The 144,179-nt window shown below is 45.6% G+C and overlaps 2 protein-coding genes and 1 pseudogene across 2 annotated transcripts; 1 reads left to right on the top strand and 2 right to left on the bottom strand.

Annotated features, from left to right (window-relative positions):
* Positions 1-1,917: 1,917 nt before the first annotated feature.
* LOC130036175 (patr class I histocompatibility antigen, A-126 alpha chain-like) lies at positions 1,918-5,435 on the top strand (annotated as a pseudogene).
* A 40,367-nt stretch (positions 5,436-45,802) lies between these two features.
* LOC130036174 (NUT family member 2G-like) lies at positions 45,803-55,834 on the bottom strand. Its single transcript, XM_056128159.1, has 8 exons — positions 55,819-55,834; positions 53,170-53,671; positions 52,462-52,590; positions 51,981-52,083; positions 51,272-51,550; positions 50,498-50,614; positions 50,018-50,083; positions 45,803-45,952 (listed from the first exon to the last, which is right to left on the bottom strand). Exons 1-8 carry the CDS (start codon positions 55,832-55,834, stop codon positions 45,803-45,805), a joined length of 1,362 nt encoding a protein of 453 aa, XP_055984134.1.
* Positions 55,835-55,858: 24 nt separating this feature from the next.
* On the bottom strand, positions 55,859-123,610 carry LOC130036173 (NUT family member 2G-like). The gene is made up of 8 exons (XM_056128158.1): positions 123,542-123,610; positions 123,102-123,280; positions 122,508-122,636; positions 122,027-122,129; positions 121,318-121,560; positions 120,622-120,723; positions 120,132-120,197; positions 55,859-55,897 (listed from the first exon to the last, which is right to left on the bottom strand). The coding sequence occupies exons 1-8, from the start codon at positions 123,608-123,610 to the stop codon at positions 55,859-55,861; spliced, it is 930 nt and encodes a 309-aa protein (XP_055984133.1).
* Positions 123,611-144,179: the final 20,569 nt, after the last annotated feature.

Here is a 144,179-nt window from a genome sequence, read left to right as displayed (position 1 = left end):
GGCCAGTCTCTGAGGTGTGAGATGGTATCTCATTGTGGTTTTGATCTGCATCTCCCTGATAATGAATGATGTAGAACATTTTCTCATGTGCTTTTTTGCCATTTGGATTTCTTCTTTGAGAAAGTTTCTGTTCATTTCCTTGCCCCATTTTTTGATGGGGTTGGATGTTTTCTTCTTGTGGAGTTCAACCAGTATTTTGTATATCCTTGATATCAACCCCTTGTCAGATGTGTGTTCGGCGAATATCCTTTCCCATTCTGTAGACTGTCTTTGTATGTTGGTCACTGTTTCTTTTGAGGTGGAGAAGCTTCGTAGTTTAAGATAGTCCCATTTATCTATCTCTGTTTTCACTTGCTCGGCCAGTGGCGTGACATCTTTGAAGATACCATTAGCTTCAATAGCTTCAATGTCATGGAGGGTTTTGCCAACTTTGTCTTCAATGTACCTTATGGTTTCTGGTCTGATGTTGACGTCTTTAATCCATTTTGATCTTACTTTTGTACATGGTGTTAGGCAGAGTTCTGAGCCCACTTTTTTGCATGTAGCCATCCAGTGATGGCAGCACAATTTTTTAAGACACTTTCCTTACTGAAAGTGGAGATATTTTTATTCCCAAGTAACTTGGTTATTTTTATTCCCAGATAACTGATAGTTGATTCTCTCTCTACTACTGCTTTGATTCTCTCTACTACTGCTTCGTCGTCTGTCATGAGAACTCTTGTCTTCTGAACACTTGTCTGTCGAAGAAATATAATTTTTCAAGAGCACAGTCATGGAATAGATTCTGACTCAAACGAAACAAGTGATAAGACTTTATGGGACAGGAAAAGCTTAAACAATACCGACCTGAAGGTCTGTTGTATGGGAATATGATGGGATGTCCCCAGAAAAAAATCACCCTGCTCTAAACTTTTACCCTGTTTAAGTTTTAGATGAAAGGAATTTGTGTATTTCTTACTGTGTTTATGCAAAATAAATGGCAGTATTTATCAGAAGTAAACGTAACCCATTATTTTGTGGATTATTTAGTGAATTACTAGTAGAGGAGAAGAGAAAGCAATGTTTCAGTCATTTCCCAATTTTTGTCATATTTAGAGCTTGCATTCACCAAGTGTGTGAGTGTGTCTTAGTAGGTTTACTTCAGGGAAACCCAGCAGACTCACCACTCAGGTTGAGGAAGCTACTCCTGAGGATTTCCAGGTGACTGAGAAATTCTAGTGCTACCCCAGTCACATCCTGAGAACTATCTGGTCATTAGTGCAGAAACCGAGGAATGCCTTGTTGATCAGAGGTCAAAGTCTGTTCCCTCTGTGCAGTGAGCTGACACTGAGTTTGGCTGTTGCTGGTGGGCATTAGCTCTGCTGCTAGCACAGAGCTGGTGGCCACTGCTCCTAAGGATTGGGACTGGACAGAAAATACTTTATTAGAGGTCTTATTAGAGTAACTCCTGAGTACAGAGACAGTGAGATTCACTGGGTGTGACCTCTGGACCTCCAAAAGATATCCTGTTCGCATTAATCTGTTGTTAATATTGTTCCCGTTGAAATCATTTTCAGGCTTGAACTCTGCAGGAGAGATATTACAGAAGGTAAGGCGCTTTGCCTTGCATATGGCCAACACGGGTTTGATACCCGGCACCTCATATGTATGGTCCCGTGAACCTGCTAAGAGTGATCCCTGAGCAGAGAGCACAGAGACAGGAGTTACAACTGAACACTGCCTGGTTTGGTCAAAAGCCAAAATAATAATAATAATAATAATAATAATAATAGTAATAATTCATCACCATCAACAATATAAGGCTTTAACTCAGATTCCTCCCAGGGCAAACACTGACAGGCATAACCTGAACGCCCAGAAGCATCTCTGGGCTCCTCAGGAACTTGTAAGATTTAGCGAGATCCTGAAACGAAAACCATGGAAAATCCTGAGTCAGTCTCAGCCCTGGACACGGGGAGACAGTGTGACAAAGATCAGGTGAGGGAGCAGGTGAGAGGGTGAAGTCCCAGGTCCCAGGTGTGGCTCCCAGTGTCCCCAGGGTGGTGTTGGGGGCAGGAGATCAGTCCTGGGGATTTCTGGTCTCAAAGTTTCACTTCTCCCTCAGCAACCTGTGTCAGCGCCTTCTGCCCGGATTCTCGTGACGCGTCCCCAGTCCTCATTCCCATTGGGCGTCGCTGTCTAGCTCAGCCAATCAGCGTCCGCGACGCTCCCGGTTCTAAACTGCTGGCGATCGCGAGGGCGTCAGAATCCACTTGATTCCTTACGTGTGTGGGAGCTGCGGCCCCTCCTGCTGCTGCTCTCGGGGGCCCTGGCCCTGACCCAGACCCGGGCGGGTGAGTGCGGGGTCGGGAGGGGAGTTCGTTGCGGGGAGAAGGGTGGGAACTTCCAGGCGTTGCTGTGCAGGACCCCCGAGAAGGAGTTTCCCCGGTTCCCTGCCCGGATGCCCCCCCAGATGTTCGTCCTTGTCCCCCCAACCTTCAACTCCGCCCGCGCCCCTAAGTCTCGCCTTCTCGGTCCCTCCCCGCTTTCCTGTCTCGCTCCCCCCTTCCAGCTCCCCCCATCACCATGGCCCGGGGCGCGCGGGGCGGCGGGTCGGGCCGGGTCTCACCCCTTCCCCTCCCCCAGGCCCCCCGTCCATGAGGATTTCCAAACCGGCGTGTCCCGGCCCGGCCGCGGGGAGCCCCGCTACATCGCCGTCGGCTACGTGGACGACACGCAGTTCGTGCGCTGCGACAGCGACCCGGCGAGTCCCAGGATGGAGCCCGGGCGCCGTGGGCGGAGCAGGGGGACCCGAGCCCTGGGAGCGGGAGACGCGGAACACAAAGGCCTCCGCACAGACTTTCCAGGGAACCTCGACGCCGCGCTCGGCTGGGACGAGCCGGCACAGGGACCGGCCGGGTCGCCCGAGGCGGGTCCGAGCGTCCCCGAGGCTGAGGACCCGCCCCGACCTTGACCTGGAGGCGCCGCGGGGACCGGGCCCGGTTCCGTTTTCGGTTCGAGTCTAATCTGTGCGGGGCTGGCCAGACTCTCACACCAGGGCATGCCCGGCTGCGACGTGGGGTCCGACGGGCGCCTCCTGCGCGGGTACCGTCAAGCCGCCTACGCCGGCGCCCACTACCTCGCCCTGACCGAGGACCTGCGCTCCTGGACGGCGGCGGGCACGCAGGCTTGGGGAACGCAGCAAAAGTGGGAGCAGGAGGGTGGGGCTGAGCACTGGAGGAACTACCTGGAGGGCAGGTGCATGAAGTGGCTCCTCAGACACCTGGAGCACGGGAAGGACACGCTGCTGCGCGCAGGTACCGGTCCCTGAGGGTGAGGACCCCTGGCCGCCCCTAGGGGGGGCGACTCCCCACAAGGGGGGACACAAGGGGGTTCAGTGTCAGAACAGCGCCCCTTCCTCAGTCGGGAGAGGGACGGAGCCCCTGGTTTCCATGTTCTCCACCGGAGAGACTTGCCCTCACACCCACCCTGCGTCCCCGGGACTGTGAAGGACCCGAGTGTCCCTGGGGGAGGGGCGACCTCCTCTGAAATAACGAATGTGGGTTCCCTGGAACCCAGCAGCCATCTGTGAACTCGCTCAAAGATGCTCTTAGCTCTGACTCCTGCTTCTCTCAGCCTCTCACCCTCCTCCCAGGGCAGGACCAGAGTCAGTGTGTCCGAAAGATCCTGACCTCCTTCCCAAACCCTGTTCTAGAACTTTCCAAGCAATAGGATTTTATCCAGTTTCTCCAGCCAAGTCTGTGTCTGGATTTTTACCTCCTATTCCAAACCAATGATCCTGTTCAACCCCATTGTGGAAGTGACCCAAAGTGTGAATTTTCTCATTTTCCCTCCTCAGAAGCTCCCAGGACACACATAACCCACCACCCCTGCTCTGACCGTGAGGTCACCCTGAGGTGCTGGGCCCTGGGCTTCTACCCTGCCGAGATCACCCTGACCTGGCAGCGTGATGACCCAGGACACAGAACTGGTGGAGACCAGGCCTTCAGGGGATGGAACCTTCCAGAAGCCGGCAGCTGTGGTGGTGCCTCCTGGAGAGGAGCAGAGATACACGTGCCGTGTGCAGCACCAGGGGCTGCCGGAGCCTGTCACCCTGAGATGGGGTAAGGAGGGGGACGGGGCACAGAGACTGTTCTCAGGGGAATCAGGGTTGGCCCCTCTGGGGAACTGTTGAGGGTCAGGCTGAGGCTGGAGGTCAGACCCTCTCCTTCTTTCCTTTCCAGAGCCCCTTCTCAGTCCACCATCCTCACTGTGGGCATCATTGTTGGCCTGGCTCTCCTTGGGGCTGTGATCACTGGAGCTGTGGTGGGAGCTGTGATCAGTAGGAGGAAGCGCTCAGGTAAGATGGGGGAAGCAGGTGATGGGAATCTGTCCGACCTGGCAGGTCTTGAGTCTTGTCCCCCTTTAGGCTTCCCCCTATATTAGTTCTCCTGCCCATTAGCAGGAGCACCGCCCGCCCCCGTGCAGTTGCTCACACTCCCCCTGTGCGTGCCGCTCTCAGGTTTGCTCTTGAAAGACACTTTCACCTCCATAAGCGGGGGATGAACATGGGTCCCAGTGTCCCAGGTCACAGGGACTGTACTGCTGAGCACACACCACCAGGAGAAGGCTCCTCGGTCGTGGAGCATTTTCTTCCTGCGTGTTTCCTGGTCCTGCCCTCACTGTTTAGAGTTCTGACGCTTCCCTGGGATCCGGACCTAGAGAGCTGCTCTGTGGCCTCAGGACCCAGTGCTCTTCCTGATCTTCCCTGGGATGTTTCCTTCCCCCAGGTGAGAAAGGAGGACAGCACACTCAGGCTGCAAGTAAGTGTGGGCAGGCCTGGGGCCCTAGAATCCTGGGGATAGGGATTGGGAGCTATTGCACCCCTAGGTCCTCCTCTAGTCCCCACCCCTGTGACTCTGACCTTGCCCTGTTTGTTCCTCCCCAGACAGCGACAGTTCCCAAGGCTCTGATGAGTCTCTCTCGAATCCTAGAGGTGAGACTCTGGAGGCTGGAATGGGTGGGATTGGGCAGAGGGGACAGGATTAGGCTTGGCGGTTCTTTGAGAGGGATGCTGGGAGCTTGCTCAGGATGTCACCACTTCTGTGACTCACCTGAGTCTCTTTATTCTTTTCTCTTACAGTGTGAGACAGCTGCCCTGCTGGGTTTCCTCACATCCCGATATTGTGATTCAAGAACTGCTGATTCTCTTTCTGCCCTGGGACCTGAGTGTGTCTGTGTCCTGCCACTTACGGTGATGGGAGAGACTGGCCCACCCCTGCCCACCGGGCCCTCCCCACACTGACCTGCATTCTCTTGCTGATGCTCTGGGCTGTGCCAGCAGAGACAGGAGTCAGCCATCTCCATCTGTGTTAGCTTCTTGTTTTTCTGAATGAATGTTTCTCCCTTACTGAAATAAGCAACTGATTTGCATTTTTCTAATTCCTGTTTTGTGGGATTGAGGGTTAATAAAGGAAATTCCTGAAATTTGAGAAGGAATAAATGGAAATCCTGAGACCTTCCATGTGTTTTCTGTTTTGATTTGAATCTGTCCCAGATGTGACAGGAGAGGCTAGAGGGTTTGGGGGGGGGGGGGGGAGGCGGAAACATACCTGTGCCCAGTCTGTCTCTGTCTCAGCCACTGTGGGTTCTGATGTGGCCACTCCTCTGTCTGGGTCATCTCTCCTGCTCCTTGTCCTGGTCCCTCAGTCGTACCACATCCCACGGGCCCTTGGTCACAGGGACTCAGGTCACACCCAGGCTCATCCTGTCCCAGGACCATGAGCAGTGAGGGCTTCTGTGCTGGTCAGTCTAGGCTCAGGCCTGGGTCTGCTCCTCAGCCCCATCTGGGTGTTTCTTTGTTGCTTCTGTGCAGGAGGCTGCCTGATCTCTTGTCCACACATTCATAGCTCATTCTCTCAGTGTGTGTCCCCATCTCTGACTCTCAGGAGGCATTTGCCTCTCACTGTCCCCTCAAGACCAGCCTGAACCCTGCACACAGTAGCCTCTGTGATATCAAGAGATGAGTTTTCAGACTTGTGATGTTAGTATTCAGCCATCCCACCTACTCTAAAACTTAGGGGTTAGAAAATGGGATCTTGAACCCAAGATCCTCTTCTAAGAGAGAAAGTGCTATGTGCTGTGGGGTGCCAGTGTGGGAGGGTGAGAAGCACTTGTGAGAAAAGTGGAGGTGACATCGATGTCACTTGGAGTAGACATTGTAACTGCTATAGCACAGCATGTCGGTTGATGTTGCATGAATAGGACAGTGTCTCTACTATAGTCTACACTGATCATCTATCTACCCACTGTGAAGATATGGCGATGATATTTTGGGGTCTATCATAACAACAGAGAATTAAAATCAGGCAAAACTAAACCATGATGCCCAAAAGTAAAGAGAGAGTATGGGGGAAATTGTCTACCATGGCAGCAATGGGAGGGTTGGAAAGGGGAGACATTGGTGGAAAGAATAGTTGCTGGTGGAGGGATGGGTATCTGATCACTTTATGACTGAAATTCAAATATGAAAGCATGGTTTGTTTGCTTTGTTTTTTATAAGGTAGTTCATTACATTTCAATATTTAAATATTACAATATTTCATTACATTTCAATATTTAAATATTACAATATTTCATTGCATTTAATATTCAAACACCAATCCCACCACCATTACACCTTTTCACTACCATATTATAGGTGTTTCTATTCTGAATTCCAATCCCTGCCCCAAAGCAAAACCGAAATAATATATTTTGTATTGTTTGTTATGAAAAACCAATGAAAATACTACAAAAAAAAGTATCCTTAGAGGAAAGAGTGCAGAGATTGAAACATGAAAGCTTTGAAACTGTATCTCATGATAATTCAATAAAAAAGAAAAAAACAAGAAAATCAGACAAAATTTACCAGCCTTTGAGATTTAATATGAAGGGACATACTTACGGCTGAAAATATAACCAAAGCAAATGTCCTGGTTTGAAATTGATAATCTGTGGGGAATGGGACCCACTTATAAGTGTGTGAGGACTGGAACAGTGACTGTTTTCCTTGCCCTGTCGGTGTGGCTCCACAGGAAGGTGACCTTTGAGGAAATATGGAATGATGTGAGGGTCTGTCTGTGTGGGTATCTGGGGCCATGCAGGAAATGTCAGTGGAAATGCACCAGGGCAGGCGCGAGTCTGTGTCAGGGAAGAGTAGACAGCAGTGTGGCTGGAGCAGTCACTGAGATGAGGTCCTGGTGCCCTCAGGCCCTCAGAGGCTGCTATGACTCTGGAAGATTTGCCTTTTATCTAAGAGGGGCAGCTACAGGCAGGTTTGAATGAAAGTTCAGGCTGGTGCGATTGTCTCTGGGTCATCAGTCTGGCTGCTGTGCAGATGGACAGGTGAGGGGACAGTGAGCTGCAGGGAACTGGGAAACTGGTGCAGATTCCAGGGAAGAGATGTTGGGGGCTTTGGGGTGTGAAGAGGTGAAATAATGGAGGTGACTGGATTCTGCAGGCATTTGAAGCGGACTTTACAGCATTTCCCAATGTATGGAATCTGGGTTTGATCCTGGCACCCTGTGTGGTCCCCCGAGCAATGCCAGGACTGATTCCTGAGTGAGAACCAGGAGTAAATTTTAAGCACCACCCCAAGACAGAAATATAGTAAGAATAATAACTGTCAAAATAGAACTGAAGATTTTGTCTATAGAACAGAACTTACTTGGAGGGGGAGGGGTCTTTGCGACACGGCAGAGAGAAGCGGGCTCTCTGGTGGTGGGTGTGGGGTGGGAGTGATATTATACATGAAAAGAATGAGTAACAATATTGTAAACCCATGTACCTAAATTAAAATGCCAAAAAAGGGGGTAGGCTAAAAATGTTTAAAATATTCTTTAAAAACATAAGGGGGTATGGTGCCGCCAGCTGGTCAATCTGTACCTGTGCGGCGAGTGCATCAGCAGCCTGATGGCACAGTCAGACTTTCAGATACCCCCAAATTGTTGCTGTACCTTTGACCAGACCCCAAAACTTGGGGCAAAGTTTACCAAGAAAGTAAATGGCCAAAAGTTAGGTATGTGGAACACACCCACAAACCACCTCCGGCTCAGCTATATAATTGGAGGCATGGCCTCTCTGGTTCTCGAGCGAACTGCTTAACGGCCATGATCCCAGAGACTCAGAAACGAATCTTGGAACCCAAAAGTTTTTGGCAGAAATGCATCCTGTTCCTGGAGTAGGTTACTGGCGCTGGGCCACTCCAGGTGGAAATAGGTTTTGTGCCTTGGCCTGTTCCCTTTGGCGGCCCAGTGGCCACCATCCTCCAGAGGCCACTGGACAGTCAGGTTTGGGCCTGCAGTGACAAGACACGCCGGGCCTCACCAGATGGGGGTGGAATCAGCCCTTTCCTCCCCATCCCAGCGAGATGCCGAGTCGCCACCTACAAACAGCCTCTCTGGCTGCTGATCAAGCTAATTAATGGGCATGAACCCAGAGACTCAGAAACAAACCTCAAAACCCAGCGGCTTTTGGCAGAAATGCATCTGGACCACATACAAGGTGGCTGCCACCTCAGAGCTTCTTGGAAAGCCAGGTATGAGCTGGTGGTGACAGGGCAACTGCAGTCTCATGGGAAGGGGGGCAGTACCGGCTCGTCCTTCACGCCCTACCAAGGTCACGAGTTGCCCCTCACAAGCAGCTCTTCGGTACAGCCATGGCTCCAGAGGCAAAAGAACTTAATCCAGAGCCCGGCAGCTTGCAGCAGAAAAGTCAATGGACTACGCATTAAACTACGGTGCCATGCCTCCCCGGGAGGGAAAGGGTGTTGCTTCCTTCCACCTCCCCCCGCCCCCCTCCCCGGCAGCAAGGTGGCCGCCACCTCAGAGCTTATGGGAAAGCCAGGTATGAGCCGGTGGTGATGGGGCAACTGCAGTCTCATGGGAAGGGGGACGGTACTGGCTCATCCTTCACGCCCTACCGAGGTCACAAGTTGCCCCCCACGAGCGGCTCTCCGGCACAGCCATAACACCAGACGCACAGAAACCAATGTCGTAATTATCTGGCTCTTTGCAGAAATCCAAAATCACAAGGCCGCGATTCTGCAATTCTGACCATAGTTCGATCAGCAATTCTAATTGTTGGGGGGGAAATTCTAAACAATAATGGTGCATCTTTTGTCGAAACAATGAATGTAATCAATGTAGAGAAGAGTTAAGTGGAAATAATCTGCCTTACAGGCATTGGGAGGGGTGGAAGGGGGGTATATTGGGTTTCTTGGTGGTGAAAAATGAGTACTGGTGAAGGGAGAGGTGTTTGATCAATGTATGACCGAGACTTAGACCTGAAAGCTTAGTAACTTTTCCCACAGTGATTCAATAAATAAATGGAAGAAGAAAAAAATAAAATTATGCAAAAAACCCATAATGTAAGGCCTTCTCCCCCACTCCAAAGAGACCCTGAGTTGCTGCCTACTAATGGCTCCTCCAGCTACTTACTGAACTCCTTAACGGTCATGATTCCAGAGGCACACAAAACAATCTCAAAACCCAGCGGCTTTTGGAAGAAATCCCTCCAGACTTAATCGTTGAAATAGCTGGCCTCCCGTTGTTCATCGATTTGCTCAAGCGGGCCCAGTAACGTCTCCATGGTGAGACTTGTTGTTACTGTGTTTGGCATATCAAATCATCACGGGTAGCTTGCCAGGCTTTGCCGTGTGGGCGAGATACTCTTGGTAGCTTGCTGGGCTCTCCGAGAGGGGCAGAGGAATCAAACCCGGCTCGGCCGGGCTGGCTGCGTGCAAGGCAAACACCCTACCATGTGCTATCACACAGCAGTGATAGCAGCCACCCGACATCATTCACTCTCCATAATCAGCAATTGAAAACAAATTATTTAATGATGCCTTTTCAGCAGGTCTTAATTGTTGGGGAAAATTTCAAATAATAATGGTGGATCTCTTGTTGTAATATTGAATGTGATCAAAGTGGAGAGAGAGTAAAGTGGAAATCATCTGCCCAACAGGCAGGGGGAAGGATAGGATGGGGGCATACTGGGATTCTTGGTGGTGGAAAATGTGCACTGGTGAAGGGATGGATGTTTGATCATTGTATGACCGAGACTTAAACCCAAAAGCTTTGTAACTGTTCACACGGTGATTCAATAAAAATAAAGAAATAAAAGAATCTGAGATGAATTCTAACCTACTTAAATAACAAATTTTAAATTTGTCTTCAAGTACAAGTATTTATATGCACTAGTTTTGGTTAAATTTGCATATACTTATCTGATCCCTGAAATGTATATGTAGATACTGTTTTATGGAACTTATTGCAGACTAATAAAAAACAGTTTTAGGAGTGATAAAAAAAACATAATGTAAGGGCCAGAGAGATAGTTCAGGGGGTAGGGTAATTTTCTTGCACACACCCGACCCAGGTTTGATCCCTGGTATCCCATATGGTTCCCTGAGCACACCAAGGAGTTATGAGTTATGAGTGCAGAGCCAGAGTAACCCCTGAGCACTGCCAGGTGTATCCCCAAAACAACAACAAATACCACCTCACAATACATGAAGAACAGCCGTGCAATCGCTGTTCTATATTAAGGGACAGGGACCAGGGAGTCTCCTAATTGTGCTCTGGGGCTCAGGGGCCCCTCCCAGAGATAACAGTTCAGTCTAGCAGATGGCTCAATTCTAGGTCCAACAACTCAGTATTTCTGGGGCCCTGAGGTGTCTCAGACCACCAGAATCAGCTTGGGGGCTCCCAAGGCGACAGCCTGGGGTCAAGGTGCATTTTTTATATGTTAGTCACTCTCTAGCACAAAACCCAGTAATGAGCACAGCTTGTTGGAATTTAAGAAGTTTATAGAAGGGGTTGGAGTGAGAGCACAGCGGGTAGGGCATTTGCCATGCACGCAACTGACCCGGTTCAATTACCAGCATTCCATATGGTCCCATGAGCATCGCCAGGAGTAATTCCTGAAGGCAGAGCCAGGAGTAACCCCTGTGCATCACCGGGTGTGATCCAAAAAGACAAAAAAAAAAAAAGAAAGTTTTTAGAAGCTTTTGCTCAAGATCGGGCTGGAGCGATAGCACTGTGGTAGGGCGTTTGCCTTGTATACAGTCAGCCCGGCCAAGCAGGGTTCGATTCCTCTGCCCCTCTCAGAGAGCCTGGCAAGCTACCGAGAGTATCTCGCCCGCACAGCAAAGCCTGGCACGCTACCCGTGATGTATTCAATATGCCAAAAACAAACACTGTAACAAAAAGTCTCAAAAAAAAAAATGGAGACATTACTGGGCCCGCTAGAGCAAAATCGATGAACAGGAGAACAGTGTTTATTTGTTTGTGTTTGCTCAAGAAGGATAGAAAAAGATAAGAAGGAAAACCCTTACAACATGTGTAACTTATATTCTATCCCCCTGTACCAGAGGGGAATAGAACTCTCACTTCAGTGGTTCATTTAAGTTCTTTTTGTTTTATTGCCTATTAAATGTTCCTGGTATCATATATGATGAAAAGGGGATATGCTTTGAGGAAATAAGAGATACATGAGTGGCAGAAATATAAATTTCCCAGTAAAAAGAGGAATAAGTGGTAATCTTTGCAAAGTTTTCTTCTTTCTTACTAAAGTAATATAAGGCATATTTCATATTTTAAAAATATTTTCACATCGTTCAATAAAAAATTTGTTCAATGTATTATAAAAAGATAATAATAGCATCTTTACTCTCAAGGATGGCTAATAAAGTAGTAAAGAGAGCTTCAATTGGGCTAAATATAAAAATTGTACTCTAGTTCTGTGTATATTTTGATAATTACTTTAAAAACAGCAGATTTGTATAGGTAATTAAATACACACTGCAATCTCAAGAAGAGGACTTTCTAATGGTCTGTATCTTGAAGAAATTTATGTATTTCGTGTCTTTTTATAGCTCGAGCGGGCCCAGTAACGTCTCCATTGGAGACTTTGTTGTTACTGTGTCTGGCATATCGAATACTCTCGGTAGCTTGCCGGGCTCTCCAAGAGGGGCGGAGGAATCGAATTCGGGTCTGCCATGTTGGCCGCTTGTAAGGCGAACGCCCTACCCGCTGTGCTTTTTATAGCATGGTTGAGAAAAACAAGTGAGTAATGTGTGCTTTCAAATAATTTTGTTACAAAATACTTTAATAAAGGCTTTAAAAGAATGTTACTGTATGTGTGTACAATACATATGATTTTTGAAATATAGAAGATTAAGGATCTTGTCTTTATCTTTTAAGTGTAGAGACCATTTTTTCCTGACCACACATATATTATCACTACAATGCTTTTGAATCTTTTGAATTGAACTGATGTCTCTTTAAGTAACAGAATGCAAGTTTGACATTGTTATTTTATTATCTTCAAATAAACAACCTGAAGGTGTGTTATACTCTTTAGTCTCAACACTAATTTGTTCAAGTTGTACACTTGAATGGGCAATTTAAGTTGTACACTTGAATAGGCAATACTTGGGAAACATGAAATTAGCTAGAATAAGGTATATTCCTTAATTTCTGCCTTAATTTTACCTTCAAAGCATTATTAAATATTTCCATTTCATTTGGAAAGATACTTGTGCCTTTTACATGTTTTGCTGCTTGGTTGATCTTAGGTCTTCTGTACAGATAGTTTTGGTTGATATTAAAAAGCATAGGTATGAAACATAAAAGATAACTTGACAAAAATAAAAATAACAAGTGCAGTGCAGGTGGATCTTAAGCACTCTGACGATGGAGGAAGTACAGTCATTTTTAGACTGAAACCATAAGAATTAGCATTATTGTAACAATGTTGCCTTAACTACAGACAAAAAAAGACAACAAAAAAATGTTTGGTCAACTTTATGGGCACACTGAGCAGGATGTTGCCCAAAATAGGTTGAACCTAATGCCAGGGCCTCTCACGGCAGATTCCTGTCCCTTTTTCCTCTTCAGTGTGAACTCTCAGTCCAAAGTGCTGGATCCTCAGTTTCTCCCAGAAGCCAGAGCACTTCAACCACTAGGGAAACCTGCGAGTGCTTTAAGCTCCAGGAGAAAGCGCCCAGGAGAGTCCCTGGAGAGATGGGACATCTAGAGAGAATAAGCTCCCACCTGACATTAGGAGGAGCAACGTTTCCTTCCTGCTCTCAGTACATGTGATGAAAGTTTCTTCAGCTACTTCTCTTCCCACTTCGGGGAGCTTCTTCATGCTCAGACAGGAACCGGTACCGTCTTACTGTCACTCCTGGCAGTTTGATTCCCTGTTCAGCCCTGAAAAATTAATACAAAATAAAGATAGTGAAGGGACAGAAAGTCAAGGCTGTCAAAAAATATTGGAATTTGAGCTAGCAAAGATTTTACAAATCATTCTAATTATACAGATGAAGGAAAGTCAATTGTGAAGGTTATTAAGGCAAGTAGGTGATAAAACATGGATGTAAACCTAGGACTTCTGACCCAACCACGATTTTCAGGAGTATAAACAGAGGCTGGAGATGTGGGAAAGCAGCTGGAGTGTTGTCTCTTCTTGACACTTTCCATCATAGACGCATAGAGATCAACTGGAGATTCGGCCACTGGAGTGACAGTTCTCATACAGGTGGCTCCGTCCTACAGTGCGTGTAAGTTGATTGTCACAAAGTTTAAGCTACAAATTGGCAACAACTCTAATAATCTTTCCTCAAAACCTCTTAGCTAGAAATAAAATTAGAACAGCATATGGAACCGGGAGCTCCAGGACCATAGATGATATTTTTTATCCAAGCCTACTAAGGTATGAAAAAGGTAGGAAAAAATTCATTTACTGAGTTCAAACAACACTAGTAAACTCCTTAGGGTCTGCATTCTGTTCGATGTCCCATGGAACAACTTTCCCCCAGGAAGAATAGCCAGAAGTCATTGACAATGTCAACTAGGAACAGGAATTTGCATGGGGTGATCAGTTCTCTGCCTCTGCCGGGTGTGAGCAGCACAATACTTTGGAGGGTCCCTGTTCAGCAGTGGGAGCTGGTTGGGTGAACCAAATGTCTTAATACAACTCAGAGTTGGAGGGGGCTCCCTCACTCAGCATCACTCAGTCTCCCCTGGTGTGCACATCTCCTTGGGGTCGCAGACAATGGCTGAGCATCTCTCCCCTCCAAATCTCAGTCTCCAAGCTCTATCTCAGGGGCAGAGATCTGAACCCCCTCTCACAACAACTCTGCCTCCATCTGACATTTTCTAACACTGGAGGAGAGGCTCCTGAATGCTTCACCAATAAGTCTTTGTTCATTTCCTACCTCCTGTCAATATGGTTCTAATAACAAACAAGATATATATGATTGGTCATTTATGTTCATACAGTGTTATAGGTATTTTTAATATTAGCATGAAATAGACGGTATAACATCATTTGGAGGGCAAAGCAGCAGGGAGGGTGTTTGCTCTGCATGGAACTGATCCGAGTTCAATCCCCAGCACCCCACATGGCCCCCCAAGCCCACCAGGAGTGATCCCTGAGTACAGGGCCAGGAAAAAGGCTGAGCACCATTGGGTGCGGCCCCCCAAAACTACAAAACCAAGAAAGAAAGAAGAAAGAACGAAAGAAAGAAAGAAAGAAAGAAAGAAAGAAGGGAAAGAAGGAATAAGGAAAGGAAGGAAGGAAGGAAGGAAGGAAGGAAGGAAGGAAGGAACGGAGGGAGGGAGGGAGGGAGGGAGGAAGGAAGGAAGGAAGGAAGGAAGGAAGGAAGGAAGGAAGGAAGGAAGGAAGGAGAAAATCAATATCATCTGAAATTAGAGAAAATAAGCTGCAAACTGAAACTGAGATCCTAGACTGGGCTTGCTGTTCCCGCAGAGATGATAGAACTCTAGCTAAGAGGAACCAGTTTACCACCTCTGATGATTCTCCTTAAAATTTTTTTTCTATTCATTAAAGAACAATGATTTATAAAGTTACTGTAGTTAATATTTTATCACCAATCTCTTCACCAATGTCAGCTTCAGTTCTCCTTCTTTGGAAACAAGGCATTTCTTTCCTTCGGAACAAAAACCACTGAAGATATATTTACTTATAATCTTAAATTTTACACTGAGATTCAAAAATAGGCCCATAGTCATCTGGCTAAAGGAGAAACATCAGAGATGGTGAATATTAGTACAGCTGATAGGGTGTTTACCTGACATGCAGCTGACCAAGGTTCAACCCTCAGCACCGCATATGGTCCCCCGAGTCCTACTAGGAGTAAACCCTGAGCATGGCCAGGTGTGGCACCAAAATAAACAAACAAAATAGAATGTTTCACACAAAGCTGCAGAGCAGCCCATAGTGTTCTTTCTAAAGAAGCAGTGAGGGAAAGAGGAAAAGAAAACTTTTGACTCTCTGGGGAGTAGTTTGGGGAATGGCAAGAAAATGCAAAACCCAAAAATAATATAAGGACATGGTGGATGGTATTAGGCACTTTGGGGGTGGAGAGATGCAGTAACTGTACATTAACACTAGATGTATCACCTTAACTACAGCAATAAATGTTTGTATGTATAAAGTAAAACATGTGTCTTCAATGGGAGAACCTGAGGAATGTGTCTAATTAGGTGGCGAGGGTGACAATTGTTAGTAATGACCAAGTGACCCCTTCACTCCCTGATGTGCTGTTGAGAATGACACGCCTAGCCTCGGTCACCACAACCAAACTGAGGGGCTTTCTGCTTTATGGCCACACGGGGGCGCCGCTGCTCTGCTCGCTCCTACTTGCAGGGGCGGGGCTGTGGTCTGACTCAGGCTGTGACGCTAGCCTGGAGGAGGACACTCAGGGGACAAGGTGCCTTCAGAGCAGTCCTGGTGTCAGGCTCGGGAGCCGGGCGGAGAATTGCGGAAGGGAAACCTCTGGGACCTTGTGCTGTGTCTAGGTTCCATCATGGCCCCAGAACCTCGTGATGCCAAACCGAGAAACTACAAGGTAACTCCCTTCCACTCCCTGTTCTTTTTCTTCTTTTTTTTCTTGTCTTGTCTTGTCTTGTCTTTTTTGCTTTTTGGGTCTCACCCAGCGATGCACAGGGATTACTCCTGGCTTTGCACTCAAGTTTTACTCCTGGCGGTGCTCGGGGCACAATATGGGATGCTGGCAATTGAACCCGGGTCGACCGCGTGCAAGGCAAATGCCCTACCCACTGTGCTATCACTCCAGCCAGCCCCCCTGTTCCTTTTCTTTTTTTTAATTTAATTTTTATTCATTCATTTATTTATTTTTTAAATTTTATTGAATCATCGTGAGATACAGTTACAAGCTTTCATATTTGAGTTACAATCATACAATGTTCAAACACCCATCCCTCCACCAGTGCACATTTCCCACCACCAGTCTCCCCAGTATACTCCCCCTTTCCCACCCTCCCCCTGCCTCCCTGGCAGACAATTTGTTCCATACTCTCTCTCTCTACATTTAGGCATTATGATTTGCAATACAGATACAAGCCCAGTATTTCTTAATATAAATAACATTTTTTATGGAATTGGCTATATTTTTCAAAACTAAAAATGAGAGAGAGAAGTGATTTTGTTTTACAAACACTTTTATTTTTTATTTTATTTTATTTGCTGTTTGGGTCACACCTGGTGGTGCACACGGGTTACTCCTGGCTCTGCACTCAGGAGTTACTCCTGGCGGTGCTCAGGGAACCATATGGGATGCTGGGAATTGAACCCGGGTCGGCCGCGTGCAAGGCAAACGCCCTACCCGCTGTGCTATCTCTCCAGCCCCTACAAATATTTTTAGACTTTAAATTTTTGTGCTTGAGTTTCAGTTATACAATGATTGCGTACCCATCCCTCCACTAGTACCCACTCTCCACCTCCACTAATCCCAGAATCCCTCCCACCCACCCCCATCTCACCCTGCCTCTGTGGCAGGGCACTCTCCTTTTTTCTCTCTCTCCTTTTGGGTGCTGTGGTTTGCAAAAGAGGAACTGAGTGGCAATCATGCCCAATCGGTGGCACTGTGGTATGTGTGTGAGCCTTGTGTCTGACAGACGTGTCCGGAATAGACATGGGCCGCAGCCCTCGGGGACACCCCGGAGGTGGATGAGGGCCAGGGACGCCTGGAAGCCTCTTTTGTGGTAGCCTCGGAGAGGCTACATCGGGTGTGTCAAAGGAATCATCCTCTGCTCTATTACTTCTCTATTCTTCTTTCCTTGTGCTTGCGTCATTCTTTTTTGTAGGTTGGATCACGCTCGTCTTTTTTCTCTTCCTAGACACCGTCTTTGGAACCATGGGACAATCTCCGTCGAATCCTCTCTCACTCACTCTCTCCCACTGGTCAGAGGTCCGCTCTCATGTTCAGAATCTTTTCTGATTGTTAAAAAGCCTAAATGGCAGACCTTTTGCTCAGCAGGATGGCCGACCTTCCAGGTTGGTTGGGCCCCCGAGGGATTGTTCCACTTGCCGCTTATCTTCCAGGTCAAGGGAGTCATCTACCAGCCTGCTCCCCGGGGGCACCCGGACCAGGAGCCTTAGGCAGGAGTCCTGGGCGGGAGAAGGGACCCCCACTGACTCTGCTCCTCCTCTGCCCCTGAACCCCGAACTCTATAATGCCACTCCCGGGCCAGCATTGGCCTTTCCCTACTTCCGATCTCTTCAGTTGGAAGAACTAAACCCTCCGGAGGTGAAATATCATGTGCACGCCCTTTGGGCATATTCGGGAGTCCCAGGGTGACTGGTGAGTGTGGTGCGCACCCGTGTGAAAGAGTGGACCGGTCCAAGCGAGTGCCGAAGTGTGATCTGTGCGTGTATCCATAGTGTGTGTATTTATTATCTTTCTCCTAATTCTGTTTATTAAGATTGTTTAATACGGGTCAGAATTGATCACTTCTCTGAGATCCACAGGAAAGCTCAGGATCTGGGCTTGATGATCAAGAAAGGTAAATTTGACACTTATTGTTCATCAGAATGGGCTTCCTTCAGGGTGGATTGGCCCCCATGAGGTTCCTTCTCTCCAAATCTTGTGGCTCAGATAAAGGAGGTAATCTGTGGAAGACCTGCTGTGAAGGTATGCTCCCTTGGAAATCTCTAGGGGGACTGGGGGAGGAATGTGATAACCTCTGTGTGAATGCGTGTGTGTATGAGCACCCTGATAGGTCCTCCCATCGGGCTTCAGAATGCTGAACCACTAAGGCTAAGTTCTCCCCTGGCCAGGCAAGCATCTGAATGGTTTCTGCAAAGAGGCACCCCTCCTTTGTCTGTTTTGCATCACCATCCACTATGGGAGGGACAGGAGGAAAGCCCACTAGTGAGAAGATTGGGAAACTAAGGCAGAGCAATTTCCAGGCAGAGAGGTCAATTGAAATGTTAATGAAGGCAGTTCAATTGTAAGGCAGAAAAAAAAAGGGTAAAGGGACAGAAGCAGCAAGCCAGCAAAAAGTGGGAAAAGTAGAAAGCTAAGAAAGGCAGAACTGTTTTTTTAAGGAGCAGAGTTTTTAAGACCACAGCACGAAGTTCGTCGGGCACACAGCTGTGGGTCTGTCCAATGCCAGGCCCGCCCAGGTGGACATGAGCCTCTGAATAAAGGCCAAAGTGATAGACCTGGGGAGAAGTTTTGCCAAGGATTCCTCCTTTTTCATAGATTATTGCTTGCAATTAGGAAAACATCTGAGGAGTTTCCAACTAGGTAGTTTTAGATAAGAAGATCTTGTTGACCTCTGTAAAACACCATGTGGCCTGAGTATAGTGGGGAAAGATAGCCAGTGAATGGCAGTTTGCATTACCAGATCATTTTGCAGTCAGATCTTTGCAGGTAACAAAAGAAATAGGAGAGTATCAAAGCAGAGGAGGCAGGAAAATGCAAGATCTTATGATTAACTGTTTGACATCAGAAACAAAGAAGCCTATCCCCATGTCTGATAAGATACTAGCTCCCTGCCTCAGAATTAGTCTTGGCCAAAATATGGTAACATCTTTGTCATAGTTTATTTTGCCGGCTTATATTAACAAAAGCGCTTTCTTGACCCATTTTTTACAAGCAGGATACTGGCTGGTCAGGCTGGGAAATAGGGAGCAGAGTTCCCAATCAGCCGATAAGGTTTCTTCGCCCTTCCTTTCTCAGTCCATCAGTTTCTCCCTGCCATTTTTTTGAAGAGTCAGATTGAAGGATCAACTACAGATGTGTGCACATGTACGTGTGGTGTTTTAGTCAGTTCATTGTCTTGTTTGTCTGTCTGTCTGTCTGTGTCTGTCTATCTGTCTGTCTATGTGGAACACTCGAGTGTTGGAACCAGGCTGAAATCAGAAGTAGAAATTTTAAAGAAGTTAGTGACATGCTGTTAGGGCGCGGATCGTGATCTCCCTTTAACGACAAAGAGACTCCAGAGACTGCAAACAGCAAGCAAGGTTTATTGTAATGAAGGAATCCATATTGGGGCATCAAATTTTTGTGTACTTTAGCTAACTTGCAACATTGCTTTCTGTAAAACTGCTTGGCTGCTTTGCACCTGGGGGAGAGGGGACTTGCAAAGTGAACAGGGCATAACTTCTTTCTACAAGATTCAGGTGTATTTACTGTCCCTGAAATGTATTGTCTCAGTAAAGCACCCTGCAGATTTGGGTAAAGGCTAACTCAGGATGCTGGTGGTTGGGGGAAATTGCCCTTTCCTGGAATGTATTGTCTCACTAAAGCACCCTGCAGACTTGGGTAACACAAAAGGAGGATGGTCAAGGGAGATTACCTAAGGCTTAATGATTCCAGCTATAACCTTGCTTGTGCTGACAATCGATGTACGTAAATGCTGATCTTTGAATCTATAGGCTAAGGAGTGAGGTACTTTTAAATGGATTGGTTAAGAAAGTATATGTTGTTACAAATCTATTGGCTATGAAATGCGCGGGCTTTGCTGTAACGGCCAGTGAAGGCCTATATAAGATCCCCTTTGAAGAAGTTCGGGGCTCTCAGCCACTGCCCATTTTTGGGGTATGCTGCAGAGCCCCAGCATGCTGGTCTAAATAAACCCCGTTTTTACTCCTGCAGGAATTGTGTCTATCTGGTCTCTCCGCGCCTCCCAGGGCCAGGGAACTCCCGATCCCAACAGTAAGACTGGCTAGCCAGGGTCAAGCCGCCTACACGGACACGCAGGTCAGTTAGGTGAGGCAAGACCCCGAACCTCTTCAAAGGGGATCTTATATAGGCCTTCACTGGCCGTTACAGCAAAGCCCGCGCATTTCATAGCCAATAGATTTGTAACAACATATGCTTTCTTAACCAATCCATGTAGAAGTACATCACTCCTTAGCCTATAGATTCAAAGATCAGCATTTACGTACATAGGCATTGTGACTAGTGGGCATCAGGTAACTTGGACATTTGGTTATCACCTTGCTTCCTCTGATTCTCAGCCCTGCATTCCGGAGGTGGATAAGGGAATAGTTCTTAAGGGAGGTAACAGATAAGGAGGGCAGGAAAGGGAGAGTTAAAATTTATAGAGTTTTAACTCTGGAATCTCCCTTAGGGTCCCTAGGGACCTAACATTCCTCCCTTTCTCTACTTCATATTGAGGAATCTTTCTCAGTGGGCTCTTCATACAGAGGAGTAATTTCCTCAGTGGGCAGAGTCCAGTATTGTTACCCAGAATTAGGAGGATTTTCAAGACTCAACCCAATTCTCCCAGGCCTCCCTTTCTCTCCGACGTTGTTCAAGGCCTTCCCGTAGCTTGGCCATGGAGTCTCTGACAACCTCAGTGTGGTCTGCATAGAAACCGCATTCTTCCACCAGATCAGTGCAGAACCCTCTGTTCTTGAGGAACAACAGGTTGAAGGTCGAGTCCTCTCAGGTTTTGGGAAGACTATCTCGGGCAGGGATGTTAGAGATTTCTCCATGCAGTCTTAAAAAGAGTTAAAGCAACAGAAACCAAAGCAACATTGGCCAATTCACACATTTACCCAATCATCTCTGTAGAATTAGAATCTGATTCTTACAAAAAGAAAGTTACAGAAACATGGTTTTCTCTCCACCTTCATTTTAAAACTTTGCAAGATAGCTTAACAAACCTGGCTTGTTCTTTTGCATAAACACAGTAAGATTAGAGAACTCTCCATTTGGGATACCCCATTATTTACTGAGAAGTCCTGGGAATTGGCTAAAGACAGGAGACACACCAAAAGTGGCATTAATCTTATCTGGCACGTCAGAGCTACCCAGGCCTGGCCAGAAGATGTCCCCCGATGAACTGGATGGATGTCTTTGAGCCTTCAAGTTGAGCTGGATACGACTCTGGGCCTCATTTTCTACAGAGATGCCCTGGCAGAAAGGAGTCCATCCCATCCCTTCTTCAGGGGTGGGAGAAATCCAGGTTTCCAGGTTTTTCCTTGACACCAGGCCCAGACTGAGTTAGTCATTGCAGAATCCTAGATTCCTCATTCTCTATAGCAGTGATAATTTCCAGTCTTTTCTTGAGCCGGCCTGCCTCTAGGGTCGCCCTGAGGTTTATAGGGTACTTGAAACAGTACCTGTTTAGTCCCTGCTCCTGTCATTTAGACAGATCCCCTGACTGTTTCCCTGAAAGAGGGCTTTGGGGTCCCATGGCTGGTTTTTCCTGTCTGCATGAGGGGTAGACCCTATTACAGAGAGGAAAGACTTATCTGTATTTATGCAAACCAACGTAGTGCCATAAAGCATCAAAAACATCTGAAGGTACAAAAGAAGAGAAAAGCAAGCTTTTCACCTTACTCACAGTGAGGTGTAATACACCCATTTGCTGTGGGTCCTAGTCAAAATAAGCTTAAATCTGTAGCAATAAAGGGTACAATTTAGCAGCATTTTTAAACCTTGACTAACCATTTAAACCTTGACTTCCCATTTTCTAAGAGCACTGTACCAGGAGTCTGGACAATCTGTCCAATATCTTTTCAATAAGAGCTTACCAAACAGGCACCAGAACAATTCTGCAGGTGTAATTTAAAGTTTCTTATAACAATACAATTTGATCAGTTCCTTTTCTTAAAACACAACCTCAAACCCTCTGCACATTCCTTAACATTCATTCTGTCCTGTTTTCCCACTGACGATATCTCCATCCATTATCTCTCTGACTTATGACATACATCTACAGTAGTACAATGTACAATGTGATCTCCCAAATTTAGACACAAGTTACCAACCATCTCACTTAACATGACAAAGCTGTACTCTGCATTGCTATTTCAGAAGCATTAGATCAGTTCTATAGATATTCAAAAAGCCTTTAAAATGCTCACAATTAAAGCTCTTACAAGGTATATTCACTGGGCAAAAGATCACTTTACATTAGAAATTAACCAGAAGACATCTTAAAATTCTGATTTACAGGAAAACACAAATACAAAAAGATTAAAACACTCATAGATTATCATGAAACAGAAAGCATTTCACATTTAGGTACAAAGTTCTCAGGTCAGGACTAGTTTGATATCTGGAGACAAAGCTTGGCATGAAATAAAATTATCAAAATAATAGCATGCACTTTTAAGCACTAGACAGGCTGATTAACAACATAGTAAAATTTCCCACATTTTCCATGCAATTCTCCATTCTCAGAAACTATTACAGAAGGCTGACATCTGAGGTGAACCCATTTTATAACTCTTAGTAGTTCTAGAAATTTTAGTTACCAAGAGTCTCAGAGATCATATAGAGCACTGGTAGAACAAACTTTGCAATCAATTTTATAACTCTAGAAACCTCAAGTTTAAACTAAACCATTACTTTTTGACCCTGTTTTCATGTGTCATAGTTATTTTAACTCCTTCTAGGTCAAATATTCTAATCCAATGCAGATACAAATATGTACATTAACATAACAGTATAAGACCTATAAACAATCAATTTTTATAAAACATGATAAAACTTTCTTTGGCTTAACTTCAATAGTTCTTGTACCTTAATTATTTAAAATCATGAGCTCTCTATACCAGACATTTTTAACAATTCCACAAAAATACAAACATGCTTTCAGACACAGAAAAAGCCCTTTGGATTTTTTTTTTTTTTACCAAACTTTGATATCAGCATAAGAAATATTTGAATTGCTGTGTGAGCACAAAAAGGATGGCAACAATCTATCTTTCCCACCGCCCGCATTCGGTAGTTTCCCCCACTCCAGGGAGGTAGATGGAGATGGGCAAGAAAAGGAAGGAAATCTTATGGCCAGGCTGCTTGATCTTAGTTGCAGTTTATTCCAATCCTTTCTCCACTCGTAACTCTCCTGCCTCTCCTAGCCGCCCATTCTTGCAGTCTCATTATATCCCATAAAAGGAACTCAGGTTCTCTCAAGCATGTTTTCCCCTGTTCTCTCAGACCTCCTAGTGGAGAGGCCCAAAGTCTCATGGTACTTCTAAAGGGGCAATACAGTGATGTCATCAAAAGGAGAAAGAACATTGAGGCAGCAAAACATACATCTGCAGGCCAGTAATTTTGGCCTCCGAAAAGAAGATATGAAACCAAACTGAAACCTTTCCCAAAGACAAGTATCTGAGCTTTGCATCCCAAAGACTAGCCTGACTAGAGCTGGGAATCTATGTCCCAAAGATCAGGCCTGGCTAGCACCTGAGATCTGCTCTGTGAGATAAGGGAAGCTGCCTCTTGCAGTATACTGAAATTATTTACTGAAGGCAGTTTGAAAGGGAAAATTGTTTACCCTCATCCAAACTAGTCAGGACACTCTTCTAGGACAGATTCTCACTTAGCAGATCAACTCACAATTTACAATACAAGTTCAGTGTCCTGGAAGGATCTGATCTCACAAATTAACAGATTCTGACTAGGGAGAAAGCTGATTAACTGGCTGGGGAGGAGAGCATAGAGAAGTGGTTACAGAAAAACAAAGGAATGGAAGTGACTCAGGAGCACTGTGATGGGTGTAACATGATAAACCTTAGCTCCTTGTGTCAAGGGAGAATGGACAGATCCAATTGTTATCCTATAAATTGCCACTGTTTAGGAAAATAAGGAAACTTCATTTTAATGGCTTCTGTACCTCTGTAGTTTGTAAAAGCGGCCTAATTTTCCATTAAAGTTAGCTGAGGCTTATAAGATAAGGTCTTGCTTTCTCTGAACTCTTATTTCACTTAAGTTTCAGGCTCTAGTTCCATAGCTCTTCTAGATAGTACAAGATTCTTAAGTTCAAAAGGATTTCAACTGTTAATCACATAATCATTAATGTTCTCCTACCAAGAAATTTAGATTGAGAATTCTACTCTCTCTGTTGGCTTAACCTTCTGATAAGGATTCTTCTTTTAACCCCTGTCTGACAGGTTCCAAAAACAACTGCATTTTTTTAAGTCACTGGGTTGCATATCACTAACTTCTCAAGAATTTCTACTCCTGATTTCAGCCTGGTCCCAACACTCGAGTGTTCCACATAGACAGACAGATAGACAGACACAGACAGACAGACAAACAAGACAATAAACTGACTAAAACACCACACATACATGTGCACACATCTGTAGTTGATCGATCAATCTGACCCTTCAAAAAATGGCAGGGAGAAACTGATGGACTGAGAAAGGAAGGGACTGTCCCCAGGGCGAAGAAACCTTATTGCTGATTGGGAACTCTGCTCCCCATTTCCCAGCCTGACTAGCCAGTCTCCCGCTTGTTAAAAATGGGTCAAGAAAGCGCTTTTGTTGATATAAGCCGGCAAAATAAACTATGACAAATATGTTACCATATTTTGGTCAAGGCTAGTTCTGAGGCAGGGAGCTAGTATCATGATCTTGCATTTTCCTGCCTCCTCTGCTTTGATAATCCTATTTCTTTTGTTACCTACAAAGATCTGACTGCAGAATGATCTGGTAATGCAAACTGCCATTCACTGTATATCCTTCCCAATATTCTAACTTACACTCAGGCCACGTGGTGTTACAGAGGTCAACAAGATACTCCTTATCTAAACCATCTACTTGGAAGCTCTTCCGGTGTTTTAAGGAGCAACCCAAAGGAGAATATTTAGGTACTGATGTAGAATTTCCCATATCTCCTAAGTGTCAGCAATAACCTATGAAAGGGAGGGAAAAGAAAAATCTAGGGTAGGATAATTCCTTAGCAAGCTCTCCTCCTAATAGTTTCTAGTGTTGTGGTTCTAGAGAGAGCATGGACACGACCACAACTGCATGCCAGCCCATCAGAAAAATCTCTCTTTAAAGGATGTCTCCTTTAGAGATTTCTGAGTCATCCTAGGAATCCCTGGGTCCTGCCTCCCGAGCGTCCACACAACCATAGCTTGCACATGTGGAGCCATACCTAGAGTGCCATGGGTTTCCAAGAAGCCTATTAAGGGGAGAAGAGAAAAAGTTCTGCCTTTCTTAGCTTGCCACATATTCCAATGTTCCCGGCTGACGCTTTCTTCCACAAACTTCTTGCCTGTCTTTTTACCTCTTTTTTTTCTCTGCTTCACTTTGCCTAGGGCTAAACCTGCTGACTGTCTCCATTAGCATTTGAATTGACCTCTAGCTGATTCTGCTGGTTAGAATGCTTGGGGAAAGGGATTTCTAACTAGAAATTGATCTGCCTTAGTTTCCCAGGATCTTCTCACTAGTGGGCTCTCCTCCCATAGTGGACGGTGACTCGAGACAGACAAAGGAGGGGTGCCTCTTTGCAGAGACCATTCAGATGCTTGCCTGGCCGGAGGAGAACTTAGCCTTAGTGGTTCAGCATTGTGACTTGCGACTGGCAACTATGCCAGTGCCACCATTGACCGTATGTTCTCCATGGAATCTCAGGCAGCCCACTCGAGCTCCCTGACTTTAGAGGGACTTTAAGAGTGCCAGGTCGTGGAGCTACAAAATCACGCCCGACAGGAGGACCTATCAGGGTGCTCAGACACACACACATTCACACAGAGGTTATCACATTCCTCCCCCAGTCCCCCTAGAGATTTCCAAGGGAGCATACCTTCACAGCAGATCTTCCACAGATTGCCTCCTTTATCCGAGCCACAAGGTTTGGAGAGAAGGAACCTCCTGGGGGCCAATCCACACCAAAGGAAGGCCATTCTGATGAACAATAATTGGCAAACTTACCTTTCTTGATCATCAAGCCCAGATTCTGAGCTTTCCTGCGGATCTCAGAGAAGTGATCAAGAATTAAAGCCTTGGGGGTCGATTGATTCTGACCCATATTAAACAATCTCAATAAACAGAACTAAGAGAAGGATAATAAGACAAATACACACACTAAGGACACACGCACAGATCACACTCCTGCACTCGCTCGGACCGGTCCACTCTCTCACACAGGTGCGCACCACACTCACCAGTCACCCTGGGATTCCCGAATATGCCCAAAGGGCGTGCACGTGATTTTCACCTCCGGAGGGTTTAGCTCTTCCAGGTCTTCTCCCGGCGCCGGATTTTCCAGAACAGATGAGGCCTCCAGAACAGACAGACGAGGACCCGAGGAAACCCTATGTCCCCCCAAGTCCTCCCAGTCAGGGTTGGCCACTTCCCTGCCGCGGTCCAGAACAGGCGAGGCCTCCAGAACAGACAGACGAGGACCCGAGGAAACCCTATGTCCCCCCAAGTCCTCCCAGTCAGGGTTGGCCACTTCCCTGCCGCGGTCCAGAACAGACGAGGCCTCCAGAACAGACAGACGAGGACCCGAGGAAACCCTATGTCCCCCCAAGTCCTCACAGGGTTAGCTACTTCTCTGCCGCGGTCCAGAAGGGGACACCGTCCCCCCACAGAACAGATGGAATATTCCCCAGAATTTTTTTTTTTTTAAGGCCTTTTCAAAACCCGCTCTCTGGGACCATTTGCCGTTGGGAGATCTCGCTGGGGCCTCCAAATGTTAGGGCGCGGATCGTGATCTCCCTTTAACGACAAAGAGACTCCAGAGACTGCAAACAGCAAGCAAGGTTTATTGTAAGACTGGCTAGCCAGGGTCAAGCCGCCTACACGGACACGCAGGTCAGTTAGGTGAGGCAAGACCCCGAACCTCTTCAAAGGGGATCTTATATAGGCCTTCACTGGCCGTTACAGCAAAGCCCGCGCATTTCATAGCCAATAGATTTGTAACAACATATGCTTTCTTAACCAATCCATGTAGAAGTACATCACTCCTTAGCCTATAGATTCAAAGATCAGCATTTACGTACATAGGCATTGTGACTAGTGGGCATCAGGTAACTTGGACATTTGGTTATCACCTTGCTTCCTCTGATTCTCAGCCCTGCATTCCGGAGGTGGATAAGGGAATAGTTCTTAAGGGAGGTAACAGATAAGGAGGGCAGGAAAGGGAGAGTTAAAATTTATAGAGTTTTAACTCTGGAATCTCCCTTAGGGTCCCTAGGGACCTAACAATGCAACCCAGTGATTTAAGAAATTCAGTTGTTTTTGGAACCTGTTAGACAAGGGTTAATCCTTATCAGAAGGTTGAGCCTACAGAGAAAGCAGAATTCTCAATCTAAATTTCTTGTTAGAAGAACATTGATGATTATATTATTAACAGTTGAAATCCTTTTTGAACTTAACAATCTGTGCTATCTAGAAGAGCTATGGAACTAGAGCCTGAAACTAAACTGAAATAAAGTTCAGAGAAAGCAAGAACTTATCTTACAAGCCTCAGCTAACTTTTATGAAAAATTTGTAAGAGGCAGTTCCCTTTCCTCACAGAAACCTAGCTGGTTTTAGATATGCAGATCTCAGGTGCTAGCCAGGCCTGATCTTTGGGATGTAGATTTGCAGCTCTAGCCAGGCTAGTCTTTGGTATACAAAGCTCAGATACTTGTCTTTGGGATGTAGATTCCAAGCTCTAGCAGACTGGTCCCAAGTGCTCTTAGCTTGTGAAAGTACTTGTGAAAGGTTTAAATATTTTCTTATGCTAATATCAAAGTTTGGTTAAAAAAAAAATCCAAAGGACTTTTTCTGTTTCTGAAAGCATGTTTGTATTCTCATGGAATTGTTAAAAGTATCTGGTGTAGAAAGCTCATGATTTTAAATAATTAAGGTACAAGAACTATTGAAATTGAGCCAAAGTAGGTTTTATCATGTTTTATAAAATTTGATTGTTTACAGGTCTTATGCTGTTATGTTAATGTACATATTTGTATCTGCATTGGATTAGAATATTTGACCTAGAAGGAGTTAAAATAACTATGACACATGAAAACAGGTTCAAAAAGTAATGGTTTAGTTTAAACATGAGTTTCTGGAGTTATAAAATTGGTTGCAAAGTTTGTTCTACCAGTGCTCTATATGATCTCTGAGACTCTTGGTAACTCAAATTTCTAGAACTACTAAGAGTTATAAAATGGGTTCACCTCAGATGTCAGCCTTCTGTAATAGTTTCTGAGAATGGAGAATTGCATGGAAAATGTGGGAAATTTTACTAACTATGTTGTTAATCAGCCTGTCTATTGCTTAAAAGTGCATGCTATTATTTTGATAATTTTATTTTATGCCAAGCTTTGTCTCCAGGTATCAACCTAGTCCTGACCTTCAGAGAGCTTTGTCCTCAAGTGTGAAATCCTTTCTGTTTCATGGTAATCTATGAGTGTTTTGCTCTTTATATCTGTGTTTTCCTAGAAATCAGAATTCTAAGATGTCTCTTGATTAATTTCTAATGTGAAGTGAACTTTTGCCCAGTGAATGTATGTTGTAAGAACTTTTTAGTTGTGAGCATCTCTAAAGCCTTTTACATACCTATAGAACTGATATAATGCTTTTGAAATGGTACTGCAGAGTATTTTTGTCAATGTTAAATGAGATGATTGGTAACTGGTGTTCCAAACTTGGGAGATCATGTTGTGCTAAGTTCAGTATAGATGTATGTCAAAAGTCAGAAAGATAATGGATGGAGATATCGTCAGTGGGAAAAGGGAAATGAATTCTGTTAAAGTGAAGTTGATTTTTAAATGAATGAAAGTTACAGAATGTATGTAAAGGAATGTGCAGAGGATTTGAGGTTGTGTTTTAAGAAAAGGAACTGATCAAACTGTATTGTTATAAAAAACTTTAAAGTACACCTGCAGAATTGTTCTAGTGCCTTTTTGGTAAGCTCTTATGGAAAAGATATTGGACAGATTGTCCAGACTCCTGGTACAGTGCTCTTAGAAAATGGGAAGTCGGTTTTCAACCCCTGATCCGCGTGGGACGGGCACAGAGGCCCAGCTCTGGGCAACAAAGCTGAACGGCTCCAATTCCAACAGGTACAGCCCGCCCCCAAGGGCCTGGGTTCCTCTCTGGGCACGCGCAGCTAGAAACAGCCCCTAGACAGCCGGTTTTCAACCCCTGATCTGCGTGGGACGGGCACAGAGGCCCAGCTCTGGGCAACAAAGCTGAACGGCTCCAATTCCAACAGGTACAGCCCGCCCCCAAGGGCCTGGGTTCCTCTCTGGGCACGCGCAGCTAGAAACAGCCCCTAGACAGCCGGTTTTCAACCCCTGATCCGCGTGGGGCGGGCACAGAGGCCCAGCTCTGGGCAACAAAGCTGAACGGCTCCAATTCCAACAGGTACAGCCCGCCCCCAAGGGCCTGGGTTCCTCTCTGGGCACGCGCAGCTAGAAACAGCCCCTAGACAGCCGGTTTTCAACCACTGATCTGCGTGGGACGGGCACAGAGGCCCAGCTCTGGGCAACAAAGCTGAACGGCTCCAATTCCAACAGGTACAGCCCGCCCCCAAGGGCCTGGGTTCCTCTCTGGGCACGCGCAGCTAGAAACAGCCCCTAGACAGCCGGTTTTCAACCCCTGATCCGGTGGGGCGGGCACAGAGGCCCAGCTCTGGGCAACAAAGCTGAACGGCTCCAATTTCAACAGGTACAGCCCGCCCCCAAGGGCCTGGGTTCCTCTCTGGGCACGCGCAGCTAGAAACAGCCCCTAGACAGCCGGTTTTCAACCCCTGATCTGCGTGGGACGGGCACAGAGGCCCAGCTCTGGGCAACAAAGCTGAACGGCTCCAATTCCAACAGGTACAGCCCGCCCCCAAGGGCCTGGGTTCCTCTCTGGGCACGCGCAGCTAGAAACAGCCCCTAGACAGCCGGTTTTCAACCCCTGATCCGCGTGGGGCGGGCACAGAGGCCCAGCTCTGGGCAACAAAGCTGAACGGCTCCAATTCCAACAGGTACAGCCCGCCCCCAAGGGCCTGGGTTCCTCTCTGGGCACGCGCAGCTAGAAACAGCCCCTAGACAGCCGGTTTTCAACCCCTGATCTGCGTGGGACGGGCACAGAGGCCCAGCTCTGGGCAACAAAGCTGAACGGCTCCAATTCCAACAGGTACAGCCCGCCCCCAAGGGCCTGGGTTCCTCTCTGGGCACGCGCAGCTAGAAACAGCCCCTAGACAGCCGGTTTTCAACCCCTGATCCGCGTGGGGCGGGCACAGAGGCCCAGCTCTGGGCAACAAAGCTGAACGGCTCCAATTCCAACAGGTACAGCCCGCCCCCAAGGGCCTGGGTTCCTCTCTGGGCACGCGCAGCTAGAAACAGCCCCTAGACAGCCGGTTTTCAACCCCTGATCTGCGTGGGACGGGCACAGAGGCCCAGCTCTGGGCAACAAAGCTGAACGGCTCCAATTCCAACAGGTACAGCCCGCCCCCAAGGGCCTGGGTTCCTCTCTGGGCACGCGCAGCTAGAAACAGCCCCTAGACAGCCGGTTTTCAACCCCTGATCCGCGTGGGGCGGGCACAGAGGCCCAGCTCTGGGCAACAAAGCTGAACGGCTCCAATTCCAACAGGTACAGCCCGCCCCCAAGGGCCTGGGTTCCTCTCTGGGCACGCGCAGCTAGAAACAGCCCCTAGACAGCCGGTTTTCAACCCCTGATCTGCGTGGGACGGGCACAGAGGCCCAGCTCTGGGCAACAAAGCTGAACAGCTCCAATTCCAAACAGGAGACATTCCCAACTCCTCGCCCAGTGCCAGGGATTCTTTCCGGAGCCACGGCCGCTAACGCGGCCGCGAAATATTTTCCCACTACATATGCCATAGGAACCATAAGCTAACTTCTTAGATGGAAACTTCTCTATTTTAGCTCAGCCACTAGAAACACAGTTGCCAATAACTCATAAGCCTATCTTAACTCACACTGCATATCAAGCAGAATAGTAACACTGAACGTGAAGGACTAAACCACACCTCTCACAATGGTAAAGCAACGCAAAAGCCCACCAAACATTCATATTGAAGAGTCTAGCCCAGATGACACCAACAGTACTGTAGTGTTAGACAACCTCTCTGACAAGGAATTCAGAAGGGATCTACTTAGGATGCTTAGGGAATTAAAAGAAACAATGGAAAGCAATGCCAATAGAAGACAAGAGGATCTGAAGGCAGAAATGAGGAAAATGCAATCAGAAATGTCAGACCTGAAAAATCTCATAGGCGAATTGAAAAGCTCAGTGGAAGGCCTCAGCAGCAGAGTAAGAGCGACTGAGAACAGAATCAGTGAGCTCGAAGATCAAGTTCAGAGACTCTCCAGAAAAGAGCAGAAAATGGAAAAGAGACTCACAATTCGGGAACAGATGGCAAGAGAAGATCGTGATGAAGCCAAGAGGGGTAACATAAGAATTATTGGAGTCCCAGAGGGACAGGAAGAAAACCTCGATGAAGAAGAAACTGTCAAAGACATCATTGCTACAACATTTCCAGAGCTGAAGAAAACTTGTGACCACATTCAGGAGGCCCGAAGGGTACCAGCTAGAAGAAATCCGAATAAAAATACTCCAAGACACATTCTGATCAAAATGACCAAAACCTTAGACAGAGACAAAATTCTGAAAGCAGCAAGATCGAAGAAAGAAATCTCTTACAAAGGAGCATCCTTAAAATTCACAGCTGATTTTTCTGATGAAACCCTCATGGCCCGAAAACAGTGGTGGGACATAGTAAAAAAACTCAATGAAATAAATGCCTCCCCCAAAATACTTTTCCCAGCAAGACTCATTCATAATAGAAGGAACAACACACAGTTTCACAGACAAACAACAGCTCAGGAACTTCATAGACTCAAAACCATGGTTACAAGAACAACTAAATGGGCTACTTTAAGGCAAGAAAGGCCCCTCAAATACACCAAATTTTAACAGAACAATGGGACAAAATCCCATAACAATAATCTCTCTCAATGTCAATGGGCTAAACGCACCAATTAAAAGACATAGAGTGGCAGGATGGATTAGAAAATTGAACCCAACATTCTGCTGCCTGCAAGAAACGCATCTCAATAGTCAAAGAAAACACAGACTCAGAGTCAAAGGCTGGAAAACAATCCTACAGGCAAACAGTTCCCATAAAAAAGCTGGGGTAGCCATCCTTATATCAGACCACATCGATTTCAGAGTGAGGAAGGTCATAAGAGACAGTGAAGGCCATTTCTTATTGATCAGAGGATCTGTACAACAGGAAGAACTTACAATAATAAATGTATATGCACCTAATGAGAGACCAGCAAAGTACTTAAAACAACTACTCATAGATTTGGAAAAAGACATCAATAGCAACACAATACTAGTGGGAGACTTCAACACTGCTTTGTCACCTCTTGATAGATCAACCAGGCTCAAGCTTAGCAAGGACATACTTCATTTGAGGGAAACAATGGAAGAAAGGGACTTAGTAGATATATACAGGACACTTCATCCACAAAAAGCTGAATACACATTCTTCTCAAGCGTACATGGAACATTCTCCAAGATAGACCACATGCTGAGCCACAAAACATGCCTCCATAAAATCAAGAAGGTAGAGATTGTATCAACAATCTTCTCAGACCATAATGCGCTGAAATTAGAAGTAAATCACACACAAAAACAGAAAACTAAATCAAACACCTGGAAATTAAACAGTGCACTATTGAACAACGAATGGATTAGACAGGAAATCAAAGAGGAAATCAAAAGATTCCTAGAAACGAATGAAAATGAGAACACGAGTTACCAAAACTGATGGGACACAGCAAAGGCTGTGTTAAGAGGAAAGTTTATAGCTCTACAAGCATTCCTCAGGAAGGAGGAGCGAGCACACATAAGTAACCTAACCTCACAGCTTAAGAGCTTGGAGAAGGACCAAAAAAAGGAGCACAACCCGAACAGGAGAAAGGAAATAATAAACCTCAGAGCAGAGATTAACGAGATGGAAACCCAAAAAACAATCCGAAAGATCAATGAAACCAAGAGCTGGTTCTTCGAGAAAATTAACAAGATCGATAAGCCTCTAGCAAAACTCACAAAGAAAGGGAGAGAGAAAACCCTAATAAACCGAATCAGAAATGAAAAGGGGGTCATTACAACAGAAACCACAGAAATTCAGAGGATCCTCAGGGAGTACTTTGAGAAGCTTTATGCCACGGAACATCAAAACCTCGAGGAAATGGATAAATTCCTAGACTCCTACAGACTCCCAAGGCTGAACCAAGAAGACCTGGAATACCTGAACAGACCTATCACCATCAAGGAAATTGAAATGGTAATAAAAAGTCTCCCCAAGCACAAAAGTCCTGGCCCGGATGGATTCACTAGTGAATTCTTCCAAATCTTTAAAGAGGACTTACTCCCAATGCTCTTTAAGCTTTTCCACGAAATTGAAATATCAAAAACACTTCCAAACAGTTTCTACGAAGCAAATATCACACTGATACCAAAAGCAGACAGAGATACCACAAAGAAAGAGAATTACAGGCCGATATCCCTGATGAACACAGATGCAAAGATCCTCAACAAACTACTAGCAAATAGAATCCAACTACTCATCAAAAAGATCATACACCATGACCAAGTAGGATTCATCCCAGGGATGCAAGGATGGTTTAACATTCGGAAATCAATCAACATAATCCACCGTATCAACAAAAGAAAAGATAAAAAGCATATGATCCTATCAATAGATGCAGAGAAAGCATTTGATAAGATCCAGCACCCCTTTATGATGAAAAGCCTAGCCAAAATGGGTATAGAGGGGACCTTCCTCAACATAATTAAAGCCATCTACCACAAGCCTACAGCAAGCATCATCCTCAATGGGGAAAAACTGAGAGCCTTCCCTCTAAGATCAGGGACGAGACAGGGATGCCCACTCTCTCCACTGCTGTTCAATATAGTACTGGAAGTACTTGCAATAGCGATTAGGCAGGAAAAAGATATTAAGGGCATTCAGGTAGGAAAGGAAGAAATCAAGCTCTCACTATTCGCAGATGATATGCTACTCTACTTAGAGAACCCAATAACTTCCACCAAAAAACTCCTAGAAACAATAGACTCGTATAGTAAAGTTGCAGGTTATAAAATCAATACCCAAAAGTCCATGGCTTTCCTATACGCAAACAGTGAGAGAGAAGAAAGCAACATGAAAAAAACAATCCCATTCACAATTGTGCCCCAGAAAATCAAGTACCTAGGAATCAGCTTAACTAAGGAAGTAAAGGACCTGTACAAAGAAAACTACAAAACGCTACTTCAGGAAATAAAAGAGGACATGAGGAAATGGAAAGATATCCCCTGCTCATGGGTCGGGAGACTTAACATTGTCAAAATGGCAATACTACCGAAAGCATTGTATAAATTCAATGCAATCCCTATAAGGATACCCATGACATTCTTCAAAGAAATGGAGCAAACACTCTTGAAATTTATATGGAACAATAAGCCCCCACGAATAGCTAAAGCAATTCTTGGGAAAAAGAAAATGGGAGGAATCAACCTCCCGAACTTCAAACTGTACTACAAAGCAGTAATAATTAAAACAGCATGGTACTGGAACAAAGGCAGAACTGCAGACCAATGGAACAGGGTTGAATACACTGACATCTCTCCTCAATCATATGCTCATCTAATCTTTGATAAAGGTGCAAGTAATGTGAAGTGGAGTAAGGAAAGCCTCTTTAATAAATTGTGTTGGCATCACTGGACGGCTACATGCAAAAAAATAGGCTCAGAACTCTGCCTAACACCATGTACAAAAGTAAGATCAAAATGGATTAAAGACCTCAACATCAGACCAGAAACCATAAGGTACATTGAAGATAAAGTTGGCAAAACCCTCCATGACATTGAAGCTAATGGTATCTTCAAAGATGCCACGCCACTGGCCGAGCAAGTGAAAACAGAGATAGATAAATGGGACTATCTTAAACTAAGAAGCTTCTGCACCTCCAAAGAAACAGTGACCAAAATACAAAGACAGTCTACAGAATGGGAAAGGATATTCACCGAATACACATCTAACAAGGGGTTGATATCCAGGATATACAGAATACTGGTTAAACTCCACAAGAAGAAAACATCCAACCCCATCCAAAAATGGGGCAATGAAATGAACAGAAACTTTCTCAAAGAAGAAATCCGAATGGCAAAAAAGCACATGAGAAAATGCTCTACATCATTAATCATCAGGGAGATGCAGATCAAAACCACAATGAGATACCATCTCACACCTCAGAGACTGGCCCACATTCAAAAGAACAAAAGCAACCGATGCTGGCGTGGATGTGGCGAGAAAGGGACACTCCTTCACTGTTGGTGGGAATGTCCACTGGTTCAGCCCTTCTGGAAAACAGTATGGACGATTCTCAAAAAATTAGAAATTGAGCTCCCATTTGACCCAGCAATACCACTCCTGGGAATATATCCCAGAGAGGCAAAAATGTATAGTCGAAGTGACATCTGCACTTGTTTGTTCATTGCAGCACTCTTTACAATAGCCAGAAACTGGAAGAAACCTGAGTGCCCAAGAACAGATGACTGGTTAAAGAAACTCTGGTACATCTACACAATGGAGTACTATGTAGCTCTTAGAAAAGATGAAGTCATGAAATTTACATACAAGTGGTACAATATGGAAAGTATCATGCTATGCGAAATGAGTCAGAAAGAGAGGGATAGACATAGAAAGATTGCATTCATCTGGGGGATATAAAGTAACAAAGTATGAGATTAATACCCAAGAATAGCTGAGATCAGCACCAGGAGGATTACTCCATAACTTAGAGGCCAGCCGGGTATCCTAGAGGAAAGGGCTGTTCAGATAGAGAAGGGAGCACCAAATAAAGGATGTTTGGAGGATTCTCCCAGGAGGGGAGATGCATGTCGAAAGTAGACTATGGACTGAACATGTTTGCCACTCAATGCCTCTTTTGCAGACCACAACACCCAAAAGGAGAGAGAGAACACAGGGGATTGCCCTGCCACAGAGACAGGGGGGATGGGGGGATGGGGCTGGGAGGGATATTATCCATGGTGGTGGAAAATGGGCACTGGTGGAGGGATGGGTATCTGATCATTGTATAATTGAAACCAAAGCACAAAAAATTGTAAATCTACAACTTTAAAAAAAATAAAATAAAATAAAGGGGAAAAAAAAAAAAAAAGAAAAAGTAAGAAAGTCTCAAATAATCAATTTGAGCTCACATGTGAAGAAAATGGAGACATAAAGAAAAAATTAGCAGACAGAAATGATAGGAACTTTATTATAAATAAACAAAAATTAAAATGACATAAGAGCCCAAATTATTTGAATCTCATTCCTACAGTGTCTGGTAGGTGTGATGGCACAAAGAAATTCTAACTCAGGCATTCTTCTTTTTCTAGGAACTCATAAATGACAAAGTAAGGGCCTTTGACTGTAGATTTCTGAGATATTCTCTCTTTACTTTTTTGTTATTTTCTCTCTTCCCTTTTGGTTTTTGGAACACACCCAGTGGTGCTCAGGGCCTACTCTAGGTTCTGTGCTCAGAAATCATTCCTGGCAGTGCTCAGAGGACCATAAATGTTTCCTGGATCAAAGCACGATTTAGTCACATGCAAGCCTTTACCTCTGTACCTATGTCTGGCTCTTCTTTGCTTTTTTCTTTTTTTTCTTTTTTTCTTTTTGGGTCACACCCAGCGATGCACAGGGTTTACTCTTGGCTCATGCACTCAGGAATTACTCCTGGCGCGACTCAGAGAATCATATGGAATGCTGGGAATCGAACCCGGGTCAGCCACGTGTAAGGCAAACGCCCTACCTGCTGTGCTATTGCTCCAGCCCCACTTTTTTGCGTTTTAACATAGATTTCGGCAGAGAAGATGAAAGACAGGGTCTTTCTGACATCAGCTGCCTCTGATCTCTCCTGTAGATTCATCTGACAGAAGAGACATTTCACAGCAGAGGAAAATGTGAATTTCATTTTCTTGTCTCTTGTTCACTAGTGTTATAATGGGTCTCAGGGAGCTGAGAGCTCAGATGGACACAGGGAGGACATGAAGTAAAGAACAGAAGCATCACTGACCACACACGACAAGGAATAGGCTTTGCGACAGAAAATCAACAACAAATTGGAAAACTCTCCAAATCAGCATATATATTATTGTAGATTTCACAAGGGGAGGAAAAAAATACTACAGTAAGCCAAGAAAACCAGGAGGAAGAATCAAATTTCCAGACTTAGCAATTTATAAGAAATTTCTGCCAATCCCAGACACATAAACAGAAAAACAAAATCGGTTTTGACAAAGGTGCAAAAGTAAAATTCTTAGCGATGATAGAAAACACCAGATTAATAAGCTTAAAAATGAATAAACTGAACATCAATATTTAAATCTCATATTTTGAGTAAGATGGTTTTCATGGTAAGTGATCACCATGCCACAGTTTTTCATCTTTATAACTTCGTCTTATTGAGATTGATATTCTCCAAACGGGACTATACATGCTATGAAAATGAAATGTTATAGAAATGACTACTGACTAAATGACTGAGCAAAATCCACTTGACATCCTCTGATAGAAACAATGTTTATTATACTGGATGTTAGTATTTGTTACAACGGATTATACTATTTTCCCTGATGATTCACTCACTAAGGATCTTTCAGATTATTTCCAATGAAAGTCATTACTGAAAAATTCTAAATGATACTGAAAATTATGGAATTGTCCCTTCTAATGGGTGAATTTTATGACACGAATTCTATCTCAGTTGAACTCTGTAACAAGCTGAGAAGCGTATCCCTTATCTAGCCGTGTGGCTTTCCCTTCCTGGGTTGAAGCATCCCCGCACAATCCTGCCTCCCTGGGTCCCTCCTCTCGGCTCGCTCCTGGGGTCTCCCGTTCTGCTCCAACGTTCTCATATCAGGATGGATCCATCCCGCAACTCCAGCTGCGCCTGAGGCCCCTACTCAACTCGGAGCTCGACCTCTCCAGCCCAGATCTCTTCCAAAAGCCACCTGGAGTTCCGAGGTCCCTCCCTTGAGTGAGCAGAAGCACTCAGCTGCTCCGTGGACCCTGCTCCAACTCTCCAGGGCCTGACCTGGTCAGAGTGGGACCAAGGTGGGGTGTGAGAGCTCGGATCCGAGGGGATTAGGGCGGGGTCAGGGCGGGGCCAGGGCGGGGACAGCGCATGGGCAGGTCCAAGGTCAAGGAGGGCTCAGGAGAGAGCTGTGTCCAAGGAGGAGGATGGGATTAGAGAGGTCATGTATGTCTTAGGGTCAGGGGGCAGTGTCAGGGTGGGGTCAGAGGACAGAGGGGCGGGGCCACTCTGGCCCTGGGCACGGAACCGGGAAGCCCCTGGCAGGAAGTCCCGCCCCCAAAGCCCCCGGGCCCAGGAGGTGCCTGGGGCGCCCTGGGCACAGGTGAGCGGATGGCCTTGGGCAGGGGACAGCCTGGAGTGGACTGGCCCAGCCTGTTTGTTCCTCGCGGTGTTCCCCAGTCTTCGTGCGGGCAGCCAGCCACTGCGTCCACGCGGTTGGGACACCCGGCCCGCCCTGTCCAGGCCCCACGGCCCACCACCGCCCCTCCCGAGACAGCGGGGAGGTGGAGGCGGGATACGAGGACAGCCCCGCACACAAAGCTGGTGTCTGGGCCGGGGTGGGAGTGGGGTGGGGGGCGCTGTGCGCATGGGGTCGCCGGGATGCGGCTGGAACCAGCTGTGGCCACCACATCCCTTCCGCGTCCTCCCACGGGGCTTGCTCACGCGGCTCTGCTGTCCAGGTTCCTGCTGCCCAGGCAGCGGGCAGGGACATCAGACCCCAAGCTGCCCTGTGGCTCTGGGGCTGGTTGAGCCCTGCTCCTGGCTTTCCCACCGAGAAGAGGTCAAGGGTCTACCGGAGAGGAAACGGGGACCTCCCTGTTTCCCGCACGGCGTCGGGCTGGTCTCCACAGTGTGCGGGAAGACCAGGGGCGTAGGGATGATCACTGGTGGCCAGGAGGCCGTGGAGGGCCAGTGGCCATGGCTGGCCAGCCTGCAGTACCGGGGCAGTCATCCCTGTGGAGCTGTGCTCATTGATTCCCACTGGGTGTTCTCTACCACCCACTGCTTTCCAAAGTGAGTTGTTTCTTGGGTCCTTGCAGCTGGGCTGGCAGGGGAGAGGGTTAAAAGATTAGAGCCCCCGCATCCTCAAGGCTGTGTGCTGGGATAATCTGTGTCATTCTAGTCCAAGTCTTTCTGCCTGTGACCTGTCCTCTCCTGTATTGTCCTCACTCCTCACCTGACTTTGCTCATCTTCCATCCTCATCCCTGTGCCTTCCCCCGACACAGGTATGCCCCCGAGATGGCAGTGTTCATCCTGCCTCCCAGGTGCAATGAGAGCTGACTCTTTGTCACCTCACACCAGGGCTTCCCTCAATGTCCCTGCAATCCTGGTTGGCGGAGAGAGGCTGGAACCTGGGATGCAGGGGCAGATGCTGGTGTTCTGCATGTCTCTGGCCTGGGGTCTCTGCTCAGCACATGTCTATTGGCCAGCTGCATGGACACTAGATATGGAGTCCGTGACCTTGAAGAAGAACAGAGCTGCTCTCTGTCCTGGGTCTGGTTGGCTGTTCCTATAGGTTTGGGAAGGGCAGTAACCAGGAGCTGGATCTTCGGTACATAGAGAACCACAAGCATCTGCTCTGTGCTGTGTCCCACTTGAGACTCACTATGGATTAGGTTGGCTTGACCCACCTCACTGTGTCTCCATTTAGTCAGAGCCAAAGTTCCCCCTGTGGATGAGCAGGGCTGACACCATTGGAGTGTGGAAGTCAGATGGGTAGGCTCCTGTGGGTATAGGTCAGCTGGTGGAAGCAAGGGTTTGGTCACCGGCTGTGTGTGGGGAGGAATTTCCAGGTGGTGGAGTGGAAGGTGGGATGTTTCCTCCCTCATGGTCAGAACACAGGACATCCTGCACACATGGTCTCCCATTGACCAATGATTTTGTGCAGTTTTAGAACAGGTGAGTACGAAGAAGGAAGTGAGGGGCGGGAGCGATAGCACAGTGGGTAGGGCGTTTGCCTTACACGTGGCCCACCCGGGTTCGATCCCCAACATCCCATATGGTCCCCTGAGCACCGCCTGGAGTAATTCCTGAGTGCAGAGCCAGGGGTAATCCCTGTGCATTGCCGGGTGTGACCCAAAAATCAAATAAAAATTAAAATAAAAAATAAAAAAGAAGGAAGTGAGAGAAAGTGGTGCTAGAGCAGTTTGGTCATAAGGCGGGTCAAGAGACAAGACGGAGTCAGGGCTCTCTGCATGTGCCCAAGGAAGGTCAGGATTGTCTAGCCTCATGGGGGCCTCCAGCCCTCTGTGATCCCTTCCTCCAGTAGTGGGTGTGTGCTGAGTTGTGAGTAAAACCGCCGCTGGTCTCCAGAGAGAAGGGATGACAGAAAGGGAGAGTCGTGTGGGGTGGTGCAGACAAGGCAGTGCTGGGGGTCAGATGATGGTGTAGAGGCGCAAGCTGCCATATGCAGAAGATAATGACTGTCACCTTCCCTCTTGTAGGAAGTCTCATGCCCCTGCGGATTACTGGGTGTTTGGGGGAAGTACGCAGCTCTACCAGGACACCCAATACGCCAGGAGGGTGACTGTGAGCTGCATTGTCATCCATCCAGACTTTAAGAAGCTCCACCATTTTGCAACGGTGTTACAACTGCACCAACCTGTGAACTTCAGCTCCTATATCATTCCTGTCTGCCTTCCAACCCCTGGCATGGAGCTGCCCCTTGGCACATCTTGTTGGATAACTGGCTGGGGAAAGCTCACCGAGAACAGTGAGTGGCTATGGTGTGGGTGTGGGTGGGAGATGGGGAATGGGATTCTAGCTCATCAAAATCTCTAATTAGCATGGAGGCCAGTGGACCTTGTCCCTCTGTGCGTCATTTCCAGAGAGCTGGACTCTTCTAGTTCCTCTTGTGAAAAATGTGTTCTTCTGAAAGCTTCAAAGTTACTCAAATTCTGGGGTCCTTTGGTTTTTGGAGTCAGGAATCTGGATCTCAAAGTTTCTCTGGTTTGGGTGTCCAAATTTAACTGATAAATTAATTGATTTAGGGTTTCTCAAAAATGCTGTTTAGGTGGCCTGAGAACTCCTCTCAGTGATGTATGGCCTACCCGCTCAGTTCGAGGATGCAGTGTTGTTAGATCCTGCAGGCCACCCCACTGATGCTGGGGAAACCTCTGGGCCACGTCTGGTTGTGCTCAAGGGCCAGTAAGGCTTTATCTAGATGCTCAGGGAACATGTCATGCCAGAGATATAACTGGCAATGATTTTGTGAGAAGCATGTATTTCACACTTCTGTTATCTTCTAGCCCCTTGGTTCTAATATTTCAATTTGATGTAGATCAGACATGACTTTGTGAAATGAATTTGTCTGAGTGTTTCTCTTTCTACTGTGAAATGCCTTGATTTTTCCATGGCCATAGAAGGAACACGTAAAGTAAAGTAAAGGCCCTCCCGTTGTTCGTCGATTTGCTCGAGCGGGCCCAGTAACGTCTCCATTGGAGACTTTGTTGTTACTGTGTTTGGCATATCGAATACGTCACGGGGAGCTTGCCAGGCTCTGCCGTGCGGGTGAGATAATCTCGGTAGCCTGCCGGGCTCTCCGAGAGGGGTGGAGGAATCGAACTCGGGTCGGCCATGTTGGCTGCATGCAAGGCAAACGCTCTACCACTGTGCTATCGCTCCAGAAGGAACACGTAAAAGTAAGAAAAAAGCTCTTGAAGAACCTTGGGGAAGAACGATCATGGCCTGAAATTATCTCAGCTCCATCACCTAAGTTTTGTTCTTCTCCTAACCTGTGTCTCCTATCTGCCTCTTGGATTTGTTAGGTGAATGGAGATATAGGGTGAATACAGGGCAAAACTTTGTGGAGGTTTTTAGTTAAATGAGAAATATAAACATTGAGCATAAACATGAACTTGTTCAGAGAAGTATGTTTATACTTTAGTGAAATGTTGATGGCATACTGATTAGGGAAAAGGAAATATTTATTTGCCTTTTAAATTTTTTTTATTTTTATAAAGTTGTTCACAATAATTTATTACATTAAATATTCCAACACCAGTCCCACCTCCATACACTTTCTCACCACCATTATTTTGAATTTTCCTTCTTTCTTTCTTTCTTTCTTTCTTTCTTTCTTTCTTTCTTTCTTTCATCTGTCTGTCTTTTTTTCTTTCTTTCTTACTTTCCTTTTCTTTTTGGGTCACACCCAGCAATGCTCAGGGGGTTGCTCCTGGCTCTGCATTCAGGAATTATTCCTGGCGATGCTCGGTGGACCATATGGGATGCTGGGAATCGAATGTGGGTCAGCCGCGTGAAAGAAAAATGCCTTCCAGCCCCTAACGGCCTTTATTTATTTATTTATTTATTTTATTAGTGAATCACCTTGAAGTACAGTTATAGACTTACAAATTTTTGTGCTTGGGTTTCAGTTATACAATGATCAAGAACCCATCCCTCCACCAGTGCCCATTTTCCACCACCACGGGTCCCAGTATCCCTCCCATCCCCGACCCCTCCATCCCACCCTGCCTCTGTAGCAGGGCATTCCCTTTTGTTCTCTCTCTCCTTTTGGGTGCTGTGGTTTGCCAGAGAGGCATTGAGTGGCAATTGTGTTTGGTCTATAGTCTACTTTCAGCATGATTCTCACATCCTGGGAGGATCCTCTTAACACCCTTTATTTGGTGCTCCCTTCTCTATCTGAGCTTTCTTTTCCCCTAGCACGTGTGACTGGCCTCCAAGTCATGGAGCAAAATTCCTGGTACTAATCTCGGCCACTCTTGGGTGTTAGTCTCCTATTTTGTTACTTTATGTTCCCCAGATGAATGCAATCTTTCTGTGTCTATCCCTCTCTTTCTGACTCATTTTGCTTAAAATGATACTTTTCATGTATTACCACTTGTATGTAAATTTCATGATTCATCTTTTCCAACAGCTACATAGTACTCCATTGTGTAAATGTACCAAAGGTTCTTCAACCAGTCATCTGTTCTCGGGCACTCAGGTTTTTTTCAGATTCTGGCTATTGTAAAGAGTGCTACAATGAACAAACAAGTGCAGATGTCACTTCGACTATACGTTTTTGCCTCTCTGGGACATATTCCCAGGAATGGTACAGCTGGGTCAAATGGGAGCTCAATTTCTAATTTTTTGAGAATCATCCATACTGTTTTCCAAAAGGGTTGAACCAGTCGGCATTCCAACCAGCAGTAAAGGAGGGTCCCTTTCTCGCCACATCCGCACCAGCACCGGTTGCTTTTGTTCTTTTGGATGTGGGCCTGTCTCTGTGGTGTGAAATGATATCTCATTGTTGTTTTGATCTGCATCTCCCTGATGATTAACGGTGTAGAGCATTTTCTCATGTGCCTTTTAGCCATTCAGATTTTTTCTTTGAGAAAGTTTTTGTTCCTTTCATTGCCCCATTTTTGATGGGGTTGGATGTTTTCTTCTTGTGGAGTTCAACCAGTATTTTGTATATCCTTGATATCAACCCCTTGTCAGATGTGTGTTCGGCGAATATTCTTTCCCATTCTGTAGACTGTCTTTGTATTTTGGTCACTGTTTCTTTTGAGGTGAAGAAGCTTCTTAGTTTAAGATCGTCCCATTTGTCTATCTCTGTTTTCACTTGCTTGGCCAGTGGCGTGACATCTTTGAAGATACCATTAGCTTCTGATCTGCTGCCACCATCCCTCGCTCTACCTTTTCCGAGTCTCCTCCTCCTCCTCGCCCTTTGTTTCTTCGATCCCCACACCCAGTTGTGTCTCCATTCTGCCCCCATCACTCTGTGGTCTGTTTCCTTGGCAGCTGTGATCTTGCCCAGGCTGCAAGAGTCCCCAACTCTTCTCGCCAATATAAGGGAGGGCTGTTGGCCCTGTTTCCTGGTCATAGGATTGGCCACTGGCCTTCTCTGCTCTTCTCCTGCTCCCTCCCTGCTAACAACTGGATCACAAGAACCCAGGACCTGATTTTATCTTCCCCTGGTGAGAATGGTGAGAACCCACAGATCTCATAGTGCCGTTCTGTAAATATTCTCCCAAATATCAGGTATTTGGGACTCTTCCCCCATCTGTGATGTCTGACATTCTCTTGTAGCCCCTCTGTTGAATTCACAGTCAGTGCTGTCTTTTCGTCATAGTACTTCAAGACCCGCCCGCTGCAGATCTACTTCTCCATGGTTGGATGACCAGTATAATCCCTAACTGCCTTCCTTGCTGCCCACAATGCTTCTGCTTTTCCTACCACACTGGGACCCTCCTCTTTGTACCCTCTGCTCCCTTGACTCCAGGATCACAAGGTCATTTTCAGTTTCTTGCTTGGAATCCCAGCTCAGCAAAGCCTTCTGCCGCCAGCCATGAGCAACGCCCCTCCCTTCTAGACAGCTCCCATCTCTTATGAGATTTGATTGCACATGTCAATCTGAGAGAGGTTTCTGGTCTTCTCTGTATGTGCCTGTGTGCCTTAAAGCTCCAGTACTAGGAATCACACAAAGGTACTCAGGGAGCATTTGTCTGCAGTGTGGTTAGAGGAGCCTCAGAGCTATAGTTCCTGCTCCCCAACTCCCCTGCCTAGATGAACCTTTCCCTTTGATGCAGTAAGAGGGGTTCTGGCCACACTGGTTTCCCTGAGATTATTTCAGGATGCTTTGTGGTGACGAGGCCCCCACCCCTCAGGCCCCAGCATTATAGAGTTTCTCCACCACACCTAGGTAGGAGCATTTTCCAAAGAGTCTGAACGTTTTTTAAGAAACCCATAGGCTGAAGTGACTGAGAGGAAGGATTCTAGGTGGTGCATACTGCTGTAATCAGCTTTCTGAAAAGCCTAGGGTCTATAGTGGCTTCAGACACCCAGTGCCTCTCACAGGCTCAGTCTCTCGGCCCTTATTCATTAACCATCACTTCTGATGCTGAGTTAGTACAAGGTCCTCGGCCAGTGGCCAAGTTTAACTGCATGATTGATAGATTTCCAACTGTGACTGTCCCAAGGATCAATTTGGAGCTTCCTAGTGCAGGATTGTAGTTCCGACCCCTGACTCTAGAACTATATCAGGACACTGGCATCAGGATCATCCCAAGGGAACACTGAAAACACCCGAACAGCCGTGCCCAATAACCTGCCCTTATAATTAGAATTCTGAGCCCCACCTCAATTGTCCACACTGATGGCCCTCTCTTTTTTTAGGGTGATTCTGGAGGCCTTCGGGTCTTTGACTTCTCCAAGAGTTGGGTTCTTCTGGGGTTGGCCAGTTGGGGCCTGGACTGTCAGCGTCCCATATCCCTCAGTGTCTTCACCAGTGTTGCCCATTTCATCAAGTGGATCGTCCAGATCCAGAGACTTGTGCCTCTTCCTGTTTCCTTGTCTGCTCCTCCTGAGGTCCCATTTCTATATGAATCCTAGCCAGTTTCCAGCTCATCGATATTAACCCTCAGACCTCTACAGCACTGGCTCCTGTTGCTTTTAGTGCTTAAGGCCCTGTGGCAGGACCTGCAGTGACCGAAGAACATTCTGTCCCTGCTCTCTGCCCCAGTCCTCAGCATTCTTACTGGAGCCTCACACGTGCCACCATCTCTGTGGTTCCGTCCATCTGTTATGATCGCAAACCCAAGACTGGAAAAGCAAAGCAAAACCAAATAAAGGCTCACCTTGCTCTGAAATTGGTGCGTGTCCCTTCCTGTGGACTGGTCATCTGAACCCCTGGTCAAGGAAAGAAGTCTGGCAGGAAGGCTGACTGGCAGGAGGGCAGGCCACTGAGGCCACTGGCACCTGCTAAAAGAGTTGTCTGTGTCCACGTTGGTAGACTCTCCTCTGTGTCGAAGGTGAGCATATCTTCCCAGATGATGATCAATCTCTACCATCCCTCAGAAACAATAGGACAGGCCCATAACGCAAATGATGAAAACATCTCTGGAACCTGGAGGTCTGAGATGCAGAGGCAGCAGGGCTGATCGCACCCGAAGCCTCTCCACTTCATGTGTGGGTGCCTCTGTGTGAGTCCATGTCTCTTCTCATCAGGACACCAGTTCTGTTGGGTTTGGGTATTTATCAGTGATCTCTTTCCTGTTAATCACCCCTTTGAAAGAACTGACCTCCATGGGTCTGGGAGCTCTTAGAGCTGTTTGGGGGCATGTTCAGCATGCATCATTGGGTGCAGCCCTGGAGGCACCCTGGCACTGAATTGCCATTGAATTGGCCAAGAAATGCCAGTGATGAAGTTTACATAGGTGTGCATATATCTATCCCTCAGATGTGGCATATAAAGAGTTGTAATAAGGAAATAATAAATGCCAGAGACAATAAAAACTAAGGAAGAGTTTAGAGAGTGGAGTTTCCTGGGTGGCAGGGGAAGATGGTCTGGGGGAGAGGGGACTGGAGCCATGGCTGGGGAGGGCAGTGGGCACTCTGGTGCTGGTGAGGTGAAGGGACACTGTGTCCATGGACCCCTACCACTGTAGCAGTGGGCAGTGCTGAAAGGAGGTAAAGGGATACTCATGATACCCTGTCAGTAACAGTATTGCAAACCACACTGCCTAAAAGGGAAGTGAGAGGGTGTGGGGGGGAGACAGACAGACAGACAGATAGACAGGCGCTCTTGTGCTGGTGTGTAGGACACTGTGTCCATGGTCCCCTATCACTGTAGCAGTGGGTAGTGGGCAGTGGGTGCTCTGGTGCTGGTGTGTAGGACACTGTGTTCATGGACCTCCATGACTGTAGCAGAGGGCGGTGGGCACTCTGGTGCTGGTGTGGTGGAGAGACACTCTGTCCATGAAACCCTATCGCAGTAGCATTAGAAATCATGGTACCGAATGTTTTAAAAATATAAAGAATCCCTCATGGTGCCCCCAGACCTCCTGAGCGTTCCTTGGGAAGACCCCCCCACCAACCCCAAGAGAGACCCTGAAACCAGACCAATGGCTGCACATGCGTACTGAGGGGCGCAAAGGCCATGTGCTGCCAGACACACGCCCAGCCCAGCACCACTTTCAGGGGGGTGTCCTGTCCTCCTGCAGGCCCAGCAGCCAACATAGCCTTCCAGGGGAGCACAGCCGAGGTGCCCCGGCCTCTGCCCAGGCGCAGCACCCGCAGAGGGGCAGTCCTGTATGGGCCAGCAGACGGGCACCTTCTGAGGCAATAAGGCCCCAGGAAGCCCCAGACGTCTGCCAGGGTTTAGCAGCAGTGCAGGGTAAGCTCACAAGTTTGGTCCCCGGGACAGCGTATGTTCACTGGAGCAGTCAAGAGTGACTCCTCAGCGGGGCTGGAGCAATAGCACAGCGGGTAGGGCGTTTGCCAACCCGGGTTCGATTCCCAGAATTTCATATGGTCACCTGAGCACCGCCAGGGGTGATTCCTGAGTGCAGAGCCAGGAGTAACCCCTGTGCGTGGCCGTGTGAGACCCAAAAAGCTTCCTCTCCTTCAAACAGAAAACAAATAAACAAACAGAAACAAAGAGTGACTCCTCAGTACAGAGCCATGAGGAGGCTGAGCACTTCTGGGTGTGACCCAACTGCCCCCAAATTGTTTTAATAATTCTGTTTGGGGGGTACATGTTATTCACTTTCATCCCCACTAACGTGTCCAAACACCTCTGCCACTGCCTTTTTGTCATTTCTAGTTCGTCCCTTCCCTCTCTGCAATGTAATTTTACGTGAATTCAAATTCACTAAATATTTTAAGAAACACATTTTATGCTTAACTTTTCATTAGTAATAGCACCGTAGCACTGTCCTCCCGTTGTTCATCGATTTGTTTGAGCAGGCACCAGTAATGTCTCACAACAAATGTGAGACTTGTTGTTACTGTGTTTGGCATATCGAATATGCCACGGGGAGCTTGCCAGGCTCTGCCATGTGGGCGAAATACTCTCGGTAGCTTGCCGGGCTCTACTACGGGCGGAGGAATCGAACTTGGGTCAGCTGTATGCAAGGCAAACACCCTACGCGCTGTGCTATTGCTCCAGCCCTCATTAATAGTAGCACTGTCCTCCCGTTGTTCATCGATTCCCTCAAGCGGGCACCAGTAATGTCTCACAACAAATTGTGAGACTTGTTGTTACTGTTTTCGGCATATTGAATACGTCATGGGGAGCTTACTAGGCTTTGCCCAGTGGGCGAGATTCTCTTGGTAGCTTGCTGGGTTCTCCGAGAGGGGCGGAGGAATCGAACCCAGGTCAGCCATGTTGGCCGCCTACAAGGTAAACACCTTACCCACTGTGCTATTGCTCCAGCCCGTTAATAGTGATAAGTGCAGAGAATTAAAATGTTTAACACTGAAGAGTTGTTTTCCTACTGTTTCTCAATAATTAGAGTTGTAACTAGTTTTTAAAAACTAGTAGTCTAATTCCCTGAGAATCTCTAAGGTCCTGAGTTTCAAATATCTTGTCACTGAAAATGAAGAATGGTTCTCAAACACCTTCTCTACAGGTACCAGGACCATATTTAAATGGTAAAACACTTAACAATGAAATCAGTATATTAAATCGGCCCCCTTTATTATTATTATATGATTATTTGGTTTTGGGGGTACACCTGGTATACTCACATCTTACTCCTGGATCTCTGAACAGACTCATTTATCACAGTGTGGGGGCTATATGGGGTGCTGGGAATTGAGTGCATGGATTGGCTATGGGCAAGGCAGGCGACATATCTGCTATACTATCCCTCCCTCTTATTTTTTAAAGATTGATGGCAAATGTTCAAATATGTCTGGTTACAAAAACATTTAAATTCAATGATGTCAAATCAAAGCATGGTACATTTTATGTGAGTGAAGAATATGATATGCAAATACCCAATGAGCTTTAATTTTTTATTTGATCCAGGCTAATGCAGCAAGATGAGAGCCTTGTCTATGCCCTCAGGATGGTGTGGGCCTGCAGGTGACTGAGCACATCTTCCTCCAGATGGGAAGGACTCCTCCACTCTCCAGGGAGCACAGTACTCTCAGGGTTCCCCCCTCCCCTGTGATTCCCCTCACCCTTTGTGCTCTCAGGCCTCCCAAGGAGCACAAGTGAGAGGACAGACACTGAGATGTTTCCAATGAACTGAACTTTATTCACTATTTACACAATGACACAAAGAGGCTGCTCCAGTCAAACCCCCATTCTAGGTACAACCCCTGCCATTCCAGAGCAGGCTTAGCTGAAGATCATGGGGAGCACAAGGCTTCTGGGTGCAGCCAGACCCTGGGAGGTGGTCAGGAGGAGCCCCCCGATATCCTACTGTCTCTTGTGCCCCTTCCCCCTCCTCTGGGCCATGGCAGGCTGGCACTTTCTCTTGGGGGGCAGGGAGGGGCCCTCCAGCTCCACAGTCAAGGCTGAGCCAGTAGACACCGTGGGGTGCCCCCTGGGACAGGGGGTCTTCTTAGCAGTGCGCCGCCTTGGGCCCCCACACAGAGGATTCTTCCTGGTAGGGGCCTTAGACTTGAAGGCCCTTGTGCGAGTGGATGGGAGCTCGGGAGTCCCCTGACCTCCAGGCAGGTGGGGGCCAGTGTCGGGGCCAGTGTCAGGGCCAGGGCTCCTGGGTAAGCCCCAGGGCAGCAGGCTGTAGTGAGAGGTTAGGAGGAAGGACAGGCTGGTCAGGTCCTCTTCCTCCTTACTAGAGCCCTCTGCTGGCCCAGGAGACCCCTGGCCAGGAAGGGCCTCGCCCAGCATGCGGGGAGCCCTGCTGTCCAGAGTGGGTGCAGTGAGGCTGGGACAGGGGGCCGGTCCTGCCTGCAGTGGTGGAGACTCCAGGCTCCCCAGAGAGAGGACAGAGGCTCCAGGTGCCATCCCAGTGGCCTCGGCCCGCCCAGGCCGTGAGGCGTGTCCAGAGTCAGTCTCAGATTCAGCGCTGGCCCCTGGCCTGTGGCCCCAGGTAGGTGTTGGGGTGCAGTAGCCTGCTGCACTCTCAGCTGGACTCGAGTCCTTTAGGGACACCTGGTGTTGGGGACGAGCCTTCATGACCTCCTTGTCCTGCGGGGTCTGCAGACGCTTTTCCACAAGCTGGGGAGAGAAGGAACATTGTGGGCATGTGGGGGTGCAGGGTGGGACAGAGAGTGACCCTGATTCCTCCCGAAACAGAAAAACCAGATCTCTGTCCCACTAAGGGTCCTCACCCCATATTCACGTCCTCCTCTCACCTGAGGACTCAGAGGGAGGCGCCTGGTCATGACATGGGCAGGGAGGCCACCAAGTGACCAAGACCCAGGGCGCTAGGGCGCCCCTCCTGACTCACGACCCACCTGCTGCTCTGAGTGCCCTGGGCCCTGTCCACTGTGTCCCCTGCAGGGTCTCTTTCCCAGGAATCATGTGAAATATGCCTCCTGTTTGTCCTGATTTGCTGCCCACTAACTTACAGGAATCCCTCGCATTACTCCCCTGGGCCCCACATGGACCTCAGAGACCCATCTGTCTCACCTGTGCGGGGGTGAGTCCTTCCTCCTCCTCCAGCTCCTCAGCCAGGGCCAGGAAATCCAGCTGGGACTCTGGGGAGACCAGGTACTCCAGGAAGCTGGGATGAAGGATCGCCTCAGCCTGGGAGAGGGAAGCAGGGGTGAGGGTCCTCGTAGGGAACAGGAGGGAATGAGGAAGCAAACACACCTGTCCCCAGCACAGTGCAGGGGCTTGAACAGCTGCACAAAGTCAAACACAGACCCACACCGGGAGAACTCACACACATACACACACACATACACACACACACACAGATGCAAACACACCCTCACCCACAAAGGCACACCGACTATTCACCTACTTTCACAGAGAAGCACATGTAAACACACATGGATTCATGCAAACACCTGACACAAAGACACACACTCTTCCACCTCTAGGTACATGTACATGTATCTGCACGTGTCTGCACAGAGCCCACACAGTACACACAGAGGTAGACACAGAGATGTTCACACATTGACCAAACCCAAAAAGGCACAGAAAGAGCCAATGCTTGTACACAGAGAGACACACGTGCACACATGCGCACAAACACAAGCAGAAATATCTAAACACAGGTGTGCATTTACACACAGAGCTCAAAGCAGAGACCGCACATCACTGCCAAGCCCTAGACAGAAGCAGCCCTGCCCCCTCCCGACCCCACAGCAGCATGGACGCGGGGTCCCCTCACATCCCTCTCTTCTTCCTTCCTCCTCAGCCTGTGTCCCCAAGAAGGCCAGACCCCAGGCCCACCTTGGTGACAAAGGCCTCCTGGGAGCACAGCTCGTACACATAGCTCAGGAGCCCCGGGTCAGGGCAGGTCCCAGCCTCCTCCTGCTGCTCCTCCCTGTCCACTGCCCGTCGGCTGAGGTGCGCCCTGCAGACTGAGTCGGGGGCCTTTAGCAGCTCGTCCATGATGTCCATGTACTCCTGCACGGCCTCAGGAGGGATCTCCTCGGGGGCCTTGGACTTGGGGGGCTGCTGAGGTTTGTGTGTCTTGGGGCGGGCTGCCCGGGCCTGGGGTCTGGCCTTCTTGGGGACACAGGCTGAGGAGGAAGGAAGAAGAGAGGGATGTGAGGGGACCCCGCGTCCATGCCCTCAGACACACAGCACTGAGCACAGAGTTGGGGACGGGTCCCTGTAGGCTGGATCAGGGCCCTAGAATCCAGTGACTGTGTGAGGGATGAGGTGACCCTCAACGGGAGGATTGACCAACTGTGTCCCCAGGGTCTCCGACCCCACTTCAAAGGTGAATCTGACGCCTCAGGCAGCGTGGGGTGTGCTAGGAGAGGGAGAAACCAGTGGACAGGAAGCCGCTGACCACAGGTCTGGGGGTCATCGGGAGAGTGAAGGCTCCCTGTCAGGTCAAGACCCACGAGGGCCTTCCCAGGTCCTGTGGCCCTTAGCTGGGAGCAGGGTCCGTACCTGTCTGCTGGTCTGGCGGTGGGCCTGGAGCCCCCTGAGGCCCAGGCCTGGGTGGGGCGGGGAGTGGCAGGCCCTGCACCCCGTTCGTCCACTGCAGTTTCTGCACCTCCATCTCCTCCTCGGCCTCGAACTCCATGAACCTGGTGTGGGGAACACAGGCCCTGATGAGTCGGGTTGAACGGGACTGAGCAGGATGTGTAAGGGACAGGGGATGCTCATGGCCCAGTCCCCAGGAGGGTAGCGAATGGGGTGGACACGGACCCCAGCACCCCCAGCGATCCCCCACATTGGCCCTGGAGGGTCACAGGAGGTCAGGGACTGTGACCCTCAGACTGTGGTCAGGAGCCCCAGAGTGGGCTTGGGAAAAGTGTCCCAGCTCCGGGAGGAACAAGTTTCCGCAGTGGAAGGGTCTCCCGGGGCTGCCAAGCCCTCCCTTCCCCTCGGCCATCTGGGACCAGCCCCTGAAGCTCGGGCCTGCAGCCACCCTGACCCCCACTCTCTGCTCAGGCCTGACTCACTTGGCCGCCATGTCGTAGTAGATCATGCGGTCATAGTTGCTCTTGCCCTGCCATTCCTGCAGGGCCCGGTGCAGGCCTTCCTCCAGGCTCATGGTGGGCTTCAGGCGGGCCAGGGTGCGCAGCACCGGGCTGCAAGAACAGGCTCGGTCAGGCTCTGCGTCTGCCGGGAGCCCCCGCCGCCCCACACCCATGCCTTGACCCCCGATATCGGCCTGATCTCCCCTCCCAGAGTGGACTCTGCCTCCTATACCCCAGTCCAGTGGCCCTGCTGGCATCCACTCTTAGCTCTGGGGATACGTCATGAGACGCCAAGGCCGAGCAGTCATGGCCTGTCTGAATTCTGTCACATCTGTGCTGTGTCTGGTCTTGGGAACGGAATGTCTGCCCTTCAGACCACAGGTCGGGACCAACCCTGATGAGGGGACTGAGGTGAGGCTTAGGGCATGGCTGGTCACTACGGGCCTTTGAGCCAGAACCCCAGGATGGCATTCCTGAGTACAGCCAGTGAGTGGGGCTGTGCTGAGGTGCTGGGCAGTGTGGCCACCGGTCCTACAGGCCATGATGCACTGAGGGTGATTCCTGTATGTGCTATCCCTGGGCACAGGGTCCTCATCCTTCCTCCAGCTCTCCCATGGACCCTACCCTGGGTGTCACCCCAGTCCCCTCCTGGGAAACTCCCATTAGCTCTAGGACCCCCGAGGGACTCACATGAAGAAGCAGGAAAGGGCCTCAGTGTCCGGAGTCTGAGGAAGGTACCTCCGGGCCAGGGCCTTGAAGCGCTGCCAGCGCCGGAAGTTCTCGTAGACGCTGTTGGGGTTTCTGGAGCTTTTAGGCGGTGACTGGCTCCGGGTGGCCGCCGGACCACTGTCCCCACAAACCCACTGGGTCAGTGTCCCACTGCTGGATGGGAGGGTGATGGGGGCCACCTGGGCCACTGGCAGTGGAGCCTGTGGACGATGGTCTTCTGTCCCAGCCTGGGTGACAGTAGTAGCTGGGGTGGGCATAATTGTCTCCGGCCCAGAGGACACCAAGTAGAGTGGTGCAGGATGCCCGGCCACCGCAGTAGGAGCTTCTGTGGTCCCCCAGTTGAGTGGAGCCTGTGTCAGGATGACAGGCTGGTTCTGGGATGACTCCACAAGCCCCACTTCAGGGCTGACCTGGATGATGACCTTGCAATGTCCAGGGTTGTGGGGGCCAGGACCGGCAGCTCCTGCCACCACGGGCATCATGGGAAAAGGTGACAGCACCAGAGGGTTGCCGGGAACGCTGGTCGAGGTCACCAGAGGGGGCATCTGGATCGGCTCCCAGGGTGGTGGCTGGGGGGGCCCTGGATTGAGAAAGGGCAAGACCCGACCCTGAAGACACCGAGGAGAGGAGGGAGGGGGAATGAGAGGGGGATGGTACAGGGAGCAGCGGTGCCTCATTGGCTTAACCATCTCTAGATCAGGCCCTTTGATGGGAATGAGGCAGCATGCCCTGTCTCAGCCCTGAGTTGCTGACACAGGCCATCCTTCCCCTCCAACTGCGTTATGCTTTGTGGAGATCCTAAGGCCAGGGTCCTTGTGTCCTGGGATGGCCTCTGTGCTGACCACACTGACCTCTCACACCCTGCCCTCCAGCCACTTTGGAGCTTCCCAACATGTACCTGGACACACTGGTCTGTCGGCAAGAGACCCTGCAGGGTCAGTCACAGAGACTGGACCAGCCGCACCACAGGTGCTCAGCACCTACAGGGTCCCATGACAACAGAGTCTAAAGGACAGACTGTCTACTCAGGCTGTAGGCTCATCAGGGCCTCCTGCTTCACTAAGAAGGCAAACACCTCTGAAAATGTGTTCTTCCCAAGAAGTGCCCAGGACCCAGACAGGAGCACAATACCCACTGCCTAGCCTGTGCACAGTAAACCCACAGTCAACCCTCCACACTGGCAGGTGTTGCCACCCTGTCTCTCGAACACTTAGTCACAGTTTCTACCTCCAACATTCTCTTCCCACGAGAGTGGCCTGGAAAGTGGTCCTGGGCTCCATGAGTTACGCCAGTTCCATCAGGGACGATGGCAAGGATGGAAAAGGTCAGAGATTTCACCAGTCAGACTCTGGGAGGTTTCCAGAGTTCTGGAGCTGGTGGTCATGGTAGATTGAAAATTGGTGACATCTTCTAAATAATCTAAGACTTTATCCCAGTGACAGGATCCTAAACATCAGGCATAAACCAGGTGCCAGGAGAGAGAAAATTGTCTGCAACCATACTTGCACACGAGGAATTCAGGCAGAGACTGGTCCTAGAGACGCCCTAGAGCCTGTGTGCATCACGCTCAAGACAGAGGCCCTGAGGCTCCAACTGCTCTGAGGATGCTATCATTTTGCCTCAGCACATTCCACCTCCCCTCAAGGAACAGACCTTCACAGGCTTTACTCAGGAAAACCCAACAAATCACACCCACAGACATAGAGACACCCCCTCACACACCCCCACACATTCTCTCCCTCCCTTCCTCCCTCTCTCTCTCTTTCTCTCTCTCTCTCTGTCTCTCTCACACACACACATTCATCTCTACCCCCCTCTAGGGTATGAGGGGGGATGTGATTACCAATCATTCTTCACCTCAGAGCTCAAATGCAGACTGGTCCCCATGAAATGCCAGACCATGGAAGAACAAACTTCACCAAAAGAACAATCCAGAACAACTCAAGAGTCTGAGTCATAACTACGCTGAAGTCACCTGTCTCCCAGTCTGCTGACCCAGGACAGCTACTGGGCTCAGCCAGGAGAGAGTTCCCATCCGCAGGGGGGTCAGGCTCTGACTGTGGCAGTTAGCCACTTGTAGCCCAGCTCTGGAGTGGACGCATCATGGCAGAAGTGCACACAGACAACCTCACTCAACAAGGTTCAGGCTGGACCATCTCTGCTGAGCTGCCCACATCAGGTTGAGCTCAGCCCAAGTCCAAATCCTTCTAAACTTATTCTAGAGCACAGGAGGGGACAAGGACTCAGCATGCCTCGGTGTTCCCTGTGCCACCACCAAACAGACCCTCCATACACACGACAAATGGCCTTGTTCCCCCATCCACAAGCAGGGACACTCACACACAAAGCAACAATATGCCTGCTACCTCCCTCTGTCCATACCCATGACCTTCCCCCTGTCATTTGACACACCTCCACGGATGCCCTCCCAGTCCCCTCAGGTCCTCCTGGGCTCCCATTGCTGTGCAGGTGAGCTATCTATGGAGCCCAGGCCTTTCTCCTCTTTTACCCCTTCAAAACTTGGTGTCCCCAGTCAGGATAACTCTGAACCCAAAGGCTTTCAAGGTGGCAGAGACTTTCTCACATACACAGACACCCTCACAGGCTTACCTCCTTCTGACGCCATCCCCGTAGACGAGGCCAGAGGCCACTACAGCTTATCAGCCTTCACAATGGCAAAAGGCAGGACCTGTATCAGACAGTGAACTGCTCACGCAGATGCTCAGGATCCGAGTGGGTGAGGGAGAGGTTTGGATTCAAACCTCAGAATGTTGGGCCAAGACATTCTGCAGTGGGGGAGGGGAGGGCCAGGAGGGCCTGGCAGGGGAAACATTCCATGAAGGGCTCTGACTGGAGGGCCAGAACCAGATCTTTCCTTCAAACTGGTCAGCGGCAGCGCTGCTCACATGGCCTCTTCTAGCAACTTAGACAAAGTTTCCCCATTCTCAGCACACAGGTTGGCTTGGTCTTTGCTGGATCTCAATACTTTATCCACCAGTCTAGTTGTGTGCCCCTCAAATCTCTCTCCTTCCTCTCTCCCTGTTGACCTACTTCAACAGAGGCTACTCTTTCTTTGAAAAATTCAGTCATTAGTGATTTGTGAACCATGGAGGTCACAATTTGAGAGGAGTTTCCCCCAGCAAATGCAGTGGGTTTTGCTTTATTGTTCGTTTGTTTCCTGATCATTCATTAGGGTCCAGTCCCTAGGACTGAAAGTAATGTAGATTTGTCTAGCAGGTTTGACAACATTTTCAAAGTTTCTTTCTATTGGAAGCTCTTATCCTTCCTGGAATAGCCATGAAGCCTCAAGTTGAGACAATGACCAGACTCAAACTTACTTCTTTGCATTTGCTATTCATTTTATGGATGATCTGCCTCCTAAATATAATGTTGAATTGAGGAATATCTTTCATTGTTCAAAGCTAAGTTTTGCCAAAGGCTCAATGATGTGTGTTTAATGCAGTGCTGGGTGTTCCCTTCAACTTTCTCTGATTAGTACAATGCTCTCTCCCACACAGAACTGGTATTCTGTTGTTAACATATTTCTAGACATGCACTATTTGCTGAAACCCAAAAAGGATCCCATTTTTATGAACTCATAATTGTTTTCCTCTCTGGTTAAAAGTACATGTATGTTCTACCCGCTGGCATGTGCAGTGATTTCTTTATATTGTTTAAACGGCTTCTCTCTCCTTTAGGAGACTCCATCCCCACAGCACAAACTTCTGCCATTCCTAACTGAATCCTTACACTGCCTGGCAATTCAGTGGCCGATGGAATAGGGAGGTCTGAATTAGGAAGTGGAGAAGAATGGATGTGCAACTGACTTCAATATTCAGATCCTCAACAAAGTTACCTTCTACATAATTTTTTCCATGGTTGGGAAACCCTGAGTTCAGATTTCCTCTACACTCTTTTCTCCAGTGTTTATAAGAAAGAGAGTTTTCAGTCTAATTTTGGAACAATTTATAAGATCTTCCCAAACTCTCAGTCTGAAAGGTTTTGGGATTATGCATTTAAATCCAACATTCATTGCACTGTTTGGTCGCTATGGAGGGAATGTCCTGCTACGTCCATAGCCGTCAGATCATTCCATTCTCTGCAGCACCGAGGCTGCCTTTGCAGACACCGATCTCTGGACGGTTCCCAGCAGCTGCTCTGTGCACTCTACATTGGTTCAGTAGGGATATCCAAGTCATAAGAATTCTATCAACATCAGGAACATCCTTCCCCAAACGATGTTGGACACAGGAAACACAGGAAAGTCCAGACATTTCTTGGGACTTCCACTTCGGTCACGAAGAACCTAGACTTGATTTTCAGCCAAGGATTCCTCATGAGATGGATTTTGAGATTGAACTTTGTCCTCGGGCATCAATCAAGGCTTTATGTTTGCTTCCTTGCTGTGTCCTGAAAAGCCACCAATAATTATGGAGACGCTTGCGCGTGACTGGCGGACGTTACCACCCACCGTGGCCAGTAGGTGCGCGCGCGTCGGGGCTGTCCTGGGTCAGTTCTAAGCAGTTAGAGGTAACGGACACGCACGCGCACCTGCATCTCTCGCGGGGTCTGCAGCCGCCAACGTCCTACAGGCTATGGGTGTAATGATTCCCCAAAAGGGAATCATTACACCTTTTGTAATGATGCCCCAAAAGGGAATCATTACACCTTTGGGATATTCGCACCCATGCCTGTGTCGGGATCAACAGAGTGGTGCGTGGCCCTTTCCAGCTCTCTGCAGGGGCGCGTCTCCCCCAGGCTGTGGGCACTGCCGCACACCTACGCCAGGTCGTTTCCGGATCTGGATGCTGAGCGCCAGGGAGGTAAAGGACTCCTGGGACGAATCTAACTGCTGCTTGGGGCCAGAGCAATAGTGCAGCGGGGTAGGGTGATTGCCTTGCACGTGGCCAACCTGGGTTCCATCACAGTCATTCCTGATGGTACCCTGAGTACCGCCAGAGTAATTCCTGAGTGCGAAGGAATTACTGAGCATAGCCAGTGTGGCTGAAAACCAAACCAAAACAAACCTCTGCTGCCTTGTGAGCCAGTTTGGAGTGATGCAAAAGCCAGCCAAAAGTTGTTCCTAATTTGAAATCCTTATTCCTAGAGCAAGAAGTGTCTCAGGTCACAGCAGTACATGGGGAAAATGTACTAGTGCTAACACATCTCCTCAGAGCTTCACTTTTCTTTTCCTAAAAGAATTAGAAACCAAGATCTGTGTTTCAGCACTTTTCAGTAAATGAAACAGTTTTGTTGACGAAGAGTAATGAAATCATCATTACCTGAATGCCCAATTATGGTGCAGTTGGTACCTAAGTTGGCAGGAGATGTAAGAGTTAAGCAAACATAAAAATATTAAATCTGGGGACCGGAGTGATTGGACAGCAGGTAGGGTGTTGCCTCGAGTGCTTCTGTCTCAGGTTCAATCCCTGGCATCCCACACAGTCCCTCAAGCACTGCCAGGAGTGATTCCTGAATGCAGAGCCAGGAGTATCCCCTGAGCATCACTGGGTGTGATCCAAAAAGGTCAGATTTAGTTGAGCAAATTAAATTGACAATGGAACTACACTTTTGGTGTATTTTTTTAGTTTGTAAAGTGTTTGCTCTTTTTCCAGGATACTGTTTGACACAGATACTTGTTTTTCAGAGACCAATGGTGCTTCAGTCCTTGCTTCACACAAGCACATGAGTGAGATGCTGCAATCCCAGACCTCTGACAGTTCAAGCACCTTAGTTTCAAAGAGAGCACTAGAAAGGCTAGTGGGTAGAGACAAGGATTTTGTGTTGTTTATTTGGGGAAGCAATCTGCTGGATTAGAGGTGAGCACATCGAACCCATCAAACAAGAAGAACCCATAGTGTTGGGCAGTTCTGGTACCGGGACAATGCTACTTCTGGTTCCTTTACCCCACCAGGACTTTGTCAGGGGAGGATATGTCTGCTATCAAAAGGGCGAGCAAAGAGCAATTGGAAAGAGTCTTGAGAAACCTCAGCGAGGAGGAAGATGCTGTATGGGCACAGAGAAGACTGCAGTTTGATCCTCTCCTGGGAGTAGCCAGTCACGGAAGCTTTTACTGCTTCCCCTTCAGGACACAGAAAAGGGTGAGGGTGAAGCGTCAGCATCCGTCATTTTCCTTCTGAGCCTCTTTAGGAGTTTACGGTGCCTGTGTACTGGGGGAAGTAAAGTTCAGTGTGGGTGTGTTTGCAAATGACGTACAGGCGTAGTATTCATGCGATATGGTTTTCATCCTGTGTTCCATGTAGTTCCATGTAGTTCCATGTAGTTTCCATGTAAATACAGTATTCATGCGATATGGTTTTCATCCTGTGTTCCATGTAGCATCACCCCTAAGGACATACATGTTGCCATCAGTAACTATAGACCAATCTTTATTTTTATGGAGTTATTGGTTTTTTAGTCTTATATATTTTGGATATCAATTTCTTCATCAAAAGCATAGGTTACAAATGTTTTTTTCCCTCTCAATAAGATATCTTTTAATTTTAGCCTTTTTCTCTTTTTTTTGCCATACAAAAGCTTTTTAGTTTGGTGTGGTCCCATTTGTTTATTTCTGCTCTTGATTTCTTTGTCCAGTGGAATCACTAATAACACTTCTGAAGTCCCTATCCAAAATAGTTTTATATGTTTTCTTCAGTGTGTTTTGTAGATGCTGGTCTAATCTTGAGATCTTCACTCCAAGATGATTTTTTTTGGTGGAAGCTGGTGGAACTGAGAGCTGGGCATTTGAGCAACAGGAGTAAAGCTTCAGGTCTCACCAAATATTTGGTAAAATTCATCATCGAAGCTACCTTTTATTGGGCTTCACTTTGCTGGGAGATTTTTCATGACTGACTGATAAAACTTAGAAGTAATGGATCTTTTAAAAACCTTTTTTCACCCATAATCTATTTTTCAATATCTGTTGGTGTAGAGTTGTTCTCAGTAGCCTGATTTTCCTTTGCATTTCCGTTACTGATTTAAATGTCTCCTGTTTTCACGTAAAGTTTGTCATTTCAGCAGATCTGAGTGTTGGGGTAAAATCCCAAATAATAATGGTGGGTCTGGTGTCAAAATGTTGAATGTGACCAAAGTAGAGAGAGAGTTAATGTGGAAATCATCTGCCCCACAGGTAAGGGGAGGGTGTGGTATGGGGGTATACTGGGGTATTTGGTGGTGGAGAATGGGCACTGGTGAGGGTATGGGTGTTTCATTTTGTGACCGAGTCTTAAACCCAAAAGCTTTGTGACTGCTCTCACAGTGATTCAATGGATAACAATGTAAATAATAAAAAAAAGAAAAAGTAAGGTGGAGTTCATGCCCAATTCAGTCAGCTGATCAGTGGCTGGGTAAATAGTAGTACTCCTACATGAAAAAGAAGGGGAAAAAAAGTTTGTCATTTAAGGTCATTTCTCTTTTCCCCATGGAACGATAGCACAGTGGTAGGGTGTTTGGCTTGCGTGCAGCCAGCCCGGCTGATTTGGGTTTGATTCCTCCACCCCTCTCAGAGAGCCCAGCAACCTCCTGAGAGTATCTTGCCTGCACAGCAAAGCCTGGCAAGCTCCCTGTGATGTATTCAATATGCCAAACACAGTACGAACAAGTCTCAAAATGGAGATGTTACTGGGCCCGCTCAAGCAAATCGACAAACAACGGGAGGGCAGTGGAAAGACAGTGTCTCTTTTACCCCTAGTTAATTTTGTTTATCTTTCCAGAACCAATGTTTGGGTTGGTCAGTCTTTTCCCTTTTATTTGAAAATTTTGTTGCTTGCTAATGTGGACCTTTATTTTTGTATTTTCTTTTTTTAAAATGTTATTTTAATTGATTTAACTCTGCCGTATTGGGGGCTCTTTCAGGGTCAGGGGAATGAGAACCATTGTATTTATGTTTTTGGCATATCAAATATGCCATGGATAGCTTGCCAGGCTCTGCCATGTGGGCAGGATACTCTGGGTAGCTTGCCGGGGTCTGTGAGAGGGATAGAGGCTTTTAGGGCGGCCTCTAATCACACTTGCAGGTGTTCCCATTGTTCAAACCATGTTTGAACCCCATCAAATATGGTGCAGTAATCTTGGAAGATGGGTATTAAGTGTCTTATGATGTGAGGTCCAGAAAGTGGCCTGGAGCATGACGGTAGCTGGGTAGTGGAGGTAGTGGGGGTTGAGACTGAAACGATCATCGAATCCCTAGCCAAACAGGGCGTTCGATCCTCCATGAGCTGTATTATGGATTTACTACCAGTATCTCACCATTCTACAAGGAAGTGATCATCGATATCAAGAGAGGGGTTCTGCAGGGTGATACCATTTCTTCGAAACTCTTCAGTGCCACCCTTGAGAACTTCATGCGAGGAACTGAAATGGGAAGGAATGGGAGTAAGGATAGACATTCGGCAACTACACCACCTCTGCTTCGCTGATGACATTGTTCTAATAACACCAAGCATTAGCTAAGCGGCACAAATGCTGGCTGACTTTGACCATGAGTGTGGAAAGTTTGGACAGCAGCTGAATCTCACAAAGACAATGTTTATGAGAAATGGACTCGTTCCTGACATTCCATTCACTCTCAAGGGAACTCACATCTCCGAATACAGCAGTTATGTGTACCTAGGTCAAGAAGTCAACATGACGAATGACCAGGCATCTGAGTTGCGCAGGAGGAAGAGAGTGGCTAGGAACACCTTCAAGAGCGTTGAAGAAATAGCTAAGAGAATGAAGAACCTCCAGCTCTGGCACATCTCTTCGATTCCACCATTCTTCCTGCATTAACATATGCCTCAGAGACTGGGGCCCTACAAAAACAGGATGAGAACATTATTCAGGTCTCCCAAAGAGGAATCAAAAGAGCTATGCTTGGAGTATCACGCTTCACTCAAATGAGAGAAAGAATCCAGAGTTCCAGCCTCCATCGACGATCAAGATTCAGGGACGCTGTCTCGTTTGACAAAGCATCGAAAATCAGATGGGCTGGACACATAATGTGATTTGGAGATGACCGCTGGACTAGAGCCATTACCAATTGGATTCCATGGAATGTCAAATGATCGCATGGCTGCCACCTATGAGATAGTCAGACTTCTTCATCAAGACCCTAAATGATCAGTTGGAGGCTCTTCATTTTCCTGGAGCAAGCAGACGCCATTGGCCTATACATGACAGGGACAAATGGAGACATTATTAGCGCCTGCTTGAGCAAATCGATGAGTAACAGGCTGTCAAGTGATCAAGTGATTTTAATTTATTAAAGTTCTTTACAATAGTGTTAACGAGTTTTTGGATGCGCATAATTTTAACACCACCTTTAACATTTTAACATCATCACCTCCCTCCCCCTCCATCCCACCAACTCAATGTCTGGATCAGTTCTCCCATTGTGTTGCCTTTGGCCTTTTGTTGCTACCTTGCTGTGTATCTTTCAGGCCTACATATGAGAGAGATCACTCTGTATCTGTCCCTTCCTTCTGTCTGACTTCACTCAGTATGACATACTCCAATATGAACTTCTTTTTGTAGGATGACATTGCCTTGTCCTTTCTCCCTTTCTCCACAAGGAGCTTAGGTTTATCTGGTTACACCCATCACAGTGCTCCCATCCCAGTGCTCCTGAGGCATTTCCATTCCATTGTGTTTATCTGTAAATTTTTCCCTATGCTCTCCTCCCCAACCAGTTAATCAGTTTTCCCCCTAATCAGACTCTGTTAACTTGTAAGGTTAGATTCCTCAGCAATCTATGATTTTATATGTATGCGTGAAATATTGCCCTTTTTGTATGGATACAGGAAGACTGTAAACATTATGCTTTGTAACTTAGGATTTAGTTGGCTTTGAATATTATTCACTCCCGGGCATCTGCTTTCTCGACTTAAGCCTCAGTTGCCCTTAGTTCCTCACACCCCAAAAGCAGGGTCCCGACGAGGAACTCAATGACCCCAGGGCAAGAGGTAAGCTACCCTGGCATCGAAATGGGCCAGGCCAAAGTGCCACGATTCTTAACTATAAGTTAAGAGTTTGATCATAGACAAATGCTGTCATGATCCAAAAGTAATGACGAGCCTAGGAACCTGCTAGGGATGGGAAAGACTAATGGGCCTGAGCATTGTAGTCTGAGATTGAGATGGCCCTAAGGGAGCAATTCTGTAAGTTTAAGATATTTCTTACTGTATCCATACACTCTAGGGTGGGTCGTCCTGCTGAGAGAGGATCTGTCCTAGGAGCAGCTTTCCCTGAGGGAAAGAATTCTACCCCTATTGATTGTGACCGCACCTATGTGTAATTGTTACCCCAACCCCTCATGCTTTGGGATTTAACTAGACTGTAAGAGTGGGCTGGGGGATCAGAAGGAGCAGAAAGGAGATCAGCATCAGAATCCAGACTCCAGAAAAGGAGGATGAAGGGGGACGGAGAAGGAGAATGAAGTGGCATGGGGAAGGAAGAAGCAGAGGCAGAGGCGGAGAAGAGAGACTGGGGGCAGAGGCGGAGGAGAGAGACTGGTGTGCATGGAGAGAGGATTGGAATAAACTGTGACTAAGACCAACCAGCCTGGCCCTCGTTTCCTTCCCTTGCCTGCCCATCGGCATCGACCTCCCCAGGGTGGGGGAAGCTGTGTGAGACTACCGAACGTGGGTGGCGGGGAGATATAGAGCCACCGCCGCTGTGCTGTGCCCCTTTTTTGAGTTTACACACTTTTTTTGGCGGGGGGGGGGCAAAAATGTTTGTAATTGTAAATATTTGTAGCAACAAGTCTCAAAATGGAGACGTTACTGGGCCTGCTTGAGCAAATCGAACTACGGGAGGACAGTGACAGTGACAGTTCATCATCATACAATGAACATATATATGATGGAGACTTCATACATTAGTTAGTCCAGCAGTACTGAGGACTAACTACTAGCTCTGTGCGCAGGGATTTCTCTTGAAAGATCGGAGGACTATATGTGGTGCCAGGAATTCAAATCCAGGTTTTTGCAAGTAAAACAAACAAGCACCTTACCCACTGTACTATCTTTCCTGCCCCATATAAACTTTCTCACTGTACAGCATCTCAGTGTTCTGTTTCCATTTTCATTTGTCTCTATATATTTTCCTAACTTCTACTTCACCTTTTTGTTCCATTATCTGTTCTGAAGAGTGGTTTCATTTACATGTGTATGTGAACTTCCAATTTTTATTTTCTTGCTTATGTATACTTTTTGCCACTGTGTTAAGATGAGATACTTGACGTAATTTTGATCTTCTTGAAATTTCTAAGAATCCTTTGTGGTCTGATATGTGGTCAGTCTTGGGAAGTATTTCAAATGCACTTGAGAAGATTGTGATGCATAGAATGCCATATATATATATATATCATTATATATGTGTGTGCATGTATGTGTACTATATCAGTTTACACGTGTATTTTTGTCCTTTAGTGTTTTAAATCGGGCTGGAGCAATAGCACAGCGGTAGGGTATTTGCCTGCGTGCAGCTGGCCCAGCCGAGCCAGTTTCGATTCCTCTACCCCTCTCAGAGAGCCTGGAAGCTACTGAGAGTATCTCGCCCTCACGGCAAAGCCTGGAAAGCTACCTGTGATGTATTCAATGTGCCAAACAGAGTAACAAGTCTCACGATGGAGACGTTACTGGGCCTGCACGATCAAACCAAAGAACAACGGGAGCACAGTGCTACAATGTTTTAAATCTATTTTATGATTCTCTGATCATTGTTGAAGCTCTTAACTATTAATATGTTTAGTTTTCCTCTATAAGTGCTTTGATGATTAACATATAAAAATATACAATTGCAAAAATAAAAATTTCCAAATAGGGGCTGTAGCAATAGCACAGCGGGTCGGGCGTTGGCCTTGCATATGGCTGATCCATGTTCGATTCCCAGCATCCCATATGGTCCCCTGAGCACCACCAGGAGTAATTCCTGAGTGCAGAGCCAGGAATAACCCCTGAGCATAGCAGGGTGTGACCCAAAAAGACAAAAATTCCAAATATTTCTATTTATGTAATTACTATCCCCTTTATGTATAATGATTTCCTTGTTCTAATTTTAGCGTTTTAAAATTGTTTCATATAATTTAATGTTAGCTATTTGTGGGATTTGCTTGTTTGAATAAAACATCTTTTCCCTCATTTACCCTCATTTTGTGTGTGTGTGTCTTAAGGGTAAAGTGTCTGTTTCCTTCTCCTGTTCAGGGAAACCTTTCCATCCTTTTTTCCACCAAGTACTTTCATAGTTATTTTTCTTTGCCCCGGAGGTCCCTACTGTGTAAATGTGGGGCCCTTATGTGTTCCCAAATATCATACAAACTACATATATTTATATTGATGCATATATATGTGGAAACATAAATTTAAATTAGAGCAGTTAAAGTCATATGTTTACAATAGTGTTAAGTTACCACATGTCACCACCCAATATATTTTTAACTACCTTTGGTGCCTTATTTTGGTGGTTTCCTTTGACACTTTCTTTAGAAATCACCTATTCATTCCTTTTACCTATCCATTCTTTTTGTCTGCTGTTAAACCCTCTGTTGTTTAGTTATTCTTCATCAGCATTGATCTATGATTGACACTTTATTATTTTTGTATCTGCATTGATGTTCTTCCTATATTCATTTTTGTCCTTTTTTGACAGATACTATCTGGGCATTTGAAATTTTTATTGATATTTTATGAATAAATTTTATGAATATTGATCATTTCTGTTCACTTTTTGATGTTTTATCTCAATCTTTCTTTTGGGATATATATATCTCCTCATTTTGCTTAAAACTATTTGTTTCTATTTATCAGACTAAACTTATATTACAGTTAGTAAAGTAGATGTAGTGGCTTAGTGTACTTTTTTTTTTTTTTTTGCTTTTTAGGTCACACCTAGGAATGCACAGGGGCTGCTCCTGGCTCTGCTCTCAGGAATTACCCCTGGAGGTGCAGAGGGGACCATATGGGAAGCTGGGAATCGAACCCAGGTTGGCCGAGTGCAAGGCAAATGCCCTACCCGCTGTGCTATTGCTCCAGTCCCCACTTAGTGTACTTTAATCCCTACTTTATTTCTTGTTTTTTCTCATATCTTTTTGATTCTATAAGATGCTTGATCTATTCTTCATAGATTCATGGTTAACAGTGTCCTAAGAAGTGTCTGTGAAGCAAGTATGTGAAATCTGTGAAGCTCTCTATGAACAGTTGGCTTCAGGTTGAATTGGAACTGGAATTCTCTCAGGTATCTCATTTATTTGAAGTATTTTTAGCATCTTAAGCTTTATTTAAACACTGCAATTCATAAAGTTTTTCATAATACAGTTGTTTCAGGAATTTAATGGTCCAACCCCAATCCCACCACAAGTATGACCTTCCCACAACCTATGTTCTCAGTTTCCCACTCATCCCAAGGCTGCCCCCTTAGAAGGCACAAAATAATTGACTTTATATTGCTTGTTAGAACAAAATGGCAAAGTATCAAAAAATATCCCAATAACAGAAATTTTGTGAAAATTGTTATATCCCACAATGGTATTGCTAAGTCATACTCTGAGGATTTACTAAGCAGGGATATGTCAGTTGAGTCTTCTGTTTTATTGTCTTTGCTCATTGACCTTTGTGGGCTTCTCAGCAACCTTCCCATTTTTGCTGTGCTCCTACTGGGCTGTTAGCACTGTGAGATTTGGAGGTGTCACATTTGCATATGTGCTCCAGGAACTGTAGAACTAGGATTATTCAACAGTTTGGTGCCTCTTTGAGATTAGTTATGGAGCTAAGCCTATTATATGCTCGTGTCTTGTATCTCTTGGTCTTAGAAAGTCACTTCTGTGATATTTCTCCCAAACTCAATAATGAAAATCTAGTAATGAAAAGACATCACATAATCTCAAATCTGGTGCCCTCTATCAAATACCCGACATATTCTCTCTAAATATTTTTTTATTTTATAAAGTAGTTCACAATATTTGATTACATTTAATATTCAAACCAATCCCACCACCATTACAACTTTCCACCACCATGTTTTGGAGGTTTCCATCCCGAACCCCAACCCCTGCCCCAAAGCAGAACTGAAATAATATGTTTTGTATTGTTTGTTATGAAAAACCGCTGATAATGCACAAAAAAAGTTTCCTTAGAGGAAAGACTGTGAAGATTGTTGTTCTTCACTGAGGAGCCATTAAGTCCTTCTAAAAGAGATCACTAACATGTTGTTAAAGGTTGAGCCTTAGGGTTGGAGCGATAGCACAACGGATAGGGCGTTTGCCTTGCAAGAGGCTGACCCGGGTTCAATTCCAAGCATCCCATATGGTCCCCTGAGCACCGCCAGGGGTAATTCTTTTTTTTTTTTCAAGGCAAAAATGTTGGTTTATTGATCACAGCATATGATTGGAATCCAGAAATGTCAGAAATGAATGCTGATTTCACAATAAGTATTCACAGACACAGTTTAGCCATGAACTTCAAACACTAAATATCTTGACGTTGTGACCTCTAGGATATTGTCAAGCCAAGATTAGACTTAGGTCTGGGGTTCCACACCCGTGATGTCTCCTGTGCCAGTTCTCACAGAAAGACCTAAATGATCACATCTCCCAATGGTTCTGTCATCTCACAGTGTATTAATTCTGAGGTTCTGTTAACTTGATAGCACAACTTTAATTTCACAACTCTCTTATCACATTGTCAAATGCTCATTGGAAGTCAGATTCTAGTGATAGCTATCTATGGAAAATCATATGTATTTTAAAGTTTTAAGAAGATCTTTTTTAAAACCCCTGAGCTGAAATAAGATTAAAAGGTAGAGGCCCTTTTGCAAGGCTGTGATATTCTGGTTTCTACCATACAGATCTTCCACAGACCCCCAATGCCATATTTACTTCATGTTTACAACTCACTAAATTTCTCTTTACCTGATCACTGACAGAGTACATCACATGTGGAACAATTATATGGAACTAAACATTCTCATAAATTAAAAGTACATTTTTAGATGTGCACACCTTTTAAATAGTATGGTTGTGAAAAAGGGAATTATAGTTTAGAGATTATTGACCTAAAATGGATGATGCTTTTTTACTTGTGTTGAAAGTTTGTACATGTTTATGGAAAAGGAGATGATTCATTTTTCTTCAGCTGACAGTTCATCCCCAACCTTTTAATTGAATTTTATTATTTTTTAATGTAGATAAATTTATTTAGGCTCTTCCCTCATTTCCAAGGTGGTCATGCAGCAATTTAAATGACTATAATATTTGATATATCTGTACACAAAATTTCCACTCAATTTATAGTATCCAAGTCATTTTTGCCAGTTTTTTTGTGCCTCAAACTCTTTTTTTTTTAATTTATTTTTTTTTATTAGTGAAGCACCATGAGGTACAGTTGTAGATTTACAAATCTTTGTGCCTGAGTTTCGGTCATACAATGATCAAATACCCATCCCTCCACCAGTGCCCATTTCCCCCCACCCCCCCCTCCCACCTTGCCTCTGTGGCAGGGCATTCCCCTTTGTTCTCTCTCTCCTTTTGGGTGTTGTGGTCTGCAAAAGAGGCATTGAGTGGCAATCATGTTCAGTCCATAGTCTACTTTCAACATGCATTTCCCCTCCTGGGAGGATCCTCCAAACACCTTTCATTTGGTGTTCCCTTCTCTATCTGAACTGCCCTTTCCCCTAGAATATCCGGCTGGCCTCTAAGTTATGGAGTAATCCTCCTGGTGTTGATCTCAGCTATTCTTAGGTATTGATCTCATATTTTGTTGCTTTATATCCCCCAGATGAATGCAATTTTTCTATGTCTATCCCTCTCTTTCTGACTCATTTCGCTTAGCATGATACTTTCCATATTGTACCACTTGTATGTAAATTTCATGACTTCATCTTTTCTAAGAGCTACGTAGTACTCCATTGTGTAGATGTACCAGAGTTTCTTTAACCAGTCATCTGTTCTTGGGCACTCAGGTTTCTTCCAGTTTCTGGCTATTGTAAAGAGTGCTGCAATGAACAAACAAGTGCAGATGTCACTTCGACTACACATTTTTGCCTCTCTGGGGTATATTCCCAGGAGTGGTATCGCTGGGTCAAATGGGAGCTCAATTTCTAATTTTTTGAGAAATGTCCATACTGTTTTCCAAAAGGGCTGAACTAGTCGACATTCCCACCAACAGTGAAGGAGTGTCCCTTTCTCGCCACATCCACACCAGCATCGGTTGCTTTTGTTCTTTTGAATGTGGGCCAGTCTCTGAGGTGTGAGATGGTATCTCATTGTGGTTTTGATCTGCATCCCCCTGATGATTAATGATGTAGAGCATTTTCTCATGTGCTTTTTTGCCATTCGGATTTCTTCTTTGAGAAAGTTTCTGTTAATTTCATTGCCCCATTTTTTGATGGGGTTGGATGTTTTCTTCTTGTGGAGTTTAACCAGTATTTTTTATATCCTTGTTATCAACGCCTTGTCAGATGTGTATTCGGTGAATATCCTTTCCCATTCTGTAGACTGTCTTTGTATTTTGGTCACTGTTTCTTTGGAGGTGCAGAAGCTTCTTAGTTTAAGATAGTCCCATTTATCTATCTCTGTTTTTACTTGCTCAGCCAGTGGCGTGGCATCTTTGAAAGTACCATTAGCCTCAATGTCATGGAGGGTTTTGCCAACTTTGTCTTCAATGTACCTTATGGTGTCTGGTCTGATGTTGAGGTCTTTAATCCATTTTTATCTTATTTTTGTACATGGTGTTAGGCAGAGTTCTGAGCCCATTTTTTCGCATGTAGCTGTCCAGTGATGCCAGCACAATTTGTTAAAGAGGCGTTCCTTACTCCACTTCACATTACTTGCACCTTTATCAAAGATTAGATGATCATATGATTGAGGGGAGATGTCAGTGTATTCAACCCTGTTCCATTGGTCTGCAGTTCTGCTTTTGTTCCAGTACCACGCTGTTTTAATTATTACTGCTTTGTAGTAGAGTTTGAAGTTAGGGAGGTTGATTCCTCCCATTTTCTTTTTCCCAAGAATTGCTTTAGCTATTCGTGGGGGCTAATTGTTCCATATAAATTTCAGGAGTGTTTGCTCCATTTCTTTGAAGAATGACATGGGTATCCTTATACGGATTGCATTGAATTTATACAATGCTTTCGGTAGTATTGCCATTTTGACAATGTTAAGTCTCCCGACCCATGAGCAGGACATTTCCTCATGTCCTCTTTTATTTCCTGAAGTAGCGTTTTGTAGTTTTCTTTGTACAGGTCCTTTACTTCCTTAGTTAAGCTGATTCCTAGGTACTTGATTTTCTGGGGCACAATTGTGAACGGGATTTTTTTTCATGTTGCTTTCTTCTCTCTCACTGTTTGCGTATAGGAAAGCCATGGACTTTTGGGTATTGATTTTATAGCCTGCAACTTTACTATACGAGTCTATTGTTTCTAGGAGTTTTTTGGTGGAGGTTATTGGGTTCTCTAAGTATAGTAGCATATCATCTGCGAATAGTGAGAGCTTGATTTCTTCCTTTCCTACCTGAATGCCCTTAATATCTTTTTCTTGCCTAATCGCTATTGCAAGTACTTCCAGTACTATATTGAACAGCAGTGGAGAGAGTGGGCATCCTTGTCTCGTCCCTGATCTTAGACGGAAGGCTCTCAGTTTTTCCCCATTGAGGATGATGCTTGCTGTGGGCTTGTGGTAGATGGCTTTAACTATGTTGAGGAAAGTCCTCTCTATACCCATTTTGGCTAGGGTTTTCATCATAAAGGGGTGCTGGACCTTGTCAAATGCTTTCTCTGCATCTATTGATATGATCATATGCTTTTTATCTTTTCTTTTGTTGATATGGTGGATTATGTTGATTGATTTCCGAATGTTGAACCATCCTTGCATCCCTGGGATGAATCCTACTTGGTCATGGTGTATGATCTTTTTGAATTACCCACCAGGGGTAATTCTTAAGTGCAGAGCCAGGTGTGACCTCTGTGCACTACCGGGTGATACCAAAAAACAAAATTAATAAATAGATAGAATAAATAAAAATAAAGGTTGAGCCTTGTGTGCATATGTGTGTGTGTGTGTATGTGTGTGTGTGTGTGTGTGTGTGTAAAAAATTTTCCTCTTGACTTAATACAGAAATCCAGCAGCTTGGAGCAGAAAAGCAAATGGACTATGCATTAATCCGTGCCGTCTTGCCTGCCCGGAGGGGGAAAGGGTGTTGCTCACTTCTGCCCTCTCCACTCTGGAAAGAAAGATGGCGGCCGCACGGGAGCCTGGTGGAGAGCAGGTATGAGTCTGGGTGGGGGCGCGACTGAAACCTCATGGGGGGGGGGGCGCTCCGGCCCATCCTTCACGCCCTACCTAGGTCACCAGTTGCCCCCCACGAGCGGCTCTCCGGTATGGCCACAGCCCCAGAAGCACGGAAACCATCTCGTAATTATCTGACTCTCAGTAGTAATACTTCCAGGGTTAATAAATAAAATAGCAGAAATCCAAAACATCAAATCCAAAACAAATCCAAAACAAAAACAAAACAAAACAAAAACAAATGCAAAACATCATTTAACTCTTGAACCCAGCTGTAGAAAGCAAATCATTCCACAATGCTTTTTCAGCATGGCTGTTTTTTTTTTTTGGGGGGGGGGTTAGGGGTAAAGTCTAAATAATAATGGTGCAACTTTTATCGAAACAATGAAGCTAGTCAAAGTAGACAGAGTGTTAACTAGAATTCACCTGCCCCACAGGCATTAGGGGGTTGGGGGTGGGGGTTTATTGGGGTTCTTTGTTGTGAAAAATAAGTATTGGTAAAGGGAAATGTGATTGATATCTGCATGACAGAGGCCTAAACCTGAAAGTTTTGTAACTTTTCCCACAGCGATTCAATAAATAAATAAATTATAAAAAATTTTCTTCTAAGATTTGTTGTCGCCTACTTTGAACCCCATTAAATGTGGTGCAGTACTCTTGGAGTATGGGTAGGTTGTGTGGTATGAAGTGTCAAGTATGCATCTGTGGTCGCACAGTCCAAGAATAGGTTCACTCGTGGGTGAGGCTCTGCCCGAGCATGTGGAAAGTGGCAGTGAGCATGGTAGAGTGTGAGTTCTGGAAGTTTTTAGCTGACGGGGTGGGGAGGAGTCTCACTTGCCCCCCTCTGGGGTGCTCCGAATGAAATAGCCTGGCATGGGTCTGGCGGCATGGTTATGGTGTGTGTCATGTTATGCTCCCTTCTGGGAGAGAAGCACATGTGACTGTGTGGTGACTGATGAGGAGATTATCTGGTGCCAGCCAGAGGTGGCTTATGGGTGTGACTGCTGATTTTCCAGAGACAGGGGGATATGGGTGAAGGATCCTTGTTCCTGGTCCCATTGAACGCAGAGTTCTCAGTCACAGAGTCCCGCATACCTGGGTTTTCTGGGGGCGGCTCACTCGTGGGTGAGGCTTGATTGGAGCATGTGGAGAGTGGCTGAGAGCCTGGTGGCAGTTGAGTTTTCAAGGATTTTGGCTGCTGGGATTGGGTCCCTTGGGGCAGGGAGGGGTCTCACTCCACCCCCTTCTGGGGCGAGCCAAATGAAACAGCCTGACACGGGGTCCAGCAGCATGGTTTCTCTTCAAATACTGAGATCACAAAGATGTACACCAAGAATCTATCACAGATCGAAAGAGATTTAAACAATATGATTGACTGCAATCTGAAATCTCAAATCTGGTCAAGGACAACTTGTGAATACAAATTGCATCTGAAGTTACCCGTACTGTCATCTCAAATTAATGCCAATTTTGATAAATGCAGTTATGTAAGATGTTAATGTTAAGAGAAAAATGTCAAACTAACAGTTGTTGTTTTTATCCGACCAAATGGAGATTTCATTCGTTTGTATAATTTCATTATAGAATTACAAGTTTCTTTCTGTGCCCCCAGTTGTTCAAAGTCGTTTGCTTACTGTTTGGTTTAGTAGTTATTGTTCCCAGATTTGGCCAGTGTGTCAAAACTCCTTTGAAATATCTCCACTGTTCCATCATGTTTTTTTACACTTCCTTATTATCAGGTCCAGTAAGGTATTCTAGGATCACCTTATACACATTTCCCCCTAAATTGAAAAGAGCTGTAGTCCCAGAAGCTGGAGAACCCATTAGAGCATAAAAATTCTTAAAGAGTAAGATCTAGATGCTACGTGAGTAAACTAATTGAATACACTGGTGCGTGCACACAACAGAGTAAAATGAATCTGATAAAAACAATGAGGGTGAAGAAAATGAATTAGTATGTGGTGATTTAAGGAAATGTTATTACATTAAAACACAAGAGTAAAAAAGTGCATATAATTCATTACCTTCAATGTAATAAAGACGGGGAAAAAACTGCTACTGTGTGTTCTTGCTTCCTTTTTTAAAAAAGTGGACAGAATGGGGGCCAGGGAGATAGTATAGTGGGTAGCTCATTTGCCTTGCAGGTGGATGCCCAGCAGTCATGTAGTCCTCTGAGCACTGCCAGAAGTGATACCTGAGCACAAAGCCAGGATAGAATCTGAGCGTTGCTGGTGTGGCCCTTAAGCAAAAAAAAGTAGACTTTAATAAGAAATTCATGAATGTTTATTGCCTCTATACTTTACCACAGGAATATTTCTGAGCTTAGGGAGAATAATCGTATAGTGGTCGGTCACGGCAGGCAAGGAGACATGACCATTTTAGGCCTCAAGAGCAATCAGACTCTGAGACATTTGGGTTCTGGATATCAGACAGTGAGAAACAAGTGATAATTCCTTGACCTGCATGCCAAGTTGGGTGTTCCAGATCTATGAGTGGAACACTGCTGACAAGGGTTGAAGCTGAAGGATTTGAACTATGTTCTGGCTTCTGGCATTAGCTGAGGATGGAGCTTCATGATGAAGGGTTTTAAACTAATGTGTCTAAGATGTGGGGATGAATGGGACTAGCTTCAGACTTTTGGAAGAGATGATGATGAAGGCTTTTCTAGTGCTCTCCTCTCACACAGACCAGCATTGGAGAACTCAGTACCCAGTGACTCGCCCATACCTCTTACAAGGTTGGTGGTAGCCAAATAAAGATACATGTTCAGGTGTGAAGTTGTTTACATAATTTTTATTTGTATTTGTACTAATTACAAATTTTAATAATTTCCTCAATCCCATGTTGTTAATATAAAATATCATCATAAATAAAGTAAAATAAACAGTAAATTAAGGACTGAAACTTAGAAAACTCTCACAAACATTGAAAGAAAGCAATTGTTTCTCCATTTTTTTCAGGTCAGTGGGACGTTTCCTAGTGATTCTTTCATCTTCATATTCATGAAGGGGATGGAGGGAAGGTCAGAGCAACCCTGTAAATTCTGCAGGATTCAAAGCACAATGTTTTATGCATGGGATTTCTCCCAAACGTTTACAGTAGAAGCTCAACATTGACATTATTGAATATAGTTGTAGGGAAGACTTAATGAAAATTGGGCTGTTTTGATCAGGTGGTGTCCATACAAAAGTAAGACACACCATAGCTCACTTGCTCTATCTGCCACATGTACAGAGAAGGACATCTGTCTGCATGCCAAGGAAATATTTTTAGTAGAAAGCAAGCCCTTGGCACCGTGATCATGGATTGCCAGTCTCCACAAACATGAAAAAATTCATTTATTCTGTTCAATTCATAGATCCATGTGTTGTTTTGCCATGGAAACTCTATTAGAAGATATAATTCTTGAACTGAGAGGCAGATAACATTATAAGACACTCCTAAAAATAGAATAGGTAGCTTTGGAATTACAAGTAAGGTAGAGACTGGAAAAGTTTTAAGGCTTTTTCATTAATAGTTCTGGATTGCCTTTAAGAGTATGTTGGTAAGAAAGTAAACATTGAAAGTAATTCTAGTTTAGTATTGGATGTTACTGAAAAATTCAGGAAACATAATCCTCATTTTAAAGGTTTTGAAGAAACTGGCCAAATTGCGAGTCCCTGTGTTACACAGAAGAATGAACTTGTGACATAAGTGAAAATATTTAGATGAAAAGATAGGCAGGCTGTTAAAGGTGAGGCCTGTTTTCCCCTTCTTTGTTCAAGTATAACATGAGAGGAAGAAGATATTGAAGGGACTAGTTAGCATCCCTGCCCATATTGTGGAAAGCAAAAAGTCTATTCTGAAGAACAATGGCATGGCTGAACAGAGACCAGAAAGACTAGTTCAGTGTTGGGGAGGTCACACAAAGGTCCTCAGTTCAATCCTTGCATCACAACTCTAAGAAAAAAAAAATAAAGTCTCGTTTGGAATGAATGAACCATCTCAGCACACTCTTCCAGGTTGGACTGAAGGCAGGACAGTACTTGACGGCAGACTGGCAGATTTCTGGGAACCTGCAAGGGGACGAGAGCATGCTACCCGTCAAGAAGAAATAATGTCTCACAAAGATGACCCAGAGGTCAGCAGGCAGGTGTGACTCAGCATGTTCAGAGAGCAGAAGGTACCAGTAGGTCTCTCGGATAATCTCAGGGCACCAGGATCCACTGCCACCCCAGCCCCAACCCACAGAACCAGGTGTCACAGCATTCAGGAAGATTATTGGAAATCCTCAAATTTTCCATTTTAGGTCATAAGTTTACTTTGCGTTCATTGATTCTTTCCACTTTAGGAATGTGAATGAGAATTCTGTGCCTGTACTGCCACTGTAGTAAGTGACTCAGACATTATCTGAACCGGATTTTTTGTTTTAGGATAAAATGTTTTTCTAGTCTCACTACGCTTGATTTAGAGTATTTAAATGAGATTTTCAATGTGGAGTTACATCTTGGGAGTGGGACTGACAAGGTGAATATTTATAGTTAAAATATGAATTTTGAGAGACCAGAGGATTCACTCCTTCCCTCCAAACCCAATTCATTGTGTTGAAGATAGTCCCCATGACATGACTTTTTACATGTCAGGGTCTTTAGTAGGTAAATGTTTTGAGTCATTGTGAGGTGTCCTAAGTAGTATATATAAGTATAATTTTCTTCTAGGATAAGGAGAGGCAGCAGAATGCACACACACATAACAAGCAACACAAAACAAATTATCTAGCATCTTCCTGTGGGGCAGGCTTGAATGGCGGTGGGAAAATTCAAAATAATGGTGATGGGAAGGTGTAATGGTGCTGAGAATGGTGTTGAAATCTTGAATATGATCAATTATTGTGAACTTTATGAAAACAATATTTAAAAAAAAAGCACACACAGCCAAGAGACCTTCTGGAGACACGTGGGAAGGGGGGGGGGGGATGGAGAAAACCTGCCAACACAGTGGCTTTTACTTTGAGCACAAAGAACTATAGAACTGTGAGAAAATCTATTTCTTTAAGCCCTCAAGCATGTGCCACTTCATTATGACAGCCCTGAATAATTAAAACTCATGGCTAGTGCAGAAAGTACACCAAACCATAAGTCTTAGACCACTTATAAAGCGATTTTTGTCTCTTAACACATTTGTGTGTGTAGAAGATGGAGCATTCCATCTTGATTTCCGCAATCTTCATAGCGGTGTGATAGGGAAGGTCTGGAAAGATGCTCCTGTGGCAGTAGTCGCACACCTGCTCATCTTCCAGGGACTCTGAGTTTGCATTTTCATCTCCCAGAGCCGCAGCTGTGGCTGCTCCTCTCAACTGTTTCACCCATTTAAGCAAGAAATGCACTCTGTGCACTCTGTGTGCCCTTCTGTTGTCTAAGCTACAACTTACGAATATGGCCCATGAAGCCTATATACCTCTCAGGAGCCCCAAATCGTCCAGCACTCCCCCAGAGGGCACCACCATATTGCCTGGTGGAGGCAAGGATTGTTTACTATCGTGATTCAACAGCATCATAGTTTAGCACTTAGTTTAGGCCTTATGGTCTGACCTTCAATCATTCTGAGAGCAGGAATTAAAAGAGATACCTCCGCAACCTTCGGCTTGGTGGTCTCATGGATCCCCTATAGGGTTCTCACTGTAGCCCTGGAGATGACGTGTACTGGCCATTTCCCTACTTGGACCATAATACCTAATGTCACTGGATTCTCTGAATCAGTGGCATAGCAGTGATATACCAAGGGTGCTGGGGGGGGGGGGGGGTGAGAGGGGCTCTTGGAATCAAGGTAGATTCTGGTGGTGGGAACAGTGCACAGCACTGATCAGATAAACAATATTTTTGGTTCTCTGATAGAAAAGAAATTATTATAAATTGTGTTACAAGGCGTTCTTCATTTCAAGTCACTGTTTAATTTTAATTCTCTATGAGATATTAGCATCGGCATGCAAGCTCTCTTCAATATTCACTTTATATTCTATATGTGTTTATCCTTTTATTTTTGACCTTTTTCTGTCTTAGAACCTAAAGTATATTCTTGATTGTGCAGTTTTCTGTGATCCAGAGGCTATTATGTTGAGTGAAGTCAGTCAGAATAGGGATAAATACAGAATGATCTCTTTCATGTGTGGGGTGTAAAGATACACAGCAAATTATCATCAGGGTCCAAAGGTTACACAGTGGGAGAACTAGTCCCACTTTTATGCGTTATTTGGGTGGGGTGCAAAATTAAAAGGGAGGGTACTAGGAACATTAGGAGAGGGAGGGAGGTTCACTAGTCATGGGTATGTTGCTGGAATTATCACTTCACTTAATCATTAATCCTGTCATTCATCGATTTATTCGAGCGGGTGCCAGTAACGTCTCCATTCATCCCGTTTGCGTGCTAGCGTAGCCCAATGGTATCTGTTCATTCTAGGAACATGCAGAGCCTCAAACCGATCATTTAGGGTCTTGACGAAGAAGTCTGACCATCTTATAGGTGGGCGTCCACGTGATCTTTTGATGTCCCGTGGAATCCAATCAGTAATGGCTCTAGTCCAGCGGTTGTCTGTAAACCTCATTACGTGTCCAGCCCATCTGATTTTTGATGTCTTGGCAAATGAGACAGCGTCCCTGATTCTTGAGCATTGACGAAGATCAGAACTCCGGATTCTATCTCTCATTTGAGTGAATCGTGATATTCCAAGCATAGTTCTTTCGATTCCTCTTTGAGAGACCCGAATAGCGTTCTCATCCTGTTTTCGTAGGGTCCAGGTCTCTGAGGCATATGTTAATGCAGGAAGAATAGTGGAATTAAAGAGATGTGCTCATAGCTGGAGGTTCTTTGTCCTTTTAGTTATTTCTTCAATGCTCTTGAAGGCATTCCAAGCCGCTCTCTTCCTCCTGCGCAACTCAGGTGCCAAGTCATTCATCATGTTGATTTCTCGACCTAGGTATATATAACTGTTGCATTCGGAGATGGTGGTTCCATTGAGAGCGAATGGAGCGTCAGGAACAAGGCTGTTTCTCATAAACATTGTCTTCTTAAGATTCAGCTGTAGTCCGACCTTTCCACATTCACGGTCAAACTCGTTCAGCATTTGTGCCGCTTGGCTGATGTTTGGTGTTATTAGAACGATGTCATCAGCAAAGCGGAGGTGGGGTAGTTGCCGACCATCTATCTTCACTCCCATGTTTTCCCATTCCAGTCGTCGCATGATGTTCTCGAGGGTGGCACTGAAGAGTTTTGGTGAAATGGTATCACCCTGCCGAACCCCTCTCTTGATATGGATGATTACTTCTTTGTAGAATGGTGAGATTTTGGTAGTGAATCTGCAATAGAGCTCACGAAGAATCCTGATGTATTGAGTTTGTACGCCCTGATTGGCTAGGGCTTCCATGACCGCTTCTGTCTCAACAGAATCAAAGGCCTTCTTTAAATCAATGAACGTTAGACAGAGCGGTATCCTGAACTCCCTTTCTTTCTTTCTCAGGGTCTGGATGGGCTACCCCCACACTTCCATATACTCTTGTAAACACCAGAGTCCCTCCCCCCACACACACACAAACCACCTCTGGCTCAGTTATACAAGCTCATTTATCGGCGATGCTTCAGAGAGCTAGCAATAAATCTCAAAAGAGATCAGAAGCCACAGTTAACTTAAAAAATGGGGAGAAGAAATTATATGCATGGAAAAGCATCCTGAAGATTATTGTACATAACTTTTAATTCAAAATCCATGAGAGAGACCATTACGAAGCTGTTCACTATTAGGTTTCAGTCATACAGGAATCCAACACACATCTCTCCATCAGTGTCCACTGTTTCCTTCTCACCACCCCCCACCAACCCCCTCGCCCGCTGCTGACCACCAGTATACCAGTCTGCCTCTATGGCAGGCACTTTTCTTCTTTTTCTCTCTCCTTTTGTGTATTATGGTTTGCAGTACAGGTGCTAAGAGGTCATCATGTTTGTTCAGGGTGTTCAGTATTTTTATCGGGAAGATAAGGCTGGAATACCTTTTTTAACTGGGTGGTGGCTTTGGAGTGTAGACATCACTACTTCTCTCCTAAAGGTCAGTCAAAGAGAGACAGACACAGAATGATCTGACTGATTTGTGGGATAAAACAGAAGCACAGTAAGGGAATAACAAAGGATCAAGTTAATAACCTATGAATTGATCCAAACAGAGCCTAGCAAGCTAAACAGCCTGGCAAGCTCCCTGTGGCATATTCGATATGCCCAAAACAGTAACAATGACGGGTACCATTCCCCTGACCCTGAAAGAGTCTCCAATATGGCAGCATTGGGAAAGACAAGTAAGGAGAGGCTTCTAAAATCTCAGGGCTGGGACAAATGGGGATGTTACTGGATCCCGCTTAAGTAAATTGATGAACAACAGGATGACAGTGATACAGTGATGAATTGATCCAAGGAATGGAGCTACATAGTAGAGAAACCTGTGGGGTTGGGGAGAAAAAAAGAGGAGAGGGCTGAGAGAGGATCCAGGGACAATGGTTTAGAAAATGAGACCTGTGGGTCAGGTGTCCCTAGCATGTCCACCTGTATCCCAGGAAAATTCCGATATGTGGGTTTTTTGACTAATATCTCCAGACTTTCTCAGGGTCTGGATGGGCTACCCCCACACTTCCATATACTCTTGTAAACATCAGAGTCCCCCCCCCCACACACACACACACAAACCACCTCTGGCTCAGTTATACAAGCTCATTTATCGGCGATGCTTCAGAGAGCTAGCAATAAATCTCAAAAGAGATCAGAAGCCACAGTTAACTTAAAAATGGGGAGAAGAAATGAACAGAAACGTTCTCAAAGAAGAAATTCCAATGGCCAAAAGGCACATGAAAAAATGCTCTAAAAATCATCACTAATAATCGGGGAGTTGCAAATCAAAACAGCAATGAGATATCATCTCACACTACAGAGACTGGCACACATACAAATGAACAAGAACAACCAGTGCTGGCGCCAATGTGGGGAGAAAGGGACCCTTATTTATTGCTGGTGGGAATGCCAACTGTTCTAACCTTTTTGGAAAACAATATGGACAATTTTCAAAAAACTAGAAATTGAGTTCCCATTTGACCCAGCAATACAACTTCTGGGAATATACCCTCGGAGTCCAAAGACACACAGCAGAAACAACATCTGCACTTCTGTGTTCATTGCAACACTATTCACAATAGCCAGAAGCTGGAAACAACCTGAATGCCTGAGAACAGACGTATGGATAAAGAAACGATTGTACATCTGCACAATGGAATACTATACAGCTGTTAGGAAAAGTGAGGTCATGAAATCTGCCTATAGATGGAGAGACGTGGAGAGTATCATACTGAGTGAAATTAGAAGGAAGGGACAGATATAGAATTACTGCATTTATTTGTGAGATATATATGTATACATATATAAAATATATAAAAATAGAAATATATATAAATATGTAGACAGTAGTATGACACTAATGCCCAGTGCCAGGGAAAACAGGCCAGGAGGATTGATCAATGGTTGGTTAATGGTACGGGATGGTAGTTAAAATAAAGGAGAATCCATTATGACAACACTAGTTAAAAATTATCACTCTGAACAAGAACTAAATCTTGTTAGCAGGTAAAGGGATATATGTAATAACCTTTCAGCATCTGTGCCTAAAATGAGAAAACAAAAGGGATTGAGAGAAGAGAGGTGCCTGCTATAGAGGCAGGCTGGGGTAGGGTATGGCTTGAAAGGGTGGGAAGAAAACTGGGGACGCTGGTGCAGGGAAATTACAGTGGTGGAGTGATGGGTGTTGGAACAGTATTTGAATGAAACGCAATCACGAACAATTTTGTATTTCTCTTATCTAATGGTAACTCAATTAAAACAACTTTTTAAAAAGCCACAGTTAATCTCTTGGACCTGTATGTAGCTGAACAATAAATATAGTAAATCAGAGGGATATATGTAATATATTACATCAGGGTCAGCCTGATGCCCACCCCAGTAGAACCCCTGCCAACTGCTTGCTGCCACAATCCAAAATCACCACCGTGCTCTGGGCTAGACATCACCATCTCAGGATGGATCTCACTGAGATATGATCTGCGGAAAATTCAGGTATGTGGTTTTTTGTGACTGAAATCTCCAAGCTTTCTCGGGGTCTGAATGGACTACCTTTCTCACCTCCTTTTCGAAGGCCTCGGCATTCATGTCCATGCCCAAAAATTGCCACCCAGTTAAAAAAGATACTCCACCCCCAAGAATAGCTAAAGTAATCCTTGGGAAAAAAGAAAATGGGAAGAATCAATCACTTTAACTTCAAACTCTGCTACAAAGCAGTAATAATTAAAACAGCATGGTACTGGAACAAAGACAGAGCTGCAGACCAATGGAATAGGGTTGAATATACTGACATCTCCCCCAAACATATGATCATCTAATCTTTGACAAGGGAGCAAGAAATGTGAAGTGGAGCAAAGAAAACATCTTTAACAAATTGTGCTGGCAAAAAAATGGGCTCAGATCTCTGCCTAATACCATGTACAAAAGTAAGATCAAAATGGATTGAAGACCTCAATATCAGACCAGAATCCATAAGGTACATTGAAGACAAAGTTGGGAAAACCCTCCACGACATCGAAGCTAATGGTATCTTCAAAGATGTCATGCTATTGGCCAAGCAAGTGAAAACAGGTAGACAAATGAGACTATCTTAAACTAAGAAGTTTCTGCACCTCAAAGAAATAAACAAAATACAAAGACAGTCTACAGAATGGAAAAGGATATTCTCCCAATACCCATCTGACTAGGGGTTGATATCAAGGATATACAAAGTACTGGTTGAACTCTACAAGAAGAAAACATCCAACCCCATCAAAAAATGGGGCAACAAAATGATCAGTAACTTTCTCAAAGAAGAAATCCGAATGGCAAAATGGCACATGAGAAAATGCTCTACATCATTAATCATCAGGGAGATGCAGATCAAAACAACAATGAGATATCATCTCACACCATAGAGACTGGCCCACATCCAAAAGAATAAAAGCAACCGGTGTTGGTGCGGATGTGGAGAGAAAGGGACCCTCCTCCACTGCTGGTGGGAATGCCGACTGGTTCAGTCGTTTTGGAAAACAGTATGGACGATTCTCAAAAAATTACAAATAGAGCTACAATTTGATCCAGCTATACCACTCCTGGGAATATATCCCAGAGAGGCAAAAAAGTATAGTTGAAGTGTCATCTACACTTGTTTGTTCATTGCAGCACTGTTTACAATAGCCAGAATCTGGAAAAAACCTGAGTGCCCGAGAACAAATGACTGGTTAAAGAAACTTTGGTACATCTACACAATGGAGTACTATGTAGCTGTTAGGAAAGATGAAGTCATAAAATTTACATACATACATGGAAAGTATCATGCTAAGCGAAATGAGTCGGAAAGAGAGGGACAGACATAGAAAGATTGCACTCATCTGGGGAACATAAAGTAACAAAATAGGAGACTAACACCCAAGAATATCCGAGATAAGTGCCAGGAGGTTCACTCCATGGTTTGGGAGCCAGCCGTACATGCTAGGGGAAAAGGCAGCTCAGATACAGAAGGGAGTACCCATAAAGGTGTTAAACGGAGATAGACAAATGGGACTATCTTAAACTAAGATAGGATCCTCCCAGGATGGGAGATGCATGCTGAAAATAGACTACAGACCGAACATGATTTCCACTCGATGACTCTTTTGCAAACCACAGCACCTAAAAGGAGAGAGAGAACAAAAGGGAATGCCCTGCCACAGAGGCAGGGTGGGATGGGGGGGGGAATGGGGGGTAGGAGGGATACTGGGAGCATTGGAGGTGGAAAATGGGCACTGGTGAAGGGATGGGTACTCTAACATTGTATAATTAAAACCCAAGCACAAAAAATTGTAAGTCTACAACTGTACCTCATCGTGTTTCACTAATAAAAATTTAAAAAATTAAAATAAAAAAGCTACTCCATCCTTACCTTCCCAATAAAAATACTGAATGCCCTGAACAAACACGATGACCTCAGTATCTGTATTGCAAATCATAATGCACAAAAGGAGAGAGAGAGAAAGAGAGAGAGAGAGAGAGAGAGAGAGAGAGAGAGAGAGAGAGAGAGAGAAGAGGAAAAGTGCCTGACATAGAGGGAGGCTGTGGGGGTATACATTGGCAGATGGAGAAAAACAGGGCACATTGGTGGTGGGAAAAGTACAATGGTAGAGTGATGGGTGTTAGATCATAATATGACTGAAATCCAATCATGAACAGTTTTGTAATGGTCTGTCTCATGAATATTCAATAAAAAGCTAAAAATTAGAAAATGAGACATTATCAGGTGGGGAAACTGTTGATATGTGTTGGAATGTTCTATGTATGAAACCTTACTGTTGAAAAATATTGTAAAATTATCAAACAGTCACGATCACGATCATCCTGTTGTTCATCATTGCCTCGAGCAGGCACCAGTAACGTCTCCTTCTTCCCAGCCCTGAGATTTTAAAAGAGCCATATTCAAGGCTCTTTCAGGGCTAGGAGAATGAGGCCCATCATTGTTACTGGTATTTGGCATATTGAGTACGACACGGGAAGTTTGCCAGACTCTGCTGTGCAGGATCAAACAGTGGCTAAAATAAAATTTAACAATAAATATTTAACATTTTTTTATATACCTCCGTGAGCTGTATTGCGGATTCACTACCAGGATCTCACCATTCTACAAAGAAGTGATCGTTGATGTCAAGAGAGGGGTGCGGCAGGGTGATACCATTTCACCAAAACTCTTCAGTGCCACCCTCGAGAACATCATGCGACGACTGGAATGGGAAGGAATGGGAGTGAAGATAGATGGTCGGCAACTACACCACCTCCGCTTTGCTGATGACATTGTTTTAATAACACCAAACATCAGCCAAGCGGCACAAATGCTGGCCGACTTTGACCGTGAGTGTGGAAAGGTAGGACTACAGCTGAATCTTACGAAGACAATGTTTATGAGAAACAGCCTTGTTCCTGACGCCCCATTCGCTCTCAATGGAACGACCATCTCCGAATGCAACAGCTATGTGTACCTAGGTCGAGAGGTCAACATGACAAATGACCTGGCACCCGAGCTGCGCAGGAGGAAGAGAGCGGCTTGGAACGCCTTCAAGAACGTCGAAGAAATAGCTAAGAGGACGAAGAACCTCCGGCTCCGGGCACATCTCTTTGATTCCACTGTTCTTCCTGCATTAACATATGCCTCAGAGACCTGGGCCCTATGCAAACAAGATGAGAACGCCATTCAGGTCTCCCAAAGAAGAATAGAAAGAGCTATGCTTGGAATATCACGTTTCACTCAAATGAGAGAACGAATCCGGAGTTCTGACATCCGTCGACGATCAAGGATCAGGGACGCTGTCTCATTTGCCAAGGTGTCGAAAATCAGATGGGCTGGTCACGTAATGAGATTTAAAGACGACCGTTGGACTAGAGCTGTTACTGATTGGATTCCACGGGATGTCAAGAGACTGCGTGGCCGCCCACCTACCAGATGGTCAGACTTCTTTGTCAAGGTCATGAACGATCGGTTTGAGGCCCTCCATGTTCCCGGAGCGAAGAGATGCCATTGGGCTACACTAGCACGCGACAGGGACAAATGGAGACGTTACTGGCACCCGCTCGAGCAAATCGACCACTAACGGGAAGTTAAGTGATTAAGTGATTTAACATTTTTTTATATTCAAATTGCTGTCTCCATTAATTGGTCATTTTCCAACATGCCGGCTTAACTATATCTAGTATTATTCCTTGTACTGAAATCCACTGTGTCTATTTCAGTTTTTTTAGGTGGGTGGTGTTGGGTCCACTTCTACCTTGCTTAGGTGGTACTCCTGGCTCTGTGCTCAGGAGCACTCTCCAGGGAGCATATGTGGTGCCTGGGAATAAACTGCAGCTGGTGACATGCTAGGCAAATGTCTAAACCCTTGTTTGCCTTTCCAGCCTGACTTCAGGGATTTGAAACACAGTGTTTGCTTTTTCCACCCCCCAAATGCTGAGCTGTTCAGGCTTTCTGGTGCTGGGGACCACCAGGCCACACCTAGAGTGCTCCAGTGCTCTTTGGGCCTCCAGCATCTCACCTTGAGGTGGTCAGGGGACTCTTAAGTCTATTTAGCTCCCAGTGTTGAGGGAGGGGGATGCAGTGCCGACATCAAAGTCAGGTTCAGCACCTGCGAAATATGCACCACGGACCAATGAGCTATCATTGATTAAGAACCTAAGAAATAAGGGTCATGCTAATCCAGTCAACATCTATTGAAAATTAGGGTACCAAATAAATAAGGCCTCTAATAAAGTATTTTCTGTCCAGTCCCAATCCTTAGGAGCAGTGGCCACCAGCTCTGTGCTAGCAGCAGAGCTAATGCCCACCAGCAACAGCCAAACTCAGTGTCAGCTCACTGCACAGAGGTAACAGACTTTGACCTCTGGTCAACGCAGCATTCCTTGGCTTCTGCACTGCTGGCCAGATAGTCCCCAGGATGTGACTGGGGTAGCACTAGAACTTCTCAGTCACCTGGAAATCCTCAGGAGTAGCTTCCTCAACCTGAGTGGTGAGTCTGCTGGGTTTCCTTGAAGTAAACCTGCTAAGACACACTCACACACTTGGTGAATGCAAGCTCTAAATATGACAAAAATTGGGAAGTGACTGAAACATTGCTTTCTCTTCTCCTCTACTAGTAATTCACTAAATAATCCACAAAATAATGGGTTACGTTTACTTCTGATAAATACTGCTACTTATTTTGCATAAACACAGTAAGTAATACACAAATTCCTTTCATCTAAAACTGAAACAGGGTAAAAGTTTAGAGCAGGGTGATTTTTTCTGGGGACATCCCGTCATATTCCCATACAACAGACCTTCAGGTCGGTTTTGTTTAAGCTTTTCCTGTCCCATAAAGTCTTATCACTTGTTCCTTTGAGTTAGAATCGGTTCCATGATTGTACTCTTGACAAATTATATTTCTTCAACAGACAAGTGTTCAGAAGACAAGAGTTCTCATGACAGACGACGAAGCAGTAGTAGAGAGAGAATCAAAGCAGTAGTAGAGAGAGAATCAACTATTAGTTATCTGGGAATAAAAATAACCAAGTTACTTGGGAATAAAAATATCTCCACTTTCATCGGCCACGGCCAGATCCCACGGCTGCTTCTCCCAAAAGGGAGCATAACATGAGGCCCCCATAACCGTACCACTGGACTCCGTGCCAGGCTGTTTCACACGGAACGCCTTAGAGCGGGGCAGGTGAGAGCCCTCCCCGCCCCAAGAGACCCAGCTCAGGCAGCCAAAAAAACTCCACAACCTACTGCCACCACGCTCAAGGTTGTTCCCTACGTGCTCAGGCGGAGCCTCACATATGAGTGAACATATTCCTGGACACATCAAAAGACACCCCCTACCCAGTCTTCATGATTACCACACCACATTTGATGGGGTTCAGATAGTAGGCAACAAATCATAGAGGGAAATATATATATGCATATATATATTTCTTCACAGTTTTCTATATGAATACTTTTTTTGGTAAGCATGTTCAGCAGTACTACATAAAAGACAATATGAAATATATTATTTCAGTTGTGTTTGGGACAGGGATCGGGGCTTGTGTTTGAATATTAAATGTAATCAAATATTGTGAACTAACTTATAAATAAAAATATTTAAAAAATATCTCCACTTTCTTACTGAATACCTTTAGCAAGGGCTAAATTATTGTATTTCTAATATAAAAGCCCTGTTTTAATTTTTTTGTCCATGTAAACTTTTATCAAGTATAAAACTACAAGTACCATAAGAATGATCTTTGCAGATATTTGTAAGAATCTATTTTGGCTCTGTCAAAATACTTGCTGTTGCTAAGGGTTTCTTGTGCTCTACACTACATAGAAATTCTACACTAGAATTTTGTAGAAAAAAACTTATTTCTTGTGGGTGAGTAGGCCATCTCATGTCAAAGACAGGGTAGCATAATGCTTGCTACAGGACAATGCTGTGTCCCCTTCTACTCATGCAGTGCAACCCCTTCCACAAGGAGCGCATGCAATGGTGTTATGAAATAACATGAAAACCTGGTCACAAGGTCTCTCATGCCATTTACCAGATATTTGACAACATAGTTCTAATAGTAGAATAATAAACGTATTTAGAAACCTGCTTTAAGAATCACATTTTCTCAAATTCTAACACATGCACAGACAAGACAACATTGTGGTAAATCAAGAGACAAAACCAAGTTTACAATGTGACAAAGCTTAAATCTTAAACATAGGCACAATAACTTTTGCAAATGATCAATGATTTTACTTACAATTAAATATCTTATGATACAGAGTAAACTAGGCAGAAAGTTTGCTCTGTACTGTAAATTAACCGGGATACACTCTCCAGCCTTCAAAGTTTAATTTCTTGGAAGACAAATATTGAAGGGTTTAAAGCATTCACTTAGATGATTATAAACAAGCAAGAATTTGGGGCTGGAGCTCTAGTACAGCAGTAGGACATTTGCCTTGCATGTGGCTGACCCGGGTTTTATCTATGGCACTCCATATGGTCTCCTGCCAGGAGTAATTCGTGAATGCAGAGTCAGGAGTAACCCTGGGTATTGCCAGGTGTGATCCCAAAAGCCAGGAAAAACAAAACCAAAAATACATAAAAAAAAAAAAAACAAAATAAAAAACCAAGACTAGTTTAGGACATGGTAACAAAGCTGACACAACATAAAATCATCTTCATATATTGCAATTTCAAGTCACACTGTCTCACTGTCCTCCCGTTGTTCATTGATTTGCTCGAGCAGGCCCAGTAACATCTCCATTTTGAGACTTGTTGTTACTGTGTTTGGCATATTGAATACTCTCAGTAGCTTGCCTGGCTCACCGAGAGGGGGCACTTTCAGGTCATTTGCAAAATAATTAGCAATATAATCTGTAACACTGATTACAATAATTTCCCAAATTTCTTGCTCAATTATTTTTTAAAAAATTTTATTTTATAAAGTTTTTCACAATACTTTATTACATTCTATATTTCAGCACCAATCCCACCACCATTACACCTTCCCACCATCATTATTTTGAAGTTTCCCACCACCACTCAAGCCTGCCCCAAAGGCAGATGCTAAATAATTTATTTTGTATTGCTTATTATGAATAATAGACTTAAAATTATCCAAAAAAGTGTGTGAAATTTGTTGTATCTCACCTTGCAGCCATTAAGCCCCTGTATAGGAGATCACTAACATGTTGTTACAGGTTGAGCCTTGTGAGCTAATACATAAAAAGATCTGTTAACCTGCTACCTTACATCTCATCAAATGTAAATCTCTGACTTGTTTATTTATTTATTTGTTTATTTATTTGCTTTTTGGGTCACACCCAGCCGATGCTAAGGGGTTACTCCTGGTTCTGCACTCAGGAATCACTCCTGGTGGTGCTTGGGGGACCATATGGGATGCTGGGAATAGAACTCAGGTAGGCCACATGCAAGGCAAACGCCCTACCCGCTGTGCTATTGCTCCAGCCCCTCTGACTTCTTTATTTATTGGAGCCACAACTGATGGTACTTGGCTCAGTGTTCAGGTAGCTCCCAGCAGTGATTGGGGAACCATGTGTTGCTAAGGATAGAACCGAGGGCTCACATATGTAAAACATGCACAGCAGTCCCCTTAGCCATCTCCCTGAAGTTCGTTCCTTATATTGATGGGAGGTAACTTGCATTGGGAACTTTGAGAATGGGGCAAGGTTCAGGTCAGCTTCCTAGTTTAGTTGGTATTATTGAGTATTAGAAATGATGCTTTCTGAAATGCTCTCATTCTTTTTCTTCATATATTTTGTTGTGGGCCTTCTCTGTGTCTTTATTCCCCCCATCCCATTCAGTTTTGTTTTTATCCTTAGCACTTTTACTTTAGCATGTGAGCCCTTGTCTGGGACGGGATCTTTGGTAGGTCACTTTTGACTGTTCATGAGGCTAGACTAGACCAACTCTTTGAAGTCTTTCTAATCCTGGATATTTCTTATGTCATCTTGAGATGCGTACACTTGTTGCAGTGCCAATAACTGTTCTCAAACTGGCTGGTTGTATTTTTCATTAAAGTTCCTTTTCTGAAGGGGTGGCAGACCCTATCAGATGCAGCCTTTTATTCTCTCTGGCTTCTTCTTTTTTGAGACCTCTATTTATATGCAGGTTTTGTGACTGTTGGTGATTTGCTATTATTCATTTGTAGTTTGTGGTTCCTTTTGTTATGAACATTGCCCCGGTTTTCTTATTTCTCTAGTTCCTTTACGTAGAATAAGTGCTTTTATTTAAATGCACAAGAAAATTAAACTACAAAAGGGAAAATACCTTTGTGAAAGATCTAGGTAGGGCTGGTGATAACCAGTTTCTTTATGGGGACCGTCCCTGGCATTGCCCAGGTACCTAGTGGTACTCAAGCCCTGTGCTGGAGGCACCTGTTGGGCCGGCAGTTTGTGGTGTCAGGAGGTGCTGGGAATGAGTCCAGGCCTCCCACGTGTAAGGCATGTTCTCTACTACTGGAGCCTTTTTGTGAACTCAGTCCACAGTAATGTGTTTATTTTCTTCTTAAGACTGAATTAATCTTTCTTTGCTAGTGACTAAAATCATTTTTTCCTGATATTTCTGCTTACCTTTCTAGGTTCCCTCTATCAAGAGCCTGGCAAGCTACCGAGAGTATCCTGCCTGCATCGCAGAGCCTAGCAAACTCCCCGTGATGTATTTGATATGCCAAAAACAGTTATAATAAGTTTCACAATGGAGACGTTACTGGCGCCTGCTTGAGAAAATCGATAAACAATGGGAGGACAGTGCTATACTGCCTAGGAGATCACTAACATGTTGTTACAGGTTGAGCCTTTTGTGCCTATATATATATATATATATATATATATATATATATATATCACGGTCGTCCCGTTGTTCATCGATTTGCTCGAGTGGGCCCAGTACCGTCTTCATCGTGAGACTTCTTGCTACTGTGTTTGGCATATCGAAATACGTCACGGGTAGCTTGCCAGGCTCTGTCGTGCGGGCGAGATACTCTCGGTAGCTTGCCGGGCTCTCCGAGAGGGGAGGAGGACTCGAACTCGGGTCGGCCATGTTGGCTGTGTGCAAGGCAAATGCCCTACCACTGTGCTATCGCTCCAGCCCATATATATATACATATTTATATATATATATACACATATATACACATATATATACACATACATATATATATATATACTTTTTTATCAACATCAGTTGCCTTCTACCTTCACTTAATCACTTAATCACTTAACTTCCCGTTAGTCGTCGATTTGCTCGAGCGGGTGCCAGTAACGTCTCCATTTGTCCCTGTCGCGTGCTAGTGTAGCCCAATGGCATCTCTTCGCTCCGGGAACATGGAGGGCCTCAAACCGATCGTTCATGATCTTGACAAAGAAGTCTGACCATCTGGTAGGTGGGCGGCCACGCAGTCTCTTGACATCCCGTGGAATCCAATCAGTAACAGCTCTAGTCCAACGGTCGTCTTTAAATCTCATTACGTGACCAGCCCATCTGATTTTCGACACCTTGGCATATGAGACAGCGTCCCTGATCCTTGATCGTCGACGGATGTCAGAACTCCGGATTCGTTCTCTCATTTGAGTGAAACGTGATATTCCAAGCATAGCTCTTTCTATTCTTCTTTGGGAGACCTGAATGGCGTTCTCATCTTGTTTGCATAGGGCCCAGGTCTCTGAGGCATATGTTAATGCAGGAAGAACAGTGGAATCAAAGAGATGTGCCCGGAGCCGGAGGTTCTTCGTCCTCTTAGCTATTTCTTCGACGTTCTTGAAGGCGTTCCAAGCCGCTCTCTTCCTCCTGCGCAGCTCGGGTGCCAGGTCATTTGTCATGTTGACCTCTCGACCTAGGTACACATAGCTGTTGCATTCGGAGATGGTCGTTCCATTGAGAGCGAATGGGGCGTCAGGAACAAGGCTGTTTCTCATAAACATTGTCTTCGTAAGATTCAGCTGTAGTCCTACCTTTCCACACTCACGGTCAAAGTCGGCCAGCATTTGTGCCGCTTGGCTGATGTTTGGTGTTATTAAAACAATGTCATCAGAGGCCTTCTACCTTACATCCATCAAATGTGCTGTGCTACTCTTGGTATATCAGTGGCATACAGTATCAAATGCCCAGGAATTCTAAATTTTTAAATAGGGTGCTAGAGCTGAAGTTACATTTTTAACTGGATGGTGGTTTGGGGTTCGGAAGCATCTCTGTAGCATGTTGGCTCTCTTCCAAAATTTATTTGTGAGTCTCTGGATCATGGTCTTAAAAAGGTTACTACTTTTTAAGTAGTAACGTTTTAAGTAGATAATGAGCTTAAAAAGGTTAGTACTTTTTTCCTTTTTAAGTAGAAAACAATGAATTCCTAAGCTGCAGACTACTTCCAGTCAGGAGTGGAGAAAAGTACGGAACAGAGCTACTTTTAAATTTACTCAATAACACTAAAATTTAAACTACAAGAAAATCTCAAAAATAAAATATTTCTAAGTATGGTCAATTCTGGTTTATACGTTTGCCTTTCAACTAAGGGAAACTGACTGAAATTAGTTAACACATAACTTTATTTTATAGCTACATAATTCTAAACTCTCCCCCCCCTTTTTTAAAATGACAATGCCTCCCATGAAACTCCAAAAAGGTCTGAATTTATAAATAGCAAATTTCATGGATTGTCTTAGAAACTCTTCTCAGACCATCACCCCCTCTTATTTTCTTCCAATTCAAATTTTTCTTTAGAGTTTAGTTCTGGGAAGCCCTGTTTTCCAAAAGTTACCACAAAATAATACCTATTTATTTATTTCAACACAATGAAAAACTTTCAAAACAAACTTGGTTTTCTGAAAGACAAGAAAGACTAAAGCTTATTTAGTTCATTTGACATACATACTAATCAAACTAACAACAAAATACATAATTGAACTTAGTTGATTAGAATGATTTATCTTAACTGTTTAGTCTTCATTTGTTAATAAAAACTGCAAAGGAAGCACACTTGCAGGCTGCTGATATTTTAGAGTGACCATCTCTAATTAGCACGGGCTCCAGATCTGCTCACAGTGAATCATAAGAAGTCCTCAGAGTATATATTTTTCTCCATGAGAACACTAAACATCAAAGTTGAGTCTTAATCCAGTAAACCTGCAATCGTTAAAGTTTAAGTTGCCAAAAACCTGAAATAGTTCTAAATATTTTTAACATTTTGTCTACTTTCTTTTCTTCAATCTAAATTAGAAGCTGCTGATACTCATGACTTCACATGCGGCTTTCCTTGAGGGACTTCTACTTCTGCTTTCATCCTCGCCCTAACTTTCTAGCCTTTTACACACAGACAATTGGACAAACTGACTGCAAACATGTGCAAACTCACATGCACACACATACATACTCATAGGCCATCGATTGATTTTGCTGTTTCTCTGATCCCTCGTCTTCCCCAAATGGCCAGAAGACTTTGGGGTAGACCAAGAAAGATAGGGTGGTCCCCAGGGCAAATGGATCCCTGTTGGCCTATTGAGACCATCCAGTGTCCCTTCAGACACCCCCCCTCCAAATGCCCCTCCGCCCCGTCTGTCTCTTAGGGAAAGAGGTCATGAAAGAGCTCTCTTGGCATCAAGTTGGCAAAGATAAATCATGAACAAGTGATTACAAAACCAAGACAGTGGTACATAACCATTCTCAGCTTTTCTAGTTCTGATAGAGGCATTTTCTCAGCAAACAAGGAGTCTTAAGGTGGCGGACTTTCTGCAGCTTATGTGACCAGGTGGAGGGGCTACATTCTGCTGAAGAAGAAGGAGGGCGGTGGGTGCCACCAACACCATGGAAGCAGGGAGAGGGTGGGAAAGGGAGTTATATCAGGGATATTGGTGCTGGGAAATGTGCACTGGTGGAGGGACAGGTGTTTGATCATTGTGTTATTGTAACCCAAATGTGAAAGCTTGTAACGATCTCATGGTGATTCAAGAAAATTTGAAAAAAAAAGACACCTCTCTCTCCAGACAGAGGAAGCCAAAAATTAGTTATTTTATCTCACATCTCAGATTAGCTCATTTTTACCCTATTCCTTGGGTCTTATCAGTCTTTCAAGCAAAACAAACTCAAAAGCTCAAAAGCTCAAGTGTAGGAATCCTCTGTATTAGCACTTGTTAGTGATATCCTAAAGAATATCTTAATGGTCCCTGCCAAAATAGAATAATCTTCACACTGTTTCCTCTATGGATATTTTTTGTGGCATTTTCAGAGTTTTTTCATAACAGACAATACAAAATATATTATTTCAGTTTTGTTTGGGGACTGGGATTGGGATTTGGGATGAAAACATCCCAAATTGGGTGGTGGGAAGGTGTAATGGTGATGGGATTGGTGTTTGAATATTAAATAAAACAAACAAACTGCCCTCCTGTTGTTCATCGATTTGCTCGAGTGGGCCCAGTAACGTCTCCATTGTGAGACTTCTTGTTACTGTGTTTGGCATATTGAATACTCTTGGTAGCTTGCCAGGCTCTCCAAGAGGGGCGGAGGAATCGAACCCGGCTCGGTCGGACTGGCTGAGCATAAGGCAAATGACCTACCGCTGTGCTATCATTTATTGTGAACTACCTTATAAAATTAAAAAAAAAATTTAAGAAGGATTTCTCAGTGTTCCATGTAGGAACCTGTCAGCTAACAAGTTTCAGAGAAATAACCAAAGCAACTTGTATGACACCAATAGAGAGAAAGAGTTCTTGGTTCTCTTGCCACTAAAAATCAAACTGTCAGGGATCTCTTATGCTTTCTTACAGGGAAGTTATTAACCCCTGGCTTCCTGGGGAATGGAAATCTTGGTAAAATAATGGTGAGCTCCTGAAGATAGATAAGAAAGATGAGTAACTCCAAAATATTTCATCCCAGCCTCCTAAGACAGAAAAGTTGCTCACTCCTCCACATGCAGAGTGATACGAAAAGAAAGTCTCAGCTCACCAGATGAAGTAGGGTAACAGGAAAGAGAAAAAGATGGTGAGCAGGGAAATGAATACCAGATCCTTGGGAATTCCCCAAACAAAAAAAGACAAAAACTAGACATGGGTGGCTGATTAACAATTCCCTACATTGAGTAGGTGATCAGTCTCTCCCTGGCCACTGAGTGAGAAACCGTTGTCAAAGCGTTGTTCAGACCAGGCACTCTGTGGGCCGCTTGGGGCCAGTCCTGGCACCTGAGAGTCAAACTCCATCCAGAAGGGAAATTCACTCCTCACATTCTGAAAAGGACTTGGAATCCAAACTCTCCCTGGGAGAGGAGCTAAGGGCTTTCCTGGAAGTCTGTCCAGGTAAGAAGGTGTTCGGGAAGGTACCTGTTCTCAGTGAATCTCATTGTTCCTTCGCCCGCCTGCCAAACTTCTCCTGGAGTCTGTGGGCTGCTAAGGAAGGCTGGTACCCTCGGGCACCTTCTATAAGGACCTAGGTCTCCTTTCACTCACCAAGTCAGGAGTTCAAGTTGTCTTAACATCTTACCAGGGTCTCCAAATGTGACAGTTCAATTAATCCATCACACCAAAACAAACTTTAGAACATTAAACAAGGAGAGTGAATTAATTCATGTCAAGACAGACTGCAACCAGGCAATCTCCTGGAACTGCAGCCAGAGCAGGGGCACTGAGCACTATACACAGGAACATTCCTGAAACCACTCACGAGGGGCAAAGAGAAGAAGAGCAAATAAATAGGGCTTCTCAATTGGTTGTGTTATGACAATACACTAAGGTACACTGAGGCAGGATGGGCTCAAAACGGGACTTAGAGTGGGACTCTTGTTGCTGGAAATCTTTGTTACAGACACATTGTTTTAGGTTCCATAGAGACATCTATTAATTTACTAATTGTTTCTGTGATCCTTGCCTACTTCTCCACCTGGGTAACAGGTGGGCTTGGGTCCTTCTACTCCATTCTGAACCATAACTTATTACTTATGACCTATTCATCTTTGCTAGGTTCCTAGAATGAGCCACTCAGAGTTCCTGCCTCTGGCTGTCTCCTGGTTACCTGTGCTTAGCTCCTGCTCACATTTCTAACTTTGCTGTCACTATAGGAATACATCATGAAAAGGCATTTCTTAATTCAAGCGGTACAGCAGAAGCAGAGCAAAAGTACAATTTAACCCTTACTAGCCTGATACACCAATGGGAACAGTAGATCACTGCTCAGACCACCTTGATCCCAGGGTTAAACCCAAACTTCACAAAAAGCATTAGTAACAATGAAAAAATTAAGAAATTCGACCATTCTCTGGACAGGGCCAGAAGCCCAGAACACTTCTCAAGTGCCTCATAAATTCTGACACTGAGTGACATGACCTAAAGCAACAAAATACTCTTCATAATCACTGAACTACGAAATCATCACAAGAGTCAATGAACCTGCAAAAAGACTGGAGGGGAGAAAAAATAAATAATTAAAAAGAAGAGGTAAAGAATACAATAGTAGGACTCAGCATTAGAATGGAACAAGCCAAAATTGAATTAGTGACACACGTGTTGGGTGGGGGGGAGTATGGTGCTGCCAGCAGGTCAACCTGTAGCTTCGGGTGAGTGCATTAGCAGCCTGATGGTGCCTTCACACTTCCTGATACCCCCAAATTGCCGCTGTGCCTTTGGTCGGACCCCAACAACTTGGGGCCAAGTTTACCAAGAAAGTAAACCGCCAAAAGTTAGGTATGTGGGAGCCTCACCCACAAACTACCACTGGCTCAGCTATACAGGCTCATTTATTGGACTTATTTCAGAGATCCATAAATCTTGGTAAAGGTAAGGTAAAGGTAAAGGCCCTCCCGTTGATCGTTGATTTGCTCGAGCGGGCCCAGTAACGTCTCCATTGGAGACTTTGTTGTTACTGTGTCTGGCATATCCTCTCGGTAGCTTGCCGGGCTCTCCGAGAGGGGCGGAGGAATCGAACTCGGGTCGGCCATGTTGGCCGCTTGTAAGGCAAACGCCCTACCCGCTGTGCTATCGCTCCAGCCCATAAATCTTGAAAGAGATAAAAAGCCATAGTTAAGGCCAGTGGTGCACTGTGGGAGAGTGGGCATGCCCTGCAGGGCATAATGCCAATTTCTCTTGAAAAGATGGAAACAAGGGCGATGATCCAGAGACACAAAAGAATCTCCGAACAGAGCAGCTCACTGCAGAGATGCCTCCAGACTTCAAGCCAGGCCAGATTACCTGGGATGCCTCAGGTGGAGGGTGGCAGGCATTGTCCCTCCACCTTTCTCCTAAACACCCCCCCCCCCCCGGTGGCTGTCACCTTTCAGAACCCAGTGAGAAGTGCAGGTATGTGGGTTCAGAGATGACAAACTCCAGGCATCAAGAGATAGTGGATGGGACGATCCCTCTCTTCCCCCATTCTGATGGGACTCTGGATGTCATGCCCACAAACTGCCTCCGGCTGCTACATAAGCTCCTTAATGGCCATGATCCAGAGACACACAAAAAAAATCTCTGAATTGAGCAGCTTGCTACAGAGATTTCTCCACACCCTAGTTATCTAGAATTTTAGAATTCCAGGAGAATGCAGCCGCTCTTGTGGCCACATGACATCTTATGCAAATCATACTAGCAATACAAAAGAGAATATAGGGGAGATTGTCTGCCATAGAGGCAGGGGAAGGGGTGAGGAAGTGGGGATACTGGGGACATTGGTGGTGGAAGATGTGCATTGGTGGAGGGATGGGTGTCTGATCATTGTATGACTGAAACTCAAACAGGGAAGCTTTGTAACTGTATCTCACAGTGATTCAATAAAAACAATTTTTTAAAAGACAATACACATGTTCTCATCAATAAGTAAGAGATGGAGTTCAGAAAGATAGCAAACCAGGTAGGTTTGCACATGACTGATCTTTTTGATCCCTGTTCCTCATATGGTCTGCTTAGTCAGCCAGGATTGTTCACTGCATGCAGAGTCAGAATAAGCCCAGAGCAGCAGTGGATTTGGTCAGAGTCAGAGTAAGCCCAGAACCCAGAGCACCTGTGGATGTGGCCCACAAACAAATAAAAAAGAGGTTATATATAGAAAAGAAAATTTTTAAATAATTAAATGTAAGCTATTTAACTGACAACAGAAGAGAAACAATCACTGAATTATAGAATTTATAGAAGGACAGTAAAGAGACAAATGCAATAGTATAGCGGGTAAGGTTCTTTCTTGCATGAGGCTGACTTGGATCCAATATTCAACACCACACAGGGTCCCCCAAGTTCCACCAGGAGTGACCTCTGTGTACAGAGCCAGGAGTAAGCCCTGAGCACTGCTGGTGTAGACCCCAAACAAAAAATTAAAATGAAAAAAAACCAGTAACAAACCTCCCCAAACAAAAGTACAGATCCAGAATGGATTCAGTAACATGCAACCAACCCAAATCCTCAGCACCCATATGTTTTCCCAAGCCCCAAGGGTGTCACTCACGATCACTGAGCCAGCAGTAAGACCTGAGCTCCTCTGGGAGTGATGCAAAAAAAACCCAATAACCTAGAAATCAACCTAATATTCACAACAAATGTAAAAAACTTACACGAGTATTATCAGTCATTTTACAAAGGAAAAGGAAAGAAATCCTGGAAATGGGAAAATATTACATGTTTATGGATTTGAAAAAATAACATTGCCCAAATGATAATACCCAAATTATACATATTTAATGCAGTTGTTCAAGATTCTGATGACATTCATCAATGATTTAGAAATTTTTTTCGTGAAATTAATACGGAATCATAAAACTCCCTGAGAACTAAAAGCAATTCTAAGAAAAAAGGAGGGAAGTATTGCATTTCCTGACTTAACACTGTACTATAGTAAATTTTCTCATTATAGAATGTATGGTTCTCAGTGAGACCCCAGCAATTCCCAAAGGGGCCGGGGTGAAAATTAGTTAACTGGAGGAGGTGGTTGTGGGGATAGCATGAGACTATAGGGTTAACCAATAAGATAGGGAGATACAGGAAGAATCAAGATTGGAAGGGGGCACATTAAAGAAAATGTCAGAAACAATGTTGCAAAGCATAGTGATCAAAATTGTGATCTACTGAAAGAAAAGCAAACTCTCAGGCCAATGGGGTAGAATTGACAACACACAGATATAACTCACATATTTATTGAAAATCTGTGACAAAGTTGCTGGGTACATAAAGTGGGGCAGGCAAGTCCTCTTCAACTAACATGTTGGGAAAACTGAAAAATAAAATGTAAAAAAAACAAAGAAATATGTATCTCATATCCACCTAAACTTAATTCAAAGTGGATTATAGATGTTGAGATTGGACCAGAATCCATACAATACATTCACGAAAGCATACGCAGACCTGTCTGGGAAAGGAACCTCATGGGTGTCTGCAATAGTTTGACTTCACTGGTAAAAGAAATAAAAATACAAAGGGGATGAAAGCAAATGTACAAGTGATTACAGAGCAAAAGAAACGTGGGCTAAAATTTTAAAACTGCCTTACTGAGCAGGAGAAAATATTTTCAAACATAGATCAAAAGAAGGACTAATGTTAAGATGTATAAAACAAGCAAAAGCCCAACAAAACATTAATCATCACATCACAAAATGTGAGGTGAGACCCATCTACAAAGAAGACATACAAATGATCAATAAGTGTATGAAAACATGTTCAGTATCAAGTATTACCAGGAAATTGCAAACCAAAACAATGAAATGTTATCACACACCAGTGAGAATGGCATATGTCAGAAAGAGTAGAAAGAACCACTGTTGGCAGCAATGTGAAAAAGCATCCCTCACTGAGGATACGATCTAGTTCAACTTCTAGGGAAAACACTCCAGAGATTTCACCAAAATGGGTAGCACGGTCCTCGCACTGTTCATCATTTGCTCGAGCGGGCCCAGTAACGTCTCCAATGTGAGACTTGTTGTGACTTGTTTGGCATATCAAATAAGTCACGGGTAGCTTGCCAGGCTTTTCTGTGCAGGTGAGATAGCTTGCCGGGCTCTCCAAGAGGGGTGGAGGAATTGGACCCAGGTTGCCAAGTCGGTCGCATGCAAATCAAACGCCCTACCCACTGTGCTATCACTCCAGCCCCTAGTTATAACAATACTAGTTAATTCCAAAATGTTGAATGCCGTATGTTAAGTTGTGACGGAAATAAATATTGCCGAATCTAAGAACACAACTGATATTACCTGAGAAATAGATGATGTCCACAAGTCACACGTGAAACACCACAGAAATGGGCTCAAGCATAGGCGTGCTCCATCGGGTCCTTGCATCCTAACTATGACGCTTACCCTGCCACTCTATGTGGTCTGTGGGGAAATTATTCCACTTTATTCCACTTTGTCAAAAAGTGCAATAAAATATAATTTCCATATGATTCAGAGATTTCACTTGTTGGCATTGCCCCGTAAAACCAAAAAATATTAATTTGGAAAAATATATGTATACCTGTGTTCATTGAAACACTAATTAGAATAGCCAGGATATGGAGACAACGCAAACGTCAATGTTGGAAGAATAAAGAAGTTAGGACACACGTGCACACAGGCAGACATACACAATGGAATTTCACTAAGCTATTAAAAAATAATGAAATCTGTGACTGGAGTTGAAATAAGTAAGAGGGATTAAGACAAAAATCACAAAATCTCACTCATCTGTGATATTGGGAGTCAGAAAACAAGGAAATAGAGAGTGTCAAATAATGGCACCCCCTTGACCTTGAATTGCAAACCTGAGATTACCATGCACTTGGGGGAGGATTGGGATGAAACAAGAGGTGAAACTGGAAGTAGCACATGGATAGTGGTGGAAAGTCTTGGGCATTTTGGTGGTATGAATTGCAACAACTGTAATAATAAACACTGTTCCCCCAACAAAGCAGTGGTTAGAACTGTTGGTTATTAATTCTATGTTAACAGGGAAGGCACACATGATCTGCAAAGATTTAAGTTAGACCTGTCACTCATCATCCTCATTTATGAGGACTTGAAATGTTACGGACTGAAGTAGTGATGGTTTCCAATGAGAAAAATTCTCTCTTGTTTTCACATGAGTCACACTATGCACACACTATGCTTATTATTTTAACTATCTTAGACATCCATAAACTCCTTTGGTGTTCAACCCACTTGGGAGCTAGGTTTCAGTGGGTGCTGGTCTCTTGGTGTATTTAGGACTCATTCAAGCCTGGAATGGGCGGAAGGGAACACAAAAATCTATCTGGTGTCTCCACCTACAGAGTCAGAGTGCAAATAACCCAGAGCACAACCAACACAGCAGAGCTAGAGAATCAGAAATCAAAGTTAAAGCAATGAAGGAAAAATATACATGCATACATATTTAGTACACACACACACACATATATATATATAGCATTCGATGCAACACAATCTTCTCTCAAGTGCACATGGGACATTTGCTAGGTCTGATAATTTTTTATCAGACCACAAAAATTTTCTTAGGAAGTTTAAGAAGATCTAAATCATGCTAAGTAACTGATGTGAACACAATGGCAAGAAAGTAGAAATTAATCATAAAGAAAAAATAGAACTACATATATGCATGGAAATAAAACAACTCTCTGAACAGCCAATGGCACAAGAAAGAAAGTTAAATGGCAATTAGAGGGGGAAAAATGAAACAAATGAAAATGTAAACACAGCTTTCTAAAACACATGACATGCTGCATAGTTAAGAGAAATTTCACAGCATTGAAGGTCTACGTCAAGCCCCGGCAGCCAAAAACCTCCAGAACTCAACAGGTGCCATGCTCACGGCCGCTCTCCTCATGCTGAGGCTGAGCCTCACCCATGAGTGAACCTATTCCTGGACCGTGTGGCTGCATCTCATACCTGACACCACTCACCTTCCAAGAGTGGCACACCACATTTGATGGGGTTTAAAGTGGAAGGCAAGCAATCCCAGAGGGAAATATATTTTTACACATATATAAATATAAATGAATATATATATGTATATATATATATATATATCTCACTGTCACTGCCCTCCTGTTGTTCATCAATTTGCTTGAGCAGGCCCAGTAATGTCTCCATTTTGAGACTTGTTGTTACTGTGTTTGGCATATTTAATACGTCATGGGTAGCTTGCTAGGCTTTGCCTTGCAGGCGAGATACTCTCGGTAGCTTGCTGGGCTATCCGAGAGGGATGCAGAAATTTAACTCGGGACGGTCCGGTGGGCCGCATGCAAACAAACACCCTACTGCTGTGCTATCGCTCCAGCTATATATATATATATATATATATATATATATATATATACACACACATACACACACACAAGGCTCAACCTTTAACAACATGCTCATAATCTCATAATGTCTTATAGAAGGACTTAGTGGGTCCTGGGTGAAATACAACAATTGTCACACACTTTTCTCTAAGGAAACTTTTTTGGAGCATTTTCAGCGGCTTATTCATACAAACAACACAAAATAAATTATTTTGGTTCTACTTTGGGGCAGGGGTTGGGGTTTGGGGTGAAAACATCCGAAATATGGTAGTGGGAAGGTGTAATGGTGTTGGGATTGGTGATCAAATATTAAATGTAATCAAATATTGTGAACTACTTTATAAAAATAAAATTAAAAAAAAGAAATATAGGAAAATTCTCAAATGAAAGGGAAAATTAGCCAATCTACCAGTTGGTTCTGGAATAATAAACAAAATTGAGAAGAAAAATAAATAAATAGCCTAAAATGATAAAACTTGAAAAGTGAACATTTAAACCAACATTAAAATACAAAGAAGAATACAGCTACTGTGAACAATGGTACACCAACAAATCTAAACAGGATTGACTCAGGAAAAAAATACATAAGATAAAACCAGAAATAAACAAATGGGCCTACATCTGAAAGCTTATGCATGCCAAAAAGATCAGACTTCCTTAAAATCAAAATCAGACTTTCTTAAAATTAAAACACTTCCTATGAAATGGGAGAAAATATTTGAAAGCCATGCTTTTGGTAAAGGGTTAAATATTATATATACATAAAGTGTTATAAAGCTCAACTAGAAACACTCAACAATTACATAAAACTGGAGATGAGTATCCATTTTCCCAAAATGGCTAACGAAAGCCAGCAGACATCTGAAAAGATATTACTAGTCACTTGTTATCTAAGAAATGCAAAGCAAAAATTAAAAATCAATGAATCCCAATGCTGGGATCCGTGGTGGTGGGAAATGAGCACTGGTGGAGAGATGGGTGTTTGAGCATTGTATAATCGAAACCCAAGCACAAAAATGTGTAAGTCTACAACTGTACCTCATGGTGCCTCACTATTAAAAAATAAATAAATATAAAAAAAAACTGGAGATGAGTATCCATTTTCCCAAAATGGCTAAGTAAAGCCAGCAGACATCTGAAAAGATATTACTAGTCACTTGTTATCTAAGAAATGCAAAGCAAAAATTAAAAAGCAATGAATTTCAAGTCACATGAGTCAGAAAGACATATATTTTAGCTATGTATAACTAAATATAACTGATATATACGTATATGTGTGTGAGTATATATATATATACATACATATATATATGAAAAACGTCTCCATTCTTCCCAGCCCTGATATTTTAGCAGCCTTCCCTTACTCGTCTTTCCCAACGATTGGAGGCTCTTTCAGCGTCAGGGGAATGAGACTCATTATTTTTGCTGATTTTAGCATATTGAATACACCATGAGTAGTTTGCCAGGCTCTGCAGTGTGGGCAGGAGACTAGGATACTGTCAGTAGATTGCCGGATTCTCTGAGATATAATATATATATGTGTGTGTATATATATATATATATATATATATATATATATATGTCACCGTCCTCCCATTGTTCATCGATTTGCTCGAGCAGGCCCAGTAACGTCTCCATTGTGAGACTTGTTGTTACTGCGTTTGGCATATCGAATACGCCATGGGGAGCTTCCCAGGCTTTGGCGTGCGGGCGAGATACTCTGGGTAGCTTGTCGGGCTCTCCGAGAGGGGTGGAGGAATTAAACTTGGGTTGGCCATGTTGGCTTCGTGGAAATGTGTATATATATATATATATATGTCATATATGTATACATATATATACACACATATGGGAGTGTCTTATGATGTGTTGTCCAGGAATATGTTCGCTCATATGTGAGGCTTGGCCCAAGCGTCTGGAAAGCGGCCTGGATTGTGGCAGCAGTTGGGTAGTGGAGCAAGAATATAGGTTCCAAAAGACCGAGTGATTTCACATTTGCATGTTACCTCCAAAACCCCTTAATAGAAAAATCAAAAGGATATATGCACTCCTATATTCACTCCAGTGCTAAGTACAATACTCAGGAAACCCCCAAATGGACACACAAACAGATAAAGTTGTAGTATAAACACACACAAGAGAACACTACTCAGCTACAAGAAAAGGTAAAATCTTGCAGACTCCTGCAATTTGGATGGATGGATGGATGGATGGATGGATGCATGGATGGATGGATGGATGGATGGATGGAGGGCATCCTGACAAGCAAAATAATTCAGAGAAAGGACAAATATTGTATGATCTCAACGTGCTATTTAAACAAAAGAAGGTACCCTGCTACCAATTGCACAACAATTGGATGTCAGATTAGGATTATTATCATTATTTTAAGTCAAGAAAACTGTTTCATTTATTGATGAGGGAATAGTGATGGAACCTAATTGTTGGTTCCAAACCGTTTTGGGAAACAAAGGTGAAACTTTTCTATGTATGTATTTTCACATATGTTAGAGCTTCCCATTTTCCCCATTTACAACTGACCTGACTTTCTTCACGTTCAAGGGCTAAAGTTTTCAATAACTAAACACTTTATGTTTGCTTTTGCATCATAAGAAAATGTCCACAAGGTAGTAGGGCTTTGTTTGCTCCTGCTGTTTTATTGCTGTTTTATTTTGAGATTCTTTTGTTTTGGATTTAAACCACACTGGCTGTGCTCAGTAATTCCTTCACACTCAGAAATTACTCTGGCCGTGCTCAAGGTACCATCTGGGATGACTGAGATGGAACCCAGGTTGGCCATCTCGGCCGACTGGCATCGGATAGGAAGGAGCAGCACGAGAAAGCTGGGAACTGCCCTGAGCCGGTGCTCCTGAGCTACGTGGAAGAGCTGTGCTCCCAGGAGGCCTTTGTCACCAAGGTGGGGGTTTGGGCGCTACTGTGGGGTGGGAAAGTGCAGGGCTGCTTCTGTCAGGACTTGGCAGTGACATGTGATCTTTGCTTTGAGCTCTGTGTATGTATGCACACCTGTTCTTGAATATTTCTACTTGTGTTTGTGTGCATGTGTGTATTTGTGTCTCTGTGTACAAACATTGGCCCTTGTTTGTGCATTTCTGAGTTTGATCGATGTGTGAACATCTCTGGGTGTCAACATCTGTGTGTACAGTGTGGGATCTGCGCGGACATGTGCAGATACATGTACACGTACCTAGAGGTGGAAGTGTGTGTGTCTTTATGTCAGGTGTGTGCATGAATCCATGTGTGTTCACACGTGCTTCTCTGTGAGAATAGGTGAATAGTCCATGTGCCCAGGGCTGTGGATGGCTAAGGGAAGTTGTCTCTGGCTTGCCTTTCCCCTCCTCCAACAGGACCCAAAAGAAACCCAGAAGTAAGGTCACAGCGACACCTTCTGGTATTGGAAAAAGAGGCTATTTAGAAATCACAAGCTAGCAAGGCTTCAAGAGAATGAACGAACCTATGAGGAAACACTCACATTTTTCTCAGTGCATGTGGATCGTTGTCCAGTTCAACTCAATCATAGATCTCTACAAAAGTATCAATAATAATATAAACATTTAAGTGAAATTAAGCATCTTTTCCCATTACAAAGTTATGAAGGAAAAAAAATCAACCCAAAAGCAAACAGTAAGAATCACACTATACAGAAGCAGAACAAGATTCTTCTGAATAGCTCTTGAAACAATGAGGAAATAAATAAGATGTATGAACATTAACAGGAGACAAAGTAAAAATAAACTAGGATATGCAGCAAAGAAAGTGATGGGAATGAGGGAAGATCAAAGCGATACAGGCCTACTTTTAAAAAAAGAAAAGAAAAAGTAAGAAAGATTCAAATAATCAATTTGAGGTCACATGTGAAGAATATGGAGACGGAAAGAAAAAATTAGCAGAAGGAAATGATAGGACCTTGATTATAAATGAACAAAAATTAAAATGACATAGGAGCCCAAATTATTTGAATCTCATTCCTAAAGTGTCTGGTGGATGTGATGCAGAAAGAAATTCTATCTCAGGCATTCTTCTTTTTCTAGGAACTCATAAATGACAAAGTAAGGGCCTTTGACTGTAAATTTCTGAGATATTCTCTCTTTACTTTTTTTGTTATTTTTTTCTCTTCCCATTTGGCTTTTGGAACACTCCCAGTGGTGCTCAGGGCCTACTCTAGGTTCTGTGCTCAGAAATCATTCCTGGCAGTGCTCAGAGGACCATAAATGTTTCCTGGATCAAAGCACGATTTAGGGGGCTTTGTGGGCCGTCCCCCACGCCCCACCGAGGTCGCCAGCTGCCCCCCACGAGCGGCTCTCCGGCACGGCCACGACTCCAGGGCACAGAAACCAATCTCTTAACTAGCTAACTTTTAATAGAAATTCTTCCAGGGCCAATAAGTAAAATAGCAGAAATTCAAAACCGCGCGGCCGCAATAGCGGCCGCGGGACATCATTCTATTCTTAAACCAAGTTGTAGAAAGCAAATCATTTCACAACGCTGTCTCAGCATGTCTGATTGTGGGGGGTGGGTCATAAACTCTAAACAATAATTGTGCATCTTCTATCGAAATAATCTATCTAGTCAAAGTAGATAGAGTATTAACTAGAACTCATCTGCCTCACAAGAATTGGGAGGGGTGGGAGGTAGGGGTCTATTGGGGTTTGGGGTTAAAAATGAGTATTGGTAAAGGGAAATGTGTTCGGTATCTACATGACTGAGACCTAAACCCGAAAGCTCTGTAACTTTTCCCACAGTGATTCAATAAATAAATAAATTATATAAAAAAAAAAGCACGATTTAGTCACATGCAAGCCTTTAACTCTGTACCTATCTCTGGCTCTTCTTTGCTTTTTTCTTTTTTTCTTTTTGGGTCACACCCAGCGATGCACAGGGTTTACTCTTGGCTCATGCACTCAGGAATTACTCCTGGCGCTACTCAGAGAACCATATGGAATGCTGGGAATCGAACCCGGGTCAGCCACGTGTAAGGCAAACGCCCGACCTGCAGTGCTATTGCTCCAGCCCCACTTCTTTGCGTTTTAACATAGGTTTCAGCAGAGAAGATGAAAGACAGGGTCTTTCTGACATCAGCTGCCTCTGATCTCTCCTGTAGGTTCATCTGACAGAAAAGACATTTCACAGCAGAGGAAAATGTGAATTACATTTTCTTGTCTCTTGTTCACTAGTGTTATAATGGGTTTCAGGGAGCTGAGAGCTCAGATGGACACAGGGAGGACATGAAGTAAAGAACAGAAACATCACTGACTACACACGACAAGGAATAGGCTTTGCGACAGAAAATCAACAACGAATTGGAAAAATCTCCAAATCAGCATATATATTATTGTAGATTTCAAAAGGGGAGGAAAAAATACTACAGTAAGCCAAGAAAACCAGGAGGAAGAATCTAATTTCCAGACTTAGCAATTTATAAGAAATTTCTGCCAATCCCAGACACATAAACAGAAAAACAAAATTGGTTTTGACAAAGGTGCAAAAGTAAAATTCTTAGCGATGATAGAAAACACCAGATTAATAAGCTTAAAAATGAATAAACTGAACTTCATCAATATTTAAATCTCATATTCTGAGTAAGACGGTTTTCATGGTAAGTGATCACCATGCCACAGTTTTCCATCGTTATAACTTCGTCTTATTGAGAATGATATTCTCCAAACGGGACTATACATGCTATGAAAATGAAATGTTATAGAAATGACTACTGACTAAATGACTGAGCAAAATCCACTTGACATCCAGTTATAGAATCAATGTTTCTTATATTGGACTTTAGTATTTGTTACAACGGATTATATTGTTTTCCCTGATGATTCACTCACTAAGGATCTTTCAGATTATTTCTAGTGAAAGTCATTACTGAAAAATTCTAAATGATACTGAAAATTATGGAATTGTCCCTTCTAATGGGTGAATTTTATGACATGAATTCTATCTCAGTTGAACTCTGTAACAAGCTAAGACACGTATCCCTTATCTAGTGGTGTGGCTTGCCCTTCCTGGGTTGAAGCATCCTCGCACAATCCTGCCTCCCTGGGTCCCTCCTCTCGGCTCGCTCCTGGGGTCTCCCGTTCTGCTCCAACGTTCTCATCTCAGGATGGATCCATCCCGCAGCTCCAGCTGCGCCTGAGGCCCCTACTCAACTCGGAGCTCGACCTCTCCAGCCCAGATCTCTTCCAAAAGCCACCTGGAGTTCCTAGGTCCTCCCTTGAGTGAGCAGAAGCACTCAGCTGCTCCGTGGACCTTGCTCCAACTCTCCAGGGCTTGACCTGGTCAGAGTGGGGCCAAGGTGGGGTGTGAGAGCTCGGGTCCGAGGGGATTAGGGCGGGGTCAGGGCGGGGCCAGGGCAGGGACATTGCAGGTGCAGGTCGGAGGTCAAGGAGGGCTCAGGAGAGAGCTGTGTCCAAGGAGGAGGTGGGATTAGAGAGGTCATGTATGTCTTAGGGTCAGGGGGCAGTGTCAGGGTGGGGTCAGAGGACAGAGGGGCGGGGCCACTCTGGCCCTGGGCACGGAACCGGGAAGCCCCTGGCAGGAAGTCCCGCCCCCAAAGCCCGGGGGCCCAGGAGGTGCCTGGGGCGCCCTGGGCACAGGTGAGCGGATGGCCTTGGGCAGGGAACAGCCTGGAGTGGACTGGCCCAGCCTGTTTGTTCCTCCCGGTGTTCCCCAGTCTTTGTGCGGGCAGCCAGCCACTGCGTCCACGCGGTTGGGACACCCGGCCCGCCCTGTCCAGGCCACACGGCCCACCACCGCCCCTCCCGAGACAGCGGGGAGGTGGAGGCGGGATACTAGGACAGCCCCGCACACAAAGCTGGTGTCTGGGCCGGGGTGGGAGTGGGGTGGGGGGCGCTGTGGGCATGGGGTCGCCGGGATGCGGCTGGAACCAGCTGTGGCCACCACATCCCTTCCGCGTCCTCCCACGGGGCTTGCTCACGCGGCTCTGCTGTCCAGGTTCCTGCTGCCCAGGCAGCGGGCAGGGACATCAGACCCCAAGCTGCCCTGTGGCTCTGGGGCTGGTTGAGCCCTGCTCCTGACTTTCCCACCGAGAAGTGGTCCAGGGTCTACCGGAGAGGAAACGGGACCTCCCTGTTTCCCACACGGCATCGGGCTGGTCTCCACAGTGTGCGGGAAGCCCAGGGGCGTAGGGATGATCACTGGTGGCCAGGAGGCCGTGGAGGGCCAGTGGCCATGGCAGGCCCGCCTGCAGTACCGGGGCATTCATCCCTGTGGAGCTGTGCTCATTGATTCCCACTGGGTGTTCTCTACCGCCCACTGCTTTACAAAGTGAGTTGTTTCTTGACTCCTTGCAGCTGGGCTGGCAGGGGGAGAGGGTTAAGAGATTAGAGCTCCGAAGTCCTCAAGGCTGTGTGCTGGGATAATCTGTGTCGTTCTAGTCCAAGTCTTTCTGCCTGTGACCTGTCCTCTCCTGTATTGTCCTCACTCCTCACCTGACTTTGCTCATCTTCCATCCTCATCCCTGTGCCTTCCCCCGACACAGGTATGCCCCCGAGATGGCAGTGTTCATCCTGCCTCCCAGGTGCAATGAGAGCTGGCTCTTTGTCACCTCACACCAGGGCTTCCCTCAATGTCCCTGCAATCCTGGTTGGCAGAGAGAGGCTGGAACCTGGGATGCAGGGGCAGATGCTGGTGTTCGGCATGTCTCTGGCCTGGGGTCTCTGCTCACCACATGTCTATTGGCCAGCTGCATGGACACTAGATATGGAGTCCGTGACCTTGAAGAAGAACAGAGCTGCTCTCTGTCCTGGGTCTGGTTGGCTGTTCCTATAGGTTTGGGAGGGGCAGTAACCAGGAGCTGGATCTTCGGTACATAGAGAACCACAAGCATCTGCTCTGTGCTGTGTCCCACTTGAGACTCACTATGGATTAGGTTGGCTTGACCCACCTCACTGTGTCTCCATTTAGTCAGAGCCAAAGTTCCCCTTGTGGATGAGCAGGGCTGACACCATTGGAGTGTGGAAGTCAGATGGGTAGGCTCCTGCGGCATAGGTTAGCTTGTGGAAGCAAGAGTTTGGTCACCGACTGTGTGGGGAGGAATTTCTAGGTGGTGGAGTGGAAGGTGGGATGTTTCCTCCCTCATGGTCAGAACACAGGACATCCTGCACACATGGTCTCCCATTGACCAATGATTTTGTGCAGTTTTAGAACAGGTGAGTACCAAGAAGGAAGTGAGGGGCGGGAGCGATAGCACAGTGGGTAGGGCGTTTGCCTTACACATGGCCAATCCGGGTTCGATCCCCAACATCCCATATGGTCCCCTGAGCACCGCCCGGAGTAATTCCTGAGTGCAGAGCCAGGGGTAATCCCTGTGCGTTGCCGGGTGTGACCCAAAAATCAAATAAAAATAAAAATAAAAAATAAAAAAGAAGGAAGTGAGAGAAAGGAGTGGTGCTAGAGCAGTTTGGTCATAAGGCGGGTCAAGAGCCAAGACGGAGCCAGGGCTCTCTGCATGTGCCCAAGGAAGGTCAGGATTGTCTAGCCTCATGGGGGGCCTCCAGCCCTCTGTGATCCCTTCCTCCAGTAGTGGGTGTGTGCTGAGTTCTGTTTAAAACCGCCGCTGGTCTCCAGAGAGAAGGGCTGACAGAAAGGGAGAGTCATGTGGGGTGGTGCAGACAAGGCAGTGCTGGGGGTCAGATGATGGTGTAGAGGCGCAAGCTGCCATATGCAGAAGATAATGACTGTCACTTTCCCTCCTGCAGGAAGTCTCATGCCCCTGAAGATTACTGGGGGTTCGGGGGAAGTACGCAGCTCTACCAGGACACCCAATATGCCAGGAGGGTGACTGTGAGCTGCATTATCATCCATCCAGACTTTAAGAAGCTCCACCATTTTGCAACGGTGTTACAACTGCACCAACCTGTGAACTTCAGCTCCTATATCATTCCTGTCTGCCTTCCAACCCCTGGCATGGAGCTGCCCCTTGGCACATCTTGTTGGATAACTGGCTGGGGAAAGCTCACCGAGAACAGTGAGTGGCTATGGTGTGGGTGTGGGTGGGAGATGGGGAATGGGATTCTAGCTCATCAAAATCTCTAATTAGCATGGAGGCCAGTGGACCTTGTCCCTTTGTGCCTCATTTCCAGAGAGCTGGACTCTTCTAGTTCCTCTTGTGAAAAATGTGTCCTTCTGAAAGCTTCAAAGTTACTCAAGTTGAAGACACTGAAATTCTGGGGTCCTTTGGTTTTTGGAGTCAGGAATCTGGATCTCAAAGTTTCTCTGGTTTGGGTGTCCAAATTTAACTGATAAATTAATTGATTTAGGGTTTCTCAAAAATGCTGTTCAGGTGGCCAGAGAACTCCTCTTATTGGTGTATGGCCTACCTTCTCAGTTTGAGGATGCAGTGTTGTTCGGTCCTGCAGGCCACCCCACTGATGCTGGGGAAACCTCTGGGCCACATCTGGTTGTGCTCAAGGGCCTGTAAGGCTTTATCTTGATGCTCAGGGAACATGTCATGACAGAGATATGACTGGCAATGATTTTGTGAGAAGCATGTATTTCATACTTCTGTTAGCTTCTACCCCCTTGGTTCTAATATTTCAATTTGATGTAGATCAGACATGACTTTGTGAAATTAATTTGTCTGAGTGTTTCTCTTTCTACTGTGAAATACCTTAATTTTTCCATGGCCATAGAAGGAACACGTAAAGTAAAGTAAAGGCCCTCCCGTTGTTTGTCGATTTGCTCGTGCGGGCCCAGTAACGTCTCCATTGGAGACTTTGTTGTTACTGTGTTTGGCATATCGAATACGTCACGGGGAGCTTGCCAGGCTCTGCCGTGCGGATGAGATACTCTCGGTAGCTTGCCGGGCTCTCCGAGAGGGGCGGAGGAATTGAACTCAGGTCGGCCATGTTGGCTGCATGCAAGGCAAACGCCCTACCACTGTGCTATCGCTCCAGAAGGAACACGTAAAAGTAAGAAAAAAGCTCTTGAAGAACCTCGGGGAAGAACGATCATGGCCTGAAATTATCTCAGCTCCATCACATAAGTTTTGTTCTTCTCCTAACCTTTGTCTCCTATCTGCCTCTTGGATTTGTTAGGTGAATGGAGATAAAGGGTGAATACAGGGCAAAACTTTGTGGAGGTTTTCAGTTAAATGAGAAATATAAACATTGAGTATAAACATGAACTTGTTCAGAGAAGTATGTTTATACTTTAGTGAAATGTTGATGGCATACTGATTAGGGAAAAGGAAATATTTATTTGCCTTTTAAATTTTTTTATTTTTATAAAGTTGTTCACAATAATTTATTACATTAAATATTCCAACACTAATCCCACCTCCATAGACCTTCCCACCACCATTATTTTGAATTTTCCTTCTTTCTTTCTTTCTTTCTTTCTTTATTTCATCTGTCTGTCTTTTTTTCTTTCTTTCTTACTTTCTTTTTCTTTTTGGGTCACACCCAGCAATGCTCAGGGGGTTGCTCCTGGCTCTGCATTCAGGAATTATTCCTGGCGATGCTCGGTGGACCATATGGGATGCTGGGAATCGAATGTGGGTCAGCCGCGTGAAAGACAAATGCCTTCCAACCCCTAACGGCCTTTATTTATTTATTTATTTATTTATTTACTTTATTAGTGAATCACCTTGAAGCACAGTTATAGACTTACAAATTTTTGTGTTTGGGTTTCAGTTATACAATGATCAAGAACCCATCCCTCCACCAGTGCCCATTTTCCACCACCACGGGTCCCAGTATCCCTCCCATCCCCCACCCCCCCCCATCCCACCCTGTCTCTGTAGCAGGGCATTCCCTTTTGTTCTCTGTCTCCTTTTGGGTGCTGTGGTTTACCAGAGAGGCATTGAGTGGCAATTGTGTTTGGTCTATAGTCTACTTTCAGCATGATTCTCCCATCCTGGGAGGATCCTCTTAACACCCTTTATTTGGTGCTCCCTTCTCTATCTGAGCTTTCTTTTCCCCTAGCACGTGTGGCTGGCCTCCAAGTCAGGGAGCAAAATTCCTGGCACTAATCTCGGCCACTCTTGGGTATTAGTCTCCTATTTTGTTATTTTATGTTCCCCAGATGAATGCAATCTTTCTGTGTCTATCCCTCTCTTTCTGACTCATTTTGCTTAAAATGATACTTTTCATGTATTACCACTTGTATGTAAATTACATGATTCATCTTTTCCAACAGCTACATAGTACTCCATTGTGTAAATGTACCAAAGATTCTTCAACCAGTCATCTGTTCTCGGGCACTCGGGTTTTTTTCAGATTCTGGCTATTGTAAAGAGTGCTACAATGAACAAACAAGTGCGGATGTCACTTCGACTATACGTTTTTGCCTCTCTGGGACATATTCCCAGGAATGGTACAGCTGGGTCAAATGGGAGCTCAATTTCTAATTTTTTGAGAATCATCCATACTGTTTTCCAAAAGGGTTGAACCAGTCGGCATTCCAACCAGCAGTAAAGGAGGGTCCCTTTCTCGCCACATCCGCACCAGCACCGGTTGCTTTTGTTCTTTTGGATGTGGGCCCATCTCTGTGGTGTGAAATGATATCTCATTGTTGTTTTGATCTGCATCTCCCTGATGATTAATGGTGTAGAGCATTTTCTCATGTGCCTTTTAGCCATTCAGATTTTTTCTTTGAGAAAGTTTTTGTTCCTTTCATTGCCCCATTTTTGATGGGGTTGGATGTTTTCTTCTTGTGGAGTTCAACCAGTATTTTGTATATCCTTGATATCAACCCCTTGTCAGATGTGTGTTCGGCGAATATTCTTTCCCATTCTGTTAGACTGTCTTTGTATTTTGGTCACTGTTTCTTTGGAGGTGCAGAAGCTTCTTAGTTTAAGATCGTCCCATTTGTCTATCTCTGTTTTCACTTGCTTGGCCAGTGGCGTGACATCTTTGAAGATACCATTAGCTTCTGATCTGCTGCCACCATCCCTCGCTCTACCTTTTCCGAGTCTCCTCCCCCTACTCACCCTTTGTTTCTTCGATCCCCACACCCAGTTGTGTCTCCATTCTGCCCCCATCACTCTGTGGTCTGTTTCCTTGGCAGCTGTGATCTTGCCCAGGCTGCAAGAGTCCCCAACTCTTCTCGCCAATATAAGGGAGGGCTGTTGGCCCTGTTTCCTGTCATAGGATTGGCCACTGGCCTTGTCTGCTCTTCTCCTGGTTCCTCCCTGCTAACAACTGGATCACAAGACCCCAGGACCTGATTTTATCTTCCCCTGGTGAGAATGGTTAGAACCCACAGATCTCATAGTGCCTTTCTGTAAATATTCTCCCAAATCTCAGGTCTTTGGAACTCTTCCTTCATCTATGATGTCTGACATTCTCTTGTAGCCCCTCTGTTGAATTCTCAGTCAGTGCTGTCTTTTCTTCATAGTAATTCAAGACCCGCCCGGCTGCAGATCTACTTCTCCATGGTTGGCTGACCAGTATAATCCCTAACTGCCTTCCTTGCTCCCCACAATGCTTCTGCTTTTCCTACCACACTGGATCCTCCTCTTTGTACCCTCTGCTCCCTTGACTCCAGGATCACAAGGTCATTTTCAGTTTCTTGCTTGGAATCCCAGCTCAGCAATGAGCAACGCCTCTCCCTTCTAGACAGCTCCCTTCTCTTATGAGATTTGATTGCACGTGTCAATCTGAGAGAGGTTTCTGGTCTTCTCTGTATGTGCCTGTGTGCCTTAAAGCTCCAGTACTAGGAATCACACAAGGGTACTCAGGGAGCATTTGTCTGCAGTGTGGTTAGAGGAGCCTCAGAGCTATAGTTCCTGCTCCCCAACTCCCCTGCCTAGATGAGCCTTTCCCTTTGATGCAGTAAGAGGCTTTCTGCCCACACTGGTTTCCCTGCAATTATTTCAGGATGCTTTGTGGTGACGAGGCCCCCACCCCTCAGGCCCCAGCATTATAGAGTTTCTCCACCACACCTAGGTAGGAGCATTTTCCAAAGAGTCTGAACATTTTTAAGAAACCCAGAGCCTGAAGTGACTGAGAGGAAGGATTCTAGGTGGTGCATACTGCTGTAATCAGCTTTCTGAAAAGCCTAGGGTCTATAGTGGCTTCAGACACCCAGTGCCTCTCACAGGCTTAGTCTCTCGGCCCTTATTCATTAACCATCACTTCTGATGCTGAGTTAGTACAAGGTCCTTGGCCAGTGGCCAAGTTTAACTGCATGATTGATAGATTTCCATCTGTGACTGTCCCAAGGATCAATTTGGAGCTTCCTAGTGCAGGATGGTAGTTCCGACCCCTGACACTAGAACTATATTAGGACACTGGCATCAGGATCATCCCAGGGAACCACTGAAAACACCCAAACAGCCGTGCCCAATAACCTGCCCTTATAATTAGAATTCTGAGCCCCACCTCAATTGTCCACACTGATTGCCCTCTCTTTTTTTAGGGTGATTCTGGAGGCCTTCTGGTCTTTAACTTCTCCAAGAGTTGGGTTCTTCTGGGGTTGGCCAGTTGGGGTCTGGACTGCCAGCGTCCCATATCCCTCAGTGTCTTCACCAGTGTTGCCCATTTCATCAAGTGGATCGTCCAGATCCAGAGACTTGTGCCTCTTCCTGTTTCCTTGTCTGCTCCTCCTGAGGTCCCATTTCTATATGAATCCTAGCCAGTTTCCAGCTCATCGATATTAACCCTCAGACCTCTACAGCTCTGGCTACTGTTGCTTTTAGTGCTTAAGGCCCTGTGGCAGGACCTTCAGTGACCGAAGAACATTCTGTCCCTGCTCTTTGCCCCAGTCCTCAGCATTCTTACTGGAGCCTCACACTTGCCGCCATCTCTGTGGTTCTGTCCATCTGTTATGATCCCAAACCCAAGCCTGGAAAAAATAAAGCAAAACCAAATAAAGGCTCACCTTGCTCTGAAATTGGTGCATGTCCCTTCCTGTGGACTGGTCATCTGAACCCCTGGTCAAGGAAAGAGGTCTGGCAGGAAGGCTGACTGGCAGGAGGGCAGGCCACTGAGGCCACTGGCACCTGCTAAAAGAGTTGTCTGTGTCCACGTTGGTAGACTCTCCCCTGTGTCGAAGGTGAGCATATCTTCCCAGATGATGATCAATCTCTGCCCTCTCTCAGAAACAATAGGACAGGCCCATAACGCAAATGATGGAAACATCTCTGGAACCTGGAGGTCTGAGATGCAGGGGCAGCAGGGCTGATCGCACCCGAGGCCTCTCCACTTCATGTGTGGGTGCCTCTGTGTGACTCCGTGTCTCTTCTCATCAGGACACCAGTCCTGTTGGGTTTGGGTATTTATCAGTGATCTCTTTCCTGTTAATCACCCCTTTGAAAGAACTGACCTCCATGGGTCTGGGAGCTCTTAGAGCTGTTTGGGAGCATGTTCAGCATGCATCATTGGGTGCAGCCCTGGAGGCACCCTGCCACTGAATTGCCATTGAATTGGCCAAGAAATGCCAGTGATGAAGTTTACATAGGTGTGCATAGATCTATCCCTCAGATGTGGCATATAAAGAGTTGTAATAAGGAAATAATAAATGCCAGAGACAATAAAAACTAAGGAAGAGTTTAGAGAGTGGAGTTTCCTGGGTGGCAGGGGAAGATGGTCTGGGGGAGAGGGGACTGGAGCCATGGCTGGGGAGGGCAGTGGGCACTCTGGTGCTGGTGTGGTGAAGGGACACTGTGTCCATGGACCCCTACCACTGTAGCAGTGGGCAGTGCTGAAAGGAGGTAAAGGGATACTCATGATACCCTTTCAGTAACAGTATTGCAAACCACACTGCCTAAAAGGGAAGTGAGAGGGGGTGGGGGGGAGACAGACAGACAGACAGACAGACAGGCGCTCTTGTGCTGGTGTGTTGGACACTGTGTCCATGGTCCCCTATTACTGTAGCAGTGGGTAGTGGGCAGTGGGTGCTCTGGTGCTGGTGTGTAGGACACTGTGTCCATGGACCCCTACCACTGTAGCAGTGGGCAGTGCTGAAAGGAGGTAAAGGGATACTCATGATACCCTTTCAGTAACAGTATTGCAAACCACACTGCCTAAAAGGGAAGTGAGAGGGGGTGGGGGGGAGACAGACAGACAGACAGATAGACAGGCGCTCTTGTGCTGGTGTGTAGGACACTGTGTCCATGGTCCCCTATCACTGTAGCAGTGCGTAGTGGGCAGTGGGTGCTCTGGTGCTGGTGTGTAGGACACTGTGTTCATGGACCTCCATCACTGTAGCAGAGGGCGGTGGGCACTCTGGTGCTGGTGTGGTGGAGAGACACTCTGTCCATGAAACCCTATCGCAGTAGCATTAGAAATCATGGTACCGAATGTTTTAAAAATATAAAGAATCCCTCATGGTGCCCCCAGACCTCCTGAGCATTCCTTGGGAAGACCCCCCCCCCCACCAACCCCAAGAGAGACCCTGAAACCAGCCCAATGGCTGCACATGCGTACTGAGGGGCGCAAAGGCCATGTGCTGCCAGACACACGCCCAGCCCAGAACCACTTTCAGGGGGGTGTCCTGTCCTCCTGCAGGCCCAGCAGCCAACATAGCCTTCCAGGGGAGCACAGCCGAGGTGCCCCGGCCTCTGCCCAGGTGCAGCACCCGCAGAGGGGCAGTCCTGTATGGACCAGCAGACGGGCACCTTCTGAGGCAATAAGGCCCCAGGAGGCCCCAGACGTCTGCCAGGGTTTAGCAGCAGTGCAGGGTAAGCTCACAAGTTTGGTCCCCGGGACAGCGTATGTTCACTGGAGCAGTCAAGAGTGACTCCTCAGCAGGGCTGGAGCAATAGCACAGCGGGTAGGGCGTTTGCCAACCCGGGTTCGATTCCCAGAATTTCGTATGGTCACCTGAGCACCACCAGGAGTGATTCCTGAGTGCAGAGCCAGGAGTAACCCCTGTGCATGGCCGTGTGAGACCCAAAAAGCTTCCTCTCCTTAAAACAGAAAACAAACAAATAAACAAACAGAAACAAAGAGTGACTCCTCAGTACAGAGCCATGAGGAGCCTGAGCACTTCTGGGTGTGACCCAACTGCCCCCAAATTGTTTTAATAATTCTGTTTGGGGGGTGCATGTTATTCACTTTCATCCCCACTAACGTGTCCAAACACCTCTGCCACTGCCTTTTTGTAATTTCTAGTTCGTCCCTTCCCTCTCTGCAATGTAATTTTACGTGAATTCAAATTCACTAAATATTTTAAGAAACACATTTTATGCTTAACTTTTCATTAGTAATAGCACCGTAGCACTGTCCTCCCGTTGTTCATCAATTTGCATGAGCAGACACCAGTAATGTCTCACAACAAATGTGAGACTTATTGTTACTGTGTTTGGCATATCGAATATGCCACGGGGAGCTTGCCAGGCTCTGCCATGTGGGCGAAATACTCTCGGTAGCTTGCCGGTCTCTACTAGGGGCGGAGGAATCGAACCTGGGTCGGCTGTATGCAAGGCAAACACCCTACCCGCTGTGCTATTGCTCCAGCCCTCATTAAAAGTAGCACTGTCCTCCCGTTGTTCATCGATTCACTCAAGCGGGCACCAGTAATGTCTCACAACAAATTGTGAGACTTGTTGTTACTGTTTTCGGCATATTGAATACGTCATGGGGAGCTTACTAGGCTTTGCCCAGTGGGCGAGATTCTCTTGGTAGCTTGCTGGGTTCTCCGAGAGGGGCGGAGGAATCGAACCCGGGTCAGCCATGTTGGCCGCCTACAAGGTAAACGCCTTACCCACTGTGCTATTGCTCCAGCCCGTTAGTAGTGATAAGTGCAGAGAATTAAAATGTTTAACACTGAAGAGTTGTTTTCCTACTGTTTCTCAATAATTAGAGTTGTAACTAGTTTTTAAAAACTAGTAGTCTAATTCCCTGAGAATCTCTAAGGTCCTGAGTTTCAAATATCTTGTCACTGAAAATGAAGAATGGTTCTCAAACACCTTCTCTACAGGTACCAGGACCATATTTAAATGGTAAAACACTTAACAATTAAATCAGTACATTAAATCGGCCCCCTTTATTATTATTATATGATTATTTGGTTTTGGGGGTACACCTGGTATACTCACATCTTACTCCTGGATCTCGGAACAGACTCATTTATCACAGTGTGGGGGCTATATGGGGTGCTGGGAATTGGCTATGGGCAAGGCAAGTGACATATCTGCTGTACTATCCCTCCCACATATTTTTTTAAGAGTGATGGCAAATGTTCAAATATGTCTGGTTACAAAAACATTTAAATTCTATGATGTCAAATCAAAGCATTGTACATTTTATGTGAGTGAAGAATATGATATGCAAATACCCAATGAGCTTTAATTTTTTATTTGGTCCAGGCTAATGCAGCAAGATGTGAGCCTTGTCTATGCCCTCAGGATGGTGTGGGCCTGCAGGTGACTGAGCACATCTTCCTCCTGATGGGAAGGACTCCTCCACTCTCCAGGGAGCACAGTACTCTCAGGGTTCCCCCCTCCCCTGTGATTCCCCTCACCCTTTGTGCTCTCAGGCCTCCCAAGGAGCACAAGTGAGAGGACAGACACTGAGATGTTTCCAATGAACTGAATTTTATTCACTATTTACACAATGACACAAAGAGGCTGCTCCAGTCAAACCCCCCATTCTAGGTACAGTCCCCCCCCCCATTCCAGAGCAGTCTTAGCTGAAGATCATGGGGAACACAAGGCTTCTGGGTGCAGCCAGACCCTGGGAGGTGGTCAGGAGGAGCCCCCCGATATCCTACTGTCTCTTGTGCCCCCTCCCCCTCCTCTGGGCCATGGCAGGCTGGAACTTTCTCTTGGGGGGCAGGGAGGGGCCCTCCAGCTTCTCAGTCAAAGCTGAGCCACTAGACACCGTGGGGTGCTCCCTGGGACAGTGGGTCTTCTTAGCAGTGCCCCGCCTTGGGCCCCCACACACAGGATGCTTCCTGGTAGGGGCCTTAGACTTGAAGGCCCTTGTGCGAGTGGATGGAAGCTCGGGATACCCCTGACGTCCAGGCAGGTGGGGGCCAGTGTCGGGGCCAGTGTCAGGGCCAGGGCTCTTGGGTAAGCCCCAGGGCAGCAGGCTGTTGTGAGAGGCTTGGAGGAAGACCTGGCTGGTCAGTTTCTCTTTCTCCTCACTGGAGCCCTCTGCTGCCCCAAGCGACCCCCGGCCAGAAGGGACCTCTCCCAGCATACGGGGAGGCCTGCTGTCCAGAGTGGGGGCAGTGAGGCTGGGACAGGGCACTGGTCCTGCCTGCAGGGGTGGGGACTGCAGTCTCCCCAGGGAGGGGGCAGAGGTTCCAGGTGCCATCACAGTGGCCTCAGCCTGCCCAGGCCATGAGGCATGTCCAGAGTCAGTCTCAGGGGGGCAGGAGTCTTTTATTGTCACCTGGTGTTGGGGACAAGCCTTCATGACCTCCTTAGCCTTTGAGGCCTGCAGACGCTTGTCCACAATCTGGGGGGAGAAGGGACAGTGTGGGCATGTGGGGGTGCAGGGTGGGACAGAGAGTGACTCCTACTCCTCTCAGCAGAAGATGCTTGAGCTCTGTGGCTCCCTTAGAGCCTTCTCACTCTCCATCATCCTCACTTCACCCAGTATTCATGTCCTCTTCTCCCTGAAGCCTCACATGAAGGGGGCATGGGGGGCATCGCACTTGCTGGGACTCGCTTCTGGGGCGCCCCTCCTTGACCCATGCAGCCCCACTTATCTGAGTTCCCAGGCTTAGTCACCGTCTAACCCGTAGAGTCTCCTTCCCCGAACCAACCCAGAAAACTCCTTTTTGTTTGCCCAGGGTCCTTGCTCACCTCCTTACCTGAACGCCCCGGTCCCTGACACAAACCTGCAGAGGTCCACTTGCCCTCACCTGTGTGGGGGTGAGTCCTTCCTCCTTCTCCAGCTCCTCAGCCAGGTCCAGGAGATCCAGCTGGGACTCTGGGCAGAGCAGGAGCTCCAGGAAGCTGGGATGAAGGATCGCCTCAACCTGGGAGAGGGAAGCAGGGGTGAGGGTCCTCATAGGGAACAGGAGGGAATGAGGAAGCAAACACTCCTGTCCCCAGCACAGTTCAGGGGCTTAGACGGCTGCACCAGCTTGGACGGCTGCACAGTCTCACACAGACACAAGCCGGGAACGCTCACACACACACACACACACAGAGACATGTACACACCCGCACTCACAAAGGGACACGAACTATATACCTACTCTCACAGAGTAGCACATGTGAGCACAAATGGATTCAAGCACACACCTGATACAAATGATACACTCTCTTCCACCTCTAGGTACGTGTACATGATTCTGCACATGTCTGCACTGCGCCCACACATTACACACAAATGTAGACACACAGAGATATTCACACATTGACCAAACTCAGAAATGCACAAACAAGGGCCACTGCTTGTGTACAGAGAGAGACATGTGCACACATGCGTACAAACACAAGCAGAAATATGCAAACACAGGTGTGCATTTACACAGAGAGCTCAAAGCAAAGACTGCACATCACTGCCATGCCCTGAATAGAAGCAGCCCTGCACCCTCCCTACCCCACAGCAGCACCCAATCCCCCACCTTGGTGACAAAGTCCTCCTGGGAGCACAGCTCGTACACATAGCTCAAGAGCCCCGGGTCAGGGTAGGTCCCAGGCTCCTCCTGCTGCTCCTCCCTGTCCACTGCCCGTTGGCCGAGGGGCGCCCTGCAGACTGAGTCGGGGGCCTTTAGCAGCTCGTCCATGATGTCCATGTACTCCTGCACGGCCTCAGGAGGGATCTCCTCGGGGGCCTTGGACTTGGGGGGCTGCTGAGGTTTGTGTGTCTTGGGGCGAGCTGCCTGGGCCTGGGGTCTGGCCTTCTTGGGGACACAGGCTGAGGAGGAAGAAAGAAGAGAGGGATGTGAGGGGACCCCGCGTCCATGCCCTCAGACACACAGCACTGAGCACAGAGTTGGGGACAGGTCCCAGTGGGCTGGATCAGGGCCCTGGAATCCAGTGGCTGCGTGAGGGATGAGGTGGCCCTCAATGGGAGGAGGGACCAACTGTGTCCCCAGGGTCTCCGACCCCACTTCAAAGGTGAGTCTGACGCCTGAGGCAGCATGGGATGTGCTAGGAGAGGGAGAAACCCGTGAACAGGGGGCCGCTGACCACAGGTCTGGGGGTCATCGGGAGAGTGAAGGCTCCCTGTCAGGTCAAGACCCACGAGGGCCTTCCCAGGTCCTGTGGCCCTTAGCTGGGAGCAGGGTCCGTACCTGTCTGCTGGTCTGGCGGTGGGCCTGGAGCCCCCTGAGGCCCAGGCCTGGGTGGGGCGGGGAGTGGCAGGCCCTGCACCCCGTTCGTCCACTGCAGTTTCTGCACCTCCATCTCCTCCTCGGCCTCGAACTCCATGAACCTGGTGTGGGGAACATAGGCCGTGATGAGTTGGGTTGAACGGGACTGAGCAGGATGAGTAAGGGACAGGGGATGCTCATGGCCCAGTCCCCAGGAGGGTAGAGAATGGGGTGGACACGGACCCCAGCACCCCCAGCGATCCCCCACATTGGCCCTGGAGGGTCACAGCAGGTCAGGGACTGTGACCCTCAGACTGTGGTCAGGAGCCCCGGAGTGGGCTGGGGAAAAGTGTCCCGGCTCCGGGAGGAACAAATTTCTGCAGGGGAAGGGTCTCCTGGGGCTGCCTAGCCCTCCCTGCCCCTTGGCCATCTGGGACCAGCCCCTGAAGCTCGGGCCTGCAGCCACCCTGACCCCCACTCTCTGCCCAGGCCTGACTCACTTGGCCGCCATGTCGGAGTAGATCATGCGGTCATAGTTGCTCGTGCCCCGCCATTCCCGAAGGGCCAGGCGCAGGCCTTCCTCCAGGCTCATGGTGGGCTTCAGGCGGGCCAGAGTGCGAAACACCGGGCTACAAGGACAGGCTTGGTCAGGGTCTGCATCTGCCAGGAGCCCACACTGCCCCACATCCATACCTTGACTGCCTTGACCTCCAATGGTGGCCTGGTCTCCCCTCCCAGAGTGGACCTCGCATACCACACCCTACCCTGGTGGCTGTACTGGCGTATACCCTCAGCTCTGGGGATATGTCATGGGATGCCAAGGCCGAGAAGTCACGGCCTGTCTGAACCCTGGCACATCTGTGCTGTGTCTGGTCTTAGGAACAGAATGTCTGTCCCTCAGACCACATATCAGGACCAACCCTGATGAGATGACTGAGGTGAGGCTTTCGGACATGGCTGGTCACTACGGGCTCCTGAGCCAGAATCCCGGGATGGCATCCCTGAGAACATCTGTCCCATGGACCCTACCCTGGGGGTCACCCCAGTCCCCTCCTGGGAAGCTCCATGAACCCGATGACCACTGAAAGACTCACATGAGGAAGCAAGAAAGGACTTCAGTGTCAGGAGTCCTGGGAAGGTACCTCCGGGTCAGAGCCTTCAAAAGCTTCCAGCGCTGGAAGTTCTCATAGACACTGTTGGGCCTGCGCGAGGCTTCAGGAGGGGCCTGGCTCCAAGCAGGGACTGGATCACTGTCCCCACAAAACCACTGGGGCTGTATCCCACCGGAGGATAAGAATAGAGTGGGGACTATCTGAGCCTCTGGTGGTGGAGCATGAGGCAGATGGTCTCCCATACCAGACTGGGTGACAGTAGTAGCTGGGGTGGTTGTAACGGTGTTTGGCACAGAGGATGCCAAGTAGACGGGTGCAGGATGCCCAGATGGAGCCTCTGTTGCACCCTGGTTGGGTGGAGCCTGTGTCTGGGTGACAGACTGGTTCTGGGCTGACTCCAGAATCTTCCCTTCAGAACTGACCTGGATGATGACCTTGCAAGGTCCAGGGTCGCAGGGGCCATGGCCAGCAGTTCCTGCCACCACGGGCATTGTGGGGAAAGGTGACAGCACCAGAGGGTTGTGAGGAGCAATGGCCGAGGTCACCAGAGGGGGCGTCTGGATCAGCTCCCAGGGTGGTGACTGGGGGAGTCCTGGATTGAGGAAGGGCAAGAAGTCGCCGAAAGCAGAGCCAGAGACCCCAAGGTCCATGGTCATCTCCGGGGTCAGCACTGGAGACGCTGTGGAAATGGAAGGAAGGAGGGATGAGAGGGAGAATGTACAGGCGTAGCAGCCCGTGTCCCTCTACTCCCCAGTGTCCATCAGTCCTGATGGTCCCTATTAAGGCCCTTTTACAAGGCACAGGGCAGCACGCAGTGTCCTCAGCGTTCGGTCCCCGACCCCAGGTGGAATTCCTCACCTGCCGGCTGGATTCTTATTCATCATGACCCTGAGCCTAAAACACTGTGCTGGGAGAGGCAGTTTCTGGGGCTCAGTGCTGACCCTCCTGCTTCCCAGACTAAGGAGACGAGACTCTTCGGGGATGTTTCCTACTCAGGAAGAGCCCAGGGCTCAGATACGTGCACACCACTCACTGCCCGGCCCTGTGCTATCAGACCCACAGCAAACTCTTCACACTGGCTGGTACTGCCACACTGTCCCAGACACCGAGTCACTCCTGACCTCAGAAGTCCCCTTGACAGGAGAGGGATCTCTAAAGTGGTTCTGGGGCCCTGGGTTCCCATGATGGCAGCAGGGATGGAAAAGGCCAGAGAATACACCATCACACTCCTTGGAACTGCTTGTCATGTTAGATCGGACATGAAGTGACACTGTCTGTGGATCTCCTGCCACAAGCTCCCAGGGACAGACACGGGCCACTAAACACCAGGCATCAGCCAGCTGCCAGGAGAGACAATGTCGTCTGCAGCCATCCATGTGCTGAGGAGCCTAGGAGAGCGTAGCAGGAGAGAACCCAGAGCCTGTGGACATCATGGTCAGGACAGCGGCCTGACATTCCTGCTACTGCCGAAGATGGTCTTTATGCCTTGTTACACTCCACCTGCTCTCTAACAAATTGGCCTTCACAGAGTTTCCTTGGGAAAATCAGCCCCCCAACGCCCCACTGGCTCTGTCGCTGTCTCTCTGTCTGCCTGTCTCTCTCTCTCTCTCTCTCTCTGTCTGTCTGTCTCTCTCTCTCTCTCTTTCTCTCTCTCACACACACACAAACATACACACACAAACACACACACACGTTCCCTGTCTGTGACGGAGAATGTGAAATTCAATCAGTCTTTCCCTCAGTGCTGAAACGCAGGCTGGGACTGCACCACGAGATGCTAGACAGGAAGAGTGAATTTCCTCTAAAGGGAGAACAATCCAGAGCAACTCAGAATTTCAAGTCCTACTAACTAGGCTGAAGTTGCCTGTCTGCCAGCCCTGCCCACCTAGGACAGCTGCCTGGGCCAAGGGAGGAGTGAGAGAGAGTCAGGCCCCGGCTCCGGAGAGGACATTTCATGGCAGAACTGGACACAAACAGTCTCAATCATTTTCTGGCTCAGACCATCTCTGCTGAGATGCCCCCAGCTGGTCTCCAAGTGACAGACACAGGACACACTACACACTCCCAGTGACAGACACACAGGACACACTGCACACTCCCGGTGATGGGCACAGGACACACTACACACCATCAGGTCTAGCTCACCCTAGCTGAGATACTTTAGACAGTCACAGTGGGGTTGAGGCAATGTCATGCGGCTCAGCATCCTTGGGTCTTCCCTATGTCACCATTAAAATCATGACTCAGCCACCAAGACTCCTACAAACACATGAAAAACTGCTCCGTTCCCTCCATCATGCACAGACACATACATGAAGAAGCAATGTGCCTGCTGCCTTACTCTGACTCTCCCCTGAGTCAGTCTGACCCACCTCCATGGACAGAACAAATAATTATAAATAATAAAGATTATTGTTATTATCTCCGAACCTGAATACCCACTCAGGCTCTTCTGGGCTCTACCCAATATACAGGTGAGACATCCATGTAGCCCAGGGCTCTCTCCCTTCTTACACCTTCACAAGATGGAGTCCCCAGTGAGTGTGACCCTTTGAATCCCGAGGATCTAAGGTTGGTTGAGACTTCTTCTCAAACACACACACACCACATACAAGTACACCCTCACAGGCTTACCTGTTTCTGACATCGTTCATGTAGATGAGGCCAGGGCCCCTGCAGCTTATCAGCCTTCACAATGGCAAAAGTCAGGACCAGGATCAGAGGGTTAACTGCTCACGCAGATGCTCAGGATCCAAGTGGGTGAGGGTGAAGTTTAAATTCAAACCTCAGAATGTCGGACCCAAGACATTCCACCGTGGGGGAGGGGAGGGCCAGGAGGGCCTGGCTGGGGAAACATTCCGTGAAGGGCTCTGATTGGACGGCCAGAACCAGAGCTTTCCTTCAAACTGGTCAGTTGGTAGCACAGCTGACATGGCCTCTTCTAGCAACTTTCCAGATTCTCAGCACACAGGTTTAACTTGCTCTTCACTGTACCTCAATGTTTTACTCACCAATCTAGTACCAGTCTAGTTGTGTGGCCCTCAAACCTCTTTAAATTCTCACTCCCTGTTGACCTACTTCAACAAAGTCTACTTCTTCTTAGTAAAATTCAGAACATAATCTCTGATCCACATAGAAAGCCAAAGCTTTGAAGGAGAAATCACATCTTCATATTCTCAGTGATTTTTTTGTTATTTAGTTAATTCTTTAGTTTTTTTTGGGGTCATTTCCAGCATTGCAAACCTGACTCTGTGCTCAAGTATCACTCCCTGTATTACCTTGGGAACATATGGCGCCAGAGATTAAACCAGAGTCAGTCATATGCAAGTCGACTCTTATCCCCTGTATTGCCACGCTAGTCCTTAATAAGCGTAGTGTATTTCCTTACGGCGTCACATATGCATGCTCTTTAGAATCCATATTATCATTGTGTGTGATATTATCTTTATGGAATCTATGTAGCAATCTTTAAAAAGACTTGTTTTGGGTTTTTTTTTTTTTTTTGCTTTTTTGGGTCACACCCGGGCATTGCACAGGGGTTACTCCTGGTTCTGCACTTAGGTATAACTCCTCGTGGTGCACGGGGAACCATATGGGATACTGGGAATCGAACCTGGGTCGGCCACGTGCAAGGCAAACGCCCTACCTGCTGTGCTATCGCTCCAGCCCCCTAAAGAGACTTGTTGATCCTTACTTTCATCTTCTAATCTTCCCCTTCATCTACTTCCATCGTTGATGTCCAATGATGTGGAAGCATGTTTGTGGGTTTGTTTTTTGTTTTGCAGTAAGAATACAGGCAGGGAGGTGTTTCAGATTCAGAGGAGCTTGACCAAATCTCATGGCAGACATTTCTTCTCTTGAATATTGCAGAAGTAGAGCTACTACAGAAAGTAGGGTTTGTGGGAAGAGGGGAATGATTTGGAGCATTCCTCCTAGTGAACATTCTCTGAAAGGGACTTTTGTTGGTACTTAGAAAGTGTTTTGTCCCTGAAAAAAAAAAACAAGAACAAGAATATGAATTTAAAAGGAGTTGCATGAGAATTCATAGTAAACTCCAAGTGTTAAACAAATGCTGTAAGAGAAATACTGTTTTTCCACAGTAATACTCTAAGTATAAAAATGCTTTGGGGGAAACTCTGAATACAGTCAGAGACATGTACTTTCTAAGAATGTTTATAGGGTCTAGAGTTTTTTGCCAGGATTGTTCTTTTATGGGACCTTTGCAACTGCTACTGAGCCCCAAAATCATAATAGTAATTGCCCCCATTTGGGGCTAGTGTCTTTTCCTCAGCCCGCTCCAAAATGCTCACGATAGCTGCGTGGGACGGGCATTTCTCATTTTAAAATCGAGAGGACTCCTTCCACCAGCGCTGATTTTGAGGGCCAGCACTGAGGCTCGCGTGAAAGGGCCGGAGCTCCCAGGAACCCTCAGCAGTCCGTTGCTTGGCTCTCTTGCAGGAGCTCCTGGGCCCTCTTGCAGTCTGCCCCGTGCACAGTCTCGCGGTACGATCGCCCTCCAACGTCTCCCAGAATCCTTCAAGGCTTTCCTACCCCGCCCCCCTCAAAGTCAGCGTGATGTCACGTGCACAACTGCCAAGCGCGGACCCTTAACGGACATCAGGCCAGTTACCCGGCCTCGTGGGGCGGCATCCTGGTCCCTTATGCACATAGACAAGTAGTGGCATCTCTGGAGGGGTCTCTGCCCTGCGTTGTTGCCCGGCTGTTGGCTCTACACCCCGCACCCGTGTCTGGAGCCCCTGACTGTGGTGCGCACTTCGGGGTGTGTCTACACCGGGAGGGCGGTGTCCACTGCATTTCAGCTCCCAGGTGTGGTCTCTGGACCGCGCAGTCCCTCTGACGCTGCTGGGAGGGATCCCCGAAGCCCCACATTTGGAGTAGCCTCTGAACACCTCGGGTGTGGGCCCCAAACCAAAACTAAAATCAAGTAGATACACTGATCATTCCAATTTAAAGTCAGAGATCAGCATATTAAAAAAGAACCACGAGGGCCAGAGAGATAGCACAGTGGGCGTTAGCCTTGCATGCGGCCCACCCGGGTTCAATCATCCCTTATGGTGCCCCAAGCACCGCCAGGAGTAATTCCTGAGGGCAAAGCCAGGAGTAACCCCTGAGCATTGCTGGGTGTGACCCAAAAAGAAAAAAAAAACCACGATGTAACCATATGCTACTTACAGGTTACATAATTCAAACGCAGCGATATGTAGAAATTGAAATTTAAAAACTGGAACAAGACGGGGAATGCGAGGGGTAAACAGAGTTGAAATGGCAATACTAATATTATGTAAAGTAGATTTCGCAATAAAAATGGTGACATGAGACAAAGAAGATCATCTCGCAATAAAATCAGGGTCAATCCTGGAAAACATAACAATTACAACACCTAGGCTGAATAAGCCAAAACCTCTCCAAAAAGTTTTGGAGAGGTCTAACGAAAAGATACTATCCACAAATTAGAACAATTGCTGTTAGGATTTTTGTACTCTCTCCAAAGGAGAGCACTGCTGATGGGCTCCCTTAAAAAAAAAAAGCTGGGAAGATGGAGCAAATTAAATTCAAACAAATTAAAAGGAAATAATTCAATGAAACAACAAAGAAGCAACAGTAATAGTATAACAATGTCATTGACTCCACACAATAGGTAGAAAGGTCATTCTGACAATGTTGATTCTTCCAATACATGAATATGGATTGTTCAATTTCATAAGATTTTGTTGAGGATTTTTTTTCATTGTTTTTGTGCCACATCGGTCATATATCAACCTTTATCCAATCATCTGTCATTGGATAACTGGGTTATTACCATATCCTGGCTGTTGTATTCAGCAGTGAAGATAGGTGTGCCTATATATTTTTGAATTAATATTTTTTGTGTTCTTGGAGTGGAGGTATACACATATATCACATTTTCTTTATCCAATTATCTGTTATTGGATAATTGAATTATTTCCATATCCTGGCTATTATCCTCAGTAATGCAATGAACATATGTATGCCTGTATATTTTTTAATTAATATTTTTGTGTTCCTGGGGTAGATACCAAGAAATGGAATCACTGGGTCATATGGAAGTTCTTTGTTTACTTTTTTGAGGAATCTTCACACTGCTTTCCAGAATGAACTAGATGCCGTTCCCAACATGAATGAAAGACAATTTATTTTCAAATAAATTTGCTTTTCTTTTCCTAAAAGAATTAGAAACCCACATCTGTGTTTCAGCACTTTTCAGTAAATGAAACAGATTTCTTGACTAAGAGTAATGAAATCATCTTTACCTGAATGCCCAATTATGGTGTAGTTGGTACCTAAGGTGGCAGGAGATGGAAGAGTTAAGCAAACATAAAAAATTAGGTCTGGGGACCAGAGTGATTGGAGAGCAGGTGGGGTGTTGCCTCGAGTGCTGCTGTCTCAGGTTCAATCCCTGGCATCCCACACAGTCCCTCAAGCACTGCCAGGAGTGATTCCTGAATGCAGAGCCAGGAGTAACCCCTGAGCATCACTGGGTGTGATCCAAAAAGCTCAGAGTCAGTTGAGCAAATTAAATTGATAATAGAACTATACTTTTGGTGTATTTTGTTCGTTTGTAAAGTGTTTGCTCTTTTTCCATGATACTGTTCGACACAGATCCTTGTTTTTCAGAGAGCAATGGCGCTTCAGTCATTGCTTCACACAAGCACATGAGTGAGATGCTGCAATCCCAGACCTCTGACAGTTCAAGCACCTTAGTTTCAAAGAGAGCACTAGAAAGGCTAGTGGGTAGAGACATGGATTTTGTGTTTTTTATTTGGGGAAGCAATCTGCTGGATTAGAGGTGAGCACATCGAACCCATCAAACAAGAATTACCCATTGTGTTGGGCGGTTCTGGTACCGGGACAATGCTACTTCTGGTTCCTTTACCCCACCAGGACTTTGTCAGGGGAGGATATGTCTGCTATCAAAAGGGCGAGCAAAGAGCAATTGGAAAGAGTCTTGAGAAACCCCAGCGGGAAGGAAGATGCTTTACGGGCACAAAGAAGACTGCAGTTTACTGTGTGATCCTCTCCTGGGAGTAGCCAGTCACGGAAGCTTTACTGCTTCCCCTTCAGGACACAGAAAAGGGTGAGGGTGAAGGGTCAGCATCCTTCATTTTCCTTCTGAGCCTCTTTAGGAGTTTACGGTGCCTGTGTACTGGGGGAAGTAAAGTTCAGTGTGGGTGTGTTTGCAAATGAGGTACAGGTGTAGTATTCATACAATATGGTTTTCATCCTGTGTTCCATGTAGCATCACCCCTAAGGACATACATGTTGCCATCAGTAACTATAGACCAATCTTTTATTTTTATGGAGTTATTGGTTTTTTAGTCTTATATATTTTGGATATCAATTTCTTTATCAAAAGCATAGGTTTCAAATGTTTTTTTCCCTCTCAATAAGATAACTTTTAATTTTAGCATTTTTTTCTTTTTTTTTTTTTTGCTATACAAAAGCTTTTTAGTTTGGTGTGATCCCATTTGTTTATTTCTGCTCTTGATTTCTTTGTCCAGTGGAATCACTAATATCACTTCTGAAGCCCCTATCCAAAATAGTTCTGCATGTTTTCTTCAATGCGTTTTGTAGATGCTGGTCTAATTTTGAGATCTTCACTCCAAGATGATTTGTTTTTGGTGGAAGCTGGTGGAACTGAGAGCTGGGCGTTTGAGCAGCAGGAGTAAAGCTTGAGGTCTCACCAAATATTTGGTAAAATCATCATTGAACCTACCCTCTATTGGGCTTTACTTTGCTGGGAGATTTTTCATGACTGACTTATTAAACTTAGAACTAATAAAGGTAAAAGGTAAAGGTAAAGACCCTCCCGTTGATCGTCGATTTGCCCGAGATCTTTTAAAATCCTTTTTTCACCCATAATCTATTTTTCAATATTTTCCTTTGCATTTCCGTTACTGATTTAAATGTCTCCTCTTTTCATTTAAAGTTTGTCATTTCAGCAGATCTGAGTGTTGGGGTAAAATCCCATATAATAATGGTGAGTCAGGTGTCAAAATGTTAAATGTGATCAAAGTAGAGAGAGAGAGGAATGTGGAAATCATCTGCCCCACAGATAAGGGGAGGGTGTGGTATGGGGGTATACTGGGGTTTTTGGTGGTGGAGAATGGGCACTGGTGAGGGTACGGTTGTTTCATTGTGTGACTGAGACTTAAACCCAAAAGCTTTGTGACTGCTCTCACAGTGATTCAATGGATAACATTGTAAATAATAAAAAAAGAAAAATTAAGGTGGAGTTCATTCCCAATTCAGTCAGCTGATCAGTGGCTGGGTAAATAGCAGTACTCCTACATGAAAAAGAAGGGAAAAAAAAGTTTGTCATTTAAGGTCATTTCTCTTTTCCCCCTGGAAAGATAGCACAGCGGTAGGGTGTTTGCCTTGCGTGCAGCCAGCCCGGCTGAGCTGGGTTCGATTCCTCCGCCCCTCTCGGAGAGCCCAGCAAGCTTCCAAGAGTATCTTGCCCGCACAGCAAAGCCTGGCAAACTACCTGTGACGTATTCAATATGCCAAACACAGTAACAACAAGTCTCAAAATGGAGATATTACTGGGCCCGCTTGAGCACATCGACAAACAACGGGAGGACAGTGGAAAGACAGTGCCTCTTTTCCCCCTAGTTAATTTTGTTTGTCTTTCCAGAACCAATGTTTGTTTGGGTTGGTCAGTCTTTTCCTTTTTATTTGAAAATTTTGTTGTTTGCTAATGTGGACCTTTATTTTTGTATTTTCTTTTTAAAAAATGTTATTTTAATTGATTTAACGCTGCCGTATTGGGGGCTCTTTCAGGGTCAGGGGAATGAGAACCATTGTATTTATGTTTTTGGCATATCGAATATGCCATGGATAGCTTGCCAGGCTCTGCCATGCGGGCAGGATATTCTGGGTAGCTTGCAGGGGTCTGTGAGAGGGATAGAGGCTTTTAGGGCGGCCTCTAATCACCCTTGCAGGTGTTCCCGTGGTTCAAATCATATTTGAACCCCATCAAATATGGTACAGTAATCTTGGTACAGCCACCACCATGCTGACACCACTCTCCGCACACATGAAGGTACTGGCAGAGGGACAAAGCCACGCGGGTTCCGGGGCCGAGACCTCCAAGCCTACTCGAATTGGAGTCGAGCATCTTCCACCCAGATCCTCCAAATTCCAGTAGGCGGGGGTCACACCCACCACCTGGCCCCCTGGCGCCGTGTAATCCCATCAGCGGCCAAGACTCAGAGACTATAAAATCCAGATCCAGAACGAGAACAGCGCAGTCTCTGCCCCCGCGCCTGGGTGTTCCTTCCCGGAGTCCCTTGGAGGGGAGCGGGTTGAGCTTTCCTCCCCGCCCCGACCAGGGCTCCGGCAGCCGAAGACCTCCAGGACCAGCCACCACCATGCTGAGACCACTCTCCGCACACATGAAGGTACTGGCAGAGGGACAAAGCCACGCGGGTTCCGGGGCCGAGACCTCCAAGCCTACTCGAATTGGAGTCGAGCATCTTCCACCCAGATCCTCCAAATTCCAGTAGGTGGGGGTCACACCCACCACCTGGCCCCGTGGCGCCGTGTAATCCCATCAGCGGCCAAGACATCTTATCAGAACTTTTTAAATGACATCTTATTGTCTCATTACTACTTTGGACAAACTTGCAGGCTATCGATTGTAGCCTGCCCACAGGGCAGAGTCTGGCAAACTCCCCGTGGCGTACCATATATGCCAGATACCAGTAACAATGATGGGTCTCATTCTCCTAAATAGCCTTGAATATAATCTCAGGGCTAGGATGAAAGAGATGTTACTGGGGCCTGCTCGAGGCAATCGACGAATAACAGGATGATGAAATGAAAAAATCGACGAAATCTTGGAAGATCGGTAGTAAGTGTCTTATGATGTGAGGTCCGGAAAGTGGCCTGCAGCATGACGATGGCTGGGTAGTGGAGGAAGTGGGGGTTGAGACTGAAACGATCATCAAATACCTAGCCAAACAGGGCGTTCGATCCTCCATGAGCTGTATTATGGATTCACTACCAGTGTCTCACCATTCTACAAGGAAGTGATCATCGACATCAAGAGAGGGGTTCTGCAGGGTGATACCCTTTCACCGAAACTCTTCAGTGCCACCCTCGAGAACTTCATGTGAGGAACTGGAATGGGACGGAATGGGAGTAAAGATAGACAGTCGGCAACTACACCACCTCTGCTTCGCTGATGACATTGTTCTAATAACACCAAACATTAGCTAAGAGGCACAATGCTGACTGACTTCGACCATGAGTGTGGAAAGGTTGGACAGCAGCTGAATCTAACAAAGACAATGTTCATGAGAAATGGACTCGTTCATTCCATTCACTCTCAACGGAATGAACATCTCCGAATACAGCAGTTATGTGTACCTAGGTCAAGAAGTCAACATGATGAATGACCTGGCATCTGAATTGCACAGGAGGAAGAGAGTGGCTTGGAACACCTTCAAAAGAGTTGAAGAAATAGCTAAGAGGATGAAAAACCTCCAGCTCTGGGCACATCTCTTCAACTCCACCGTTCTTCCTGCATTAACATATGCCTCAGAGACCGGGACCCTACAAAAACAGGATGAGAACATTATTCAGGTCTCCCAAAGAGGAATCAAAAGAGCTATGCTTGGAGTATCACGCTTCACTCAAATGAGAGAAAGAATCCAGAGTTCCAGCCTCCATCGACGATCAAGATTCAGGGACGCTGTCTCATTTGACAAGGCATCGAAAATCAGATGGGCTGGACACATAATGTGATTTGGAGATGACTGCTGGACTAGAGCCATTACCAGTTGGATTCCACGGAATGTTAAAAGATCGCATGGCTGCCACCTATGAGATAGTCAGACTTCTTCATCAAGACCCTAAATGATCAGTTTGAGACTCTTCATGTTCCTGGAGCAAGCAGACGCCATTGGCCTATACTAGTACGTGACAGGGACAAATGGAGATATTACTAGCGCCCGCTCGAGCAAATTGATGAGTAACTGGCTGTCAAGTGATCAAATGATTTTAATTTATTAGAGTTCTTTACAATACTGTTAACGAGTTTTTGCATGCGCATAATTTTAACACCACCTTTAACATTTTAACATCATCACCTCTCTCCCCCTCCATCCCACCAACTCAATGTCTGGATCAGTTCTCCCATTGTGTTGCCTTTGGCCTTTTGTTGCTTCATTGCTGTGTATCTTTCAGGCCTACATATGAGAGAGATCACTCTGTATCTGTCCCTTCCTTCTCTCTAACTTCACTCAGTATGACATACACCAATGTGAACTTCTTTTTGTAGGATGACATTGCCTTGTCCTTTCTCCCTTTCTCCACAAGGAGCTTAGGTTTATCTGGTTACACCCATCACAGTGCTCCCATCACAGTGCTCCCGAGGCATTTCCATTCCATTTTGTTTATCTGAAAATTTTTCCCTATGTTCTCAGTTTCCCACTCATCCCAAGGCTGCCCCCTTAGCAGGCACAAAATAATTGACTTTATATTGCTTGTTACAATAAAATGGTAAAATACAAAAAAAAATCCCAATAAAAGAAATTTTGTGAAAATTGTTATATCCCACAATGGTATTGCTAAGTCATACTCTGAGGATTTACTAAGCAGGGATATGTCAGTTGAGTCTTCTGTTTTATTGTCTTTGCTCATTGACCTTTGTGGGCTTCTCAGCAACCTTCCCATTTTTGCTGTGCTCCTACTGGGCTGTTAGCACTGTGAGATTTGGAGGTGTCACATTTGCATATGTGCTCCAGGAACTGTAGAACTAGGATTATTCAGCAGTTTGGTGCCTCTTTGAGATTAGTTATGGAGCTAAGCCTATTATATGCTCGTGTCTTGTATCTCTTGGTCTTAGAAAGTCACTTCTGTGATTTTCTCCCAAACTCAATAATGAAAATCTAGTAATGAAAAGACATCACATAATCTCAAATCTGGTGCCCTCTATCAAATACCCGACATAAAGTAAAGGCCCTCCCGTTGATCATCAATTTGCTCAAGCGGGCCCAGTAACGGCTCCATTGGAGACTTTGCTGTTACTGTGTCTGGCATATCGAATACATCACGAGGAACTTTCCAGGCTCTGCCGTGCGGGCGAGATACTCTCGGTAGCTTGCCGGGCTCTCCGAGAGGGGCGGAGGAATCGAACTCGGGTCGGCTATGTTGGCTGCGTGCAATGCAAACACCCTACCGCTGTGCTATCGCTCCAGCCCATACCCGACATATTCTCTCTAAATATTTTTTTTATTTTATAAAGTAGTTCACAATATTTGATTACAATTAATATTCAAACCAATCCCACCACCATTGCAACTTTCCACCACCATGTTTTGGAGGTTTCCATCCCGAACCCCAACCCCTGCCCCAAAGCAGAACTGAAATAATATATTTTGTATTCTTTGTTATGAAAAACCTCTGAAAATGCACAAAAAAAGTTTCCTTAGAGGAAAGACTGTGAAGATTGTTGTTGTTCACTGAGGAGCCATTAAGCCCTTCTAAAAGAGATCACTAACATGTTGTTAAAGGTTGAGCCTTAGGGTTGGAGCGATAGCACAACAGATAGGGTGTTTGCCTTGCACGAGGCTGACCCGGGTTCAATTCCCAGTATCCCATATGGTCCCCTGAGCACCACCAGGGTTAATTCTTAAGTGCAGAGCCAGGAGTGACCTCCGTGCATTGCCGGGTGATACCCAAAAACCAAAATAAATAAATAAATAAATAGAAAGAATAAATAAAAATAAAGGTTGAGCCTTGTGTGCATGTGTGTGTGTGTGTGTGTGTGTGTGTGTGTGTGTGTGTGTAAAAAATTTCCCTCTAAGATTGGTTGTCTCCTACTTTGAACCCCATCAAATGTGGTGCAGTACTCTCTTGGAGTATGGGTAGGGTGAGTGGTATGAAGTGTCAAGTATGCATTTGTGGCCGCACAGTCCAAGAATAGGTTCACTCATGGGTGAGGCTCTGCCCAAGCATGTGGAAAGTGGCAGTAAGCATGGTAGTGGGTGAGTTCTGGAAGTTTTTAGCTGACGGGGTGGGGAGGAGTCTCACCTGCCCCCCTCTGGGGTGCCCCGAATGAAATAGCCTGGCATGGGTCTGGCGGCATTGTTATGGTGTCATGTTATGCACCCTTCTGGGAGAGAAGCACATGTGACTGTGTGGTGACTGATGAGGAGATTATCTGGCGCCAACCAGAGGTGGCTTATGGGTGTGACTGCTGATTTGCCAGAGACAGGGGGATATGGGTGCAGGATCCTTGTTCCTGGTCCCATTGAACCCAGAGTTCTCAGTCACAGGGTCCCGCATACCTGGGTTTTCTGGGGGCTCACTCCTGGGTGAGGCTTGACTGGAGCATGTGGAGAGTGGCTGTGAGCCTGGTGGCAGTTGAGTTTTCAAGGTTTTTGGCTGCTGGGATTGGGTCCCTTGGGGCAGAGAGGGGTCTCACTCGACCCCCTTCTGGGGCGACCCAAATGAAACAGCCTGACACGGGGTCCAGCAGCATGGTTTCTCTTCAAATACTGAGATCACAAAGATGTACACCAAGAAACTATCACAGATTGAAAGAGATTTAAACAATATGATTGACTGCAATCTGAAATCTCAAATCTAGTCAAGGACAACTTGCGAATACAAATTGCATCTGAAGTTACCAATAGTGTCAAACACCCTACCCGCTGTGCTATCTCTCCAACCCCTACCCCCATTTTTTTAATGACAATGCCTCCCATGAATCTCCAAACAGGTCTGAATTTATAAATAACGAATTTCATGGATTGTCTTAGAAACTCTTCTCAGACTCTCACCCCCTTTTATTTTCTTCCAGTTCAAATTTTTCTTTAGAGTTTAGTTCTGGGAAGCCCTGTTTTCCAAAAGTTACCACAAAATAATACCTACTTATTTATTTCATGATCATGACGATCACGACCATCCTGTTATTCATCGATTGCCTCGAGCAGGCCCGAGTAACGTCTCCTTCATCCTAGCCCTGAGATTTTTTTTAAAATGGTGCCATAATCAAGGCTCTTTCAGAGTTAGGAGAATGAGACCCATCATTGTTACTGGCATTTGGCATATTGGGTACACCGCAGGGAGTTTGCCAGACTCTGCCGTGTGGGCAGATTACATTCAGTAGCCTGCCAGTTTGCCAAAGTAGGAATGAGATAATAAGATGTCTCGTGGCTGCGAATGCGACCGTGCGCTTCCGGGAGCTGGGTTTTATAGTCTCTGAGTCTATATCCCATCAACAGCCAAGACTCAGAGACTATTTATTTCAACACAACTAAAACTTTCAAAACAAGCTTGGTTTTCTGAAAGACAAGAAAGAATAAAGGTTATTTAGTTCATTTGACATACATATTAATCAAACTAACAACAAAATTCATAATTGAATGTAGTTGATTACAATGATTTATCTTAACTGTTTAGTTTTCATTTGTTAATAAAAACTGCAAAGGAAGCACACTTGCAGGCTGCTGATATTTTAGAGTGACCTTCTCTAATTAGCACGGGCTCCAGATCTGCTCACAGCGAACCATGAGAAGTCCTCAGAGGATATATTTTTCTCCATGAGAACACTAAACATCAAAGCTGAGTCTTAATCCAGTAAACCTGGAATCATTAAAGTTTAAGTTGCCAAAAACCTGAAATAGTTCTAAATATTTTTAACATTTTGCTCTACTTTCTTTTCTTCAATCTAAATTAGAAGCTGCTGATACGCATGACTTCACAGGCTGAGCTTTATTAATGATGCGGTTTTCCTTGAGGGACTTCTACTTCTGCTTTCATCCTCACTCTAACTTTCTAGCCTTTTACACACAGACAATTGGACAAACTGACTGCAAACATCTGCAAACTCACATGCACACATATACATACTCATAGTCCATCGATTGATTTTGCTGTTTCTCTGATTCCTCGTCTTCCCCAAATGGCCAGAAGACTTCGGGGTAGACCAGGAAAGATAGGCTGAGGATCCTCCCAGGAGGGGAGATGCATGTTGAAAGTAGACTATGGACTGAACATGATTACCACTCAATGCCTCTTTTGCAGACCACAACACCCAAAAGGAGAGAGAGAACAAAAGAGAATGCCCTGCCAGTGAGGCAGGGGGGGATGGGGACATGGGTGTGGGAGGGATACTGGGATCCATGGTGGTGGAAAATGGGCACTGGTGGAGGGATGGGTACTTGATCATTGTATAATTGAAACCCAAGTACAAAACTTTCTAAATCTACAACTGTACCTCATGGTGTTCCACTAATAAAAATTAAAAAAAAAAAGAAAGATAGGGTCGTCTCCAGGGCAAATGGAACCCTGTTGGCCTATTGAGACCATCCAGTATCCCTTCAGACACCGCCCCCTTTAAATGCCCCTTTGTCCCATCTGTCTCTTAGGGAAAGGGGTCATGAAAGAGCACTCTTGGCATCAAGTTGGCAAAGATATATTATGAACAAGTGATTACAAAACCAAGACAGTGGTACATAACCATTCTCAGCTTTTCTAGTTCTGATAGAGCCATTTTCTCAGCAAACAAGGAGTCTCAAGGTGGCGGTCTTTCTGCAGCTTGTGTGAAAAGGTTGAGGGGCTATAGCCTGCTGAAGAAGAAGGAGGCGGTGTGTAGCACCAACACCATGGAGGTAGGGGGAGGGTGGGAAAGGGGGTTATACCAGGGATATTGGTGCTGGGAAATGTGCACTGGTGGAGGAACAGGTGTTTGATCATTGTGTGATTGTAACCCAAATATGAAAGCTTGTAATGATCTCATGGTGATTCAATAAAATTTGAAAAAAAAAAGACACTTGCTCTCTCTTCAGGAAAAGGAAGCCAATAAGTAGTTCTCTTATCTCACATCTCAGATTAGCTCATTTTTACCTGATTCTTGGGTCTGTATCAGTCTTTCAAACAAAACAATCTCAAAAGCTCAAAAGCTCAAGTGTTGGAATCGTCTGTATTAGCCCTTTAAATCCATATGTTTTGAGAATAAGAAGTGTAAAGTAGAACTTCTCAATGTTCCTTGGGCAGGGAGGGCTCACACCCACCCCGCTTGGGGTGTCCCGAGTGAAACAGCGTGGCACAGTGTCCGGTGGCATGGCTATGGTGGGTCATGTTGCTCCCATCCGGGAGAAAAAGCTGGGACTGAGCCCGGCAACCGAAAGTCTCCAACCCAACTGCCACCATGCTCCAGGCTGCTCCCCACACGCTCAGGTCGACGTGTGAACGTATTCCTGGACCACGTGACACATCATAAGACACTTCCTATCCATTCTCCATAAGTACCACACCACATTTGATGGGGTACAAATAGTAGGGAACAAAATCATAGGGGGAAATATATATATGCATATATAAATATTTTCAGATATATATACTAAAGCTCATATCACTGAACCTTTAACAACATGTTAGTGTTATCCTAAAGAATGTAATAATGGCCCTTGCCAAAATAGAACAATCTTCACACTGTTTCCTCTATGGATAATTTTTTGTAGCATTTTCAGAGGTTTTTCATAACAGACAATACAAAATATATTATTTCAGTTGTGTTTTGGGACAGGGATTGGGACTTGGGATGGAAACATCCCAAATTGGGAGGTGAGAAGGTGTAATGGTGGTGGGATTGGTGTTTGAATATTAAATACAATCATTTATTGTGAACTACCTTATAAAATAAAAAAAATTTTAAAAAAAGAATTTCTTAGTGTTCCGTGTAGGAACCTGTCAGCTAATAAGTTTCAGAGAAATGATGAAAGCAACTTGTATGACACCAACAGAGAGGAGTAGTTCTGGTTCTCGTCACTAAAAATCAAACTGTCGGGGACCCCTTATGCTTTCTTCCAGGGAAGTTATTAACTCCTGGCTTCCTGGGGAATGGAAATCTTGGTAAAATAATGGTGAGTTTCTGAAGATAGATAAGAAAGACGAGTAACTCCAAAATATTTCATACCAGTCTCCTAAGACAGAAAGGTTGCTCACTCCTCCACATGCAGAGTGATAGGAGAAGAAAGTCTCAGCTCACCAGATGAAGTGGGGTAACAGGAAAGAGAAAAGGATGGTGAGCAGGGAAATGAATGCCAGATCCTTGGGAATTCCCCAAACAAAAAAAGACAAAAACTAGACATGGGTGGCTGATTAACCCTTCCCTACATTGAGTACATTGAGTAGGTAATCAGTCTCTCCCAGTCCCCTGAGTGAGAACCACTGTCAAAGCACTGTTCAGACCAGGCAGCACTCTGTGGGCCGCTTGGGGCCAGTCCTGGCACCTGAGAGTCAAACTCCATCCAGAAGAGAAACTCACTCCCCACATTCTGAAAAGGACTCAGAATCCAAAGTCTCCCTGGGAGAGGAGCTAAGGGCTTTCCTGGAAGTCTGTCAAGGTAAGAAGGTGTTAGGGAAGGTACCTGTTGTCAGTGAATCTCACTGTTCCCTCGCCTGACTGCTCAACGTCTCCTGGAGTGTGTGGGCTGCTGAGGAAGGCTGGTACCCTTGGGCACCTTCTATAAGGACCCAGTCTCCTTTCACCCACCAAGTCAGGAGTTCCAAGTTGTCTTAGCATCGTACCAGGGTATCCAAATGTAACAGTTCGATTAATCCATCACACCAAAACAAACTTTAGGACATTAAGCAAGGAGAGTGAATGAATTATTTCATGTCAAGACAGACCACAACCAGGCAATCTCCTGGAAATCTGTGACAAAGTTGCTGGGTACATAAACTGGGGCAGGCAAGTCCTCTTCAACTAACATGTTGGGAAAACTGAAAAAATAAAATGTAAAAAAAACCAAAGAAATATGTATCTCATATCCCCCTAAACTTAATTCAAAGTGGATTATAGATGTTGAGATTGGACCAGAATCCATACAATACATTCATGAAAGCATACGCAGACCTGTCTGGGAAAGGAACCTCATAGGTGTCTGCAATAGTTTGACTTCACTGGTAAAAGAAATAAAAATACAAAGGGGATGAAAGCAAATATACAAGTGATTTCAGAGCAAAAGAAACATGGGCTAAAATTTTAAAACTGCCTTACTGAACAGGAGAAAATATTTTCAAACGTAGATCAAATGAAGGACTAATATTAAAATGTATAAAGCAAGCAAAAGCCCAACAAAACACCAATCATCACATCACAAAATGAGAGGTGAGACCCATCTACAAAGAGGACATACAAATGATCAATAAGTGTATGAAAACATGCTCAGTATCAACTATTACCAGGAAATTGCAAATCAAAACAATGAGATGTTATCACACACCAGTGAGAATGGCATATGTCATGAAGAGTAGAAACAACCACTGTTGGCAGGAATGTGAAAAAGGATCCCTCACTGGGGATATAATCTAGTTCAACTTCTAGGGAAAACACTCCAGAGATTTCACCAAAATGGGTAGCACGGTCCTCCCACTGTTCATCGATTTGCTCGAGTGGGCCCAGTAACGTCTCCAATGTGAGACTTGTTGTGACTGTGTTTGGCATATCAAATACGTCATGGGTACTTGCCAGGCTTTGCTGTGCAGGTGAGATAGCTTGCCGGGCTCTCCAAGAGGGGTGGAGGAATCGGACCCAGGTCGGCCAGGTCAGCCATGTGCAAATCAAACGCCCTACCCACTGTGCTATTGCTCCAGCCCCTAGTTATAACAGTATTAGCTAATTCCAAAATGTTGAATGCCATATGTTAAGTTGTGCCAGAAATAAATATTGCCGAATCTAAGGACACAGCTGATATTACCTGAGAAATAGATGATGTCCACAAGTCACATGTGAAACACCATGGAAATGGGCTCAAGCATAGGTGTGCTCCATTGGGTCCTTGCATCCTAACTATGACGCTTACCCTGCCACTCTATGTGGACTGTGGGGAAATTATTCCACTTTATTCCACTTTGTCAAAAATTGCAATAAAATATAATTTCCATACGATTCAGAGATTTCATTTGTTGGCATTGCCCCCCTAAAACCAAAAAGTATTAATTGGAAAAAATATATGTATACCTGTGTTCATTGAAACACTAATTAGAATAGCCAGGATATGGAGACAACGCAAACATCTATGTTGGATGAATAAAGAAGTTAGGACACACGTGCACACAGGCAGACATACACAATGGAATTTTACTAAGCTATTAAAAATAATGAAATATGTGAGTGGAGCTGAAATAAGTAAGAGGGATTAAGACAAAAATCACACAATCTCACTCATCTGTGATATTGAAAACAAGGAAATAGAGAGTGTCAAATAATGGCACCCCCTTGACCTTGAATTGCAAAGCTGATATTACCATGCACTTGGGGGAGGATTGGGATAAAACAAGAGGTGAAGATGGAAGTAGCACATGGATAGTGGTGGAAAGTCTTGGGCATTTTGGTGGGATGAATTGCAACAACTGTAATAATAAACGCTGTTCCCCCAACAAAGCAGTCGTTAGAACTGTTGGTTATTAATTCTGTGTTAACAGAGAAGGCACACATGATCTGCAAAGATTTAAGTTAGACCTGTCACTCATCATCCTCATTTATGAGGACTTGAAATGTTAGGGACTGAAGTAGTGATGGTTTCCAATGAGAAAAATTCTCTCTTGCTTTCACATGAGTCACACTATGCACACAGGCTTATTATTTTAACCATCTTAGACATCCATAAACTCCTTTGGTGTTCAACCCACTTGGGAGCTAGATTTCAGTGGGTGCTGGTCTCTTGGTGTATTTAGGACTCATTCAAACCTGGAATGGGAAGAAGGGAACAAAACAATCTATCTGGGGTCTCCACCTACAGAGTCAGAGTGCAAATAACCCAGAGCACAACCAACACAGCAAAGCCAGAGAATCAGAAATCAAATTTAAAGCAATGAAGGAAAAATATACATGCATACATATTTAGTACACATATATATATAGCATTCGATGCAACACAATCTTCTCTCAAGTGCACATGGGACATTTGCTAGGTCTGATAATTTTTTTTCAGACCACAAAAATTTTCTTAGCAAGTTTAAGAAGATCTAAATCATGCCAAGTAACTGATGTGAACACAATGGGAAGAAAGTAGAAATTAATCATAAAGAAAAAATAGAACTACATATATGCATGGAAATAAAACAACTCTCTGAACAGCCAACGGCACAAGAAAGAAAGTTTACTGGAAATTAGAGGGGGAAAAAATGAAACAAATGAAAACGGAAACACAGCTTTCTAAAACACGTGACATGCTGCATAGTTAAGAGAAATTTCACAGTATTGAAGGCCCACGTCAAGCCCTGGCGGCCAAAAACCTCCAGAACTCAACAGGTGCCATGCTCACGGCCGCTCTTCACATGCTCAGGCTGAGCCTCACCCATGAGTGAACCTATTCCTGGACCGTGCGGCTGCATCTCATACCTGACACCACACATCTTCCAAGAGTGGAACACCACATTTGATGGGGTTTAAAGTAGAAGGCAACCAATCCCAGAGGGAAATATATTTTTACACATATATAAATATAAATGAATATATATATGTGTATATATATATATATATATATATATATATATATATCACTGTCACTGCCCTCCTGTTGTTCATCGATTTGCTTGAGCAGGCCCAGTAATGTCTCCATTTTGAGACTTGTTGTTACTGTGTTTGGCATATTTAATACGTCATGGGTAGCATGCTAGGCTTTGCTGTGCAGGCGAGATACTCTTGGTAGCTTGCCGGGCTCTCCGAGAGGGAAGGAGAAATTGAACCTGGGTCAGTCGGGTGGGCCGCATGGAAGACAAACACCCTAATGCTGTGCTATTGCTCCAGATATATATATATATATATATATATATATATATATATATATATATATATACACACACACACACACACAAGGCTCAACCTTTAACAACATGCTCATAATCTCATAATCTCTTATAGAAGGGCTTAGTGGGTCCTGGGTGAAATACAACAATCGTCACACACTTTTCTCTAAGGAAACTTTTTTGGAGCATTTTCAGCGGTTTATTCATAACAAACAATACAAAATAAATTATTTTGGTTCTGCTTTGGGG

This window comes from Sorex fumeus, unplaced genomic scaffold (genome assembly GCF_029834395.1).
Source record: "Sorex fumeus unplaced genomic scaffold, SorFum_2.1 ptg000063l, whole genome shotgun sequence".
Lineage (NCBI taxonomy): Eukaryota > Metazoa > Chordata > Mammalia > Eulipotyphla > Soricidae > Sorex > Sorex fumeus.
The sequence above is the reverse complement of the archived record's forward strand: the minus strand, read 5'-3'. Positions and strand labels throughout refer to the sequence as shown.

Coding starts and splice junctions, on each gene's coding strand:
- LOC130036174 (XM_056128159.1), bottom strand. Junction 52,591..53,169: donor GCCCTTTCCTGCTTCTTCAT/GTGAGTCCCTCG, acceptor CTGTTCTTGCAG/CCCGGTGCTGCGCACCCTGG. Junction 52,084..52,461: donor TACTACGACATGGCGGCCAA/GTGAGTCAGGCC, acceptor TCCCCACACCAG/GTTCATGGAGTTCGAGGCCG.
- LOC130036173 (XM_056128158.1), bottom strand. CDS start 123,610: ATGCCCGTGGTGGCAGGAACTGCTGGCCATGGCCCCTGCGACCCTGGA. Junction 122,637..123,101: donor GTCCTTTCTTGCTTCCTCAT/GTGAGTCTTTCA, acceptor CTGTCCTTGTAG/CCCGGTGTTTCGCACTCTGG. Junction 122,130..122,507: donor TACTCCGACATGGCGGCCAA/GTGAGTCAGGCC, acceptor TCCCCACACCAG/GTTCATGGAGTTCGAGGCCG.